Source organism: Triturus cristatus, chromosome 9 (genome assembly GCF_964204655.1).
Source record: "Triturus cristatus chromosome 9, aTriCri1.1, whole genome shotgun sequence".
Taxonomy (NCBI): domain Eukaryota; kingdom Metazoa; phylum Chordata; class Amphibia; order Caudata; family Salamandridae; genus Triturus; species Triturus cristatus.
Window position 1 is genome coordinate 620946834 of NC_140592.1, and position 144179 is coordinate 621091012.

Sequence of the window (144179 nt, forward strand, 5' to 3'; positions counted from 1 at the left end):
CGTACAAAACCCTAGAAATTCCCCTGTTATAGTTAGTTCAGCTAACTATAACTCGCGCCCCCGCAATGCACTGCTGATGACGTCACATATTACATCACTCATGACATGGTCAGTGACATCACTGATGACATCTCAAATGACATCACTGATGACATCACTGATGACATCATCCAGTGAATGTGTGTTTTTCTTAAAAGTTTAAATATGTTTTATATATTTATAGTGAAAGGCCTATGGAAGAATGAGTGGGTGTATAAGTGTGTGAATGGGTGATTTTCTAGGTGCGTAACTGAATCCATAAGTGAGTTATTAAATGTATCTTACTGCAGACTAGTGACTAAACTTTGTGAATGTCTGTATGTGTCTGTGTGTTGGTGTATAAGTGGCTGCATGGTTTTGTGAATAGCTCTATGAGTGTCTATATGGGTTATTGATTGGTTGTCTGAGTATCTGTATGGGTGCCTGAGTGTTTGTATGGGTAGGGTGTGTGTGACTCTGTGACTAGATGTGTGAGTGGGTGATTCAGTGGGTGCATGTTTTTAAGAGTGAATCTGTGATGGACTGTATGGTTGGGTGAGTGTATGTATAGGTGTGTTAGTGATTGAATGTATATCTCAGGTGTACATGTGTCAGTAACTACATATGTGAAACGCAGTGTATATGTGTGTAAGAGTATATAACTATCTATATATGAGAGTGTGTGATTTTGGGAGTGGCTGTATGCGCCATAGTGCAAGGATATCTGTGTCATGTGCTGTTTGTTTTTCGGCAGGAAGACACAGAATTTGTTAGTATTTTTATGAGTAAGTGAACTTGAGTGTTTTTAACTGTATAAGTGAGTAACTTTTACTGTGATTAATTATTTGCATGACTGACTAGATGTATCAGTACCTCAACGGATGATTGGCGGTGTGTGAGTGTCTATATAGGTGTATAAATGCACAGTGACTGTAAGTATGAGTTACTGTACAGGTGAGTGAGTGGAGATGTATGTAGACCTAAAAGTCAATGAGTGGGTGAGTAGTTATTGGAATTGGAGTATCTATGGTTGTCAAAATGACCGTCTGAAATTTTGAGTCGGTGTATCAAAGGTTATATTAGGGTGTGAGAAGATGCACTAATTTATCACATGGATGATGTCATCAGTGATGTCATCAGTGATGTCATTTGAGATGTCATCAGTGATGTCATCAGTGATGTCACTGACCATGTCATGAGTGATGTAATATGTGACGTCATCAGCAGTGCATTGCGGGGGCGCGAGTTATAGTTAGCTGAACTAACTATAACGGGGGAATTTCTAGGGTTTTGTATGAGGGAAATGTCCAGCTAACTATAACGCCCCTGAAACCTATGGTTTTTTCAGTAAATATATATATATTTAAGTTTATTTTTGTCTATAAAAATAAAATTGTTTCTCACTGGTCAATAAGTGTGCATATTAATTTTTCAAAATATGAGTAAGTATATATAAATGTATTATATTTATAAATAATGTGAATGTGTTCATTCATCATAAAATGTAAATTCCATGTGTATTGTTTATGTATATCTATTTAATATATATATATATATATATATATATATATATATATATATATATATATACACACACGCAAATATATATAGAACAGATATATTTATCTTTGCAACAATCATCGTGTGCACATGTGCCCTCTGATGCAAAAAGGACATTTTATTTTTGAGCTTGGTACCATGCTTAGCTCTGGCACGTGTTATTTTAATGTTAGTGTGTGCCGCTCATATACGTAAATGCACTTTTAGCATCAAAGAGTGCTTGCAGTTGCGCCCACTGTCTTTCTTACAAAAGAAGGGGGCATGTAATGCAATACGCCAGGGTTTATCTATAAACTTTGCTGAGTGTATCGGGCCAAGACATATCAGACTTATAGGCAAGAAGGACAACACAACCCCTTGATAAATCTGGGTCCTGGGACTGGAGTAGTGGTGCATGGTGTCAGCCTGACAAGGGAGGGTGTTACACTGTAGGAGTGGAGTGAACATCAAGTGAATGATACTGCCTGGATTCTGTTCCAGCGAGATCAAGCCAGGTGCTCAGCGCTCACCTTGGCTGATTTCAGAAGGGATGCCGACTCCTGTTCTGTTACTATTAAGATATTATTATATCAGGGTCTTGGAGATCTTCTCTGTGCCCTTAGGTAGCTGATACAGTCCCAATCTCCCTGATGTGTAGTATGCATTGCAAAGGGAGACTGACATGACCCTTCAAGGGGAGCGGAGAAGTAAAGCACATTTAATGCAAGGCTCAGCCCCACCTATGTGCCTGACATCGCCGCAGCAACACCGAATGGCTACAAAATTGCACACGAAGACCGGAACAACAACCACAGAGGCGGGATCGCTGAGACTGCATCAACAAACACATAGGTGTGATCGCCATCATTTACAAGAAAACCATCCAGCTGTACCACCTCCCTAGACAATGCCACCCCAGTCATGAAACATCTCAACTTCCAGCTCCAAACCAACGGTAATTCCACCATCAGAGGTACCCTCGCCTACCGACCTCCAGGACCTTGCCCCAGCTTCTGCGATGCCAACCCCAAACTCATCTACCTTCTCACCATCGAATCCAAACCCTACGTTCTCCTAGGAGACCTCAACTTTCACCTCGATGACCCCAAAGACACGAATACTGTAAACCTCCTGGAGAGCATGAACAATATCGGCCTCACCCAAATTGTCACCAACCCCACACACATCGCAGGACACACATTAGACCCCATCTTCGCAGCCAGCGACAGAGACAAGTACAGCCACGTCACCAAGCTCACCAGCTCAGACCACACTATTGTATACTTCACCATCACAGGACCCCACTGTGCCAACACACAGCATCCAGCACCCATCACCGCAGTTGGAACAAAGTATTCAAGACCCAGTAGACCAATGCCCTCACCGCCTCCCACCGCAACACCTCCACCAAACTAGAACAAGCAGTCAGGAACCCCTCTACATGGATCACCAACTGCAGTGACCAAACTAAAGAAACACTCCAAACAAGCCAGCTGGGCAACCATAGAACTAAGAAACACCAAACGTACATGCAAGCACCTTGAAATGAGATGGTGCACCACCAAGGAGCCTATGGACCGAACCACCTTCAAGAAATCCCTCAACCTTTACCACCATCTCCTCAAAAAGATGAAAAGCTATGCCCTTGCTGATCGCATTGAAGCCAGCACCAACTGCAACAAAGAACTCTTCAACATCATTAGAGTTCCCCAACCCCTCAGCCACCGAAAATATTGTCACCCCCTCACAGGAACTCTGTGACACCCTAGCAAACTTCTTCCATGGCAAAATCTCCACCATCTACAAAAATGTTGATACCTCATACTACTGCTGTCGACACCATCAACTGCTTCCCAACCTCCAGTAATGTCCCCACCCACCTACTCACTACCTGGGACCAGCTCACCACTCAAGACACCATTGCCATCATGATCTCACCCACTCAAGGGCACCCTTGGATCCCTGTTCCCAACACATTTCCAACCCTGGGAGCAAGACAATCAACAATGAGCTCTCCACCATCTTCAATGCATCCATCTCCAGTGACCTCTTCCCAGATGAATGGAAATACGCAGAAGTCAAACCCCTACTCAAGAAGCCTACCGCCAATTCAAGCAACCTCAAGGACTACCATCCCATCTCTCTGCTCCCCTTTCCAGCCAAAGCCCTCGAAAAGCCATCAACCACCAACTCACGGAACACCTGGAGAACTTCAGTCTTCTGGACACCTCCCAGTTGGGATTCCGCACCAACCACAGTACCGAAACTGCCCTGGTCACTGTAACCAACAACATCAGTAACCTCCTGGACTGGGGAGAAATGGCAGAACTGAACCTCCTTGAATTCTCAGCTCCATTCAATACCATATCCCACTACATCCTCATCAAGAAACTTCAAACATCTGAACCCAAGGAAACGCCCTCAAATGGTTAGCCTCTTTCCTCACAGGAAGCACTCAGAGAGTCTGCCTACCTCCATTCACCTAAGAACATTATCTGCAGCGTCCCTCAAGGCTCATCCCTCAGCCCTAGACTATTCAACGTCTATATAACCTCCCTGGCCAACATTGCTAGAAAGCATGCACTTGACATCATATCCTACTCCGACGACACCCAGCTTATCCTTGCACTAACTGAAGACCCATCCCCCACCATGGCCAACTCCCGCAGTTGCATGACTTGCGTCGCCAACTAAATGAAAGACAACTGCCTCAAACTTATCACAGTCAAGACTGAAATACTGATCTTCTAGAACAATGCCTCCTCATGGAATGACTCCTGGTGGCCTTCTGAACTTGGGCCATCGCCGACCAGCCATGTACAAAACCTTGGCATCATCCTTGACAGCAAGCTTTCCTTGAAAAACCAAATCAATGCAGTCTCCGCCATCTGCTTCCACACCCTTTGCATGCTCCATCAGATTTTTAAATGTCTCCCTGTCGGAACCAGAAGAACTACTGCCCTAGTCACCACCCTCTATGTAGAAATCACCACACACCTCCTGAAAAGGCTGGAGACCATACAGAACGCAGTGGCCTGACTCATCTTTGACCTCCCCAGATGAACACACATCACCCCCTACCTCAAGAAACTTCACTGGCTGCCCATCCAGACGATATGCCTATTCATGATGCTGATCCACACCTGTAAAACACTTCACAACCAAGGACCAGCATACATCAACCACTGTATCAATTTCCACCAACCCACCAGAAACCTCCACTCCACCTACCTCTCCCTCGCTCACACCCCAGCATCTGCTGAAGCAACAACAGAGGTACATCCTTCAAACTCGCAGCAAAGTCTCGGACCGACCTCCCCCTTCACCTCCGAACATCATCCTCTCTGTATTCAGGAAAAGATCAAGATCTGGTTGTTAAACGGCACCCCTTCCAGCGCAGGATTCTCAGTGCCTGGAGACACTCACAGGTGATTATCTACGCTTTACAAATCCTATCTGATTGATTTGTTGATGAGTAGTTCAAAATGTCGTTTTCGGTTTAGGAAACTAGGAATAGGCTATCTTATTTAGAAACTACAATGCTGTGCCTCTCAAAATGTTTTGTAGAGACTACCACTAATCATTTTTTAAATCTTCTTTATTCCTCAAGAGGGCAAGAGGGCAATGGCATCGGAAGACCAAGAGGCTGCCACCACAAGTGCCGTGGCGGGTGGTACTATCATCAACACTGCATCTGATGGTTCTGCCTGCCCCAGTAAGTCATGTTTATTACTATTTTTTACTTTTACCTCTCCTCACTAATACAATTATGGCCTTTTGTATTTATACTATCTATTCCCACTTTGGGCTCCACTCAATATCAACACGTTTTCGGCTTCTCCATGTCATAGGCACTTGGCCCATCCACACAAGTGAGGTACCATTGTTATTGGGAGACCTGGGGGAACCCTAGGTGGTAAGAAATTTGTGGCCGCCCGGTGATCCCACAACTTTCCCACACAGAAAAGTGAGGAAAATGTGATTTGCTTAGCTAAATTTGAGGTTTGCAGGGGATTCTGGCTAGGAAAATGTTGGGAGATCCACACAAGCCACACAAGCCACATCTCCCTGGACTCCCCTGGGTGTCTAGTTTTCAGAAATGTTTGGGTCTGGTAGGTTTCCCTAGATGGCCGCTGAGCTTAGAAACAAAAACGCCAGTGTCCCCCTTGAAAAACCATGTAGTTTTGTGATAGATAGGTGGGCACCTGTGTTTATGGTCCCGGGCTTGCAGACAACCAGCCCTAGCAGATTGCTGCTCCACAGGCCCTGGGAGAGGGGTGGGCGTGCTAGTGAAAAGCCCCACTCCCCCTTTTGTTACTGAGGGCTGATATTGCAGCACTGCTGCAAAACCAGCCCCCACTGCCAGAAAACTGGCCCCCACGGCCAGAAAACCAGCCCCCACGCCTCTGGCCCACCGGGGAAACACCCGGTGCCTGCTACAGCCAGTCCGGCCCCACAGCCAAGCAACATCCATGCACACAGTCAGCCATGCACCACTCCACGCACACCACCAGGCAAACGCCAATCTAGATACACAGTCATCAAGAGAGAGTCCACAGACACCATTAGCCAAGTGCAGGTCCACACACACTGCCAGCAAAATGCCAGCCAAGGGTCGGTACATGCAGATCGTCAGCCAAACGCAAGTTCACACACACGCAAACTCTCCCTGGTTTCTAGTGGTTTTCTGCTTGGGGACAGATGAGACAAAAAATATCACTGAAACAACCAAAATGTGTGCCTTAAAAAAAGGGGAGTGCCCTTGCCTATGGAGCTTCTCCCTTACATGCCCATAAACATATCTCTAGTGCCTAGTGGCCTTTCTGCCCTCCTGGGAGGGGCAGAAAAGGGGCTATTGCCCCAATCTGCCTTTCGAGGTGCAGAAATACTTTTCTGGGGGTGGGGGCATTAGCATGCCCATTCTCGGCAGCCCCCACCCCTACGTATAAAAGGAACAACATAGTCCCTGATTCCTAGGGGTGTTCCTGCCTCCCCAGGGAGCAGATCAGGGACAATTGCCACAGTCTTTCCGCCCCACGGGAGGCACATGGGGGCAATAGTAGGTATACAAAAAAATAATCCCTGGTGACTAGTGGTCTTTCTGCCTTCCCCGGGGCAGATCAGGGGCTGTTGCCCCCATCTGCCTCCTAGGGGGGTGGCAAAAACTGTAGATTTTGTTTAGGGGGCTGGGTGCATTGCATGCCCATTTTAGGCAGCCCGCACCCCTATATACTTAAACAAAAATACATCCCTGGTGCCTAGTCTAGTGTGCTTTCTGCCTCTCCCCAGGGGGCCGATCGGGGGCTATTGCCCCATCTACCTCCCAGGGGAGGCCTAAAGACTGTGGCAATTTTTTTAGGCAGGTGGGGGCATTGGCATGCCCATTTGGGCACCCCCACCCCTACATATAACAACAAAAAAATCCCTGGTGCCTAGTGGGCCTTCTGTCCCCAGGGGGGCAGACCAGGGGCTATTGCCTCCATCTGCCTCACGGGGGGCAGAAAGACTGGAATTTTGGGGGGAGGTGAGGGCATTGGCATGCTCATTTGGCCAGACCCCACCACTATCTACATAAAAAAAATCCCAGGTGCTTACTGTGCTTTCTGCCCCTGGGGGGCAGATTATGGGCTATTGCTCCCATCTGCCTCCCAGGGGGGGCAGAAAGACTGTGGAATTTGTGTGACGGGGTGGCGGCATTGGCATACTCATTTTGGGCAGCCTCCATCCCTTTAGACAATAAGAAATCACTCATGCCTAGTGTGCTTTCTGCCCCCTCCGGGGTGGGGGGGGCAGATCGAGGGCTGTTACCCCATCTGCCTCCCGGGGGGAATTAGCATGCCCATTTTGTGCACCCCCCACCCCTTTATACATGGTGCCTAGTGTGCTTTCGGCTATTGCCCCCATCTGGCTCCCAGGGGGGGCAGAAAGATTGATCTGGCCCAAACATGTGGGGGGAGCACAAGCCCTCTCTTCTTCTCTGGCCCTATCCGCTCCTGACCTGACTGCTCTGCCACTGGATGATCAGTCTGATGCCATTAATATGTGGCTTTTTTCTTCCTGCGATCAGGCCGCCCCGCTTAAGAAGGTCAAATCGGTCTGTCCCTATGACGCCCACAAATGGTTTACCAGCGACTTAAAAGCCCAAAAACTTGATCTTAGGCGCTCGGAACGTCAGTGGAGACGGAACTACTGCCCCACTCTCCGGCTTAAATATGAAACCCTTCTTAATGAGTATAAAAGAGCCATCTTAGTGGCCAAGACTAAATACTTTACTGAGAGAGTTGCTTCCTCCGCCAACAAATCTCGTGAAATTTTCTCACTTGTCCATAACCTTGCCTTTTCCGATCGTACGTGCACTTCCTTTCTTCCATCCCAATCCCTATGCTCCTCACTTAATGACTATTTCATTGATAAGATCTCTAACATTAAGGCCAACATCCCCGCTGTATCTCAACTCGTACTCTCTGCTTCTCTTCCTCCACCCTCTTCTTCTCTCAATCACTTCCAACCCATTTCTCCTCAGCTTTTTCTGGACTCGCTTGTTAAGGTTAAGTCTGGCTCTCCTGCGGATTGCGCTCCCGCACGCATCCTCAGAGTACTCTACACCAGCTGCCCTGACCCACCTCTCGCTCTTCTCAATGCTTCTCTTACTCTGGGTTCTGACCCTTCTTCATTCAAATCTGCTATTGTTCTCCCTATTCTTAAAAAACCTAGTCTGGATCCTTCTCTTTCATCTAACTTTAGGCCTATCTCTTTGCTTCCCTATCTTGGGAAGATCCTTGGAAGCCATGTTACATCCTGCTTGTCCACCTATCTCGAGGAGAACCATCTTTTGGCCACCCATCAGGCGGGTTTCCGCCCAGGCCACTCCACTGAGGGTGTGGTGCTTGCGGTCATGGATGAACTTAAGGGGAAAGCTGACCTGAATCTCCCCCAAGCTCTGGTCGTCCTCGACTTGTCCGCTGCGTTTGACACGGTCGATCATACCATTCTTCTCGACCGTGTCAGCACAGCGGGCATTCAGGGCATCGCCCTTTCTTGGATCGCGTCCTTCCTTCAAGGCAGGACGCAAGCAGTTCACCTTTCCGGTTTCTCTGCTCCCCCTCGTTCGGTTTCCTGTGGGGTTCCGCAGGGCTCTTCTCTCTCTCCTCTTCTTTTCAATCTCTATATTCGTCCTCTTGTCTTCTCTCTTCTCGAGCTGGGGGTCTCTGTGTATAACTACGCCGATGACCTCCAGCTCGTCTTTGATCTTTCATCTCCTCTTGTTTCCCTCCCTAAGCTCTGTTCCACTCTAGTTTTCATCTCTCAGTGGATGAGTTCCAATCATCTGAAGCTTAATCCAGATAAAACGGAGCTTGTCCTCACGGGTGGTCCCTCCAATCCCTGGTCCCTTGCTCATTGGCCCCTTTCTTTTGGTCCCCCCCCCGGTTCCGGTTTCCTCTGTCCGGACCTTGGGCATTAAGATTAGCCATGACCTGTCCATGCATTCACAAATCAGTTCCGTTGTCTCTTCGTGTTTTTTTTCCCTTCGTCTTATTCGTAAGATTTCTTGGTTTTTTTCTGTTGATGCCCTCAAAACCATAGTCATCGCTCTTGTCATCTCTCGCCTTGACTATGGAAATGGCCTGTACGTTGGCATTCCCGCCTATGAAACTCGTCGTCTTCAGGCCATTCAAAATCAGGCGGCTCGTCTTATCTTTCGCCTACCTAAATTTTCTCACATAACATCCACTCTTAAGTCTCTTCATTGGCTCCCTGTTTATTTTAGATCCTTTTTCAAACTTGCCTGTCTGGCCTTTCGGGCTCATCATCATTCTGCCCCACACTTCATCAACTCCCTCATCACTTCCCACGCTCCCAGACGAACTCTTCGGTCCTCATCACTTTCTTTGCTTCACGTCCCCCGCTTTCGCAAAACTCGCACTGGGGGCACCCGCTTTTCATCTTGGCACCCCGGTTTTGGAACAGTCTTCCTCTCTCTATTCGTTCTATTCCCATCTACACCCACTTCCGTAAGGCCCTCAAAACTTTCCTGTTTTCTCAGGCTTTTCCTAGCTAGTCCTCTTGGGTTTCTTTGTGAGCTTGGATGAGTCCTCAGCGCCAGGAAGCCGCTTGGCCACAGTGCGCTTAATCAAATTCCCCTTTTCATTTCATTTCATTTCAAGCCCTTGCCCAAGGGGCCTCTCACTCTCCTGGTGCCTAGTGGATGGATACCTGCTTGGGGAATTGCCTCCTGAGGCGATTCCCAAGCAGGGATCCACTAGGGAGAGATACAATTGGAAAGGGGAGATTATCCCCTTTCTAATGATACCTCTCCCATCTGCCTCTGTGCTGAGGGCGCTTACATAGCCCCCTGAGCACAGAGGCAGTGAAACTGAAACGGAATTTCATTTTCGGTTTCTTCGAAATGACGTCAGCGCAACGTGCGCGCCGATCGTAATTTCGGAAAAGGTATCAGAACACCCTCTGGAGCTGGGGAAGCTCTTCCCCAGCTCCTAAGGGTGTTTTGACTGAAAGGCCAGAGGGATTTCCTGTGCCATGTCTGATGCGCGGGACCGTCCAAGGCACATGAGCACTTTTGCGTCGGACGGCTCCCGCGCGTCCGACATATAGAAGGGGTTAAAAAAAAAGTATTGATTTTCTGATAGGTACTTCTACCTACAGATTCCTCACCTAATGACTATCCTTAGGCACTAGACCTGATCTAGAAATGTTTTCATTACTGATCTAGGCTGGTAGTGGGTACTAGCTCCATCTCAACATTGGAAACCGATTCACAGTGACCTCACTGGAGCCATTAAGTGGCCACTACAGCGCTCCAATGTCATTTACCTTTTCCTTCCTTTGCTATTTGATGCAGATACAGAGCTCTCCTCTCGTCAGAGGTTTTTCTTCAGAGAAATTCGTCAAACTAAAATATTGCAGTGTTTAGGACATTTTGTTACCCCTTGGGAAATCAAGATTTAATCCTTGCTGCACTTGTGTCAAACCAGAGGCTCATTGAGGAGGAGACTTTTTCAACTGGCACAGGTTCTTACAAGCCTACATGCAAAGGTTGCAGAATATTTTTGGAATAGATTCAAACCCAGGCCCACCGGCACATCATGCAATTCTTTCCTCCCCACTCTATGGACACAGCAGTTTTACTGATTGTACAGAGTGCTAGCAGGCTGGAAAAATCTCAGGCCCTGCTCCAACAGAGGTGGCATCAAAGAAGTTCGCTGTCCATCTATAGATAAGACTACCATCTGCAGAGTCTTCCTTCAATATCCTTACAGAAACCCTACAATTTGCAATGGTTTTGATAGAGCCACTCTTGCTTTTCAATGAGGCGTTACTGGATCGCATAGGAGACATGAAACAAGCCTAACTCATTGTTGGACTTGATACTGGTCAGGTAGCGTTTCCCTAAACTTTTTGCTTTTCTGCCTGGGTTTTGCTGATTCTCTTGTGTGGCCTCCTGGCTCTGGACATTTTCCCATTGTAAATACAGTGTGAGAGTACGCGTGCCTTTCCTACCCATGTTGGCGCTGATTCGATGTTGTGAAACATGGGCCAGTCTGTCATCACAGACTGGTGTGTGCGCACTGGCATCTATTGTGATTAAACTCATGAGCAGCCTGCCATTGCAGGCCGCTGTAGGTGCACACCCGCACCGATGGTGCCTGTGATTGTGTGTGCTGCCTGTAATCGCAGGCTGGAGCTTACTGACACCTGTTTAGTTATGCCCGTGTCCAGTCTGCAAAGATCTCCTGCAAGGGATCTACATATTTGGAGAGCTGTGCCCTCTCAAGTACCCACATCGGCTATGGAATCCCATCGGGTAGCGCGGTGTGAGTGAGACCGGATTGTGTAGCCCCAGAAATCTTGCCTGCATCTAAGGCGTGTGGTGCCTGTACCACAGGGACCCTGACACTCATAAGTGTCTAGTTGGTAGTGAGCGTATTCTCCGGTGCCACATCACTCTCGTGCGATATGGCGACTGCAAGCTTTTTGTGTGTGGTGTTTAATTCACTGGGTGTGACCCTTGGAGGTGGGGGTGTAGCCGTAGTAGTACCTCTTTCTACCTCACGTGGCTCTACTGAACTTGCGCCTGTGTGTGTGACCGTACTGGTCTGTTGTAACCTGGATCAACATGCACCGGACGTTGTGCCTCAATTCCAGGGAGATACGGAGTTTGCAACTCTTCGTGTTGGGGACCTGAAGTGTCTGGTGAGACCCATACCAACACGCACCAGACACTGTGACTGGATTGCCTGGGCAGAACCCTGATCATCGTGCACTGTTAGGGGTACCTCTTCCTACCGAGAGGCTCCTCTCTGTTACTCCCCATTCATCGGCTGTTTCCTGTTGGCCCTCATTGCGGTGGTCCAACTGCCCTCTCCACACCTGGCCCCAACCGAAGGCATCGCGGCACCAGGTAGTAGCGAGAGAGATTGACTGGGTTGAAGGAATGCTTCCAAGACAGTTCAGAAGCGGGTCAAGAGACCACCAGACTCCGTTGTGTTCTGACACCTGTGGGTGAACTTCCCAAGTGGCTGCCAAACTCCCTTTGTTTACTTCTACCTTCTGATTAAAACTTGCTACATATCTCCACCTGCTTCCTGAGCACCCAGACTTAAGTGTGACTTCAGCAGCATGTGGCCTAGTACTCGGGAGGCAGGCTGGTTATCTTCCATCCAGGGGTATTGGGCAATCGGGGTGAACCAGAAGGTGGAGGAAGGCTGGGACCACGGAGTCTGCAGGGTGTTATCCATTGACCTGCTAGGTACCAGTAGCACAGCATTAGGGTGCTGAATGCGTGTGTGTGTAAGAGCATTCCATTTAGACTGGGCTGATATCTATCGCACCGTGTAGCAGTGCTGACTGAGTGTGTGTGAGTGGGAGTGATAGTCTGAAGTCCTCCTGTGATTCACAACACCGTCCAGCAGAGCAGCTTTATACGTTGATTTCATGCCAAAAGCAGAAAACATTTGACTTTGGGTTTAACCGCATGGCTCCGGCTTGCTGAGCTGCTAAAAAGTGTTCTTGTTTCATGTACGGACATTTCATTGATATCTCTGTGACCCGGGGTGTACCCTGTAACTGTGAGGGACTGTATTATCAGGATTGCTATGTTGGGCCTGAGGTGGAGAACATGTCACACCGCATAAGGGTGCGCTCTCTCTCTCTCTGTGGATGGTGGTTAGATTAGGAATTGTCCACACTGTTCACACTATTGATATCATAACAATGCGAGTGGGTGTAGTACTGCTTGTAATATTTCCAAATGTCTTATGCCCGAAAGTATATGATGTTCATGTCATAATGATTGAATATGTGTGTTGAATATAAACGTTATTTACATACAGCCTATGTGAAGTCTCTTTTGTGATGCTCAGTGTATTTATCGCAAGTGACTGCTGTGCCTTTGCTTTACACATTGCCTTTGAGGAAAACCTGACTGCTCAGTGCCAAGCTACACAAGGGTGAGCACAGGTTATACAGTGAGTGTAATCACCCGCTCTTGATAGGAGTGGCAGGTTCTGCCTGGCTGGGGGCATCCCTTCAGCCAACCAGAAAGTGCTGGTTCCAACACTCATCTGCTGTTTGCTGAGCTGTGGCTCAGAGATATAGACCTGCTGCAGTTGATACACCGTTTCTTTAACTTCCCTGGAGAGTTTGGTTGTCCCACCTCATCATGTAGGAAACAAAATCCTGGATCCTTTACCTCTCAACCACCAGACATTTAATCAATAAAGCTGGAGGCCATTAGAAAAAGTCCCTTTTCACTGGGAGTGTGGGCTTATGCTCATTAACTACCCCTTGCCTTTTGGTTCGCTATATGTATACCCTCTGGTCTGTGGTAGATTTAGGGACACCTAGCATGTTGGTCAATTTCAGAGACCGCCTTTCAGAACTATTGTAGGGAATCTGCTCAGGAACAGAACTATGCTTGGGACCATAGAACATCAGATGGCAGGGACTGAGTCACCATACCACCTCAGTAGCTACGAGCCCGAGTCCGACTGGCTATAGTGCCTCACTTGCCCTCCTAGCCTTTCCAGAGGGACTAGTGATTTTGCACCCCAGAACACAACACTCAAGGCCCTCTCAGGGATCATGGTAACAGTACACATCCTTTTGCTCCCTCACTCTTACTTGTCCACAGTGAGATAAGGAGACATGAAGGAAGTTTACAATGTTTATTCAAACTATCGTGCTCTAAGATGCAATAATTGCGCCACAGTTAGAAAACAAATACATATCAATAATATCATCTGCATGATTAATAAACCATATACCATGGAAAACCCTGTCATGCTATCAGACAGATCTGCCTAACCCCTCCAGTACTACTGAAGCAAATTGTTTATATATTATAGACCCCTGGGTTTTGTGGCGGACCCTGTGCCTTAACATACATAGGTGGATGTTCCACATCTCAGAGGACGCAGCACTCTTGTCTCAGGATCTTCGCGCTCTGTGTTTTTCCAGATCCTCTGTCCTATGTTATATGGCAAGATGTGTGTATTCAAACACAGCAGCTGCATTCCTTTATTCTGTCTAGGTGCTAGTGTCTGACCAGAGATAATAACAAGGTGCAATATTGTTTGACCTTGCCTGGGGCATTCAGACTAAATCCCAGGACAATAATAAAATACAAAACGTGCTAGTACCGTGTGAAAATATAATGTGGCACAAAGGCAAGCGTGATTATTCAGTAACGTGTGTAAAACCCAAGTGGCCTACAATGTGCATAATTAGACTAACACAGGCAAAACGACAATAGGCCATGTGAGAAACACACAACAGAACCAGTCTGATGTGGACAGGGTGCTTTGAGGCATATCATGAAGGCGGGCCTCAATTTGCAGATTCAATTGCCATAGCAATGGGCTCCTCTGATTCTCTACACCATAATGGCTGGCTGTGATCCACTGGCTTCTAGGACAATGCTTAGGCCACTCTAATGGACATGCAATTCAATGGATGACATCTTCAACCAACCAATCAATCAATCAATCAATCAATCAATCAATCAGTCATTTGAAAAGCGCACTTACATACCCGCGAGGGTCTCAAGGCGCTGGGGGGGGGGGGGCGCTACTGATCGAACAGCCAGGTCTTGAGTATCCGCCTGAAGGTCAGCAAGTCTTGGGTCTGTCGTAGGCTCAGTGGGAGGGTGTTACATGTCTTGGCGGCGAGGTGGGAGAAGGGTCTCCTGCCGGTGGTGGTTCTTCGGATGTGCGGGACGGTGGAGAGTGAGAGGTCGGCGGAGCGTAGCTGGCAGTTGGGGATGTAGAAGGAGAGCCATCTGTTGAGGTAGGCCGGGCCGGTCTTGTGGAGTGCCTTGTGTGCGTGGACGAGGAGCTTGAAGGATATCCTCTTGTTGACGGGGAGCCAGTGCAGGTTTCTCAGGTGGGGGGTGATGTGACCGTGGCGTGGTACGTCGAGGATCAGACGTGCCGAGTCGTTTTGGATGTGTTGTAGTCGTTTAATGAGCTTGGTCGGGGATCCCGCGTAGAGGGCGTTTCCATAGTCGAGTCTGCTGCTGACGAGGGCCTGGGTGACTGTCTTTATTGTATCTGTCGGGATCCATCTGTAGATCTTGCAGAGCATGCGGAGGGTGTTGAAGCAGGAAGAGGAGACGGCATTGACTTGCTTGGCCATTGAGAGCGTTGAGCCGAGGATTATTCCCAGGTTGCGTGCGTTGTCGGTGGGTGTCGGGGCTGCCCCCAGTGCTGTCAGCCACCAGGAGTCATCCCAGGCTGAAGGGTTGGAGCCGAGGATGAGGACCTCCGTCTTGTCCGAGTTCAGCTTCAGACGGCTGGTCTTCATCCAGTCTGCGACGGCCTTCATTCCTTCGTGGAGGTTGGCTTTGGTGGTGATGGGGTCCTTGGTGAGGGAGAGGATCAGCTGAGTGTCGTCGGCGTAGGAGATTATGTTGGGGTCTTGCTGTCGGGTGACGTGTGCAAGCGGGGCCATGTAAATGTTGGACAGCGTTGGGCTGAGGGAGGATCCCTGGGGTACTCCGCAGATGATCTTGGAGGTTTTGGAACGGAATGGAGGGAGGCGGACGCTCTGGGTCCTGCCGTAGAGGAAGGAGGTGGTCCATTCCAGAGCCTTGTCTCGGATCCCTGCGGCGTGGAGGCGTGCGCGTAGTGTGCGGTGGCAGAAGGTGTCGAAGGTGGCGGAGAGGTCTAGGAGGATGATTGCTGCGGTCTTACCGTTGTCCAGCAGGGTCCTGATGTTGTCGGTGGCGACGATGAGGGCAGTCTCGGAAGGAATACTGTCAGTATTGAAAAACTTAAGGCTTCTCAATGAGTTTTCAATTCGGACAACATGAGACAACACAGCCCTTGCAGCAGCAGAATCCTTTGGTTACGTCATTTATGGACCAAGGAAATCACAGCAACTCTCTTCAAATTCCATATTGTCTACTCCAACACCACATGGGAAACCACTGTAACTTTCCCTCAAGTCACATGTATGCCCTATGGGAGGCCGGGTTTCTCTCTTTCTACCAGCCTAGCAATGGACCAATGGATCCTTCAAGTGGTATAGAGGGAGTATTCATTCCATTCCAAGGGACTCCACCCACCCAACAATCCTTCCCTTTGCAAGAACATCTACGTATTCTGTAGCAGGAAATGGCAGCACTACTGCAGAAGAGAGCAGTAGAGCTGATGCCAGAGCGAGAAGATTAGGTAGGGGTGCTACTCTTGGCACTTCTTAGACTCCAATAACAGAGGCTGTCTTCAGCCAATTCTAGATCTCAGGCTCCTGAACTTGTTCTTTTGAAAGGAGAAGTTTAAGATGTTGTCCCTGGCTCAGGTCTTCTTGGCGCTGGAAGTGTAAGACTGTGTGGTGTCCCTCGACATGTAGGACGATCTTGCAGGCACATTAGACGCATCTTCAATTCATCGTAGGGTCAACCCAACACCAGTTCACCACACGTCTGTTTGGATTCACATCAGTACCTTGAGTCGTCAAAAAGCTGTAGTCAATGGTTGCACTTCATCTCAGGAGGTGAATAATTGTTGAATTCCCGTAGCTGGAAGACTAGGTCATAACAGATGGTGTTGCACCACTTGCTGACAACATCATCTCTGCTTTTTGAGTTAGTTTTTTCCATCAATAAGCCCATATCTCATTTACAGCCTTTCCAGCTCCTCTTGATCATAGCATTTCTCCTCCCCAGGAGATCCATGACATTCAGGTTATGATTCTGATGTTTCAGGAGACTGCTCTGATTCCAGTCCTGATGGTTTTATGCATGCTTGTCTACTGGCTTACTGTATCCTCCCGATCATGTTCGCACGCTGGTATATGAGGGCTATCCAGTGGTGCCTCCACAGGCAGAGGTTCCAGTACAGGGTAGGCTTGTCAAAACTATTGTGATTTTCTAGTACACTGTGGCAGGTGTAACTTTTTGGTTGATGTTCTGCTATCCACCACCAGCCATATCCATGGTGGTGACAAATGCATCCACTCTTGTGTGGGGTGCTAATCTGGAGGAGCAGTAGATCAAAGGCCTTTGGTCTCCGGAAGAGCAGGAACTGCATATCAACCCTCTCAAAATTAGGGTGATTTGGCTTGCATTCAACGGCTTTATCCATACCCTTCATGGCCAGTCTGTCCAGATCTTGATGGACAATATCACAGCAGTGTAGTATGCCAGCAAGTAGAGTGGAGTAACATCTCACCTTCTCTGTTGGGAAGTGGTGAGGCTCTGGGACTGGGCGCAGCAGCATGGGATTTGGCTTGTCACAAACCATCTGACGTCTCTTTGAACATCAGGACTGACAGACTGAGGCAGCGTCATCTTGCACATCATGAGTGACCTCTTCAGCCAGAGATGATTCAACACATCTTTGTCCCGTGAGGCACCCCTCCAGTGATCCTCTTTACCAATCACGAAATGCGCATTTCCCAAATATTCTGTGTCTTCCAGTATCCATTACAGGTAGCCATGGGAGATGTGTGTTGGTTGAAGCAGAGTTCCATTTCTCTATGCATTTCCTCCCATTCTCTTGATTACTCAAGGTCTGAGGTAGGTTTGCATTGCTCCAGACCGGCTAAGGAGAGTGTGATACAAAGAACTTCCAGGCCTCTCCCATTGTCTGCTTCTTCATTTTTAACCCAGAGTAGACCTACTCTTCCAGTCTGAGGGGTAAGTATTGCGTCCCAACCTCCAGAGCCACCACCTTTATGACTGAAAATTGCGCAGGGACATCTGGGTAATTTTCGGCATCCACCGGAAGTGGTCGACAAGATACTTTCTGCTCATCATCCTTCCACAAAATCAGTCTACCTTGGGAAGCAGAATAGGTTTGTCACTTGGTGTGCTCAGCAGAATGTAGATTGTTTAACATTCTATTTAAAGTTCTTCATTTTATGCCATTGCTACCCCAACACTTCAGTGAGGAAGGCACTGTCAAGTATTATATGGTGGCGTAATCCGCTTTCTTTCACCTTCCAGATCACACATCCTAGTAACAGACAATCATTTACTTTTTGGAAGGGTTAGTTAATCTTTTTCCTCCCACATTTTTGATTATGCCTTAGTGGGAATTGAACCTAGTTTTAACCTTTTAAATGTGGGCTTCCTTTGAGTCCCTCTAAAGTTGTCAATTACGTATTTTAACTTTCAAAACTGTTTTTCTACAAGCCATTAGAGTCCCCCCACCATTTACATGCTTCTTCTTGGACAAACTGGTATTCCGGTCACAGCTTCCTTTCTTCCCATGCTGGTGTACTCTTTCTGTCTTGGGCAAGCCATTACCCTTCCCTTTTTAGGTCGAGGGACCGTCCGGTCTGCCGAAGGTAGAACCGGAAGTCCGGAGATTTAATGTTTCTTAGAGTGGCTCTTTAGCCCACCTCTCTTTTTGCTTCTCCTCCATTGGCTGGCTTCCTAAACGGAGGCCAGCCATTGGAGGAGAGAGCCGTCCCTCCAAATAGGCTCCGTCTTTTTCAGATTCGGGGGCGTGTTCCGTGCTGTTCTTTCCACTTTTTAGCCACGCACTTTCTCAGGCGTGTTTTTCTCTCCTCCAGCCAATGGCAAGAGGAGAGAAAAAGAAACACGCCCCCGAATCTGAAACCGCCGCTGCGTTGATCCGAGGCATTTCTGCTTCGCCTCGGAGAAAGGCGGTGGTGTCTCCTACCTACTTCCCCTTTGCGAAGATCACTCCTTTGCTTGTAAGTGTGTGCTAGTCTGTATTGCTCAACAGTCAGAGCATTTCCACAGCTGCGACATACAATACTTGAGCGCTTTGGAAATTGTCCATTTTTAATAGAAAAAGGGCACTTCTTCAACAAAAAAATCCCTTGCCAGCGTTTACCCATTTCATTAGTCACTCCGTTTGATTTGGCTGGCAGAGCTGCTGTTCCTTCTTTTAATTGGACTCCGTATCTCGCTGTGGCGATTGCTCTCCTTGAGGGACGGGGGCAGACGAGCGGTATGGCAAATACAAATTCTGTTTCTGAGTTCCTATCTCGAGGGTGCCGTTTTCGAGCTGATTAATGAATAGGCCTCCTCGCACATATGAATGTATAGGGCTCTCGCGTATGAATGAATGGAGCTTTGCGCTAGCCTTCAGCGGCTCGGACACTACAAAGTTGGAAATATATTTACCCATCCACCGTTCTATTCCAGCCATTCGCGCTTCTCCTGCGCCAGGTAGTGGCTCAGCACCCCCGCCAGTCTGCGGGGGGGGGGTCTCTGCACAGCCGCTGCTCCTCTTGGCCAGAGATCCAGCGAATGCAATGAGCGCCACCACCCGGCCCCAGCTAAGGCCGCCCTCGTCGCCCAGGTGCTGGGCCACCCGCTGCAGTACGAGGACGGGCTCGGTCCCACCGGCCTCCAGGGCACAGCAGGAGTCTCGCTGTGGCGATTGCTCTCCTTGAGGGACGGGGGCAGACGAGCGTGATGGCAAATACAAATTCTGTTTCTGAGTTCCTATCTCGAGGGCGCCGTTTTCGAGCTGATTAATGAATAGGCCTCCTCGCACATATGAATGAATAGGGCTCTTGCACATGAATGAATGGAGCTTTGCGCTAGCCTTCAGCGGCTCAGACACTACAAAGTTGGAAATATATTTACCCATCCACCGTTCTTTTCCAGCCATTCGCGCTTCTCCTGTGCCAGGTAGTGGCTCAGCACCCCCGCCAGTCTGTGGGGGGTCTCTGCACAGCCGCTGCTCCTCTTGGCCAGAGATCCAGCGAATGCAATGAGCGCCACCACCCGGCCCCAGCTAAGGCCGCCCTCGTCGCCCAGGTGCTGGGCCACCCGCTGCAGTACGAGGGCGGGCTCGGTCCCACCAGCCTCCAGGGCACAGCAGGAGTCTCGCTGTGGCGATTGCTCTCCTTGAGGGACGGGGGCAGACGAGCGTGATGGCAAATACAAATTCTGTTTCTGAGTTCCTATCTCGAGGGCGCCGTTTTCGAGCTGCCTCGGATTATATCTCTCTCCTTGCAGCTATTCCCCGGATGCCGGAGCCATAATTGAATCCGGCTTCATTTGGTTTTGAAGATGCCACGCTCCGAAAGGTGCAGGCCGGAGCTGCGATAGAGAGCTCCGAGTCACTGGGCTGCTTCACTGAGGCGGCTCGAGCCAGCCTATAATGTGAAGTGCGCAACATGGGTCCCTTCTCGAACATCACAGTAAGAAGCACATTCGCCTCCATCATCAGTGTGCACGCGGCGTCATTTTTGTATCTCTCCTTTTCTGTCTAAACAGGTTGACATGTTTTTTTCTCTTAGATTTGCTTGTTTCGGGATGCTCCGTTTGCTCCGTGTAAAAATATAAGTTACCACCTTTACTTAGGGCCAGTACTTTTTCAAATCCTTTATTTTTTTTCAACACAAAAAGTAAGTACACACACTTTTTGTTTGTGTTTTTCAACGTATCGTTTGCTACCAAAGTTTAGTGACCATGTTAGTTTAAGTTAGCACCCTACTTAGTGATGCTTATTTGATTCAACTTGCATCCGGCTCCTTTCACTCCATTTATCCCACTGTCACTGGTAACCTGGACCCCTATCCTGCACAAGACTCCAGTGACTCCAGTAGGTTCAGCCCTGCAGCTGCCTCCCCTCCACCCTCGATCAGGCTCATCTCCTTTGGAGCCAAACCCTATTACCTCTCTGGCCCCTTAAGCAGCTCCACCAGTGCATCATTTGACTCCTCTGGCACCAGAACTGACGTCGCTATAGGTAGGTAATAGGTATCACATATGCAAAAAAAAAGCTAATGCCAATAGAAATGACAATGCCATTTATTTAGGGATACAAAAATGATAAAAAATGATTAAAAAAAAATGAGCAATACCAATAGCTCTACCTATAATATTGCCGAGACCATTGCATTGTAAATGCTTGTTTTATTCTCCACCTCATTCCATCGAGGTGGATAGTCTGAATCGACTTGACTCTAGAGGAGCTGCCAACCTTTACCTCGACTGCATAAAAAACTTTCAGGCTGGATGATGAGGCATTGTGGACTATACTGGCTGCAAGAATGGCAGGGGTATTCAGAAGAGGACGTTATCTCATTGAATGAGTCTCTGCATCAATATTTGATATGCTTTAGCTAAGAAAGAATCACCAGCTGACATCTGTCAAGCGGAAATATGGGCTTGTCTTCACATCTTTGCCAAGCATTATTGAATAGATTGTGAGGTGAAAAGGGGGTTGTCATTTCACCCATTCAGTGTTTCAAAATGACCATCTATCTTAAGGTGCGGAGGGGAAAGGGGGGTGCTACTTTGTGGAATCTATTCAACAGGCAAGGAGTCTACAAATAGATGCACCCATCAGAAGAAAAACCTACTTACCGCTGGTAACAATCTTACTGGTGGCTACTGTACCTGCTGAATCCTCATCGACCCTACCCTCCTACCTTTTCTGAAGGATGGTCCTATGAGTCTATATAAGGTTTTAAATAAGATTTTCATTGCACTGTGTCTAATTGGCCATTCCCTACCTGAGCCTCGAGAGTCACAGGAAATAATCAAATAGGAAACTGACGTTGGTACAATGGGGTGGGCATTTTGTGGCTCTTACTACGTCACCTCGATGCCATAACAGATGTCGACATGAAGCCAGCACTACCTAGCAGTTCAGATGAGCTGTGAAAGAATTCTGGATCCAGTCTAACACCTGTGGATATTCAATATTCAGTTAGACTGCAAATCCATCATAAAGATGGTTGCAGAAGGTAAGAAACATTTTCTCCTAAGCATAAGTGGTAGCAGTATACAGGATGGAGTTATTAGAAGGTTTATTTATTTTTAAAGTTTTAATAGCGCAAACATGACCACCAAGGGTATCAGAGCGCTTTACAGATTATGCATTACGAAGGTTATAAGCAAAACAAAACAGAATAAACAAGGCAACAAAATCAAAGTCTAATTGCCAAACATTATCCTGTGGGAAAAACAGACACAAAGGAATCAACAGCATGACAGGGTCACAATCTAGAATTGTCAAAGAAACTCATGAACCAGGTGGCTGGGCCGGAGTCAAATGGTATGGACCCAGAACCAAATGAAGGAGCCATGCTAAGGAAGAATTTTCTTCATCAAGAAACCTTTGACTTCTTTTTTAAAGAAGACCGTGGAGGGGTTCACCCTGACTTCGGGAGGAAGGGAGTTCCAGATCCTTGGAGCCATCCCTGAGAAGGTTCGGTTATAGGTCTTTTTTTCTTGAATTGTAGTGGTTTTAGCAAAAGGGTGCTGGCACTTCTGGAGGCTCTAGAACCGCAGGAGAGCTCCAGTTTCCGAGCAAGGTACAGTGGGGTCTTGAAGTGGATGGCCTTGTGAGCCATACATGCAATTTTTAACTGCCTCTGACCTTCATATGGAAGCTAATTCAGGTCCCTCAAGTCCGGAGAGATGTGGTGGAATTTTTTTGTGCCAGTTAAGAGATTAGCAGCGGAGTTTAGGGAAGCCCTAAGAGGTGTTGTCCTCACTCTAGGCAAGCCGCAAAGTGTTGCACTACCATAGTCCAGCTTTGAAATCACTAATGCTTGTACTGCAACCTTTAGGTCATGAGCAGGGAGAAAAGGTTTGAGTTTCCTGGGTAGGCTGAGTTGGAAGTTCGCTCCTTTGGTGAGGGAACTGATGTGCTTCTGCATGTTCAGGCTTTTGTCCAGAATGATACCCAGAGAAGATGCCGAGTCCACGAGGTGCGGTCTACAGTTAAGAGCAGTCAGCTGATTCAGCCATTGTTCCATGACAGGGGATTGGTTGTGGTGTGAGATCAGTAAGAATTCCATTTTAAGAGCATTCAACTTCAGGTGATTACTTGTCAGCCAACTTTGTATTTCCAGCAGGACTGAGTTGAGGAGTTGAGGGACTGAATGTCTTAGGGGGAGGCGATCTTCAGGTATAGTTGTGTATCATCCGCGTACATATGATAATGAATGCTGGATGATTTTAGAATTCATGTCAGAGGCTCCATGAATAGGTTAAAGAGCGTGGGGGACAGTGCTGAACCTTGGGGAACCCCCAAGGTGACTGGTGCAGGATGTGACAAGGAGTGGTTTACCTTGAAGCTTTGGGCTCTGTTGTGAAGAAACAAAGAGAACCAGTTTAAAAACGGCCCAGACAGCCCCATCCTGTGTTCCAGGAGGTCAATTAGGTGATCTTGTTTGACAGTATCAAATGCTGACGAAAGGTCATGAAGGATCAATAGGCATGCTTCATTATGATCCAAAATTCTAAGTGCATCATCCACAATGTGTTTTAGCGCAGACACCGTACTATGACCTGGGAGAAAACCAGATTGGCATTGGTCCAGGACCTGGAAGTGGTCGATGTGATGACAGAGTTGGGCGAGCACACATTTCTCCAGGAGTTTGCTAAGGTGGGGATGTTGGTGATTGGACGAAAATTAAGAAGGTCAGAGGGATCAGCATTTGGTTTCTTTATGATCGGGGCAACCTGACCTGATTTAAGGCAATCCGGAATAGCACCTTGCATAAGAGAAGCATTGACGATTGTTGTCCAGAGTGTTAGTAAGGAGGATCTCACTTCCGGGAACAGGTTCGATGGCAAAGAGTTGTTGCAATGATTGGAAGGTTTCAAGGGTTTTTTCCCAGATCACTGAAAAAGACAAACGCCATATGTATGCTGCCTGAAGTGAGGAGATAGAAAACCATGCATGCAGATCTTCTCCAATTCATTCTCTTGTGGTGGGAACTCGCTTTATGTCGAACTACATCAAATGTTCTGATTAACAGGCACATTCCAATCCTGATGAAAGGTAAGTAAAAGCAATGTACTAACTACAGTTGTTTTAAAATTGCTGCATAATATATTTCTCTCATCATACAATTGTCTTATAGAGAATAACTTTGAATAGCACTGTTTATTTTTAATTGGTTTATATTTTCAATACAATTTTCACGGGAAATAATTGGATTAATATTATGAAAACAAAAAAGGAATTATTCAATGCATATTTCGGTATGACATCCCAAGGCCCTCCCAGATAACCATGCCTTTTTCCCAGAGTATATAGGAAAATGGACATTCTAGTCTCTTTGAATTCAGACCCCTATCATGAGTGAGCTTTTTTTTATCTGATCTGAATAGCTAATGAGCATTAGGAAGATGGACTGCATCTCTGGAATTGCTTGTGCTTGCATCTTTGCAAGGAGTCTAGTGAGTGAGAAGTGGGTCTGGTGTTTCCATCCAATGTTTGATTTGTAGCATCAGTTTTATTGTGGCACTTTAGAAAGAAACAAAGATTTATTGACCCCTGGCGTGCCCTTTACAGCTTTAACCCTTTATGAGGTTGCAGGAATGAGAAAAAAGAAACATTGCAGTATAATGACAAATTATGGGGTGACTCCTTGCTGCAAAACAGAGGTATTCATCATAGGAAAATATAGCGTGGCATTGTAACTGTATCTATTGCTCTGGGACCCATATTATGACAAAGAGATACTTGACATTAAAGAACATGCACCTGAATTCAAGGAGGCTGTTGTTTGCCCTATGTGAATGTGTTTGTACGTCCGTCTGGTGTCTAATGGACATAAGTGGTCACAGTGTCAGTGTGCCATCTGAGCATGCATGTTGTTAATGCTGGGGTGACTGAAATACATAAGTGGTGCGGGTTTCACTGTGGTACATCCTGTAAGTATGCATGGCGTTTTTCATCAAATGACAACACCACCAGGGCAGTGAATATACGAATGCAGGGTTAAGAGGTTATGTATGGTGTGGTGCCTCTTATGACAGGAGATCCTCAGTAGCTATCACTGCTCCTGTGTGTATGTTGAATGTTGTGAGTGCCTCAGATGATAAATGATGACCTTACTATGAGTAGATATGAATACGCGCTACTACATTGATTTTTCACGTCGAAGTTGGTGGTCCTTCTGAGTTTGTATGCGTGCTCCTGGGGCGGCGTTTTCATTCAAAACGTCATCAATACAATTGGTTGCTGCACTTCCTTCATGGAATGTGTCCCCCTGGGCACAGCTTTGATCCTGTAGGGATTTTTTAGGTTGATAAATATTCAAGACGACTCGTAGTCGATTAGATTTCAATTCATGTATTTATTCATACATTGTGAAATTTCGCAATAATTGGTTGATCTTTAATCTTTGTTTTAATGATACATGGACTCTCTTATCCAATGCATTTCGGGTATGAATACCCTTCGTCAGTGATCGGTCCTATGGTAAAATGTAAGTAACATGAAAAACTATGCACCGTGGTATCTATATATATCATATAGTAGATTCTCTCGTATTAACAAGTATACATTGGTGTTCGGATATAAACAAAGTATCATCTATTGGTTGCCGCGAGAATTACATGTGAGGATTACACTGTGATGTAAATCTCCATAAAAACAGCTACCCATGTTTAATCCGCACATGTAATTCTCGCGGCAACCAATAGATGACATTTTGTTTATATCCGAACACCAACATCGCAGAAGCCATTACAACACATGCTATTACAACGCAGATACCATTGCAACCCATACCATTACAATGCATTTTTAGGTAAGTATAATAGGTAAGTTTTTATTTTGTAATATTTATATTAAAAATTGATATTAATTTATTGTAATATGTAATATTAATATTACTTATTTAAAAAATACTGGAGTGCGACACCGGCCCTCTGTCAAAGGAGGTGAGGGAAATAGGGGTTTTGGGTTGTGGAGTGTATTCATTGTTGGGTATTAATTTTAATACCTGGTTATTCAATAATTTTAATTTTTTAATATTGATGTTATTGATTTAAAAAAAAAAAGTAAAAAACATTCTCTTGGGGATTTAACACCCAACCTCTGGCGTGAGATGTGAGGGAAATAGGAGTTTTGGATGGTGGAGTGCATTACTACTCGGGTATTAATTATTAATACCTGGATATTAATTTTAAAACAATAATTTTATTGTAACATTTAAAAAAGTTGTTTAGCATGGAGAGATGTGCTCCCTATTTAGGTGCCGATTCCGATCCTGGAAAAACCGGGTATGAACCGTCGGTCGGAGCGTTTTCTCCGTCCGACTCATACCTGGGAAAAAAACATTACAAACATGCAAGTACGATTCGCACGGAAACACCATTTCCGTACGAATCGTAAAAAAAAACACCGACCGACGAAAATATACATACAAATGTGATCCGGGAAAGCGCCGATGTGATGTCGGGACGCATTCAGGCTGCGTTTCACGAACCAGGAAGTACGATTCGAACCGACAGCAGTCCGGACGGCAATATTTTTACGGCACCCAAAAAGTGCCGGAAAAGCGAAGTACGAATTGGGGGACCGGTACGCGCCGTACCCCCCCAGCCCCCTGTATGTACGCACCGTCCCCCCCCAGCCCCCCGTATGTACATGCCGTCCCCCCCAGCCCCCGTATGCATGCGCCGTCCCCCCAGCCCACCGTATGTACGCGCCGTCCCCCCCAGCCCCCCGTATGTACGCGCCATCCCCCCCAGCCCCCCGTATGTACGCGCCGTCCCCCCCGGCCCCCCGTATGTACGCGCCGTCCCCCCCAGCCCCCCGTATGTACGCGCCGTTCCCCCAGCCCTCCCCGCGGATGGACGCGCCGTACCCTCAGCCCCCCTCCGTGTATGTCCGGTGCGGAACCCCACCCCCGAATGTACGGAGCGGACCCCCACCCCCGTATGTACGGTGCGGACCCAGGGATCCGCACCGTACATACGGGGGTGGGGGTACGCTCTGTACATTCAGGGGGTGGGGTGGGGGTCCGCACCGTACATACGGGGGTGGGGGTACGCTCTGTACATTCAGGGGGTGGGGTGGGGGTCCGCACCATACATATGGGGGTGGGGGTATGCTCCGTACATACGGGGGTGGGGGTACGCTCCGTACATTCGGAGGGTGGGGTGGGGGTCCGCACCGTACATACGGGGGTGGGGGTACGCTCCGTACATTCGGGGGTGGGGGCACGCTCCGTACATTCGGGGGGTGGGGTGGGGGTCCACACCATACATTCGGGGGTGGGGGGTCCGCACCGGACATACACGGAGGGGGGCTGGGGGTACGGCGTGTCCATCCGCGGGGGTGGCTGGGGGGACGGCGCGTACATACGGGGTGCTGGGTGGGACGGCGCGTACATACGGGGTGCTGGGTGGGACGGCGCATACATACGGGGGGCTAGGAGGGGACGGCGCGTTCATACAGGGGCTGGGGGGGACGGCGCGTACATACGGGGTGCTGGGTGGGACGGCGCATACATACGGGGGCTAGGGGGGACAGCGCGTACATACGGGGGGCTGGGGGGGACGGCGCGTACATACGGGGGGATGGGGGGACGGCACGTATGCGGGCACATGTCTCCATGGTTGCTATTGAGGTTCGCTCCGTGCGGTGTTTTTTCCATACGGTTGTACAGTCGGACGGACGGGATGGATCGTACTTGCGCGCTCGGACTTCATTTTTCCGATTCGTACATAAAATCGTCCGGGGACGTGTCGGACACTTTTTCCGACCCGAGGACGTGTGGGGGAATTTTCCCAATGCGATTCGTACTTGCCAGTTTGTACGGTACTTGTACGATTCGGACGGAAAAAAATCCGGATACGATTCGTACGGAGAAAATGTTTCCAGGATCGGAATTGGCCCCTTAATTTTAAAATAAACAGTTATTGAAGAACACACATTTAGAAGTGAACACAAATATATTTTTTGAAATAATTTTTAGGAACAGGCAAAGCATACATAAACAACTTTATTTAAAACAAATATTTAATAGTGCTTTAAAAATCTGAAAAAATCTCTAAAAATATTTCAGAGTAGAAATTATTTTTGAAAAATAAATTCTTTCCAAAAGAAATATATTATATTTAAAAAAAACTGAAGTGCTTTCCTACGTTTTTCAATTGAAATCAATAGGAGAAATTGTGTTTTTTTCCTTTTTACTGTCAGGGTTCACGTATGCGGTTGTAGTCTGTTTCTACATCAATGGGGTTATTTATTTGTTTAAAATTTTTGCAATGTGTTTTTTAACACTGTATACCATATTCCCACACTCAAAACACGTGGGAGTAGGGACAAAATGGATGCCCTGGAGTGGCTATTGGATTTTGTCAACATTTTTGATTTTTTTACTGGATGTTTGATTTATGCAGGATATTTTGACTATGTGTGCCTTTGGATTGTTGAGTTTTGTGACATCGCTTGGAAGGATATTGATGGGTTACTATTCTCTGGACAGTGGATTGGATAAATGGATTTGTTGTTGTTTTTCACCCCAAAAAACACATCTTTTCTGGATTTTTTAGGGGGAGGGTTTTTCAACTGTTGTTTGGTATGTCTGTGTCATTTTTGATAGTTTACTTTGGGAGTTGGAAACCTTCATGGAATATAGATTTGATACTTTGGCTGATTGGAGTGCTCAAGACTCTCAGTGAAGAGTTAAAGAAAGAAGACAACTTTAGGTAAGAACTCTGACATTCCGTTAATTAAAAAACAAATTTAAGAATTGCCAATCTAATTTTTCAACAAAAAAAGGCAAAACAGGCAAGTAAGATAGAATAGGTCTTTGTGTTTGTTAGAAATGTAGTATGCGTACAATATTGTCTAGTTAGTCTGAAGCCACCATCAACAAAAACGGTTGAATTTGACCCAATCTTGTCGCTCTGACATTTCTTTTGTTCTGTTTGAAACACGTAGGTTCAGACTACCTGTCAATGATTGCGCTATTCTAATTTCTTGGAAACTTTGCTCCTTCCTCAAAATTTCTAAGAAATGATAAAAGTTTGGGTGAGGATTTCGGACTGATTTGTTAAAGGAGTTTTGAAATCCCTCTATGGCATCATTAATCTTTGCACCACCCTCTAAGCAGGTCATGTAGCAGTTCCACCATTCAACAGGACACCTTGGCTTCCTCTTGCGACCTGACCTGCTTAGTTGCCAAATCCATGCGTCCTCAAAGTAATTTAGCAAGGGTGGGAATTTGTCATTGTTAGTTGTAAAATACTCATATTCAGTCATTGATGTGTAGAATTCATCCACATTCTCAGGAGGTACAAAGGATAAAGCAGTTAGTTTCTTTCATTCATACTGCCGTTTATTGTCTGAAATGTAATCCTCAACTTAGGATATTATTTAAATTTTTCTCCAATAGGCCGATAATAAGCAGCCGGGGTCGCTGGAGGTAAGAGAAGTGGGGCCGGCTGGCAGAGATTTCGAGAGATGACCACAAGGGAAAATTAAATAAATAATTAATCCCCCCCCCCCCCCTTGGTTATCTCTTGAAATCCCCCCAGCCGCCCCCACCGCTCTTACCTGCAGCGGTCACAGCTGAGGAAAAGTGAAAAAAACATTCTTGATTGTGGGTATTGGGATATAATTTAATAATGGTGTTAATCATGGGTAATTCAAAATCAGTGATCACTTTTCTAGGACTTTTATTGAGTGTTTTAGATTTTAACACTGTCAAAATTTAGTGTATGGTGAGGTTTGCTTATCATGGAGTAAACTGTACACTAAAGGAACTGTAATGTTATTGATATTGGCATGAACAGTGTATATTTGGGTGAATGGATGGGGTGTGGATTTAAAGGTCCCATTCATCATCCAAATATCACTATTCTCCAAAGTTACAAGGTTATGGGGTGTGCTAAAGATGAGTATCCTTTTCTGAGGGCTTATGTTTTCATGCAAAAGAAAGGTTTTATTAGTTATGGTTAAGTAAGTTCAGGGGGAATGTAAATGTCTGCGGTGTTACAAGTTATGGGTTACTTGTCTGTTTTTTCTTTGAATAATTCTGCAGAAGTTAGGAAATGTGGTCATAGAACTTGCTATATGCTTAGGGTTGTTTTGGGCTACCTCCCTCAAAACTGAGCCACTGGCTTCGTTGGAGGTGGATGCAAAGCTTTGATTGATGGATGTTCTCTCATGCCTCAATCTCCATTGCAGAGGCAGAGTGGTTATGCTCTTTTGTTTTTTCAACAGTGTCACCAAGAGTAAGTACTCTGCCTGTGCAATGGGATGCATAATACTGCACACACCTCCAATGACTCCTGGGCTCAGTTAATTTCTCTTTACAATAAAGGTAGCCACCGTACTTTAGCAGTCAATTGCCTCTGTAAGATTTGATGTAGGTTGCCACTCTTTCTGTTGCCATATTGTATTTGTCTGTTAAACAAGGGAGAAAAAGTAATTTTGTGTCAGAGTTTGTAGAAATAAAAATGTTTTTTATTTATATCCTGTAAAGAAAATGCGGTTATTATTTCTTGGCTGCCTATTGACTTGTCGAAGAACATGTTCTTTATTCTATTGCTGGACTCTGATTTTGCCAACTATGATTTTGTACCGTGATTTGTAGTTGACGCCTATGAAAAGAAATAGGGTTCATAAATAGTTAATGTCTGTGTTTTTACTGTTTGTTAGTTTCTTTGTTTGACAGGTTGTCCCTTTTAGTGGTTCAGTACTGTTTCCAGTTGATATTGTTGAGTTGGATTACTCTCTTCTGGGGTTTGTTGGGTTGGTCTGTAAGGAAAATGTGACATAAACAGAGATATTCAAGTTGATAGTTATCTAAACTACAGCCTGTTTTTAATCTGTTTTCTTTCTATTTTAAACTGATTATCGTTTTTGTTTCTTTCTGGGTACTTAAAGGCATTTTTTGGTTAGTTTGGGTTGAAAAATTAAGTATTGCAAAGATTTTACCTCTCAAGGTCTTTCACTTTTTAAACAAGTGCTGGTGTAGATAGTTTTGAGTCCTGTTGATGTTTTTGTTTTGTCCTTTTTGATGGGTAAATTGCAAGTCCTGTGAAAAAAAGTATTTCTGTATGTGTTACTGTAAATGCATTACATTTCTTGACCAACAAATAATTAATATCTGTGTTTTTACCTTTGTTAGTTTCTTTGTTTTACAGGTTGCCCTTTTGGTGGTTCAGGACTTTTTTCATTTGATATTGTTGAGTTGGATTACTGCCTTCTGGGGGTTGTTGGGTTGGCCTGTAAAGAAATGTTTACGTAAACAGAGATATCCAAAATTAATTGTTATCTAAAGTTGTAGTGAATCAGCCACTTTTGTGGTCTGACACCCTATGATGACCCTCAATCACCACCATTCTGTACTGAATTAAGTTTGTTCTGTCTTTTAGTGGAATAGTCTTTCCAAGAATAGAAGGTATGGGATGTTGAGGTGCAGTCTTGTGGGTGGTGGTGCACACATGTGTTCAATGTTGTATACTGAGGGATTAAGTGTATAATGTTATTTGGGTTAGGTGAATTATGACTTTGACCTATTGGCTTTGACGTGGTCTAATGTCATTCTGCCTTCTGACTTTACCTTGCTTCAAACTTTTCTTTGTGCACAGTGGTGCTTGTAAGTTGTGTGGATGAGAATTATAGGTGCTCCTTTGACATGGTCTCATGTCATCTTGCTTTTCTGATTCCATCTTGCTTTGGGCCTTTCTGTGCATGGCTTAACTAACTCTGAAGCCATTTTCTGTGCCTGCACGAAGCTGCAGAGTGGGGAGGGCATGGTCTGCTCTTTTTTCCTGTTTTTCGCATTTTACTGACTAGAGACACCTGGTTCTTATCAGAGGAATGTACATGGTTTGACTCGTAGCCATAGCGAGGGCCTGATCAACCCTTTGCTGTGACCTTGAAGCAGGCTGGTACGGGCTCTCATGAGAACTAGGGGGCGGAGTTTGCTAGAAGCTTCGCTGTGTTTGAATGTGTATTAAAAAGGGGAGCCGACACTGGCCTGTTGGATGTTCATCCGTGGAGCAGACGTGTTGTCACGGAAAAGTGGTGTCACCTCTGAGCTTTCGCCCGGTTCAAGCAATGGACTCCCCTTGAGCAAAGTGGGGTGAAATGATGGAGCATTAGGTGAGGTGTCTCTGCTACTAACTGTATCTTGATTATTTTCTGAATTCTTTCCTTTCCTTCTTATTTCTGATTCTTATATCCATACATATATATATTTCTACATATATATATATATTTGCCTTGATTGTATGTTCAATCATATTATTGATATGTTAGTCTGCTATGTTAGGTGCATTTGGCTTACTGTGTGGTGCTATTTACAAATAAATACATCCCAGATATACCAATTCGTCTTTTCCTTGTAACAGGAGGTGTGGACTCTTCTTGGCCAAGTATTCTGTTGTAGAAGGATGGGTGAATTCGCTTCTAGCAGGTAATTGTGTTATAGGAAGTTGGTCTAATCTAATCCTGGCAAGTGATGTGCAAAGTCTGAGTATATATTGTTTTCTTGCCTTGCCTTTGGGGCAGTGTTGAAAGTTTGCCCACCTTAGGAAGTGCTGTGTATATGTTATATTCCATACGTTTGGAACTGATATTCTCTCCCTGGGAAAGTGACGGTACATTCCTTGGTCCAGGGGAGATCTAAGATTTGTCATTACAAAAGAACAGACCTTTTTAATTTTTTTTTGCTTTTTTTAAAACTGATGTTTGTTTTTGGGTACTTTAGAGAATTTCTTTGTTTAATTTGGGTTGAAAAATTAGGTTTTGCAAACATTTAACCTCTCAAAGTCTTTCACTTTTGAACAAGTGCTGGTGTAGATGGGTTTGAGTCCTGACGATGTTTTTGTTCTGTCCTTTTTAATGGGTACATTGCAAGTCCTGTATAAAAAGTATAATGTCTGTATGGTTTACAGTAAATGCATTACATTTCATGCCCAATAACTGACAAGCACTTTCCCTGAGGCAAGCACCTGGCAGAGTTGGAATAGTTATTTTGTTCCCCACCACTGACCAGCACCTTCCCTGAGGGAAGCACCTGGTAGAGTAGGAATAGCAATTTTGCCCCACCACCAGTGACCAGCACCTTCCCTGAGGCAAGCACCTGGTGGAGTTGGAACAGTAATTTTGCCCCCACCACTGACTATGACCTTCCCTAAGGTAAGCACCCGGTGGAGTTGGAATAGTAATTTTACCCCTCCACCACTGACCAGCACCTTCTCTGAGGTAAAAGTTGCCTTTTTTTTCCTCAAGATTTTTGGTTTGTTTATGACCAAAATCTGTTAATTTGTTAGAAAACTGAAATTAATATTAGGTTTGGAAATTATTGGCGTTCTTATGTGTTTTATGTTAACGTTTCACTTACTTGAGTCAATAGGTGGCAGTGTCTATATAGAAAACTGTTCTTTTTCTCCTCGCACCTCAGCAGCATGTGGTCACCAGGGAAGTCAGTGTTCCACTGAGCACAAAATGGCGGTTGGCTGAATTTATACGTTTGTTTGAAAATTTTTTTAAAAAATATATATTTTGGAATGTATTTTGACGCATTTCAGAATGTTTATTTATTAAGTATTGTGAAAAAAGAGGGTTCTTTTCGTTACTTTTTAGAACAAAAGCCATTTTGTGTAGATCATGGCTGTACTGGCAGAGTGAAAATAGAGGAAGGACACCAGTTTTGTTGCATTTGGAATGCAAATGCTGATTTGCCTATTGTCAGTAGTGTTGTTCCATCTGAAATTTTATTGCTTTTGAGAAACATTTGACATCATGAAATGTTTTGCAATTTAGACGTTTCTGTTCTGTAATTAAAAAAAATAAAATCCACCATTTTTGGTGGTTATTAAAAACCATATTTCATAAGTTTTGTAACATGTGTTGTAATAGCATGTATTGTAATGGAATGCATGGTAATGGTATGAGTTGTAATGGCACTTTTAATGTACCTCTATGGAGATACGTTGTAATGGTAGTGTTGTAAACAAATGTGTTGTAATGGTAGGTGCCTTGTAAAGCCCACATTGTAAAAGCATGCGTTGTAACGTCATATATCCGAAGCAACCTGGTGTGTACTTACTCATCCTAAACCACCTTTTACCATATTATTAGACTTTCCTTTATTTCTCTTAGATTTTTGCATTAGAAGGTCTTTATTTTATCTGAGTCTGAAATCTATTTATATTACCAGATGATTCCAGTTCTCTTCTATGGGACCTACTCATCCTTTCCTCAAATCTTTTCTTGCTGTGAAAGATGGCAGTTATGCACACGCTCTGTATTGGTTTTCCCTCCACCTGACAGTTGTGGAGGGTAAGGGCAGACAAAATAGGGCAATGGTTCATAGCTCTCTGGTAAAGAAAATCTAGTTCCCCTTAGTGGTCTTCCTGATGCGGACCAGGCTAAAGGCAGGCTCAGTTGAGTTTCCCCTTGTATAGTATAGGCACCTCTGTCCTGATAATGAACCATAGAAGATTTTCTATCCTTAAGAGTTTTTTGGTAGGTTAAGGGAATTCCTACAAGGGGAAATAAGGCCTCTCAAATGCAAATGTTGAGGTTAGATGTTCATTGATGTCTTTACTAAGGGTAAGGCATTATGTGCGTAAGGGACCTACGCGGAGAGGCAAGGAGATGGAACCAATCTCCGCACTCTCTGCATAGTTCCGTTACGCACATCCTGCCTCCCACCCGCAGTATTAAATACATTAAAAAATAATTTTTTAAATAACCTTACCTTATCGGCGGCGTTCCCGGGCTTCCATCGTCCTCCAGCGCGTCTTCTTCTGGGAACTGCGCATGCACGGGAGCCCGCCCATGCGCATTCCTGCCGAGGAATGCGCATGCGCGGGCTCCCGCGCATGCGCAGTTGCCAGAAGAAGACATGCTGGAGTAGGATGGAAGCCCGGGGACGCCACCGATAAGGTAAGGTTATTTAAAAATTGATTTTTTAATGTATTTAATACTGCGGGCGGGAGGCGGGCGGCCATGTTCTGTTATGCCCCGAGTGTGCGGAGATTTGCCCTGTTTCTCCGCCTATTATCGCGGAAGGGCAAATCTCCGCACATTCCGTGGGCGGAACGGAGTTGTCTGCCCACCCTTAGTCCTTACACATACAGCACAGATCCATCCCCTACTGGAGCTTCCACCCCGTCAGAGAGACAAATGAAACAGCATCATCTATATCATTTTTACTGAAATCAACTGAAAACAACTTGTTTACTCTGAAAATATTCTATGACAAAGTCAACATTTATGATTGTCCTGAGAAAGTCGCCTTTATTAATGAAAGGTTAAACAAAAGTGAAAAATTGCTCTCTGAGCCTAACACACATCGTTGTGTATACAAAACAACTGCTCACATGAATGTCATTTTAGTTAATATCATTTTCTCCAAGGGTGAGATCTGTCAAACTTTGTACACATGTATATATAGGGGGTAGTTCTAAATAGCTAACCTGAATAAAAGGGTGAGAGCTCAGGTACATGTATAGGATGTAAAGAGAAGATGGGTTCTCAGGCTTGTGCGAAATTTAAATTCTGCTAGTGCAATTTGGGTAATTTCCGAAATTTTGCTTTACTCTTGTTAAAAAAAAAAAATTCCCCAAATCACACCATTGCGAGTAATTATGCACCATACTCAGTACAGATTTACCGCAAACTCATGGTAAAAATATATAGTGACAGCACAGGAACAATGCAACATGAGCAGATGTTGAACAGTGTGCTTTTGTTTGAATGTGTCCCCGGGTCAAAAATGTATACAATGACTCGTTTCATGCTAAAATATCGCATAAAATTATACATTTGCATTTCACATAATTATGTGTAATTTAACATCATTTTGGAATATTTTTGATAATTATTATGCAAAAGCAAAGCTGATGTTGTTCCATAAAGAGATGTCTTGAGTTTCTTTCTGAATTCCAAGAAGGTGGGATTTTTTTCTGATGTTGAAGGGGACATTCTTCCGTATCTTGGATGCATAGATAGAGAAGGCTTGCTTTCTAGTCCTTCCTTGCCTTCATTTCCTATTTTCACTCTGGTGATGTCTTTGCTCCTATTGTGACATTGTTTGCCCCAGATGGTTTGCTCTAGATCAGGTATGCCTTTGACTCAAGTGATGACGCGTCAAGTAATTTCAATTTACTATTAAAATTTCATAATGACAATAACATTAACTTCATAAATATGCTGATTATAAATACACTGAAAAACTGGTTTAATTTTGAGCATTTATGCAAGGTTAAGCTTATATGCGCTTTGATGGATGTAGGCATGATTTTGTTTCATTTGTTTAACAGATGTGTCTCCAGCCGGGAAAAACAGCATTGGCTGATAAGTGCACAGCTTTTGTTTGAGGGCAAAACAAGCTTTCTTCTACCACTTCAAGAAGTCTAAAATTGAACAAAAGGCATCTAAAAACATTTCAGCAGGTAGCCAACCTAACCAGTGTAATTTGACAGAATAATTCCTTAAAGAATGTACATAGGGCCTGATTCACAGAACTAACTTAAGACAAAATCCTAAACTTACTACTATTTACTCATTTTGGTATTCACAGAAGGCACTTACTCATTTTGTTATTCACAGAAGGCACTTACTCATTGATGAGTGAGTGCCTTCTGTGAATACCAAAATGAGTAAGTGCACTTACTCATTTTGGTATTCACAGAAGGCACTTACTCATCAATGAGTAAGTGCTTTCTGTGAATACCAAAAATGAGTAAGTGCCTTCTGTGAATACCAAAATGGTAGTAAGTTTAGGATTTTGTCATAAGTTAGTTCTGTGAATCAGGCCCACTGATTCCATTGGAGAATTTCACGTTGATCATGCCATTCTACGAATTTTTGATCAATAACCTACTATCCTGTTGATACAGCCTAGGAAAATTAAAATGTAAATTTTACTAAAACTTATATATTTTTAAAATCCTTTAAAATGTCAATGCTCCAATTCAGCCCAGTGGTTCTATCTATCGTTTGCATCGTTTTTATGAATAGTGACACTTTTATAAAAGTTAGTAAACTAGAAATTGTCTTGGGAAAAGAATCATGCACGTATCATGCGTAATAGCCACTTGGGTACAGAAGTATTCGAAGTTTATCATGAAGCGTGGCTGCCACTTGCTTCCTAAAATATTTGCGCAGCATTGGGCTATTTGGGTGGAGCTCCCGCACATGCAGGTAATAATCATCCCCATTGCTGGAGGTGAACCCACACTCTTCGCAGACGAATATCTTTGACCGCCTTTCCCGGTAGGCGTAGGCCTGCTGAATGCTGTGGATTTTCTTCAGATGGGACTCCAAGGAACAGCGCTGAGTAAAAGCCTTCTCGCAGATGTGGCATTTATATGGCCGAATTCCTGCAAAACAGAGGAACAGTAACATTAAATGGTGGACTGCTAAATTGATGAGTTGCACTTTATTTTTATCATCTACCAAGAGAAGGTTATTTGAAAACCTTCATTCTTTATAGAATTGTGAAATAATTTTATAGGAGCTAAGTATGATACGTATGATACATTAGCATTATAGCAAGATACTTATGAGGTGGAACACACCACATAAATAGCTTTCACTCGAATGTGCTGCAAAATTGCTTTCCATTCCAAAGTATTTAGCCAATCTGGCCACTTAATGTTGTGGTACATTGCTGCATTAATCCATCAATCATAGGTAAAATTATTGTTGCACGTTGACCTTTGTGAGCTGCGGGTGCAATTAACAATCAATAAAACCTCTTAGCAGGTTGAGATTCCACTGCAAATATCTCCTTCTCACAGAGAGCCTCCATAGTTTATTTCAGTTTCTGAAAGTCGTAATGACATTGCAACAGTTAATAAAACTGGTTATCATCTGTTGTCATGTCGTAAAGGCCTTCCAGGCCATGCTGCTGGGGCTCCCTGAGAGCCTGCCAGCGCAGCTCTGTTTGTCTTCTTTGACTGAAAGCAGAGCTGCAGGAGGGGGAAAGAAGGCAGAGAAGGTAGTGGGTTTTGGTTAAGGATAGCAGTTAAGATATTTATTTTTCACATTTGTGTCAGGGAGGAGTGTACATGCTATGTTTAGCTCTCCCATAATCTTTGGCCCCTGCGCATTAGATGAAGGCAAGGGAAAGATGGTTTTGGGGCCATGCATGACATATCTTATACATAGCTACGAATTGAGTTATGGGGATGTTTTTTACTTCAGGGTTCTGAGTGACATCCTAGACAACTCAAGCTTTACTGTCGTCTATTTAACGTCAGTCAGAACCACTCGGGGGAAAATATCCCTGTAATTGATTGTTACCCATCTATAATTCCATGTGTAATCCACAGGTACTGGGATTAATTTCTACCAAGCGTGACTCAGTCTTGCGCACCACCTCTGTGCTTTGTTTCGGCTTTGAATCTTGTTAATGATGCATGCAGTTTCAACTAATAGAATATGCCCCTCTCTCATGGTATTTACATTTGCACATAGCAAACCCTGTTGTGACTCCTAATGCTGATGTGGTCCATTTTATGGTGAACCTAGAATATCTAATAAAGAACCTAGAAATTGATACTTCTGGATCTTCCATGTACAGGAGGATATCATCAGCAGAGAGTGATGTTCTCTCATCCCAGTAATCTACCCATTTGAGTCCCCTAACAAGGAGGTACCTCCTCATCCAACATGTCAGTGGTCCTAGAGTCATGGCCCCACCTAAGATCACAGACACCTGACAAGACTCTCCTTACGTTAACTCTAGCTACTGGTACAGTGTACAACAATCTAAACCATGATATAAATGACAAATTCAAACTTATTTTTTCTAAAATCAGAAATATAAAAGACCAATCAAATAATTAAAATGCTTTAGCACCATTTAAGGATACAACCACTACCTATAATAAGTTCACACAATTTAGTAGTTATGGCACAGATACATTGCGCAAGTCACAAGTCCAATGGTATATTCAATGGTGATTTACTCTCCTTTGGTCCAACTGCTAAAGAGCCCCCATAAGACACTTTTAGAAATGTACAAGTTAGAGAGAGAGAGAAGCACCCCAAAAATGGTTCTTAATTCTTTGTAAATAGTCAGACACAGTCTATTATATTAAAATATTTCCTTATAAAGAATATGTACCAGAAAACATTAAACATTTGCATCATTGTTTCAGGGATTATCTAAATAATTGCCACTTTAAACTTCCAATGTAGAGAATTATCTTTATTAGTTAATTTGCATTTCTTCTTTTTCCAAATAACAAGGCAGCCCAGCCAATGGGTTTCATCCTATTATGGGGCTTCATCAGGGCTGCAAAAATATATATACACCATAATCACAGTTTGGTCATTTCTGCCTTGTGCCTGCTACATTTGAAAAGGTCATCTGCTACTTTTTCATGATTATTACTGATGCTTGGCATGTTGAGTTAGGTTTACACACAGCTGTGCAATTGTTACATACGATTTGTTTTTTCTGGATAGTACTTAGATTTTATTTCTGTAAATGTGTATGTGCTTAATATTATTTAGTTAGTAGTAGTAGTAGTATAAGCTTTATTCGATATTGAAATATCATTAAAACAGTGCATTTTCGAATAAAAAGAGAAACATATTTACAAAATTCATTTAAAAAAACAATTAAACCATCGCCTAAAACAGCTTATACGGATACAGTTTCCAATACATATTTTGTTCATGATTTGTTTATAAAAACCATAGAAAGTCTAAAACTAAAAGTATAAACTGAAGCCCTATGCAAAAAAGAGAGACCCAGTTCTGTAACCCTAGATAGGTGGACGCTAATCACAATTAGTGTCTGCACTAATTAGGCAATTAGGCTTCCTAGCCAAAATCTTGCTTCTTGTTAACCAGGCAGAGCCCAAGAATTTGGCCACCCCGCATATCAAAGTAAGTGAGGAGGTATCTGTACATAAGATGCGGAGAGCGTTACGATGACTCATTGGACCCAGTAATTGACAAACCGGCTTTAGCCACCTATTTCTGGGGAGCCTATACACCGGACAGGCGAACAAGAGATGTGCAATGTACTCATTGTGATAAGCACATATTATTTAGTTGTTTTTTCATTGACATTATGTTGCATATGTATTTTTGCAGCCCTGATGAAGTCCCGTAAAGAGATTAAATGCATTGGCTATGCTGGCTTGCCAGTTGCAAAAAGAAGAAATGCAAATTAACAGGATTTTTTTAAATCTGAAGATTGAAGTGGAAATTAGTACCACTTTGGAAAGTCACATATTATAGTGTAATACTCATCCATCTTTGTTTCAAGCAATATCTGTAAGATGTCTTCTATAAATGCGCTGGAGATGTTTAAAAAACAATTTGATATGTAGTCCTTTTCCACCATGGAGTTAAATGATAGGTCCCAATACCTCCTCCACTATAGGGTACCCTCCAAGCTTTTCTCTAGAAAGCAAAACAATATTCAGATCATCAATACAGGCTGCCACGTCAGTTACATCTGCAGTCCTTGTAGCATAAAAGAAACAAAAACAAGTGGCAAATGCCTATGCAATTTCTTCACTTAGGGTGTACACCATCCCAGTGTATTCCTCTATACTATCAATCCATCTACCCCATGTTTCTAAGCCATACCAAGAGCCTCCCTGCTTTATTTCATAATTAAGATAAACTGCAATGCATAGCTAAATATCTTACCTTAGTGTTTTTTCTCAACTAGTAAGCTGTAAACACATGCAAAGTCAAGATCACCAGATTGTCTCTACAGAATCGCCTGTAGAGATTTTCTCGGCCAGTTTTTTTATTAGCTATCCAGCATCCTACCAAAGCATTCTGTATAATGACTTTCTCCTCTCCCTTACTGGATGCCTGTAACCTAGCCTTGTGCTTTCCTATAAAACTAGAAATCGCCTGACCTCTGATTACAGTTTCATGCGCCTCCTATAAAATCATATCAGAATCCACTGATAATGTTTACTGCAAAAAAATAACCATTGTGTCATCTAATTTATGAACAGAATTCTTATCTCTCAGCATCCAGGCTCTGTCACTCTAGCTTTTTGAATGTTCCATTAATGCCATCAGCTGCTGATTGACGTACTTCAATTGTGATATATTTGATTTAAGTGGCGTGATGTGCTGTTTATTGTCTCCACTTTTATTTCCAACCCAACAACTGTGTCTTTGACTTTTCGAAGACTTGCTCAAAAGCAAATGTCTACATCTGTTTTCTTCTACAGCTCTGTATTGCGGCACTACCACAAAGACAGTGGTGTACGGATACCTGTCCATTGTCTAAACCAAGAGCACCAAGACCTAGTTGACTTTGTAAAGGCTTCATGAAGAAAGCAAATCTCTACAGGCAATTTTGTTGAGACAATTTGGTGCCCTTGTCTTCTTCCAGGTTCCAGCTGCAGCCTTATGAACAATTTGAAAATTCAATGCAATTATGCGTATGCATATTGCTAAGCCTAATTCATTAAACCTGGGTGAATTTGCTGTTACACCAGCATAATCTTGCGTAATTTCAGTAATTCGTGGTACACTTGTTACATATCATTTCCAGCAATTACACTAGTATGCCACCTCTCATAATTATGCACCGTTAGCAACAAAAATGTAGCACAAGCACACAGGGACAATGTGAATAAGCAGAATTCAAGAGGCTCTTTATAGCAGTGCTTGTCTTTTTTGCGCTTTTTTCTTCACTGTCAAATGCATCCTCATATATTATGCAGTAAAATAGCCAAATGTCAGTTTGCATTTTGCGTAAATTTGTGTAATTTCATGCATTTTTTCCACATAATTACACAAAATCAAATTATGTGAATTGCATACACCACTATTGTTTCGCCTTCAGACAGAAAGACCACTTGTTTGGGTAGGAAAGTTAAATCGGGGAGCTTGATTTTTCTGTTTCTATTGGGATCTTCTTGAGTGTTGCCATTCAGACACCAGCGCATGTCGGAAGCTACCGACAAATTATTCACGCAGCGATGGCTGCTCAAAAAGGTTCCCTCATTAGGTGTACATATTTTTTTATACATCTCTCTCCAATACAAGGAGAGAAATGAGAAGGTCACACATGCAAGGGAGCATAGAGACAGGGAGGGATTTAGCCAGGGCACAACCTATCAGAGGACCTTTTTCATGCATATGTTTCGCTAGCACAACAGCCACTAAATACACCTCTGGTCTGTCAGTCCGCTTCCCCCAGCTCAGTTGTAGTCCCCGGGCTCTCGCTCCTAGTATTACTCACCATCTGGAAACCCCACAGAGGAGAGCTCTACCAACGCATCCACATCTCCACTGATCAGGCTGAGAGTGATAGGGTTGCGAAACCAGTGCCGGCTGGCACAGATTGGTGGTGGGAGGACAGGGGGTCGAGAGAGGGGGTAAAGAAAAAGAAAAAAGTACCTCCTCGCCACATCTCGCCCCCTCTCCACCGTCATCTCCGGAACCGGAACAGAGTACCCAGGCTCCCCTGAGCTAATCAGAACACTGCAATCCAGATTGGTGGTTCGGCTGTCAGACAGGGACTGGGGGCCTGGTCATGTTCTCCACCCAGGATGTAATGCAGCCTGAGTGAGTCCGGCAAAACAGTCATGCACACTTTAGGAAGTGCAAACCATACCTCCCCTCTCCTGCTCTGTAAGCAGAGCAGCCATGCCACCTTCGCAAAGCTGCCACAACAAGGAAAAAAGAAAATGCTAATAACTTAGTTATTATCATTTTATTTTTCCTTTAGTTACACTGCTTAAAAGCAGTGGGTCGATGCTCTTTCACCTTAGCGGAGGAGCCACCACATGGCGAACCATGACCCACACCTCAGCATCCATCTGCTACAGGCCTCTAGCTGATTGGCAGGGGAAGAGGGCCACATCATAACTAACTGACAAGGCTGCTGGGCTCCGGTCGTAAAATCGGGGACAAAAGCATTGCAAGTAGTTCAAGGAGAAGGGGTTTCTGGCGAGGGCGTGATGTGCCGCCATTATCCATTGTTGAAGGCTGGAACCAGGTAAATGCAGCAATAGCTTCACGGCATCGGGATTCTAAACTAGGATTAGTGCATAATTCCCTAACGTTTTGAAGCAACATTCCGTGAAAATTTCAGAAAATTCCACTTTTGTATCTAAATGTATTTTACGAGCATCTCACCTCACTTTTAGTATTTGAGCGTGCAACTTGTGTAAAAAAATAAATCTTTTGATATATCAGCAGGAAACTGGTTGAACCAGAATATGTGCTTTTGTGACACATTTTCTGTCCAAATAAGTCTCCTACTGGTATCTCCCGAAACTTTTTTTGTGCAAGATATACGCTCTGGTAAAAAAGTTATGCAAAATCACGCACTGCTACTTTTGGAGAAATCCCAGGAATTTGTTATAATGCTTAAATTCTGGCATTTCACAAATTTCACCAGCATAACTTAAATGTAGGTCAGGCCCAGTCTAAGCATCTCCTCTCTCTCACATGCCCTTTTTTCCTAGGATACTTCAGGTATAAATGCAGCTATAAACAAGATATAATACCCATCATCTTTAGCTCAGTGTGTAGGTGGCTATCTTGATTCACGGCTCAACCACCTGTGTTGTGCCAGAATATTGTTTGAAAAATATAATTTGAAACAATTATCATGTCAAAAATATTGTAATGCCAAAAGTATTGTGGGACAGAATATAGAATATAGAAGGTAACTATCTAGTCTTTTTATGTACTTTCTATTGTTTTTTTAATATAGCTCCATATAATATTGTTTTTTAAAATAATTTTATTGTATTGTAATACCTTTTGTTTTGTATGTTGTGATTATTTTAATGTTAAGTGTGTATTTTTTGGTATAGTTAATTTTGGGGGGAATTATAGTAGAAGAATTGTTTAATTTTTTAACAAACTTTTTGGGTGGGTTGTCGGGTTTGTAGTGGAATGGGGTGGGAAGTTTTAAAAATATTTTTAAATGTTTATAATTTTTTGTTATTTTGAATTTGTTTATTTGATTAAAAATTATGTAAATTAGTGTAAAAATGAATTCTTTCATGGATAATTTTAAATTAAAATGGTATTTTTATTGTTAAGTGACTAATTAGAATTTTGATTATGCATATTATTTGACTGATTTTAATAATTAATATATTTAATAATTGTAATATGTTATTGTATTAGTTAATTTTTAATATTGTTAAGTTGATGTTGCAAATGGGCCTATCGAGGATGCTTAACCTCAACTTTTTGATTTCCTTCTTCCCAGATTTCTGTTGCTCTGGATGCTAACTTTATGACTTCGAGCACGTTTGACACTTCTGTGTAGTGCCAAAGCGTTGTGCTCATCATATATACACTGGCGATTGGTGTATATTTGATTGGCTGATTCGAGTTAGCTGTAAGTCCCTTTTCAAGGAGTAACACCTATACCCGGGGCATGTTTCTCGAATGCGCCTCTGTGGGCCTGCTGCATGGTTGTGCCATCCACGGAGGGAGCTCATCGATTGTTCCCCAGGTGTGCCCTGGGGGCGCCTGGGTGCACAGGTTACTGTTACTTGGCTTGGCATTTAAAAAGCTACATGCCAAGGTTCTGCATGTCTCTTGCTATATCGGAGACAGGTGGAAGTGATCGTGGTTGGGATAAGGACCGTACTGACGTAAACCATGATTACACTGTGCAGAAAAGTGTGTGTATAAAGATCAGCAGCCCCCTGAGATGCTGGGTCGTGATGAGTGTGGGGAGTGCGGGGGAAGTTTGCAGATTCTGAAAGAACCAGTGCTTGCAACCAGGGGACCTGTTCTCTCTTTGGGCTCCAGAGTGTGTGGTTTCCGAGGGGTGTTGGGGGAACCTGAGCTGGGAGCTGAGATAACAGCGCCTGACATTGTGGTCTCTGCCCGAGGTCATTGGCTCCCTCTCCCTGGACCCACACCACAAGTTTCTTTGTTGTGGAGAGCACCGTGACAAGGCCCGAGGGGTTTGTGCGCCTTGTGGGCACCTACAGTTGAGTGTCGGGGCTACGGAAAGTCACATCACCGCTTGAGAGGAAAACATTTCTCCAGACTTGGAAGCACACCAGCTTCCAGGGTCACACCTTTTGTCTATGGGGGGAATCGCGATCCCGCACTCGTGCAGGTGCCGTCGGGCACCTGGAGGTCTAATCCGGATGGACGAAACATAGTAACTGTTTCTTTCCATGTTAGGTGTTTCCAACTGTCAATGGGGCACCAGCCAGGGCAACGTTTATCATTGGCTGGTGGAGTTGAAGTACTAGGGGTTGTGTCATGAGGCGTAGTCAAAGACTTGTGACTGTTTGACCTTTCTGCTAATGGGAAAGTCTGACAATTGCATTTAACTGTAAAGTGTATATACAATGTGTGTTTTGTTCTTATTTCAATAGAGAGTTTGACAATTGCGTATAACTGTAGAGTGCATTTACAATGTGTATCACATTATGATTTAATTTCGTGTGTGTAATACAAAGATGTGTTTTATCCATATGGTGTAGTGTCTTTTTGTGGTGTACGCAGTGTGTTGCAAGGGTGGTGTTGTGCCAATACTTTGCACTGGAGCCCTGAGGATAAGCCGGACTGCTCGGTGCCAAGCTACCAGAGGGTGAGCACAAGTTTTCGGACAAGTGTATCTTGATCATCCTATGTGGAATGGTGGCTTCTGACTGATTTCGATGCATCCCATGTTTTAAAAATTTTATATTTTGCAATGTTTTTTAATGGTAAATTGTTTTAACTTTCTCAATTCCTGATTGTTAATGATTTAATTTCAACTCGTAATTAGTTTGAACAGTTTGTATGTTAAAAATATACATTTTTCATATATTTAAATATATGCGTTAATTATATTTTATGTTAATATGTTTAAGTATATATCTTTTTAATTTTAGAATGAAAGAAAATTTAAGTTTTGCAGTCTCAAACACTTTCCCTAACGTTGCTAATGTTGGAAAGAGAACAGTACATTTGACACTTCCAAAGTTGAACACTTTCCATACTGCTGTTCAGGTTGGAGTGGGAATAGTAAATCTGACCCCTACAAACTCAAACAATTTCATGACTGTTGATTATCTTTGAGTCTGAATGGTAAATCTGACATCTCCCCAATCCACCACTTTCCTTTCTGCTGCTCAGGTTGTAGTGGGTATAGTAAAGTTTACCCCTCCAAAGTCCAACCCTTTCGATACTGTTATTTACGTTGTAGTGCGAATAGTAAACCTGACCCCACAAAATCCAACACTTTTCCTACTGTTACTTACTTTGGAGAGGAAGTAGTACATTTAACTGCAAAATCACATTTTTTAAGATTTGTTTTGTCTTGAATTTTTCTAAGATGTATTTTTTGTATTTCAATTTTAAAAGGTATTCAATTTAATTATTTTTACTTATCTATTTTAATTTTTTAAAGTATTTTTTTTTAATCTAATGATGTTATTGTCTAACCATTTTTTCATATTTGATATATATATATATCACGCACAAAGATCTTCTTCAAAGAAGGACTCGCACTCAGGACAAAACCAAAGGTTTATTCACCAAGGTTACGCGTTTCGACAGCCAAGCTGTCGAAACGCGTAGCCTTGGTGAATAAACCTTTGGTTTTGTCCTGAGTGGGAGTCCTTCTTTGAAGAAGATCTTTGTGCGTGATTTAAATATCGGGAGACCTGCCCGGTTTGACTCGCCACCTGTCTACGGGCCACGGACTTGGGTAATCTTGGTCGTTTGGGAAGCATATATAGATATATATATATATATATATATATATATATATATATATATATATATCTATATATATATCTATATCTATAATGCTTTTAGTTGTTAATTAATGTTAGTATTTTTATGGTATAAATGTTTATTTCACCATTTGTTTGTTATTTTTACATTTGCTTAAAAGTATATATTTTTATTTCCGTTGTCTATTTTACACAATTTAGGGGCCGATTCCGATCAGGGTCGGAAGGGCACCGAACGCGATCCGGCCGGAAAAACTACGAGCCGTACGCGTGTTTTCCGGCCGACTCGTACAGCTGTACGAGCGAGCAAGTACGATGCGAGCTACGTGAAATTCACCGACCGAGTCGTTTCCGGGTCCAAACCGCTCCGTACGTCTCGGTCGGAAGCTAACCGTGGCTTGCAGTGGATGCGATTTACAACCGAGCCAGTACGATGCACGCGTCGGACAGCCTGTGCGAGCCGGAGTGTCCGGCTCGCAAAACGTCTGGGTGGTTGCCTTTGGGGGTCCGGGTTGGACCCCCTGACACCTGCAGCCATATGACTCGGACACAGGGGGAGACCCATGGGTCTCCCCAACACAGGCATGTGCGGTGCAGATGGCTCTGACGCGTACCCACTGTAGGAGGCGCACTTGTCCGCGACGTACCCATTTTGTCAATGGGAGCCCATGTACGCGTCGTACGACCGGCTCCCATTGACTTTTATGGGAGTCCGACCGAACCGAGTCTGGCAGTATACGGCAGCATTGTACTCGCTTGGTTGGACTGCAGGCCTCCAGCTCAGTCGGAAAACACTCCAGATCTGGCTCGGTCGGAGTGCTTTCCGGCCCGGATCGGAATCGGCCCCTAAATGTTATATTTTTTCTATTTAATGTGTTTTTAATGTAATATTTTTTCAGATGATATACTGTAAAGTTAATACATTGTTTATAAGTATTCGATATGCTCACCTATCTCGTAAGAATATTTTTGTATTTTATCTTTTATATACACAGTATGGAAAGATTATATTTTTGACCTTGAGATTTTTGTATTTCATTATTTTTGTCACCAATATGTTGTCATAGAGCCCTGGGGCTACTGGTCTATGTGATACACATTTTTGGGGTTCTTCCACTACCTTTAATATTGGGACTATTGTTTCACCAAACATAGCGCTAGTTGTTTTCAGTAGAAGTGGTAGTTCTGCTCTAACAACATTGGGAGAACAGGGAGCAAAACTATGCATAGAACTATTTTACTGATTTCATGTTTTAATTTTGGCCCTTTTAGTTCACCCCTCCCTCTGAAAGATAGAAACGATATGCAGGCACTTAGATGCCATATGGTGATTTTCCTCTATGAAGTACATTGTGTCTCAGGAGAAAGATTTCAATTACATTCCTAATTATGGGTGTTGTTAGCGGAAAAGCAATATTGTCATTCGAGTCAAGTGAAAATAAATATATTTTTCTGATCCTTATCTCCTGCTTCCAGAATATGGATTTGTTTCTGTTTAGACAACTACACAGCTTTACAGAGGTGTCATCTCAAATTATTATATTCCTTATAATCACTTACCTCATGTAGATGGGCCCCTAGGTGTTTACAGTCAGCTTTTATTCATGTCCTACCCGTATGAGAAAAAAAGGGTTGTATGACAGAGGCACGCATGGCTAAACCACAGGCGCCTCTACCACACATCCCCAACAATGAATGTGTCCTTACAACGCATTCCTTTACCACGCATGCCTTTACTAAACAAGCCTTTACCATGAAATTTTGTGGTAAAGGCGTGACTGGTAAAGGGATGTGTGGTAAAGATCACACCCCAACCCCCGCCCTGAGCCTTAAAAACTACCCCTGCTCCCTGAGTCCTAAACTCGACTCCAACCCACCCGAGCCCTAAACACTACCTCGATCCCCTAGCCCTAAACACTACCCGACCCCCTAGCCCTAAACAATACCCTGCCCGAGCCATCAACACTACCCTGACCCGAGCCCTAAACACTTCCACAACCCCTCCCTGAACCCTAAACACTACCCCGACCCCCCTGAGCCCTAAAAAGTACCCAACCCCCAAGCCCTAAAAACGATCCCAACTATTAAAAAATACCCCCACCCCTCAAAACCTGGCCCCAGCCCTACTTACCTCACCGCGTCCTTGGGCATTGCTCTCCAGATCTCTACTCTGCTCCTTTATCATAGTCTTTCGTTAAGCATTTTCTTTGCTGCTTTAGAATGACACTGTCATTCTCTGGGACCTGTCCGCCTTTGTCAGACATTACCATGTTTGTCATGCCCAAGGATCCCTTCTCTCTCTGTAAAGCATATGATTTAATTTAGGAAATCAGAGGGACAATTATCTTGGTCTGTTTGTTGCATATGCAGTAATCACAGTGAAATACACTACCTTACAGGCCTTTTACCTACATATCTATTTTCCTTATTTTTAAGTTTGTTCAAGAGCATGAATGCAAAGACTTTCTGAACATAGTTGAGACCCTTTTGCAATTATACAGGCACAAATAAAATGTTTATTGGCTATACACCTTTTTTTAATTTGGTGAATCTCTGGCAGACTAAAAATATCTCGATTTCATGATTATGGGGCTCAATAATTAAGAAGAGAAGTACAAAAACCCATTTGAAACTAGGATTTGCAATTTGCATGCATAATGATTTGAGAACGGGTATGCAGTTTGCAGTATGATGTATGTACTGATAGGTTGCATTGCAAATTGTACTTTCATTGAGGGTCACAAAATTGCCTGTCCAATTAATTTTAGTGATCAAACCACTTTGATTGGTGCAAATTCAGGGATGGTGGCCTGCAAGGGACAGTTGGACCCCATCATTCCATCTGCTTTTCCAGATGGAAAATATTTGTTTTATTGCAGGCCGTGTCAATTAAAGTGTCAGTTACTGCTTTGAAAAAATGTTTACGGCTTTGGAACATATCAGAAGAGCAGGCAGTGGTCCAATGGACTATTGTCTCCTCCATCTGGGGCTGCCCCACATGATTTGCAGAGGAGAAGCTTTCCCACGCAAATAACTTCTCCATTGCTAATCCACACCCTTTTAGGAGTTGATATATCATCCTTTGTTTGAGATCACAATTGCAGTCAAAATGCATTGCATTGGTATTTAATGATTGAAAACCCTTAACAGTGTCGGTCTTTTAGGGCACAGATCCTTGCCTTTTCCCTATTCTGATCCACATACCTACAATACAGTGTGACAAGTCTAAAATGTGAAATACATAGTTGTCGATTACAATGCAATGTCAGAACCTTTACGGCTGCATCGTAATAGGCCACTCGGTTTCCTTTCCGTCTTCCTCATTATGATGGAGGCGATTGGAAAGGAAACAAACAGGTTATTCCGGCCGGCTTCCGACAGGCTCGGAGAGCCCGTCTACCAGTCGGAAGTCGCCAAGTAATCTCAAGGGCACGCCTTTCCCCCCTCGAGAATAAGATGACAGTTTCCGACATGGTTTCCATGCTGGCCTGTCCGACATGGAAACCATGTCAGAAAGCGTATTTGGGGTCCCCAGCAGGACCCCCTTTGGTGCACGGCCTCTGTTTGGAGGCCTATGGTGTTCCCCTGTTGATCCCTGCACCTTGTGGTAGGCACCTTGTGGTGCCTTCCATGGGGTGCAGGGAGGAACCGCACCTCCCATTTCACTATCGGAGCATGCATTATGGCTGGTGTACATAGTGAAAGAAAGGAATGCGAACGAACAGTGTTCGGTCGCAACCTAATGGCGCGGTCGGGACCGCCGAAAGGGTGTTGGCTGGTCCCATGACCGAGTCAGTGTTGGGCAGAAGTGATTCTGCCTGATACAGTAATGACCCCCTTAGTTTGAAGCTGCCAAAGTCAGACACTATACTTTCTTAAAATTCCAATATGGTTCAGGACTTCAATGTGCATGAAGACATCAGTTACTTGACTTTCTAAACTTTATTGGAAAGGTCATATGACATCAGCGCAGGTGGGAAGTGATGGGGTGCATAAATGTATCCACCTCTTGGTGCCAGACTTTATTTAAATACAAGTTATTCTGTCTGTCAAAGAGACCTATTTCCTCTAATTTTTAGAGTGGACTTTGGGTCTGCCCCATAAAACCACTGGATTTTTGGCCAGCCTCTTTCAGCCATTCGATTGAGCAGTGGTGGTAGTGGTCGGGATCTGAGAGGCACAATGTGCCCATGCTCTTCCCCTACTTTTTGTGAAAAAACAACCATTGCGGAATGGTTTAATTGAGAGATTAAATGCTTCAGCTGAAATAAAAGGTAGGGAGTCTCCTCTGCTGTGAAACTGAGGGAGGGGCAAACAGATAAACAGGCCTTCTTGCCGGGGTGCCTGTTTGCCTAAAAGAAATGTAAATATGTGCAGCTGATTATTCTGCAAATGTAAAGGGTGTTTGGAAGTAGCGGCAGCCCCTCTATTACGGTAGAGGAGCATCTTACCCCTGCTGCCAATGCCACAAATGGTGAAAAATAAAATGGCAATAAAATGAATTTATTACCATTTTATTTTTCCCTTTCCCCAGCCTGAGCCTTGTTTGGGGGCGAGACCACTGCTGCTGACTAACAGCAGGGGAGTGGTGCCCATTCCAACAGCTTGCACTGGCAAGTGACTTTGGCCGGCTGTCTTGCGACGGCCAGCTTGACATGCACAGTGTAACCTCTCCACCTAGCTGTCTAAAACAGCCGGGTGGAGAGCAAGCAGAGACCCCCAGTGACTAGGTTATCGTGGATGCCAGTCCGCTTCTGCCATGCCTGTGCAGCATGAGAGCAGTGCCTTGACTGGAAGAGGGGAGTTGGAGTCACTGACGAGGAGAGAGAAAAACTGTGAGCACCGGGAGCAGAGGCAGAGGTAAGTGAATCTTTTATTTATTTAAGCTACTGACAGACACTGTGGAAAACTTGCAGTTACTTCAGCCTCAACTTCAGAGCTCCCTATCGTGGCCCATTATACAATTTGCTTAAAACGGACCATGATTGAAAGCTTTGGCATTAAGCCTATGGGCACTTTTTTTTTTTCCAGGACCTGTCAGTGCCTCATATGTTCACCCCACCACTTTAATTGGTCGGCAGCCGCCAATGTTTGGAATGTTTGGAAGCACCTATTGGCTTTAATTGATTGACTCACATGAAGCTTCCTCATGACACAAATTAATTTTTTTTGAGTGGTAGTGCAAGGGAATTACCAGCTGAGCTGGGAAGTGTTTGTTTTTAAAGGACAGTTCTAAACATAATTGCACTATGTACAGTCTGGGAATTACAAAAACCTACATTTTGGAAGCATTGTTTTAGTTTAGATCTGTTTGAGCATTTAACAGCAGCCTGTCCTATGTTGCATGTAATGTAAGTATTTTAAATAATGACTGACATATTCACAGTGCTTTCTGTCACAGACTGGGACCTCATAGTACTAAACATGCAAGTCACTATTCTTCATTGCACCAACGTCGATTTATTTCTATGTCTCTCTGGTTGAACACGCAGACCTCTGCACTGAATTAACTAATAGAGATTCCATAATGTAGGATATGGATTTACCCCTGATTAACTTAACTTGCATTTATTTTTCATTTAAACTGTGCGCTATTTTATATGTAGTTACCTGAAGATGAAAGACCGAAAAATGTTACATATTATTTTATTTTTCGGGCACGCCTTTGACTCCGCCTTCACTCATCCTGCCCATTTTGCACACAGCATCACAGTTCCTATATTTTTTTAAAGCACTTCGACTACTTGACTTGAGACATTGTCAATCGTATTTTGGCTCAGTCGGAGCAGTATTTCTGTCTAACTTGACACTATTGGTTGTCGGGTGTATCTTTCCACCTCCGAGGAACTGCATGCCTTGAAGTGGGAAACAGTACATTACTGGCCTCTCTGTCACCTCTTTCCTGCCACTTCCACCTTCCACTTTTGTGTCTGCGCCAGTTTGTCCCCCCTGCCCCCCACCCCCTTCTTTCCTGTATACATTGCTTCTTATTCACACCTATCTCTTGTTTTTCCCTTTCTTCCCTGCCGGTTTCCCATTTTGTCTCACTCTTCATTTCACTAACCACCCACACCCTTTCATTCCTTTCTCCTGGTCCAGGACCTATTGGCCTTGCCAATGCTTTATACATACATCTCCTGACTTAAATAAATCTGATTTCTGAGTTGTAGCATAGTAGTATAATGGCCAACACTTGCACTCCCAGTTGCATAACACTAATTCTCTACCACGTTGGATGGCCATTGCAGAATGCCCATAGCCTGGTTTTGGCACTGAACAACCGTATCAAGGCATGGGCTTTTTCTGCACCCTACTGGACACTGTCCAAGGGCAGGGTTCTCTTTCTCTTCTCTCATCTCAAGGGATTATTTGCTTTCATGCTCACATTAATAAGCTGTGCCAGCGACTCTCACCGATAGCATGACCACAAAACTGTATATAATTGGGCACCACTGCAGGCTATGTGACTGCTGTCTTTTACAGAGGCAGCCGGACTTCTGAGGAGAGAGGAATGCTTGTGGACACGCCGTTGCAGCAGACACACCTGTAGTGCTGGAGTAGGATCAGTCACACACTGTCCTCTCCCACCCTGAGAGGTTCAATGGTTAGTTACAATAGATCCTAGAACCAGTCAGCGCCCACTAACGAAGACATAGGCACATTCCCATGCACGTGGCTTCACAAGCCAAATCAGACTGGGTTCTGCATTATAAATGTTTCCAAAGTCACCCCAGCACACCAAAAGTGCTTCAACACCATTCTAATTGACATTGTGCACTATACCAACGTAATTATGAGTAACACCAAGGGACAGGCGTCATAGAGTTGCCAATCGTCCGGTTTATGATCTTCGTGGCCAATAAAAGTTGTACAGTGCTGAATCTCATTGCCAAATTTCAGTTCTTTTGTTCTACTCACAGCTGAACTAAGGGGCTTCAGACAAACTTTTAATTTCAAAGCAGAGCAGCTATTAGTGGCAGAAATGAAATGCAGGTAGGCTATAGGTGGGGTAGGTCCCACTGAGTCTCATACCATGAGGTAATTAAAACCTGATTTTCAAACTACGCCCTATGTTCATGTATTTAACTAAAAACTTTGATTTCTCAACAATGACTAAATTAGTAAAAAATCTGTATTCCAGAAATGCAGTGCCTATTTACATTTCACGTTTTACTTCAGCCTGCTTCCCTAAGAGTGTTTGGTTTTTCAAGATGTGTTCAGTAGAGGCTGGTGACATTTGAAAGTTGTGGGGCGGAAACATTGGGCATGACTTTTATATAACGAGCAATGTGAAAAAGTTCAATGGACAAACCTGAGGGCCAGGGTGAGTCCCTCTCCGGAGAAAGAAATTTTTAAAAAAATTGGCAAATAGTGCATTTTTAAGCAAATGAATGTAGCGATTAAGCAAGGCTTATTAAGCAGTGAGAACATATCGTCTTGAAATATTAAACACATTAAAACTGCCCCATATCTTTCTGCATTAATATTTTCAACAGTTACTGTAATGTGTAAATTATACAACATGCCAACTTTAGCCTTTTAAAATGTATGCTTGCCCAGTGTATTGCACTGATGGCAGCATTACATTTGGAAAAATATGCTCTAACCAGACTTTGAGAAGCACCCACAGATGCAGGCTGCAACCAGTCATATAGAAATGTGTGCAACCGGGACTTTATAGAGAGGTCCCACTTTTTTCATCCCACTTAAAGGAACATGTCAAATGCATTTCTGTGATTGCCATAGTGTGCCACTTGACTGGAATTTTGGTTTCTCTCCAAGATGTAATTTTATCCAGATAAATGACACAAAAACTGACATACACCTAAATCCTGTTGGAAATTTTTAAGTTCTGAAATAGTGAGTCTGGGAATTAAATAGCACTGAGGCCTGTGGAAGGAGTTTTTGCCTTTAGTTATGTGTACTTTATGTTGGATGTGTATCCACTTTTTCTCTACATATCTAGTCCATCTGCACATCTTAAACCACCTCTCTTTGCTCTTCAGCATCCTCTTTTCACTCTTCCCCAAATGCACTTCCTCGTATCTGTCACTTCACCGCCCCTAACATGCACTGCACACCCTCAAATTTAGGCACTTTAATTTCTCTAACTTTTGCCTTGCAAATATTTTGACATCTGTGTACCTCCTTCACACACATATACCCAGAATTTCAGTTGCAAATGGAATACATAAACTTTGTTCTGTGTACTCTGAAGAGAGGTCAACCCACTGACAGGCACTTTGTTTGGCTTCACCCTTAGCGCCTGCATGCTCAATCAAAGCCCCTAATAAACACCTGCCATGGCTCAAGTATGCACAGAAAAAAAACAGATAAATAACAACAATATTAAATAGCTAACTCTTGGGAATTGGAAGATTAAATAAAGCATGTGGAGTAGGAGAGGAACTAAATCACTGAAATGAATTCCCTTAACGTTCTTAAAATTCATTGTTTGCAAGTCAATCCATGTTTTTGCCATCAGGGTTAACTTAGCAGCATGAAGACAGGGCCAGTTAATGTCATACTTCAGAGAACTGTCCACTGTAAGCACATGTTTCACAGTAAGCACATATCTCTCGCTTCGGGCTTGACTCAGATCTTTGGATCAACTTCGCAAGGGAACAAGAACCCTGCTCGTTATTTGGATCCATTTTGCAGGGGAATAAATACAACAGCTCCACTTCTAAAGGAGCGAGCGATCTGCAGCGCGGTCATGGGGTGTCACAGTGGGGGAGGTTAGCGTGATGAGGGGTCTCAGCACAATATACATAACACAACATTAGCATGCAAACACTTACCATCACCGAGAGCAAAGCACCAAATCAGACGTGCTTACATCCACTCCCACGTATGACAAAAGGGTGGGATCTATGCCTTTGAATGACAGACGTCTGAAATCACGCAGGGATGAGGTCTACAACGCCTGAAACCATGACGTTTATTGCATCACTGGCCTACAGAGTGCATACAACCCTAGACCAAAATGGCAATGAAGGGCTTTAAAACAGAAAGCCCTGCATCGTGCATCACAGTTCAGAAAGCCTGGCTTCCATCTCCTGCTTCAGAACGAGGCGGGCAGGCAGCCTGAAACAGACAGCCCAGACTTAAATACATCAAGTTATTTAGAGATACGATCGTATCTCTAAATAAATAAATCTATTTAATATGTTTTTATGTAAATGTGTAGGAATTTCAGAGGGGCACACCCCCTGAGTCCTAATGTAGAAACCGTACCTGGATGTGTTTCTTTAGTTTCACATAACATATGGTTTTTGAATCGTGCATAGAGTGAAATGAGTTAACTTTAAGTGTCTTGGTGAGTTCAGGTTGAAGGTGAGTAATTATGAGAGGTACGATCAAGAACTCAGGAGCTGAGGCTGAAAAAGTGTGAATTTCTCATATTTTCCATCTCACTAGTTCATTATATTATTCTGACTACCTGCACACCTAGTCCTTGGCATCTCTCCTGAGCCTACAGAGCTGTGTTCCTGTATGTTCCAATCAACTTTGTAATTCAGAGGGAAAGTGTATGCAGGAGATAGAAAGCTGTTCAAATATGGTTAGAGCCAATAAAATGCACTGTGTTGGGGATAGTGGAGGAGGCGTAAGAAAGTACAGGCTGGGTAGATTTGGGCAAGCCAATGAAGGCTTCAGCTAGGCTCGAGCATGATTCCTGGATTCCGCTAAATCAGATGTCATCTTGGAACGTCGAGCCGGAAACGAGCAAAGCTTTTGTGTAGCTTCTGTCTGCGACCCTTACTCTAACCTTAATTGCCTAAAATTAAAGGCAAAATATTAACATTTGATGTAAAATGGAGAGACAAAGAGATGTGGCTAAATTGTACAACGTGAAACCAGAACACCTGGGATTAATCCCGGATTCCCTTCTTAACCAAATTGTGTGATCCTAAGCAAATATTTTATTTCACATGCGAGCAGTACAAAAACGATTGTTGTTAGATTTAATAATGTTGCTCTATCTATACTAAGAATCTGGGCCACATACTATGTGCACATGACTGGCTTGCCTCTTAGTTCACTAATGGCATTGTTGCCAGGGCAGGGGCGCAGGTGGGAATAGTTCTAAAATCATGTTTAAAAACTATCACTTTTAATAACTAACTCTCAGTGCAGTGATATTATGTGATATACTGAGGTGAAATGCTTCTGTATGTATAGAAACACACTTTTTGTGATCTGTGAAGAGACTTTCTTATATTTTACATGATGTTTGCTGCATGATTTTCTTATTAGCCCTCTTCAGGAGTCTTCTCGCGCCTGTGCTCTTAGACTCAAGCCAGACAATCAGCTCGGCTCAGACTCTGCTCTACCCGAAAATGTGTCGGCTCGCCCATCCCTGTGCACAAGAGAGTGAAAAGATATTGCTGAAGGGGAAAGAGATGACGTGTGAGGGATGCAGTTGAGAATATTCAGAAATATCTAAGCAATAGGGTATGAAAGTGTCTTCCAGGGAGACTGCAAAATAAATTGGTGTGAAGGGTTGAAAAGGAGTGACTTGGACACTCCAAAAACCACTTCCTCTTCCACAGACTAAGTAATGTTTCATTCATAGACTCACATTTTCAGAATTAAAACCTTTAAAGTTCTAATTATTCACAACAAAATCATTGTTTTTACTCGTTTATTTGATACTGCCAGCAAACGCTGTCAAAGCTAATGAGTCTGGCTTGTTTTAGGCGTATGTTCATTGTTATATTTTATGTCTAGTTGTCATAACATAACATGCACAGAGGCCCTCACATACTTGTCAGGTGCCTGCTATGTGAAGCACAACATTTTAGATCATACTAAAGCTAAAGTTGCATAACTTGACAGGCAGTCAGTAATGGCTTTGTCTCTTGTAAAGAAATGTGACCTGAGACCCTGTTGAAGCTCAAAGCCAAAATCAAAGGGACCCCGAGTTAAACAAGATATAGGCAGGGACTCTCGGGAACATAAATAAAGAAGATTCCACCCTCAGGAAAAGGGAGGAGGATGTCACCTGCCACCTAATAATTAAGGAGCGAAATATACGTCTCCACAACAATAACAACCAAACTTGGATTTCAGTCAGGGAAAATGCAAAGCTTCACAAAGTGGATGGAATAAATACAGTTTTTATTTGAAAATATAAATACATAGATTTCAATCACTTTTCAAAAGACATTTCTTTTTTCTTTTTTGTTCATATATATTGGAGCAAGTCAACAAGAAAAAAGAAACAAACAGAACATAGATATAAATAAATCATAAATGGAATCTACAATTTTTACCACAACTGATTAAATGGTAAAGTGAACCATAAATCATATCCCCACAAAAAGAGCTCTATACAATAAAATATACAAATACAAACACAAATATTTACATCAGTTATGCCAATCAGACAATCCACATTCTCACATTCAACAAATGTAACTATTGTAAAGACTGTAACATATAGATAAAAAGAGAAGACGGAGAACTAGAGTAGATATAGAGGGCATCTAACAGGTATTGCAATGGTATAAAGCCCACTAGTTCCAGTCTTGCACGGTGCCGACGCGTGTTTCGGTGCTAGGCTAACAAGTAGCCATCACCTTCCTCAGGGCACTGGATAGGAAAGAGCACTGAAGTGGGGAAAACCAAGAAACAAGGAAAATCTTGCAGGTGAATGTAAGATAAACCTGTATCCACAGTCTACAAAATGTAGAGAAAGAGACTGCTCCCAGTACTAAAGTATCCAAGGGAAAAGAGATCAAATAGACGTTCTAGATCTCAGCAATAATATCTGCAATAGTGTCATATAGTGAATCAGGAGTAGATGGCAAATATATTCAGAATAACGAAGATCAAACAATGCAGAGGATCTGGAATTAAACATCTCAATGAAGCGTACGAAGCTCCACGCAACCCAATTGGAATCAGGATGCCCTTTGCAAAATAGTAGTGCTGGAAAAAACAGGAATCTAGTATCAGACAGATAATGTAGCCATATCACTATAAAGGGGACTCCGACCAAGGGAAAAATGGCCAGGCGAGTCCCAAGAACCAGGAGGAATATCGTATTCCCCCCCCTGAGATGGCGTCCACTATATGCGCGTCCCGGTATCAAAGAGAAAGCAACCGACGTCCGTTTCCAGAAATCCTTCAAAGCGGAAGACAGCTTGTTTCTTGGTTTTCCCCACTTCAGTGCTCTTTCCTATCCAGTGCCCTGAGGAAGGTGATGGCTACTTGTTAGCCTAGCACCGAAACGCGCGTCGGCACCGTGCAAGACTGGAACTAGTGGGCTTTATACCATTGCAATACCTGTTAGATGCCCTCTATATCTGCTCTAGTTCTCCGTCTTCTCTTTTTATCTATATGTTGCTGTCTATACAATAGTTACATTTGTTGAATGTGAGAATGTGGAGTGTCTGATTGGTATAACTGATGTAAATATTTGTGTTTGTATTTGTATATTTTATTGTATAGAGCTCTTTTTGTGGGGATATGATTTATGGTTCACTTTACCATTTAATCAGTTGTGGTAAAAATTGTAGATTCCATTTATGATTTATTTACATCTATGTTCTGTTTGTTTCTTTTTTCTTGTTGACTTGCTCCAAAATATATGAACATAAAAGAAAAAAGAAATGTCTTTTGAAAAGTGATTGAAATCTATGTATTTATATTTTCAAATAAAAACTGTATTTATTCTATCCACTTTGTGAAGCTTTGCATTTTCCCTGACTGAAATCCAAGTTTGGTTGTTATTGTTGTGGAGACGTATATTTCGCTCCTTTATTATTAGGTGGCAGGTGACATCCTCCTCCCTTTGACTGGGGGTGGAAACTTCTTTATTCCTGTTGAAGCTCAGCCAGCCTGGATGATCACAACTTAAATCAACAGGCCATGGCAAGGGTTTGCAAATATACACCCTTTCCATCATCTTCCTTAGACATAAACCAATATGAATGCGTTCTAGTATCTAACCACTGTTAAAATTGTAAAGTAATTCAATAAAACCTTGTGTGGTGATACCAGAAGAACAAGGAGCAAAAGCAGCACTGACTTGCTGCAAGATCTATTACATTTTTGTCTTCAGTTTAAGAAGGGAAATAAACATGTATGTTCCATGTAATATAACATGCCTAGTGTATCCAGGTGTTTCTATATTATTTTGCCAATAATGACCACGTATGCAGCACAAAATACAAACTGATTTTTTGCTGGCACTTAATAAGTGAAAATCAAACTCATTGGCACTTGAATCATTCACCTCAAGAGACGTAATTATGGAGCTTGACTAGAAAACATTAAAGGGCCATATGTACAGATTTTCTAAATAGTGATTACCTAATTGCAACTTTTTGAGCATTGCATATGGGAAATTGCTACTCCTAATGTATGAAACACAATCAGTTACATTTAGAGATTCCTAATAGGATCGCATATAGACCTACCTCATGAAAATTAATTAGACAGATTGCAATTTGTGGTCCTTTAGGAATTGCAGCCATCACAGGAATGGTGGCCTGCTGGAGTCAGCAAACCACTATGTTGTTAGTGTTTTTTTTTTTTTTTGTTTTTTTTGAAAACCTTTATTTCAAAATTCAGGACACAGCTATTCAGCCGACAGCCCGAAGGTTCGGCAGCATAGAGAGTTAGATACAGTGGTGTGTCCCCAATACAGTTCAAAGAGTAATGCAAAGGTCCAATTTTAAGTAAACACAGAAAAAACTCACAACAAACCCCAGCAAGGCAAGGACATTGAAAGCCCATGGCGAAAGCCCCCAGGGGAGGCCGGACCCCACTCATCTACTAGTTACAGGACTGTGTACGGAGGAAGAAGGGGGACAGCAGAGGCCCAAAACGGTTCCTAAAACCAAACTGTGCTGGAAAGTAGGTCAGGGGGAAAGCTGTTCCTCGGGAGGTTCCAGATCAGGGGCAAGACATATTCCCCCCCTGTATTGGTTCCACCGCCCCCAGATGGCATGCCACTTCCGGGGGCGACCTCTAGAGCAGTAGACCGTCTTCTCCCTAAACATGCTCCAGTCCATGTTCTCCTTCCACGCGGTCAGTGTAGGGGGTCCCGAGGAGCCCCACAATCGCGCGATATCCCTTTTAGCTACCATGTTACCCAGAGTCACCCATTGGGTCTGCGCCTCATCGAGGTCAGTGGGCCCCCAGACGTTCAGGAGGCAACACCGCGCCTCCGGCTGTACCGCAGTGCCCGTCACCTCCCCCATAACTGCATGGACTCTCCTCCAGAACTCCACAATGACACCACATTCCCAAAAGATGTGCAGGAAAGTACCCACCATACCACATCCCCGTCTGCACAGTCCATCCTCCGAGAATCCCATGTGGACCAGCCGTGGCCCCGTCACATACACCCGGTGCAGTATTTTAAGCTGCACCAGCCTCAGACGCGACGGGATCGCAACCTCCTTAGGCGAAGAAACCGCTGACTGCCAGTCCTCATTATCCAACTCAAGGCCATCCCTAGTCCACTGTTCTCTCAGCCCCAAAAGCAAATCTGCCCGGACGTTAATCAACTTCTTATATATGAGCGAGATCGTGCTCTCGGGCATGTGACCATCAAGGACTCGGTCCTCAAGGGGAGAGGACTCCGGCACCTTCTCACCCTCCACGAGGACTGATCGGAGGGCGTGACGCAGCTGGATATACCTGAAATACTCTGAGGGCCCTAGCTCATACTCAGTCTGCAACTCCTCGAAGGACTTCACCCTCCCCTTATGCAGCACATCTCCCACCTTGGATATCCCTATCAGGTCCCACTTATCAAAGCCCTTCGTATGCCAGAGTCTTCCCAATCTTTCCGATTCAAACAATGGGGTAGCGAGGGTGAGCCTATCCTTCCAGCCCAACGAGTCAGTCGCCATCTTCCATTCACGCACCGCCACACCTGTGGGCCCCGTGAGGGACGAGTCTAAGGACCGCGAATACAACGCCCTGTAGTAGTTGCCGCCACGCAGCAGCCACCTATCCATGGCATACCCAGGGCTGAGGGCAGGGCCATAAAACCCATGGTTGATCGCGCTCAGCTGCGTGGCCCAATAGTACCGTCGGATGTCGGGGAGCGCAATGCCCCCATCGTACCATGGGAGCGTCAACTTTGAAATAGCTATTCGCGGCCGCCCATCCCACAGCAACGTCCGTTGGAGGCCTTCGACCTCTCAAAAGTATTTGGCCGGTACCCAGTCCAAGGTGTTCTGGAGGGCGTAGAGGAAGCGGGGAAGAGACATCATTTTGAACAGGGCCGCACGCCCAACAAGGGAGAGCGGCAGCCTCCGCCAACCTTCAACATCTCGCCTCAAGCGTGCCAAGGGGGGGAGCAGATTCCTCTCATAGCGCACAGCAGGATCCATGGATATAAAAATCCCCAAATACACGAAACCCTGCTGGGCCACCTGTATCGAGCATGTTCTAGGGATCGGTGGGACCTCGCCACTAAGAACGTACAAGTACGATTTGCCCCAATTAATCACAAGCCCCGAGTTCCTACCGAACGATGCGAGTACGTCACAGACCACTATAAGTGACTTCTTAGGTGAGGCAAGATACAGCGGGATATCATCGGCATAAAGCGAAATACGGTCCTCGTGATCAGGCGACCACCGAAGGCCCCGTATATCCGGATGCCAACGTATCCACGCAGCCAACGGTTCAAGGGCGAGGGCGAACAACAGAGGCGACAGGGGGCAACCCTGCCGAGTACCCCTACCAAGCTGAAACAGAGTTGATGCCCGACCATTCACCACAACATTCGCTAGTGGCCCCTCGTACAGCAACCGAACCCAACTCACAAAACCGCGACCGAAACCAAACTTGGCCAGCACGGCCCATAAGTATGCCCACTCCACCGTGTCAAAGGCCATCGTGGCATCAAGAGATGCCACAATAGCCGGTTCACGCAGCGTGCCCGCCCTGGCGATGACGCCATGAAGACGCCTAAGGTTTAATGCTGTGTTTCGATGCGGGATGAAGCCAGATTGATCCGGGTGGACCAAATCGCCAAGCACCCTAATCAAACGGGTAGCCAGGAGTTTGGCCAGAATTTTCGGCTCAGCGTTGAGGAGTGAGATGGGCCGATATGAGGCGCACCTATCTCGGGGTTTACCCTCTTTATGTATGACCACGATCGACGCCAGCCGCTGATCCAACGGAAGGATCCCATCCCCCCACGCCTCCAAAAACATGGCGCGCAGGTGAGGGGCGACCCTATCCGGGAACAGTTTGTACAGGTCGATCGGCAGTCCATTCGGACCAGAGGCCTTACCCGAGTTTAACGCGCGAATCGCCCCCGCCACCTCGTCCACCGTTATATCACCATCCAAATCGTCCCTATCTATGTCAGAGAGGCAGGGCAACTCGATATCACGGAGGAGATCAGACGAGTCCTCGGGCGGCCTGTCCGACACAGAGGAATAAACCCTACGAAAATACTCCGCGAAACAATTCACAATCCCCTCAGGGTCCACAATCGCCTCTCCCCACTCTCCCGTCAACTCTGGCACCACTCTATTGACCCGTTCTTTCCTGTCCAACCACGCCAGGAGTTTCCCTGCCTTATCACCCACGTCATATAGGCGGCCCTGTTGTTCCCTACTGAGGGTCTTAGCGGCGTTCGTCACCAGGTCCCTATACTCCACCTGTTTCAAGCAAAGCTCATGCAGCGAGGACTCTGTAACCTCCTCCTCCATATCCCCCTCAAGGGCCGCGATCTCCTCCTCCACCTGCCGCACCTCGCCATCCCTCCGATTCTTGGCAGCCACCACCAGGGAGAGGGCTTCCCCCCGAAGCACGGTCTTAAAAGCTTCCCACAGCGACACCGCCGAGTCCACGGTTCCCAGATTGTCCTTAAAGTAATTATCTACCTTCTTTACCAGGGCGCTGCGCATCTTGGGGTCTCGGAAATACCATGGGTTGATGGGGGCCACCCTCCCTCCTCCCTCCCGACCTAGATCCAGCCGGATCCACACTGGCGAGTGGTCAGAGATACCGCGTGCCATGTGCCTCGCCTCGGATATCAACGAGGCATGTGCGGCCAGAGTGAGCAGGTAATCAATCCTGGAGAGGCTACCATGCGCCCCGGAGTGAAACGTGTATTGACTCTGCGTGGGGTGCCGGAGCCTCCAGCAGTCTATCAGGCCAAACGTATCCAGGAAGTCTGGAAGCCATTTCTGAGCCCCCCCTGTGTCCCTGGGCGGGTATCCATCCAACAGTCCGGAGCCCACAGCGTTGAAATCCCCTCCCACTACCAGCGTTCCCCCCGGGAGAGTCAGCAAAGCCCTGCCCAGTTCAGCAAATGTGGAGGCCTGCAGGGCCGGCGGGACATAAACCGAAACCAAAACCAAAGTCCTTCCTTCCCACCGCCCCGCCACCGCCACAAACCTCCCCCTATCGTCAACAATGGTGGAGTCCACCTCAAAAGGCAACGATGCTCTAACGAGGATGCCCACACCCCTGGACCCAGAAGAGAATCCCGAGTGTGCAATGAATTTATACCCCTTCCTATTCAAGGCGTAGCACGTATTACCTATGAGATGCGTCTCCTGCAGCAGGACAACATCTGGCATTGAGCGTTTCAAAAATTGCAAAACAATCCCCCTCTTGATGCGATCCCCCAAACCATTAACATTCCAGCTTATAACACTTAAGCCTCTACCCCCCATCCTCAAACGGAAAGAGGCCCACCCCACACCCGAGGAGCCACCATGGAACAGCCCTGAGGATAATCATCATGCCTTGCGGAAATAAACCCCCCAACAACAAACTCAAAAGCCCCAAAACTCCCCCCACCCTGCACCCCTGCTGCAGCTTACAAAGCCCCCCAACTTGCAGTGTGCCTGTCGCCCTACAAAAACAAAAAATCTACAAAAAGTACCCTAAGGGAGGAAAAGAGCACCCCTCGTCCTCCCGCAACCCTCCACAGTTACTGCACTCTGTTCAAATCTCCAAGTATGGTCAAATCAAGACAGGCCGGCTCTGAGATATCAGCCCTGTCCATCCCGGCCACTGTCTCCATGCTCGGCTGTGTCGTCCCCCGTCCGTCGCCGGGGCAAAGCGTCCAGCCATTCGTCGGCCATAACAGGAGAGTCAAAAAAGAATGTCCGATCTTCATGCACCACCCGTAGTTTGGCAGGGAAAAGCATGGCATACTTCAGATCCAGTTCCCGAAGTCTCCGCTTCACCCCCAGGAAGCTCTGTCTCTGTCTCTGCACCTGCTGGGTGAAGTCCGGATAAAAATTCACCGACGCATTCTGGAAGGGGACTGGGCCCGTCACCCTCGAAGCTTGCAGGATAGCGTCCCGATCTCGAAAATGGAAGAGCCGGGCGACAATCGGCCGCGGCGGGGCACCCGCCTTGGGCCGCCCGCCCGGCACCCTATGGGCCCTTTCCACCGCAAAAAACTTTCCAAGGCCCTTAGGCTTCAAATGATTGAGGACCAAATCCTCCACAAGCAGGTCCGCCGAAGCCTCATCCGAGGACTCCGGGACCCCGATGACGCGCACGTTGTTGCGCCTGGCCCGGCTCTCGAAGTCCTCCAGCCGGCGGGCGGCGAGGTCACTCTCGGCCCTCAGTTTCCGAACCTCGGTCTGCAAATCCGCAACTTCATCAGCGAGGCCCGTGGTCTTGTGGTCCAGGTTCTTAACGCGTTCGTTCGTCTTGCCCAGGTCCGAGCGGATCAGATTGACATCCACCAGGATGGCATCCACCTTATGCGCCAGGGCCTCGAACTGTCTCCCCATCGAGGTCTGCATCCCGTCGAGCGCGCCCATGACGTCCTGTAGGGAGAGCTCCGGTGTCCCAGGCGAGTCCTCCTTCTGGGCATCCGGCGCCTGGCTCGATCCACTCGGCGATGCTTTCAGGAGGGCGTAGCGGTCCATACTGTTGACTTGGGAATACGTTCCCCGCCTGGTGGACTTAGTCTTCAGCCGATCCCCTTCTGCTTTGCCCGACATAATGGACTCCAGGCAGTCCAGTGCAGTTAAGACTGTTCCCTCTCAGAGAGAGGAGTAAGGAGTGAGCAGGTCTGCCTTGTGCTGCCAGAGTAGCCCGCCGAGCGTCCTTGGGGTAATAAAGCCAGCCAGAGCTCTACAGTGTCCGGGCAGACAAAGGGAACGAAATCGAAAGTGAAAGAGCGAGGACCTCCGTCCGACAGTTCACACCTCGCCAGGCCGTTGTTGATCAACTAGGAGTCGGGCATCCTGCCAACTCTAGCCCCTGGCATCCCCGGGAGTTAGGCCGCAATCTTCCGCCAGTCGTAAGTCCGGTTCCCGATGGGCGATCCGACCGCGGGTAGCATCAATCGCCTCCCTGACAACTCAGCAACACGGTGCCATGCATACCATCAGGATTAGAGACAGGATAGTCGACGGAGGGCGCGAGGGTCTCGGGAGCTCTAAGCTCACGCGGCCATCTTGGTCAAGCGCTAGGCTCCTCCCCGTTGTTAGTGTTTTTAAAGAAAACAATGTTTTTTTAACTGCAGGCCCTTTCCTTCAAATAAAATGGGATGCGTTTAAAGAGAAAAAAATTTAAGTTTAAGTCACATTTTTTAGGAGAAAGCAGTGATCTGTGGGACCAATGCTTGCTCTTAAAAAATATTAGTATCAACATTCACAAAGGGAAGGAGGTCCCTTGAGGATCCCTTCCCATTTGTGAATGGTTATCACCTCTGCTGAGGTGTTAGTAAAAAAAATGTATGTTTTGCAACCGTAATGTGGTTGCGAAAATTGCATGCATACCACTGCGAATCAGTATCAGGAAGGGAGACCCTTAACACACCCCTTCCAAATACTGATCGCAAGCTCACATTCCGATTTGGTAACAGGTTACCGAATCACAATTTGGCTTTTGTACATTTAAAAAAAAAATTTGCAGCAGCAAATGCCCCGATTCTGCCGATCGGGCCAGTTGGGCCCTCAAAAAAGGTTTTGTTCATATGGCCCTACATGTATATCCTGCTCCTTATCTATAGAGGTTTACAGCAAATGTGTAACCCACTAAACTGTGTACCAGGACAAGAACTGGTAACCTGCATTTTGCAAATGATCTCTATAAAAACAGGAATCCAGTGGGTAATGTATTATATAATGGTTTTGAACATGTGCACAGGAGATTACATGCAGTGCTCGGCCACGGGCACATGAAACCCCTCAGATATATTAAGATTGAAACCTATGACCATTTATTTCTAGGCAGATCTGTGCAGAACTGGCAAGTCCATTAACCGCCTGAGCTTTTTCCCAGATTATAGACAGAATTGCCAACTAGATAGAGCTCTGAAGCTGTACCCTCAGTTGTAATCCACTCAATTGTTTGTATATCTGGCCAGCTTATATACCTGGCATGGTAGCTTAGTCGTTAATGTATTAAACGTGACAAACTAATGGCAACCCAAAAGTCATTGGTTCAAATCTTTCTTCATCCTGTCAGTCTTCTAGGGTGAAGAATAGAAGCATTACTGAATTGTCTAATAATAACTCATAATAACATTGTTACTAAACTGCAAGAATGTAGCAGCAAGCTATTTGTAAAATACAAGTAAAGGCTTGGGTACATACATATAGCCTTCTCCAAGGATGATAAATAAACATCAAAATTCCCATTTAAATGTAATTGTCAGGCTAATTGGCCCATTGTCAAACAGTTTAACTTGAGTAAGTGTGACAATAAAGAACATGGCACATTGGCCTATGAGATGTGGGCACTCCTGTAAGATCGACAGGAACAAGCATGAGCTTTGCAAAGGTGCCAAGCCTTATAGGACATGTAGCTGTCCTGGGAGATTGGATGAAGACCTCAGGATCTGCAATTCCAATTAATAGGTTCGCACACGCCCTCCAGTCCCTACTCCTATTGTCTGCTGAATGAGGTCCTGATATTCGCCTTCTCAGAGGTGCTTAGCAGTAAAAGAATGTAAATGCCTGGGAGCCCTTGTGAATGGGAGCTTGCTTTGTCAGCAGGATATGTTCAACCCCTCTCTACTCCACAGCAGCACCTGTACATTCCTGCAAACAACTGGAATCAACCTTTCCTAGATGGGCTTTAGCAAATCCCCCTGCCCCAGGACATTCTTATTATTGAGCTCAATGGCACATTGTATACATTTTTTGCATAATGTTTTAAAAGCAGCATATTACAGAAGCAGTCTTAACTGGAGGCCAATAAAATTGCAAAATCTTGTAAATGATTGGTATTTTCCTGTAGTAGCAAAGATGTGTAAATGCCCAGAGATAGAGTCACAATGTGCCCCTTGAAATTATTCACCAATCATAAACTGTGTGTGCCGGTCACAAACAAGATTCAACCATTTTGGTTTATTTTGTCACATAAGAAATGTAAAGGTTTAATCTTTTTTTTTTATATGTGGCAAAGACTGCGTCCTCTGAACTACACATTATACCACAAACTATGTCTTCGCTTACTCCATCCATTCCCTCCCCACAAACTAAGCTGAAATTGTTAATGCCTTATAAGTGTCTTTTTAAAGTGCCATTCAGGGCCTATTCCTTTTACAAATTTAAATGAAAAATATTCTGTAAAATGCACTATTTGTCCCCATTGTCTCCAAATGACCTCGGATACTGGGGGAATAATCACCCGAGCCCTACTAACCAAGGTTAGGCTTGCTCTATCCCATTTCAGGAAGGTATTTGAGCCCTGCACCTCTAAATGTTCACCAGCCACTACTCGTGTTGGCGTGTACTTTGTATTGGCTGTGCAGTACAAGTATCATACCTGTGTGAGTCCTCATGTGCCTCTTCAGATCAAATGTGTCATTAAATCCTTTGCCACAGTATTTGCAGACATGCTTCTTGATGGAGCTGTGGCACTTCAGATGACGGGTCAGCATGCGCTGGAGCGGGAAGATCTTGCTGCACACATAGCATACAAAATGCCCTTGATGGTGGAAGCTTTTACACTACAAAAAAGTTTGTCAGCACAAGACAGACGTGAACCAATTTTCAGTACACAGGGTCATTCAGATAGTGCATGTTCTAAGAAATGTCACATGCATCACAATGTACTAGAGAAACAAATCCAGTAATCGTCCATTGCCCAGCTTTTTTAGGGTAAAGTTAAAGTTAGGGAGGGCCGACTTTAGCACGGGTGGCACCTGGTGCAACAATCTTTGTTGGTGCCCCCCCAAACACCTCCTTTTCCACAGATTCCCTCACTACTATCCTGCCATCAGTGCCCCTCATCTCACCATAGCCCCTCCCTCCAATGTATTTGATTTGTTTTATAGTGCTAATCATACCAGTGTACGGTATCTGACCACTTCTTATCACACACACATTATACAGATAATGAATCATACATGTGTAAATCAGTTTATAGGAAATGTTACATAAGACTATTATGACTACACAGTGTAGGCAGTGGCGGCTGGTGACATTTGAAAGCAGTGGGGCGTAAAATCATTCTCATACTGCACCGTAGTGAGCGAGCGTAGTGAGCCGGAACAACCTAAGGGGGGTTTGGGGGATTCCACCCAAAGAAAATTTTGAAAAAAAGAGTGGACAAATGGTGTATTTTCAAGCAAATTTGAGAAAGCAGGGAGGTCAAATAAAGCAATTGTGAAAGTGCAGTTATTACATTAATAAAGAGATGTCATATAACATAGGTATCTGCTTATTCAGTATAACCACAGAGCTTCATAACAGACTTCGAGATACAATGCATTTCTGAGTACAGACACGGACATAGCAGCAACTGCACCAGACTCTGGGCCCCCAGACCAAACTACCATGCAGCAGAGAATGCATTTATTTCAGTTTATATTTAGATACTATCTAGATACTAAGCTGAGCCGTCCAAAAGAGACTACAAAACTTACAAATTACTAATTTAATTATACCCTGTCAAGTTTTGTAGTCTCTTTTCTCACTCCATCACCATGTTTGTCCATGAACCCTCAGACATTCAATTCAATCCAATTAGCTTTATTCGGCAATTAAGTCATAAAAGCACATTTACAAACATTACATATAAATACATATAAATTATCTAAAATATTAAAATTACAATTAAATATGTAAATAGCCGTCAAGCTTGGTTACTTTTTTTTAAAAAAGGTAAATAATAGTAAGACATGAAAATGAGGCCAGCCCATATCAACTTATAATATACAGGCGGCTGCTAGACGTAACTTTATTGACCCGGTACTTTAGCTGTATACCTGAGGTAGTTACTGCAAGAGATATTTACTATGCTATTTCACGGGGGGGAAAATTGACGATTTACCTCAGAGCTTTTGTTCTTATACTCCAAGCCCACCCCAGAAACTTAGCCACTGCTATACATATTGGGGGAGCAGGATCTGTGCACAGAATGCGAAGGGCAATAGCATATCTTCTGGTACCCAAGAGCTTACAAATAGGTTGTAGCCATTTTTTCCGGGGTACCACGTACATTGGACAAAAGAATAATACATGTCCAATGTTCTCACATACTTCAACACATCTATAACATTTATCATTATTAATGCCTTGCCTCCTCCATCTGGAAGTGAATTCCGCAACGGGTAGTGTTCCCACACGCAACTGAAAGTATAACTTGCGGTCAGAAGTTTTTTCAATAATGTCCCAGTATTTCTCTAACTGGGGATGAGCTTTTAGATCAAGAAAGCGGGATGTTAAATGTGTAGAAAGGCCTTGGGTGGTTTCCAACTTGTAAACCCATTCCCAATACATCTTTTTCAGATTTTCTTTAGATGGGAAAACAGTGTTTGCTCTCAGACATTCAAATTTCGGGGGGCACACATAGAATATTGCAAAGGAGAACTGTGCTGATGAAAACATAGCTTATTGCTGGTCTATAAGGAATCTTCCTCAAATAGAGCGCAATGGCACGCTGTTGGCTACAGACAACGTGGTGGTGTTAGCGTGGTTTCCATGCGATGGAGGGCTCGCGTGCTAAGTGCCAGAGTCAGAGCAGACGACACTTTTGTGAGGGAAGTCATTTAATTCCTTCTAATTTCCTGAAGACGTGCAACACAGAAATATTGGGTCTCTCGCACGACCACAAAGAGATTGTCATATTACCAGCAAAGTTTAAAGAAACGTTTACAAACTCTGAAGTTATAGCTTCAATACCACAAGCCATAGAGCACAACAGAGGTTGTCTTGCATTGGTGTGGCGTTTCCTTGTACAGTTTTCACCAGGCATTATTTTGATACATTTATGCTTTAGAAAACGTTTTGTACTTTCGCTTTTCTTGTAAATCTCGATTCAAGTGCAAGCACCTGTTGGCGCCTAATAAAGGATTTTCGAGCCCAATAAAATATTGGCCTATGAGTCGAGATAACTTTCAAATGGAGCTACATGTGTCAGTGTCTCCCATACAATCCGCTCACATTCTAATATACCGACACCTTTCAGAAAGTGCTTGAATTGAAGTAGAAGCAGATAGAAGCGGCGACGCCTAGTAAAGGCAGTTTCCCACTCATCGGAGGTTTGGTGGATATGGCGGACAGGTATGATCAAGGCATGACAGTGCTAAGCTGCACAGTTTGAGAGAAGCCATCAGTGCTGTGTTTGTGATGACCGACTGAGCATATTGGTAGTGCTGCGGTATATGAAAGAGCGGGCAGTATGTGGATGTGCTGCTACAAGTCGTAAGTCTTCAGCTCTGACTGAACCCGACCGCACTGTCAAGGCAGCCATAACAAGAAGACCGAACACAGTTACATGATGACCGGAAATTCCGGAACATCACTCAGGGTCAGGGATGCGAGCCTTCATTATTAATATTCACTCATTACCGCGGCGCTGACCTTTCCGCCTGCACTCGTTCGTGGCTGTTCCTCACATCTCTCTGGGGTCAGTCACTCAGATCTCTGACACTGAGATAATAATGCATCGCCCGGCGCCCTATGCAAAGCCGTCTCGTCTCCATACATGAGTTGAATGAATGGTTGTAGTTTTTTTGCAGCCACGTTATCTTATCAGCTTGTTATACTCAGTCTTGTTTTCATCTCGAACATGCCATAGTGAATCGTTCCTCTCAATTATTAAAGCGTTTGAGTGCTATATTTGGCGCGGTGTGTTTTTACGGTTTTCACGATTTCACCAATCGAGGCTCGCAATATGTGCAGGGGGGGTAGCGTGAGGCAGGGGGGGTGGCGAGGGGAGGGTGGGGTTAAAAATACAGTTAATAAAAAAAACGGGGACACTTACCTGACCGCCGGGTCCGCGCCGCATCTGCTATGTGTTCCTTCCTGTGCCGGGGTCCGCCGCCGCTTTGGCGCCTTCGCGAGTGGCTGGTGCCTGTGGCCATAGGGTGACTCTGTATCAACGTCAGCCAGTCAGGGGAGGAGGCGGGATCTTAGAACTAGAAGAATGTTCTCTGAGCTAGCTACGTGACTACGTCAGATCAGGGCGAGCCGAAAATCCGACCGAAGTCCTGGAAAACCAGCTGCTTCAGGTAGCGCCTGCTTGCCCTCACCACTGCCTCACAGACACACTCTGCACATGCGTGACTTGGGCGATATTGAAATCGAACGAACGTCCACCACACGTCATGCGCAGGGTGTGTGTGTGTTTGTACAACAAGGCTGGGCTGCACTGCAGTGCTAACACTGTTTCAAGGAGTCTGTCTTAGTGTCTTGTCTTCCTCCGCTCCGACCCCGATCCTCGTCCGTCCGGAGGCTGGTGGGGCAACGCCCCATTCGCCCCTATGCACCAGCCGCCCCTGAGTGTAGGACTCACATGTCACACGTACTGCATATGTTTTAAGAGTGCTTTCGTCTGGAGAAGCACAAACTCTGGATTGAAAACAACGCGGTAGCTGAGATTGACTCTACTAGTAAGAATCTATTTTTAAGCAAACACACCTTTTCTAACAACATTGGGATAATAAAACACTGAGGGAAAAAATTACATTTTAACCTATGCCATTGAGTTTGCATGCAGTTCTTTGATGATGGCAGTTCAGAGCTTACTGTGCTATATTAGGTGTCAGGTTTCGCGGCTCTCTTGCCTGCTGTTCCACGAACATAGGCTTGTGGAGCGACATCCTCACTTCCGGGTTGAGCGGGAGCGGTCTAGTCGTTCCAGAAGTCAGCGGAGTGTCACCAGCGCTTCCGGGGGAAACCGCTTATCAGCGGCGGCTTTTCTCCCGGCCGGCGCTTCGGATTAAAGACCTTGCCCTCGCTACCTTTGAGACCCTGATACTTGTGAAGCTCAGTCTCCCGGACTCAAACCTTGCCGTGCACCGTCTCCACTGCTAGTACTCAGCAGGTCCGCGGCGCTGCCGCCCGTTGGAGCTTCGTCGCCACGCTGAGGCACCCGCAACCTGTGAAGTTGCGCTGTCCCTGCAACATTGAACTCGCGCTGAAACGCCTGCGAACTAGAACTCGAGCTGAAGCGCCTTGCCACATTTCTACTGCGCTGAAGCGCCTGCCGACTTTGACACCACGCCTGAAGCGCCTGCCAACTTTGACACCACGCCTGAAGCGCCTTGCCACAATTGAACCCGCGCTGAAGCGCTGGTCACAGGGAAACCACGCTGAAGCGCCTTGCCACATTCCTACTGCGCCGATGCGCCTTGCCACAATATACTCGCGCTGAAGTGCTCCTTCCTTATTTCCGTGCTAACGCACCTACAGACAACACTTCAGACCAGTTGCATCATTGTCGATCCGGAACTCTTGGTCAGCGTGGTGTGGATTGGTACCTCCTTATTTACCCTTATTTACATAGCACGGACGTGCTTCTATTCCTCAACAGTCACCAGTGTGACAAGTTGGAGGAGTCCTTATTTCCGTTTTACCTATAGCGCTGGAGCGCTTGCTGAACCAGCGGAAGCAGTCTGGTAGCTTACTCTCTGGAGGAGTCACGGAGGTGAGTGGCCTTCCACATGTGTGCATGGTATGAATGGTCCCGATCTGATATGCGGTAGTAACCATTTGCTTGTCTTCCTCTACAGTTGGGGTTCCCTGTCCACCCACACAGAGGGACATTCACCATTCCTCGTGATCCGCATCTATCTTAATTGGCTACCATCCCGGCTCCCATCCTTGTCCTAGTTTGTAACACAGCCAGAGTGGGATAGGGTGGGAGTGGGGGCGTTAGCTCCTGCCGTCTCTGCGAGATATCTCCACTTGTAACAGGTAACTCGTGGGGAACCTGACATTAGGATTGTGATTTATGAACTGCATATAACAAAAGGATCTCTGTGACAAAAGCAGTAACCACTGATAAATACAGTTCTGTGATCTGCATGGGTAACATCCTTTGCAGCAGACGTATTCATCCTTTGCTCTGCTTTATAATGTATCAAAACTGTCCCTGGACAAAACTCTGATGTCTCTCCATTGCGTACATTAATCATCAGTTAACTTGACATTTTTATTGTTTCCTGAAAATTGCTGCTCCCACAAGGAACTCTGCAAGTGCCTTTAAAACATAAGATATTTCAAAACATATGTGTCCCCCATGCTTGTTGTCCAATACCAGGCCAGAGGGTAGGAGAAAATGCAGAGTAACTTTAAGGGGAAGTAAGGAAGGGGATCGCCCAACCATTAAGCAAAACTTATAAAGAGAAAATGGGTAAAGGTTAGGTTAAGGCAAGGGGAGCATGGAGATCACATACATAAACAAAAAAGGAAAATGTGAAATTTACATCAAATTTCTCAGCAAAAAAACAAAATGCTTGTCAAAATAATACAAAAAGAGGAGCCTGAGTTTACTCGCCTATGATACATTTTTAATGATTATTGATAAATTGGGCCAAAATACACCGAAAAATCCAGCATGTTATAAGCTGCATCTCTCAGGGTGGATACATTTTTTTAAAGATATTTTGTTAGTATTTATTTGAGGATAATCTTAAACTGATGAACTAATGGAGACAATGGAAAATCGTATGATTTGAGGAGGAAGTGGTGAATACTCCATTGGAGGATTCTACGCCAATTAAGAATCCTATGGCAGAATTATACCTGTGGTTCTATCCCTGTGATGGATGAAATTCCAGCAACGGTTTCTCCATTTGTGGAAAATCCGCCACCTTTAGATTGGGATCTTCTTCCACAAACCGTAGAACTAATCAATTACCACCAATCTCTACATCAGAGCCTATAGGTAAATTGTGGTCCAATATTCTATCACCCCTAGTAATAACTACAGTTGTACAGAATCATTATTAGAAAGGGGTTCAAAGTATAATTTATGTGATGGCAGCTAGTGCATGACAAGAAGTGTTTTTGGTTCATTAAACGGGCTAGAGATTGCAGGTGAGCCTGATGGTCCAGTAGATGTGGTTATAGAGTGCTATTGTCGCCATATGGAAAAGGTTTTCCTTTGGTTCCTAACCTTTTGGGATTTTTGGAATTTGAGCCTGGATACGGATTGGGTGTGATTTCCCCAGAACATATTACATTTTTGGGCATATCTTGCAGGACTGTTTACTAACATGGCTTTCTGGATGATGAAGCCGGTCATGAACAGCTGAAAACCTAGCTTTTCTCAAAACTTTAGATAGTTTGCGTTTCTGCCTGTCCAGTCTAACCGTGCCAGGATTCACTGTTCCTGAGTAGCTACATGTCATACAAATATTTAATCAATAAATCATGGGTATGAAGCAGTGAAAGCTTGAGCAGGATAAAGTTGAAGTGGTAGTGGAACTTGAATATAACATTAATCAGACTTAAAACTGATTGGAGTAGTGCCTTGACGTACTAGTAAGATGTTTCTGGCAGGCTGTCAGTAGAGTATTATTCTAGCCTACATGAGATACAAAATGACTTTTACCATTGTCAATTACTGGTGTCAATAAGGTTAGGTTGAAAAAGAGACCGAGCTGGAATCAAGGTGCTTATGTCTTTTTGGAGTCCCCGGTTTGAAATGAGAGGGGGCTCCAGACGTGGAAGGCAAGGCATTTGGCATGCGGTGTGAGAGAATCGGATATGTATTCCAATGTCATCCTAGGTTAAACATATAGTACAATGTTCTCAATCATGTATGTATGATGGAGAGGCATGATATTAGGCTGAAAATGATCCTTCTAGGTGGCACTTTTAGGTACAGCTGATCTCATTGGAATACTGGTGTCTACTGATGTCTTGGGTGGCAAGAGAACCTTAAGGTGCTCACTGTAAAGGTTGACAATCATGGGAGAAAGGAAAGAGGTCTGAGGGATTTGGCATGCCCTGGGTAAAGGATGGAGGTCCAGAAGGATTCCATTTGGACAAAGTGGTGTCTGTGAGCCAGTAGTGAGGCAAATAGCAACTTGTTCTTTATGCATGTAAGAATGGAAAGGGTTTAGGGGAGTTCTCTGGTCCCAATCACGTTGAAGGCCCTGATCACTTAAGTATGATGAGGTATGGGGTTTGAATGATCATTATTCAGGCAACTTCGGTGGCAATATATTATTAATATTTGTATTTTTAGTAGTATTAGTATTGTTATTAACAACAAAAACAAAACAATAAAAATAGTAATAATAAGTACCAAAAAAAAAAATTTGACTTTCAAAAATGGCAGTCAATGGGAGACGATTGTGATGAAGGGTTTCATTTAGGTTAAATCTTTGATGAAGTTTGCAGCTCACATGGCATACAGTCGTGCAAATTAAATGTAACCATTCCTCACTTTCTAATCCTGTGAGTGCTCACCTTTATGCCCAGACCTCTCATCTATCTGCGGGACAAACCAGATATCACATCTAGGACAGAAATTTTTGTTAATTGCTCATTAGTACCATTGGGCACTGCCCTTGCAACCTATCCTTTTAGCCCTCATGAATAAAACAACAGGAACGCTCTTTGTCCTTCACCAAGTACCTCAGCAGCAAGTAGGAGGCCGTGGAACTCATTGGTCACCCTTTTGATATCCTAAATGGCTAAAGTATGTCTGATTTCACAGCTGCTACATCTCAAATTTGGTAAATCGGCCTCCATGATTTAAAGCTGCCTGTTACAACGCATTTCCATAGTCCAGCCAATGGGAAATCAATCAACTCAAAAGTTACAAAAAATCAGTAGAACATCTTTCCACTTACTTTGGTCCTTGAAAAGCTGCTTTCATCAATGGGTAACTCATCTCGATGATTATGTGAGGAATCACTGTCAATTTCACAGCTCCATGAGCTGCTTCCATCCCCATCGATAACCACCTGTGTTGCCATATTCTCCTCCGTCACACAGTCCAAAGAGTCTGCCACTAAGGAATTAGAAGAAGGCACAGTGCTATTGACACTCAAGACTGTGACATTTCCATCCACAAAACAATGCTGAAAACAAAGCTAAAAACATGTTTATTTTACAAAGTTCTTCTGTCCTGATGTCTGAAAATTGCCACATAGTTTTAGCTGGATTTGATGAAACCCTGTCAACATATCAATTGTAGTGAAGACACCTAGTGTCAAATTAATAATTTGTGCAGTACTCAGAGATAGTTTATTGTTGCCTGCAGCTTCTTGTGTTCCTAGTGTTTCTCTAAGGATTTAGCCAACATGTGTTTCGCCCTTAGAAAGCGAAGTGGCTTTAGGGTTTTCTCAAGGCTGAAAAAACATACATGAGGCAAAGTGTGGTACAGTGTATTACTATTTTCGGTTACACTGTGAAATATATTTTTACTACTTCATAGGTTATGAAGAATATGGTTTATATATAGACATGCAGGTATGGGCAGTAGGTGTCTGCACTCTGCGATGCAAGTGACTGATTATATGAAAACAAGCCTAACTAGTCTCCCTGAGCCATTGGGCAAAATACTGGGATATACTATTTCTAAATGTAGTGGGCTATACCATGAGTAGACCAGCACCGTGGCCAATGCCCCTCTCAACATATGACCTTCATAAACAGCAAAGAAAGTAAGATCATGCTATCACCTGGGTTAACCCAGCTCCTCGCAACCCTGCAGGAACTACTAGACGCATTTGGGACTGATCTCAGCTTCTTTGATCATGGAAGTGAAAAGTAAGATCAGAAGTTCCCCATGTCTGATAATTGTCATTCTAGATACAGGAGTGTTGAGCTGGCAAAATTAGACAAATTAAATATTATCTACAGGTACCCTGGAGAGATATGCTACCACATTTCAAATGCATGTGTGTTTGCATGTGTGTATGTCTATTTGTGTATTCTGGGAAACGTATACCTTTGTTATCTTGGTGCTTTAGGAAGTTTTGTGTACAGAGTTAACTGCATATGCCTTGGTGTAAGCGGAAGAGATGTTTGTGTAGGGTGGTGCATGTCCCTGATCAGATTGTCAACAGTACAAATGTCAACTGTGACTAGGACTGCATTGCATCCAGTAAACGTCCAAATAAACATAAATTCGTCAGTGCATAGTCTTTTTAAGTAGGAACAAAAATTACAGAGCAAGAAAATAGCCTTTGAGCTTAGGCTACACGGAGGGTAATAATGGAATGGCCCAGAAGGATAAAGATGATTATGTGCAGATGTCAGGGATACCAACATTTAAGAACACTAAAGGGAGATTTTAATGAAATAAATCAAGGGAATGTAATTTCTCCATTAACTTGCATTGCAGTGGAGGACGTTTTAGGCAGAAGAAAAGTTAAATTGACAGCAATTTGTGTTCTGAAAAATTGTGACTCCCAACCCTAAATCGGGATTGTTGGCATGTGTGAGATATGGGCATAGGCACTGGAATTAAGGGTGCTCAGGACCCCTAAAAATAACCATGCTAAAGTTCCAAGGTGAATAACGAATAGAGATGCCTGCAAATTGTGTATTTATCTAATCACATTCACTATGCTTCAGAGAAAGAGATAAAATGTCAGACTCTGTATTTGGACAAATTGCTGCTTATTCTTCTAACATGGAAATTTGTGTTTTCCTTCTCTGACTGCAAAGTGTGAAGAGTTTGTGAAATGAACTATTTGACAGTCTTGCTGCTGTGAAAGGAAAGGCTGCAGGATGTTACTTTTTCTAAGACGCACTACATTTTAAATACCTTTGCATTAACTGTACAAATATTCCAAAATATATGAGCAGTTATGAAAGCAAAAAAAATTAAATGCTTTCTGAAATTCTGAAGCGTGATTGAAACAAATTTTTAAATACAATGATGGAGGGAATGCTGAACAATGCAAACATTCACCCCCAGTCACAGATCTGGGTTTAATCCATTGCTTTTTGCCCACCAAACCACCCCAGTTTGGACCCAGCCATATGCAAATCAGTCTTGACCCTGCACTTCATTGAAACAGTCCAGCCGAACTGCCAAGCCAGGTCCTCCCTGGACTGGAAATATGCATTCTGGGACCGGTTTTGGGGTATCACCCCTCGGCAGCCAGGCTAGCTTGAATCTGGTGGCACAGTGAACCCAGGACCCATGTCTGGGCATACTCGGCGCACTTAGGGCGAGAAAGAAAAAGACACACAAATAATGGACGGAATGCAGAACAAATCAAACATTCACCCCCAGTCACGAGATCTGGATTAAATTAATTGTTCTTTTGTACTTTTGTTCACCATGCCACAGTCCTGCCCGAACTGCCAATCAAGGTTCACCTTGAACCAGAAACAAGCCTCCTGGGACCAGTGTCGCTGTAGCACCCCTCATCAGCCAAGCTAGCTTGAATCCAGTGGCACAGAGAAAGAACAATGGATTTAACCCAGATCTCTTGACTGGGGTGAATGTTTGATTCATTCAGCACGCCTTCCATCATTAGTTGCCGCAGTAATATTGACAGCAGCACCCAAACTCTGGAAATTGTTCCAGCACCACTGGATGTGGACCTCACTAAGGAGACTTGATGAGGAAGAAACATGACTGCACTGGTTTGTTGCCTTGTGCTGAAATGACTGGGCCTTGTATTTTCAGTAAGACCGCTTTTTACAGAATATTGGATTGAGTTGCATAGTGTTGGTTGGGAGGTCTTTGTCTTGGTCCTGGTGTAGCCAGCAGTTACCTGGCAATAGTAATTATTTGTCTTGTTGTTTACCACTGTCCTCTGTAATCAGATAGGCAAGTTATTATCTTTTTGCAATTGGTTATCCAATAGTAGCATGATTAGGCAGTCAAGACTTACTCCATGGGCTAGTAGGAGTTTTGGAATTTAGAAACAACATGCCACTTGAAAAGCAGACATTAAACAGTGTCCTGTCAAGGTATAACGTGTCCTAAAAAAATTGAGGTTTTTCTATTCAAAGATGCATCCCCTTCACATGACCACTGTGTAGTTTTTGTAAAATTGTGTACTCCAAAAATGCAATTAGACTACTCCTCCACTTTATTCATTGTCATGTGCAGTCCTACTGGAGTAAAATGTATAGGGCCAGATCATCTGCTTAAATTAGTATGGGCCACTCACAATTAAATAATCTAGGTGGACAGATTCAAATAGATGTCAATCCACCATGTAAGTCAGTGATAAAAATCTTGACAAGAAGGGGTATCAATATTCACCCATGCCTATCCTCATTGGCAGTATTGATTCCTCGATTGAGCCTTGAGGTCTCCTCTGGACTTCATCTTAATGTTTACCCTACTCTCAGTATTAATGTCCCTTACCATGGACAGTAATCCAACTGGCACTCTCCACCTCTGCATTTTCTTCTATGAAGTAGGGAGGGCAACAAGTTCAAAAGCAGATAAAAACATCTACTGAGACATAACACAATTGCTTCCTCTTCATCACATATTGTTCCAGCAGCAAAACATTGTTCATGCCATCCTATATGTGGGAAAACTCTGTATAATGAGTTGGAGCTTCCAGGTGCCAGATTGGGCCTAGACGTATGGGAGGGAAAAGAGTAAGGGTATTTATTCACTAGCATCCAGTATAATGCTTTCACTTTGTTTGCTCACTTCCGGGCATCTTGGGCAGTAAAAGCATAAAGAGTGAAGATTCCCTTTGGTCAGTTCCTGGCAACATTCAGTGCTTGTGTTATACTTCACACCCGGCTTTTGTGTTCCCTTCAATTTGTTTACTTCCTTTTTGGATTCTCACATGTTCCTGACCGGTTCAGGTCCTGTGCTTCCTCATTTTTGCCGACTGTGCTTTATTCCAGGCTTGACTCTTCTTCCTCTGAGATCAATGTGGTTTACTGGTCTTCCTCAGGCTCGAGAAAGCCTACCTATAAGGAAGCATATGTGTTACTCTTTGAATATCTAACTGACGCCTAACTGTTGCTACTTGGTACACTCTAATTGTTACAATGATTGTGAGTTTCTCTCGCTCTCTATGAAGAAGTACGGTCTGTGTCTTAAAATAATCTCTGTTCCTAGACTTTGGGCTCTGATGCATACCATCTGCAACTCTGGATCAGTGTTCCCCTCTCTCCCACTCTCCTATTCCCTTTTTCAGGTTATTTTGATATTATGGTTCTCTGCGTCATCTTAGAGGTTAGGGTAAAGCCAGAATTGGCTTTGGATCAAGTGGCACTGCACCAGTTCCTTGACATGCTATCTGTTTTGGTTACGTGCGTCATAGATTGGCTTTAGTATGACAGAGGAACTAGAATGCTGCTCTACTAATGCACTGGAACCTACCCACTGCCCTATCCTAGATGCACAAACACATTTCACCAGCCACCCATGTTCATCAAGTGAGCCTGGCATGTGAATGTCTGCAGCCCATCCCCTTTGACTGGTACCAGACTACTGAGAATTTGTAGGTGAGTCTGTATCCAGTCTGATCCAAGAAAATGAGTGAATATGAGACTGAATATTAGAAAATTAAAGGGCCACATTGCTACTTCCTACTTAATAATAAAGGGGTATCGGTAAACCAAGCTCGTAGGGGAGAGGATGTGGTCCGTCGGCTAGACTGCCGACTTAGGTGCTGAAAACCAGGATTCGAGCCTCGGGGTCGCTTCCACATCCTGTGATTCTGGGCAAATCACTTAATCTCCCCGTGCCTGAATATGTAATGTAAATACGGTGCTCATGTACAGCGCTCCAATACCTTTGGGTCAAGTTTGCGCTATATAAAAGATGCAAAAAAAAAAAAAGAAAGAAGCTACACCAGCATTTTTTGGTACCTTACTGAGGTTTAAGTGCCATTTTGTCATAGCCCTATCCAGAACCTCCTGAAGCCAAACATGTTTAAGACACACCTGAACATTTAACTGCTCCCAGTCCTAGTCCTCATTGCACAATTACAGTGAAGTCTAACTTGAGTGTAGATGTTTAAAGTTGCTAAAGAAAGATTCAGCAGAACTGTGTTTTAAGCAAATTGTTTTAGGGAAAAATGTATAGATCCACTCCTCTCTGGAACACTTATGTGTGGATATATTGATTCCGTTTTCTCATTGGATTAGTGCGATGGCCTATACTGTAGATAACCCTCCTGTTCGGGGCATCCAGTCACACAACATACAAAATGACAAGGCTGAACTCTCTTAAGTAAGTACAGCCTGACTAGCTTCATAGATCTGGCAATGGATCTCACCAAAAGAACTCATCACTTGTTACATCTAATATTCAACTGTGCAGACACATACAGCCGCCATTTGCCAATCCTCACAAATATGTTCAATAGACATGGACTTGGCTCTGGAGAAAGGCCGTAACAGACAACCACAACTTCTGAATTCTCTGATAAGAGTATCCAGAACAAGAATTCTTGGGACAATAGTCCACCTATCTTCTAAGTCGCAACCATTGCAACAATGTACTGCTCAAGTTCAGTGGAATGTCATGGGTTCCAATGAAAATAAAGGGAGGTTTAACCCCTTCCCTGCTCATGACGGAACCACTCCGTCATGAGCCACGGGCGCCGTGTGCTCATGACAGAGTGGTTCCGTCATGCTGCGGCCGTTGGCGGCCGCTCCGCCCATGCGGCGCTGATTCCCCGCCTGTGCAGGCGATTAGCGCGAGTGGGCGGAGTCGTGACGGAACCACTCCGTCATGAGCACAGCGCGCCCGTGGCTCATGACGGAGTGGTTCCGTCACAAGCATGGCAGCGCCACGCTGCCCCCAAACCCCCCCAGCGCCGCGGCAAAATTTGTGCCGCGGCGAAGGGGTTAAGGCAGAAGGTTTGTCATGCTGGACCTGCACCATACACCTGGGGTGAAGTGGGGACCTTAAGGGATCCCAATACTACCAACAACATGACAGCAGAAGAGGCAGAGGATCACTGCAAAAGACTGGAGCGCTATCGCCACATCCATCATGTCACAAAGGCGTACATGAAGATGGGGCCCCTGTATGAACAAGGAAAGGCGGCTGGAACATGGAACGCAGGCAGGCGAGATTAACAGGGACATTCAAAGGCCAACCCACTACAGGAAGGTGCCCAACAGCTGACGATAGTACCTCAGGCCATTCCAGGGCCATCACCTGCCCATTTGGTGCAAGCAGGACTGGCCATAGACTTGCCCTAAAAGACCTCCAGGAGCTCAAAATTCGAAAGGCAGCCATTGAGGGTGAGCTGTCAAGCCTGCGTGCTATCATGCTCACGTTACAGGAAGCAATACAGTGCATCAGTGTGCAAATCTGACTCTCCCTCAGGCTATTTACTTTCCTCATTTGTTTATTAGTGGTAGTTATTTAAGGATAGTGTAGATTAGTGTGTGTTAAATATTTTCCTAGGTCGTAGTTTTTAGGTGTGTTGTTTTAGATGGGTATGTTTTTTTATCGGGGGGGGTTGATGTTTAGTGTATGGTTGCGTGTGTTATAAAAAATAAATACCAAATAATAAAAGTAAATAGAATTTGCACACAAGATAAACAAAATAAAATGGCTCATCATCTGACTGAGACACCATGTCACTTCCTGTAATATCATTGGTTGGGTAGTGTCACATCCACAAGCCTATGATTTTGATTAAATTACATCATCTGTTCTGTGACGTAAATTCCTGAAACTCATAGCTCTACTTATAAAATGCAAGCTGGCTTCTTTGCAGCATTTGGGTCTTTCGCAGACTTTTTCACTTAAATGTTAGCACCCACCGCATTTGCCATACAGTAACATTTAAATTAATGAAATTCTTAGCCAGCCTAGAAACATCTCTGGTGCAGGTGTCCTAACCCATGTAGATATCCTGTGGTGCACATTCAGTGCGTCTAGACAGACATACCTGTACAAAATGATTGAGGGAAAAAATCTGAAATAGATCGCCCTTCACAGAGCATTCTGTGGCTTGCCCAATGGGACCATGGGATATTTGAATTGAATTGCCCAAAGAAGCGACATGTTGGGTCTGGGTAGTTGGGTAGTAACATGGAAAAAAGATGAGGTATCTGTGGAATCAGCTAGAAACTGCATGACCGAAGTTTTTAATTAGTTAGCGCGGGCCCAACTTAAATGTAATGAGGAGAAGTCTGAGGTCCTCCTCTACAGGACCTTTCCGCCGAACTTCAGGGATGACCTGTGGCCCGAGGGCTTCCCCATGCCTAAAACCATGGGTAGCCCAGTTAAAAACCTGGGGGTATGGTTTGGTGAGGACATCCGATTTTTTACTCAGATCGATAAACTTCAGGAGTGTGCTTCGGCACACTGAAACTCCTCAAGAAATTTCTGCTACTACTGCCTAAAGCGGCTAAAGAAATGGTGACCCACGCTCTCGTCCTGTCGCGGCTTGATTATGCAAATTCTCTCTACATTTGGCCTTCCCCGCTACCAGATAAAAAAGCTGCAGACTATTCAGAATGCGGCCGCCAGAATGCTACTAAGCATTCCGGGGAGTTCCAGAATCAAGCAGTTTCTTCGCGATTTGCACTGGCTGCCTGTTGACTAACTCATCTTGTTTATGGCACTAACTATCGCCCATGGTGCCCTCTACAAGTCTGGACCCCCATACCTCAGGAGGTGTTTCAATTTCTATGTGCTATCTAGACACCTCCAGTCAACGGGACAATGCCTTGCTGCCAATCCAGGCTACCGCCTTGCCAGAATGAAAGGGAGCTCCCTCTCCGTTAGGGTGGCCAGGACCTGGAACAGTCTGCCTTTTGAGCTCAGGAACAATCACGATCTTAGGTTGTTCAAGAAGCAGTTAAAAACCTTGCTTTTTGATTAAGTTGCTTAGCCGCTTCTCCACTTCTGCTGACTCCCGCATAGGTTTTCGCGCCGGGACACTTCCGAGTAGCCATGCGCGCTTCAAATAATGGCCAACATAACATGGACAAATCTCCTCTGACCATTCCAACAAAGAAATGGAACAAAACAACATGCCGTTCGAAATCTGTAATCTGATGCTAAATGCCCTACAACAAAAAAGACCCCTGCAAGTGGGCGCGATATGAAGACTTTCAGCCCCGCCCTAATGTTTAATCCATTCTATTTTTACGTTGTTCATTTAATATGTAATGAAGTAATACTTTTACGGATCTTAATAAATTAACAATAATGTATTCTAACTAATAAAGTAAACGTTTAATGGTATTTAGTGATGGGGAAGTCTATTACCACTACCTGAATTAGTATCACAGGAGGGAGTCTTCAATTGCGGCACACTGCACTATCATTTGCCCAGACCAATACAAAAATGCATTTTCTGCACTTCTCATTGGGTACAAAATTGCACTACACAGGTGCAAAATTGTCCAGAACTGCTATAAATGTTAGCAGCAACCAGTGCAATATACAGAATTTCACTTGCACGTGAAAGAGAGAGTCTTGGAAAAATACGATACAAATAAAGCATTACTTATTGCGAAAAACGAATTGGTAATTCTGGTTCAAATGAAATTGAAATTTAAAATGATAAGCCATGGTCGCGCAAAAGGGATTTCTACTGAACTTTTACAATTTGGAACCATAATCCTGCTCTATGCTAACGGTAGCGCCTTGACCTGTGGAATTTGTCTTGTTCATTTATTGACCTCATGTCTGTTTCATATTCTGGTTCATAAAATTGACAGAAGTGACCAAAGACTAGAGCAGGAAATAACCCGCGTACCTGGGATGTAGAAGTCGCCTCTCTGCTGATCCGAAATATTCCCCCAGCTCCGAAATCCGGCCCCAGCGCGTTTCCTTTTCACCAGAAAGGACCTCGGCATCTTCCCCAGAGGAAGACCAGCTTTAGCGAATATTGCCGGAATGTGCCTTCTTGGGCTTGAATTTCGGCTTTCCGGACTTTGGTCGAATGCCGCCCCCAGAGGCCGAAGTGTTACAGGTCTAGGTGCTAGATGCAGTTCTGCCCTTGCGGCTTCGCCGAGCTACAAACCACCTGCCTCCCCAGGGCCTGTTATTGAGATGAACCCCCAGCTAGCCGTGAGATGGGACAGGTATATTTGAATCGTCCTAGTGGGCCACACAGGCGAGCTCTAGTTTTTGCATATGAAGCTTTTCAGTCTTCCCGTTGCAAATAGAAAAGAGAGAATCCATCCTCTCTATGCAAATGACGTGTCCGAACACAAGAGAAGCCGGGACGGTTACCCGTCAGGAAACGTAGAGAATCAGGATGAAAAATGTAAGGATAGTATTAACGTCAGACGTGTCACATAGAGGGAACCTATTGAAACGTCTTAGCAACCATAATACGTTTTTATCTCACATCAAATCTCTAGATCTCATTTTATCAACTCGGAAGGGGTGAACGGTTGAGTCTGCCGTTCCAGGGCTGCAAATTGAGACTTGCAGGTTGCATGCAGTTTTGGGCAATAAGAACGTGTAGCTACTGTTCGAATGAGGAGCACAAAGAAAAGGTACAAACAAAAAAAAAAGAATGTCAAAGCCAATAGGTCCGGCCTTAGCAAACTGGTGTGATGGTTATCTTTTTAAAAAAAAATGTTTTATTGAAAGGAAATGTCGTAACTGAAAAAAAATAAAACATGCTGCCATCTAAACGTGGGGCCATGCACTGACAATAAACATTTTTAATGTAAAAAAACAAAAAACGATCACATAAAATTTATTAGAGCAATAGGAGTAGGGGTGTTTCTAACATCTAGGCGCAGCTCGGACCCTTTTTGAGTTTCCTACCTGTTACAGGAAAATAGTATACTTATTGGAACAAACAAAGGGCGCTGTTGGCTTTGAATTACAGTACCTTGAATTCCTAGAGATGACTACAAAAATAAAATAAGATTAAAGAATAGAAAGAAACCAGCATGGATCAGGTATAGGCCCTCCAGCAATGTTATTGAAGTGCAGTTCTTTTTATGTGGATATGTGAGCATGAAAAATCATGCTACTGCTGTCAGTGCAAGAAAGCAAATGGATGAACTGGACTGATCATTACCCCATGATGTATGCTGTGGTGGGAGGAAGCAAACTCTTAGTAGCAATTTAATACATGGGTGCATGGCTGCCCTCCACCTGAAAATGTATTAGAAGTTTTCACTGACTTACATATGGCACTCTCTGATCTGCAGCACAGGAGTCAGAAGGTGTCACCAGAGAGTGTAGAACGTCCACTCCAGCTGGGTGGTCTGCGACCTCGGACCTCCTGAGTATGGAGTGTATTACCTTGTGGGCCAACAGCATAGGCCCATGATATGCTTCCAAGAGGGTGGAGACCTGGAGGGAGAATAACTAATGGACATGACACTGCTTGCCAAAGGGGCATGAAGCACCATACAACCACAGGAGTGTGCAAAACAGAATTAGCACTATGGTGTCTCTTGCAGCTCTGGGAGGTGGCCCAGATGCATACTGTATTCCCATGGACCACTGCTGATGTCAGAACTGTGGGTGACTTGTGCAAGAGCAAAGTCACCTGCTTGTTTGATTTCATAGAAGGCAATTTCGGCATTGTTGCAGGACATATCATGGCCTACGACTCCCAAGCACCCGTGTTATCATGAGGAAAAAGATGAACAAACCCCCAATATTGGCACTGTTGCAGCTCTTATTGACACATGGTGTGGGGAGGAGAGATGTAACACTGATCTTTGGCACCGTAATGAGTCATTTCTCTGCAGATATCACCATATTGAGGAATCAAGGGAGGTGAAATTGGGCAGGGTTCTTTCTGACACCAGATAGGTGAGAACCCTAGAATACACAAAGGTGTCAAGAACTCTAGGTTAAAATTCACTTAGTTCAATTACCTGCACCAAACCTATCTGGCCCCAAACGGATTGGCTGGGCGCATGGTGGAGCAAGTAACTCATGCCCTAGATGCCAGGTGTTAGACTTGTCAGCCTTAGGGTAGTCTTCCCCCAAAACATCTTGCCTTCTACACTCCTGTTTTACTGAATTTGTTTTTGTTGGCCTTAGGACGATGTGCACGTTACCACTGCTAACCAGTGCTTAAGTGCTTGTGCTCACTCCTGAAAGATGGTCAAATTAGTGTACACCTGACTGGCATATTTAGTTTACTCTTAAATCCCTAGTAAAGTGGTATACCAAAAACCCAGGGCTGGTAAATTAATTGCTATTAGTGGGCCTCAAGTACTTTTTGTACCACCCACTTAAGAAGCTCTTTAAAACATATCACAGGCCTGCCAATGCAGCATATGTGCAGTTTTAAACTAGCAAACTGACTTGGCAAAATAAACCCCTTGCCAGACCTAAAACTCCCTTTTTATTACATATAAGTCACCATAAGGTAGGCCTTAAACAGCCCTTAGACCAGGGCACATTTTATTTTGAAAGTTGGACATGTATTTTTAAGTTTTACATGTCCTGATAGTGAAAAACGCCAACATTACCTCTCCCATAGGATAACATCAGATCACCTTATTACATTCAATAAGTGACAACCTTTTGTTGGGAGTAGGTAGAAATGTCATGTTTGGTGTATAGGGAATGTAATTTTAAATCCTCTTTAATGGTAATGTCAGATTTGAAGTCACAATTCTGAAAAAGCCACTTTTAGAGAATCAGCCTTTTCTTCTCCTGTTTGGTGACTATTTCCTGGGTCACAATCCTTCCAGACAGCATCACAATTGAGGAACTGTGTTTTGACAAGATGACCCATCCAAGGCAGGATGAGGGTGGCGCTGAGCACAACCCTACTTACACTTTAAAGACACTGCCCTAGCTCATGCACAAAGAACTGCACACTAGCTGATTGTGCCTGCTGACAGATTGGTACCAGGACAGGGTAGCAAGAAATTTCAGACATTTCTGAGGGGGAAAACTCCAGAAGTTTCTCCCATTTTAAAGCTGGCATTATGCATAAAAATAGGACCCTCAGACCCACTATTCAGTTCACTTCTGGACCTGTGGAAGAACCTTCAAAGGACTGACCTGCTGCCTGTGGCCTACTGTGTACTTCAAAGGACTGCCAAGCTGCACCAAGAGCACTGTCCTGTGCCCTCAGAGGGCTGTCTTGTTGCTTCAGATCTGGTTTCCAGAGTTATTCGAAGGCCTAGTTCGCCGGCTTCCTTGTCAGAGCATCAGGGAAAGAAAGGGCTCCAACCATGTTGAACCCACATCTGGACCCAGCCTAAGTGAGCCCTGACCCTCCAAGTGGTGCCTCTCCAGTCGGGGATCCTTAGAAGTGGTGCTGAAGGTGTCCAGATAGCCCAAATCCAAAAGTTGCAACTTAGAAAAGTTTTAGCCAAAAAGTGCTCTGAAAACCAAGAGGAGATTGGAACTTACCTGCTTGCCGATCCTGTTGTGCTAACAAAGTATCTGACTCAGCTCCAGAGGTTTTTTTTCCACACCCATGGGTGACACAAGTGAAGCTATTCAATAAAAGTGAACACAGGGAAAAATCGTAACGTCACAATTTATAGCCTTTACACCCTCACTGTGCTCGTTCTAGTGTAGATGAATAAATAATAAGCTTGAGTTTCGGATGTGGTGCATGTACTTGAACAAAAAGGTTTGTTGTCTGTTTGGAATAGCTTGTCAACAATTTTGAGCACAATGCCAAGAGCTAGGAGACTGTGTCTATGAGAGAGCATGATCCTGGCACCAATTCATAAAGGCAGAATGGAATGCTTCGCAAAGCCTCTGGGAGTCTTGCTGGAGACTTCTTTGGTCAAGATGGAATTTGGTGCTGCGCTCATCTGGATCTGCAGTCTGCTTCTATGACCTGGGTGAAGTTTGTCTCCTAACTAAGGGGGTCATTACGATGGCACGGGTCCGCCACAGGCAATCGTTGGACACACCCCACATCTACAATATAGTGGCGGTGCCTAGCAGACACTGTCCGCCATATTATGATGCTGCCCCCCCACCAGCTTTCACCGCCATTCACAGGCTGGTGGGGATTGCATTTGGGGGCCCGTAGCGGGCCCCCCTTGTGTTGGAGGAGGTGGGTGTGCACTGGGGGATTTCCCTGCACCAGTTGGCAGGCAGCACGTGGTGTCTGCCACGTAGTGCAGGGAAATGCAAACCCTTTATTTCTGACATTGCGGCAGGGTGCTGCAGCCAGCAGCACCCGCCGCAATGTCAGATATACACGATGTGACCGGCACGGTGACGGTCGCATCGTAATCTTGTGTGCAGGACAGCCGCAATGCAAGCGGACGGTCCGAAGCACCGGCACGATGGCAGACGGAGGGAAGTCTGTTCGCCATCGTAATGACCCCCTAAGTGGTCCACAGGTAGTTCTTATATATTGTATCTTATCTAAGATGGAATTTGCAATTCCACCTTTAAGAATGTTTCGACATAATCATATACATCAGCGGATGTACACATAAGGTCAAAATACATCAATATAGACTTCATTATTTGGGTTATGGTTATTATATGATCTTGAATAAGAGATCTGTTCCAGACTGATGTCGCACTGGGGGTGGAGGGGGGGCTGTTGATGTATATATCTGAATGACCTGACAGTTCTTGAAAATATAGGCACAGACAACATCTGTGTCAAAGGCAGACAGGTTTAAGTTTCTGCATACTTTGATGAAGAATTGCTGCCTTCATTGTCAAAGATGGCAGCCTCCATGGTCTACATTGGAGACCTCCATTACATATGATAGATACATTCAGGGCCAAAGGTAAACAGGTTGGACAGGCTAACTAAAATGGAGACCACAGCTAAAATGGAGACTGTTCTGTATGTGTTTAGGAACCTGAAACTAAAAGAAAGAAGCCCAAAAGCAAGTGATTAAAATAATAGCATTATGGTGGGAAACAGTCATAACATTTATGAGATTCCTGGAATAATTTCTAAGCTAGATAGTCACTAAACCAGGGGTCTTCAACCGGTCGATGGCGAGCTACCGGTAGCTCGCCGAGACCCTGTGAGTAGTTCTTGATGTTTGCTGCTCAATTTAGTAGCCCTTTAGTGTTGTTTGGGCTATTTAGGCTTTTTTCAGGCTCCCTTGCCCCCCTCACCCAAACCAGCTGCTCAGATTGACTTTGAGCTTAGCTGGGGAGGAGCGGGCCGAAGAGGATGACGTTCCTCTTCTATGTGCAGATCAGCGTCTCGTCTATGCGGCCCCTGCCTTTTCCCCGCTGGCACTGCGCTGTTCAGTGTGCGAGTGCGACTGGTGCCAGTGCGGAGCTGCAGCAGGTGTGGCAGTGCATAGGAGCTGGCTTGCAGGTCACACAAGCAGTATTGAACTGCTAGGACCCACGCCATCTGCCGATTTCAGCAGTACAGCCTGCCACTTTAAATTTCACCAGAGCATCAGGTAAGCTATGAGAGCACACCCTGGGGCCTGGACCGACAACACTTAATCCGGTCCCCCAGTAAAAGTAAAGAGTAACATACCTCGTTGAATGTACCTCATTGAGTCCTGTGACAGCTCTTATGATGCACTATGCCATATCTTCAAGAAAGCATATTAAACTCCAAGCAATTTTTTCACGGAGTGCCACTTGAAAAGAGCATGGAGGTTATGGTACCAGGCACGCACTGATTGATATTCAATTCAAGACATGTCTGCAAACATACATTCCAGAGCATCTTTGATAAGCATGCTTGAAGGAGCATGACTGCTCTTGAAGCCCTGGTACCAGAAATGAAAGGCGAGAGCGAGACTGCAGTGAAGCAATCTGAACCCAATAAGCTTGTGGTGTTTGCCCACCAGTCCCAAACCGTCTCCAAGCGAGTGGCGCCATCCAAAGTGACAGAGCCCCCTGTGGCCTGGTGTCATGTCATAAATCACACCGTCCTAGCACCGGCTGCATTCATGCATGACCAACAAAGTATTTACTTAACACTAAGGCCCAGCATCTGATACCTCAGGCCTGTGAAAGCTGTATGTATCGAGTCTCTGATTAACTGAGACTCCTCTGTATAGGAGGTGAAAAAGGGAGCCAGTAGCTCTCATTTGTCATAGAAACCCAATCCCTGGGCTGGCAATAGTACAGGCCTGAAATAAAAGCACATTACTCGGGCCCCTATGTCCTTCCTTTCCTTTCGTGTACTAAAACCGGCTTGCCCAACCTTAATTAAACTGTCAGCATAGGCGGGCCACGTCACCTTCGAGGTGCCTCAAGGTCATAGTAGTGACCAATTAAGGCAGGCCTCCAATTAAGTTGCAAGGAGCGAGGTCACAACATTAGCATTCAACTCTGTGCCCCTTGCCTTTCCCACCCTGGCACCAGGCTTTTCATTGTGCGCAACAAGTGCTGGTGCAAAGCAGGTTTGCAGGTGGTGCAAGTTGTATTGAATGACTGGACCACCTGCCTTTTCAGCCTGCCATCTTTATATTTGATCGAAGAAGCAGGTAAGATGGTATCTACAGTTGGTTATATCACAAAGTTGACATGACTGGATAAAAATTGTAGTTTTTAAACAGAGACTTTTCCTCACTTATGATGCCCTGACAACACTGCCATGAGCAAGCAAAGTATGTCTGTTTGTAATATGCACTTTATAAGACCACAGTAGTTAAATGTGCAACATTGACTATTAAACCATATGTATATGGTGGCAGTGACTCAATTCAATAGGACTGCACTCGAGAGGCCAGTGGGGTGGGAATGGCCTACAGGTGAACCAGGCCCTACCCGAAGGGCTGGCCTGACAGATCAGTGCATTGGTTGTTTTTTTGGGCTGTTTGTGGGCCGATTTTATTGGCTGGTGGGCTGTGCCAATGCTTGTCTGTGATCTTTGCGCTATTTGTGGGCCGATTTTATTGGCTGGTGGGCTGGTTTTTATTGTTAATTTTTCTGATATTACCAAACATTGCCTGCTGTAAGCACAAATAGACTTGTCGTCCATACCTTGAAAAACACCTTCTAAACAGCATGTCTTTACATTACAAGTTTAAAACTTAATTTGCAAATGTGGCCCACTTTTTTTTAGCTATTGGATTTGCTAATGGGGCTACTTCTAATTTGGTGCCAGGGCCTCTTTTCTGTCCCATTCCGACAAGCAGTGGCCTCCACTTTTACAGCTTATGCTTTAGTTTGTTGTCTCACAGTTTTGGCTTGTGCTTTAGTTTGTTGTCTCACTGTTGTGTCAGTGAGTCTGACGTACGTCCCACATGTCAGTAATGTGGCATGTCATGGCCCTACATTTCCACCTATTAGCTAGGAGCCAAAGCTCACACATCCAGCCCAGTACCCATCATCTTCCAGTATGGCTACAATAGTCTTTCTCCATATGGGATCGATACACGGAATCTGTAATCATGGTAGACAACCTTCAGCAAGGGTTTTGGCATGCCTGCTTGTCTGGCCTTGAACAGCAGAGTGATGTTCTTCACGCTGGGGGGATGTACTTTTTAGGGGAATAGTCTGTCATCTTTAAAATGGCTACACTTGGGGGCGTGGCCAAGATGGCGGCGTGAGCAGACGTGTTGCTCCGAGCTCCCGCCGACGGCCCGCTAAAAGCACTGGCTACTAGCCGTCCTAGCCGACATCAGCCCAAGCACCGGGACTCATGAATGAATGAATGAAATTATATTTATATAGCGCATGGCTACCCTGAAGCCTCCCAGCGCTGTTGACACAAAAAGGCAGGACTGCTGAATCAGTTAAAGCGATGTCTTAAAAAGGTGAGTTTTTAAAAGTTTACGGAAGGCCAGCAGATTTTTTCCCTTCCGTAAAGTAGCTGGAAGTGTATTCAGTTTTGGTGCATTAGACGAAAAAGAGCGTCCACCCCATCTAGATCTTCGTATTATCTTTGGAGTGGCCAGAAAAGAGGCACTGGAGCGAAGATTTCTGGGGGGTTGATATGGAGTGACAAGGGAGTGGGTAATGACTGGGCCAGTTTTCCACATGGCTCTGTGAGCCAGGCACATAGTTTTGAACTGTATCCTGGCTGAGATTGGAAGCCAGTGGAGGCTCCTGAGTGCTGATTTGGCAGATTGCCATCGGGGCATTTGGAGAAGTTGACGGGCAGCGCAGTTCTGAATTGTTTGCAGTTTATGGATGGTAAATTGGGGAGCTCAAAGGTATAGGGGATTCCCGTTGTCAAGGTGGGAGAGTATGAGGGCCTGTACCATTATCCTTCTTGCCTGGAAGGGCAGGAGGGGAATGATTTTCTGTAGCATTCTCATCAGGTTGTAACAAGTGGCTGAGAGCTTAGTAGCCTGGTGGTTAAAATTGAGGGAGCTGTCTAGCCACATACCAAGGCTCTAAATCTGTGCCTTTGAGGCTGGGGCTGGGCCAAGACAGACTGGCCATGAAGGAGTAGGCATAGAGGGGATGGAAGACTGAGGGTTGCCCAAGAACATAATCTCGGTTTTGTCCCCGTTGAGCTTAAAGCACGAGAGTCCCATCCATTCGGCCACCGCCTCTAGGTAGGGACCTAGGGTGCTGGATGACCCCTCAGAGTTGTTTAATGCCACTACTAGCTCAGTGTCATCTGCATAGGTGATGATTTTAATGCCGAATGGATGGACAATCTCTGCCAGGGGACTCCGATAGATATGAAACAGTGTAGGGCTCAGGGAAGAGCCCTGAGGGACCCCACAGCTAAGAGGCAACCGGGTGGACACCGCTTCTCCTTCAAAAATTTGGAAGAAGCGATCACTGAGGAAGGAATGGAACCAGGTTAGTGCCGTGCCTGTCACTCCCATGTTTTTGAGACGATGAGACAGGATGTTATGGTTGACAGTATCAAAAGCGGCACTGAGGTCTAGAAGGATGATTGCCGCTGTACCTCCCTGGTCCAGTAACCTCCTTGCCTCCTCCGTTACTGCTAATAAAGCTGTCTCCGTCCCGAGCTGAGGACGAAAGCCTGTTTGAGAGTCATGTAGCAGATTGTTGGATTCCAGATAATCAACAAGTGTGGTGTTTATATGTTTCTCAATCAGCTTGCTCAGCCAGGGGAGAAGGGAGATTGGACGATAGCTGGCCAGATTGTATTGGTCTAGGTTAGTTTTCTTCAGCAGGGCCCTGACCATTGCACATTTCCACGTAGGGGGTACTGTACCAGAGGTGATGGAAGAATTCAAAATATCAAGAATTGCTGGGCGGATGGAGTCAATGACTAGGGTAAGAAATTGCGGTGGGGCTGGGTCAGAGGGAGAACCTGATGTTACTCATCAGGCAGCAGTGTCGGTGGGGTGCTGGCCCGGGGTGATCCTGAAGCCCGGGAGCGTGAATTAGCACCGGTGAGAGGCCAGCGGGTGCCGGCATGCCTTCGCAGCGGAGCCGCGAGGGGAGGCCCGGAGGCGGCTGTTAGGGCTGAGTGAGCTGATGCAGGCTCCGAGCGGCTTGCACGGAGAAAAAGGTACAGCGACAGCCCCGGTTCCCGGTAGCAGTGTGCGCAGGGGTTGGGACCAGCAAACAACGCCTGGAGCGGCCCCGCGGCGGGGCAGAGTAGGTGCGTATCCCCCGGCTGCCATCTTGGGAGAGTCTCCGCCGGCGTTACCGCGCGCAGCCACGGTTGAGGGCCCGGTGGTGGTCTGGGCCCTCCCGCTGTGGCCGCGGCCTATGGACGCCCATAGTCAGAGATGAGGGGTGACCCAGGCCTGAGCTCGCTGCCCGGGCCCGCAAAGAGACTTGCTGCCTAGCAGAGATCCCTACTTGGCTGATCTGGGAGGAGGGGGTCACAGCAAGCTACGCCACAGAAAGAGGAGTCACTGCCGAGTATAGCGCTGAGGATCTGCGGCGACTGCCTGGCGACACTGAGGCCGGAACTGGGCTTCCTGGTCAGCAGCACCCCCGGGAGGGGAGTGGGAGCGGCCTACCTTGGCGCTATTCTTCCTAATGTCTACCATCAAGTGCTCGCCAGACAGGTCGCAGGGAAAAGCATCCGACGCCCACAACGAGGTACGTCGTGAGGGCCTGACACATCCAGACGCTGTTCGCAGTTTCTGGTGGACCGGGAGAGCTTCTTACGCCGGCGTAGGTGGCCGAGTGGCGGAGACCCTGCCCTACAGGACCAATAGCAGAGCTGTGACGATAGTGGCACGTCTCAGGCAAGTGCTCTCCCCCCCTCTTCCTCTAGATTGCACCTAAGCGACCGGGGGGTAGTGATAAAAGACGCCTGATAGACTCTCTGCCCCATCTGGGATATGGACGCACATTCCGCAAACGGTGCTATTGGCGGTAGCACAGATGCCACTGCAGGAGGGGAGTAAGAGGCGCAGCAGCCGGTGCCCTGTTGGGAGAATTGTGAGGTGCTGTAGCAGATAGCACGAGGCGGCTGACCCCCAGGTGCGACTTAGGACGTACGGTCTTGTTGGCCTGCTACCAAGACAGCTGCCTGCGCCACGTGCTGAGACGGAGTAAGACACCATAACATAAAGCAGACCAGACAGGGGTGCAGTCGCAGAATCGACGAGGATACTGCTCCCAGGGGGGCCCGCTAGACTTGGGCGGGGCACGCTATGGTCCCCCCCCAGGAGCCGTAAGGACAAGACCCTGAAGGAGCTGTTTGCGAAGGCGCGGGTTGGTCAATAGACTGCAGACATGGCGACGGGGGAGGATCATTCAACATCTGAGAGGGGGGATGGTGCAGAACCAATCATCTAGGCATTTCTCGAGTTTATGTTTACTGCCCTGAGAGAGGGTATTCAAACACTCAAACGGGAATTTACAGCAGATCTCAGGGAGGTCCGCATGGATGTGGACAGCATCGGGGAGAGAGTCGCTGACCTGGAGGATAAAAGCGACGGACGGGACACAGAACTGGTGGCTCTGCAGCAAGAGGTCCTCAGGATCCATGGTCAGCAGGTTGATCTTCAGACCCACATTGAGGATCTGGAAAACCACTCCCGGCGTCACAACATCCGGATCCGAGGAGTGAGGTTGGACGATGACTTGAAGGACCTTTTCAAATACACGAAGGAGCTCTTCAACCATATTCTGGGCAGACCACTCGAGACAGATTTGCGGTGGGCCCTCAACGAGCCCCATCGGCTATGCCATCAGATATACTAGTCTGCGTCCAGGACTTTCGCACCAAAGAGGACATCCTCCAAAGGGCCCGTCAAATGCAACCCCTGACGTTCCGGGATCAGATACCGGTCCTGTACCAGGACCTGTCTGCACTCACCCTGCACAAGCGCAGAATCTTTATGCCTATCACTGCGCACCTTCAGCAACGCAAGATCCCCTACAGCTGGGGCCACCCCTTTCGGCTGGTGTTTCGTATGGACAACAAATTATACCAACTATGCTCCTTGTCTGAGGCTGGCAGGTTGTTCGGAGCGGAACTGCCCCCGAAAGATAGTGGGGACGAGGCCCCGATGGTGTCAGCAAGGCCCACGATGCCGCTCCAAGATGCCTCCTGTGGCGGAAATCCTCAAGAGCCAGCAGTCCGCTCTGGAAACTGTCTCCACGGAACTAACTAAATCCTCACCTGGTTGACATTGGTAGCTACAACGAGCCGGCTGGCTGACTGGTTAATGCCCAGGTCGTTGGCGGGAGGGGGGGCCATTTTTACTGATGGTAGCTTACGCCACATTGCCGTAATTCCATTCACTGTTAGTTGATGGACAATTTGTTACTGCTCGACTGTTTCAAACGTTAATATTTTGGTCTTTATTTTTGGGGATTGTTTGGGGGGAGCGGGGGTTCCATGTCCACACTTCCTATGGGGCTAGCGTTGCCCACACAGCCACGGCGCCTGCATCGACAGCTCATTTCACGCCTTTATAGCATTAAACACTGAGCTCGCCTTATGCCCTCTGGTCTTCTTGGTTAAAGTGAATGCCTACTACCACGCTTAAAATATTAACCCTAAATGTGCGAGGTCTTAACAACCCTGTGAAACGCAGAGCAGTTCTGTCCAGCCTAGAGAATACTCAAGCAGACCTGTGCCTTCTACAAGAAACTCACCTCTTAGTTAGGGATTTCCATCGCCTCAGATCCCAGAAATTCCCAACTCAATTCTTTTCCTCGGGGCCTGCTAAATTGGCTGGGGTGGCGACCCTTGTGGCACAGCATTTTAAGGGGGAAGTCTTGCACAAGGAGGCTGAAATTAGGGGCAGGCTCTTGGCCTATAGATTTGCTCTGGGTAATTCAACGTTCACTATGGGCTCTCTCTATGCCCCAAACGAGGGCCAGAAGCAATTCTTACATTCTGTCCTTACCGAAGTTACTGCCACAACTGATCGCAACATCATTCTGGGTGGGCATTTGAATCTTGTCTTTGATAAAACAAAGGACAGGTCCTGCCAGCGCACTCATCAATCCGGCGCACTCTCTGCAGCAGGGCTGGCGCGCTGGCATGATCTGGGGCTATGTGACTTGTGGCGAAGTTTTCACCCTCATAACTGGGAATACTCTTCTTACTCCAACGCACATAAGTCTTACACCAGGCTAGATTACTTCTTAGCATCTGCACCGGTGAGAGCGCTTGCGACGGAGGTTGAAATAGGAGTCGCCTCCCTCTCCGACCACGCACCGGTGCATGTCACTCTTGCTCTTCCACCCACGCCTGCCAGAGTATGGCGTCTCAGAGAAACTCTCCTACAACAAGAGGAAGTACTCAAGCATATACAGAGCTCCATCTCCGATTACTTTTCGCATAACGCCAACACTGACACATCCCTTGCTACACAGTGGGCGGCACTAAAGGCGGTCATACGGGGAGAGTTTATGGCCATCCCGGCCGCAGACAATGTAGAGCGCAGGCGTAAGCGGGAAGAACTCACCCAGTGAGCTAGGGAACTGGAGCAGTTGCACCGGAGAACGGGAGCCCCTCGGGTATGGCGTCAGCTTAAGGCTGTGCGTCAACAGCTCGCGGCACTCGACCAGGACAGAGCGGAATTTGCAGCTCTGCGATTGAAACATGCCTACTATGTAGGGAATGATCGGTGCGGGCGCCTTCTAGCCCACAAGTTACTTGAGACCCGGCAGAACCAGGGGGTATGGGAGATCTGCAGAGGGGATGGAAGGCGCGTCTCGGAGGATAATGATATTGCCGAGGCGTTCCGAGATTTCTATGCTAACCTATACACTAGCTCCCCGCTGGAGGAAGCCGATGGGGCCGCCTTTCTTGATTCTGTCCCCTACCAGCTTTGATTAAAGCCCAGGCGGACGGAAAAGGTTATTGCCGCCATTGCTCGGCTTAAGCTGGCAAAAGCCCCCGGTCCAGACGGCTTTTCAGCCGTTTTCTACAAGAAGTTCTGCACCCTGCTCACCCCTACCCTCACCCAGCTTTTTAATTCCTTTGCCGAACCCGGGGCAATCCCGGAGGACCTACTGGAGGCTTCCATAGTGGTAATTCCCAAACCGTGGAAAGACAAAACCCAATGTGGTGCATATCGTCCCATCTCTCTCCTAAACGTAGATCTTAAATTGTATACTGGGATCCTTGCCGCTTGCCTTGCGCCTTGTATGCCTGGTCTTATTGACCCGGATAAGGCGGTCTTTAACCCTGAGCGCCAAACTTCCGACAACACGAAACGTGCCCTCCACCTCATTGAGAAGGCCTCCCGCACGTAGGGAGAGTATATGATGCTCGCAATCTACGCCGGAAAGGCATTCGATAGGGTACACTGGCCCTATTTGGAGCAGGTGTTGGTGCGGATGGGGATGGGAGAGAAATTTTGCACATACATTTTGAATTGTTACAAGTTCCCGACAGCTGCGGTCCACGTGAATGGTCACACGTCCTCCCGATTCCCCTTTGAGAAAGGCACATGGCAGGGGTGCCCTCTCTCGCCTCTCCTCTTCGCCGCCTATATGGAGCCTCTGGTTCAGAGGATGAGACACATCCCAGCAATATCAGGGATTAAGTTTGGTGGTTATGTCGACACAATCAGCCTATATGCGGATGATGTGTTGATCTCCCTGTCTAACCCACGGAGTGCGCTGTCGGCATGTCTGGCTGAGCTGGACGTCTTCGCACGGGCTGCAGGGTTTAAGAGGAATACCGATAAATCGATGGCTCTCGATCTCTCCCTGCTACGATCCATCCGGGAGCATCTTCAAAGTCTACTTCCCATCCAGTGGGCGGCGGACACAATCCCGTACCTAGGGATCCAGCTGGCTCCTTCTCTCCCGAAAATAGTCGCTATCAACTATGCACACTTGCAAAAGAAGATTCGTTGAGAACTGGGCCAATGGAAACACTACCCTCTCTCTTGGCTAGGCAAAATAGCGCCAGTCAAGATGACCATTTTACCTCAGATCCTCTATCTCTTCCGCACTGTGCCTCTCCAGCCACCTATAGGCTGGATTCAGCAGACACAATCAGAACTTGCGCGGTTCATTTGGAATGGTCAGAAACAACGTATGGAGCAGAAATTAACGACCCTCTCTCCGGAGGGAGGCGGACTTGGGATCCCTGACCTTCAACTCTACTTCCAGGTGGCTCAACTGCGGCATCTGGTGGAGTGGAGCCGTTGGGAATCGGAGAAACATTGGTTGTTCCAAGACCAGGCAGGAGCAGCAAGGCCTTTGCAGAAAATTCCCTTTTTACGTAAACACCACAGACCTCCTAACCTATACGCCTCATATATCACGTGAGTGCCTCTTGAAGTGTGGGACCTCACTAATATCAAGCATGAACTCACCACCTTCCCCTCGCCACTCACCCAACCCCGACTTCTCCCCGGGCATGGACGCAGTAGCTTATGCACCATGGAGGCCTGCTGGATGTCGATTTCTGTATCATATGTATGACGCCGAGGGAGTCATCCCATTTAATCAGTTTAAGCAGGAGTATGGGCTGCCTGAGTCTGAGAGGCTTAGATATTTACAAGCTCGGCACTGGGCGCTCAGTGATCGGGTCCGTCCTGAGGCCGATAGACGCCTCTCAACCTTCGAGCGGTGGCTTATTACGCGTACGTCAGATAAAAAGCTAATCTCCGACTTATACACGATGTTACAAGCGAGATATACATACAACTCCGGCAGGGCGCGCTGGGAGAGGGAACTGGGCAGAACTCTCAGTCACAAGGAGTGGGAGGATATATATTACAGGGCCCGACATTCGGCTAATCACATGGGGCTCACTGAAACCCTTACAAAGGTGGTCACATATTGGTATTACACCCCAGAACGTCTCCACTTCATGGACCCTACGAGGGGAGCGACATGCTGGCGGGGCTGCGAGCATATGGGCACTTTGATACACTTACTGTGGGAGTTTGAACATGTGCAGCCATACTGGTCACAGGTGATCGGCGAAGTGGATAAACATTTCAATACGGAGATTCCGCGTTTCCCAGCATATGTATTGCTGGGCCTCCCAAACCCTCTGACTTATCCACTACGTTCCCGTAGGGGCCGGCAAATGGCAATTGCGCTGGGATCTGTGAAACAAAACATACTCACACACTGGTGCACCCCCACGGTTCTGACCCTCACAGGCTGGCTATACCGCCTGTGGCATGTTCTTGGGATGGAGAAGCTGACACTGACAATGGCAGGTGAGGGGCCCAAGTACGGGGAGTTATGGCAACCCTTTCTGGCGCTGCTGGCTTCCGAATTCCGGGAGGTCACCTGCCCCCGTTACCTCCGCTTACTGCGCCTTGCTGACGCCCAACGGGTGGAGGGGTGATGGAGGTCTAATATGGGGGTTTGAGAGCCTAGGTAGTGGACATTGGACACGGGTGGGGGGTGGGAGTGGGAGGTTCATATTGTTTCCTTTCTTCTGTTACTCTTATTTTATGCATGGTTTCCTTTGCCTGGTCACATGCCCAATGTTATGCTTATGGCCCAGACCTGACTCGCCTTGTCACATACCACACATAAGCAATGGGTTGATGGCTAAACCTGCTTGATTCTAATTGTGTGTTTTGAAATTTCAATAAAGAGATTTAAACCATAAAATAGCTACACTTGATATCTTGCATTGTTTGGTTCAGGGTATTAGTAGGGGTGTGCAAAATACACCTTTTGCGCAAATAGGTGGAAATTTTGAAAAACTACTAGGTCAAATCACACAAAATGCAAATATGCCATTTAGCACTATACCTTCTGGGGGGCATATTTAGCAAACTTTCACACAGCACAGCAAGCCACCTTACTGCGCTAAAGTAAAGGGCAGGAATGTGCCATATTTAACATTATATGATGCATTCCTATCCTTTCCTTGCACTGGCATACAAATGGCTGGATAGTACCAACACAGGCACCCCTGTGCCGTGGTGCAAGGGTATCTGCATTGCAGACAGAATTGTTTTTGCGCATGAAGGGGCACCTTCTTGCACAAAAACAATCTTCTGAAGTGTTTTCCTCTTTCTATGTGCGCTGCAGAATGAAGCACACATTTAAAAAGGGAAAAAAAGAGGAGCAATAAAGGCATTTCTCCTTGTTACACCTCACCTGGGGTGGCGTAGCAGTTTGACGCATTCCCGGGTCTACCACTTATAGTGAATCTGAGAATGTGCCAACATCTAAATGTGGATGTGTGGTAACACCCATGCTCCACTTATGGAATGCCTCACTTGGGCAGAGTAACACAACTCAGTGATTTGCACTGCCTTTCCCCTATATCTCTGAGGCCATTCAAGGCCACGCAGGGTGGCTTTGCCCGGCCTCATAGATTTTGTACAGTGCACACTCAACTTATGCATTTCAAGGTGCTGTCATGTGTGATGAAGAAAGGGGAGACATTGTGTTGCAGTATTATTACCTCATTCTAACCCAACGTGTGGCCCTGACGCACTTACCTACATGGACAGAAAGCTGTGCCATGTAGGGTGCGTGGTTGAAAGTGTTTTCCTTGGTTTGTGATCCTATGGTGAAATTTTTTCCAAGGCATGTCTGATGAACACCAAGGTGCACTTACTTTATTTATTATCTGATAACACAGGTCTGTAGTAACATAAATAAATGTTAACATGTTATGGGACACACCGTATAGCAGTGTGGTGAATGATGAGGTGTGAGACAGATATGCAGTTACAGTTTATGATTTTTCACTATGCTGACAGCTTTGAACAGCTCTATAGGTCCCATTGGTATTTCTCATGATTGTAGTAGCTTACTAGCAGCCTTATCTGGTTACTACAGAGGTCAGGATCACCCAGTTTGGTGAAGAGGGGAGCTGGGATTGGTCCCAGATTTTCCGGTTTCATGTCCTAAAGATCACCCACTGGGTATCTCCTCCTCTCTAGGGATGGCGTGGCCACTTTGAGTGCTTCCTTGGGTGAATTGCGACCTGTGGCCTACTGAAGATTGGGCACGAGCAGAGCACAGGGACAGTCTAGAGGAGCAGTGCTCAACGGCCTGACTCTGTGCAACAGGGTCAGTCAAATATCTGTTCATCAATATACTGTGACATTTTCACTCCTAAGTAAATTGGGATAATCAGATAACATAATTGCCTGCCTCAGTCAGCTGACTGCAATATATTTTGGATGGAGTTTGCATATGGCATAGGTTACACCTCACCCAATGAAATAATGTTAGGTGTAAAACTCAGTTAGGACATTCAGGACATCTTCTTGTATATTGCAATTGTTGCTTTCAAGTTACATATCAAAAAAAGAGCAAGTACTTCTTTGAATGATTTTGGGGAATTTGCTTGCCTTGTGTGCGCATGAACATCTTGACTCAAAATGCAGGTGAAGGCAGGCATTTGAGAGGGTAATCCCAAGAGAATGGAGAATGAATATTCCTTAGGAAGGTGATATTGGTTTGAAATGTGGGTGATCCCAGTCGCCATAAGCCTGAGGCCACAGGGCTAGGTAACATCTGCAGCTGTCATGGAATTTCATTATCTGGAGCAGTTTTGGAAGCTTGTCCTAATTCTAAAAAGTCCAATGTTTGCTACAAATGTAGGAGTATCCAATAGAAATGATTTGCAAAACTTTTACCTTTGTGAATTAGGTGCTTGGTGTGGTACAATTTTAGGTCCTCTTCCTATTTACAGCAGTTGACTAAAGTCCATGAAACCCAAAAACTATGCTTTGGTCATAGTGAATCAAGGTCATTTGTGAAAAGCAGTCCTCCCGTGTTCATAATTAAACAAAGCTAAGGTTAGTTAGTTATTTCACTCTCCAACAGTACTGTTTAATTTACCAGCATGGCTGCTACTCACAAATGGTCTGCAATACATTATTAAAGGTGTTCCTGTGGTATTCTTGCCTGTTATGGATTGGAATTGGATGTTGACTGCATCAACCTTTTTTCTCTTGCTTACAGACTTAACAACTAATCATGGATGAAGAGCCAGGTCCCTCCAAAAGGGCAAAGAGTAAGACTTACTACTTCCATCAAGAGTGGAAGAACAATTTTTTATTTACACAAATTAAGGACAACTGTGTATGTTTAATTTGTGGAACAAAAGTTGCAGTGGGAATAAAGGGCAAAGTTGAGCGGCATTTTTCAACAAAGAACATGCCTTTTGAGAGGAAGTTCCCTAAAGGAAGCACCCTGAAGTCACAAAAAGTACACAACCTGAAATCTGCATTGCAGACACAGCAATCTTTTTTTACAAAGCCAACAAAGAAAGCCTCTGCAACAACTGAAGCATCCTTCAAAGTCTCTCATCACTTGATCAAGCACAAAGCAACATTTTCAGATGAAGCCATTGTGAAGGAAGTAATGCTTCTAATTGCCAAGTCCTTATTAAAAGACTAAAAATAGCCCTGAAATGATGTGTGTCATTTCATATGTGCAGTTAGGGTCAAGCACTATGGCAAGAAGGTTATCTACATTATCAGCCAACATGATGGAGCAGTTAGAGCGGGATTTAAAGACATGCAAATATGTTTCTCTTCGGTGTGATGAATCTATTGATGCAAGCGATATTGCACAGTTGGCATTGTTAGTTAGATTTGTTTTTGAAGATTTCACTGATAAAGAGGAATTTTTAACTCTGTTGCCTCTGATAACCACAACCAGAGGATCTGACATCCACAATGAGGTGACAAATTATTTTGTGATACAAAATGTCCCATTGAAAAAGTTAGTGGCAATAACAACTGATGGCACACCCGCAATTATAGGGCATCATTCTGGTTTCATTGCCAATTGTAAAGCAGATCCAGATTTCTGACCTTCCTGCACATAAATAATCTTCCCCTCAACACAGGCACCCTTGCACTATGGTGCAAAGGTGCCTGCATTGGCGCTAGGCAACTAAAGTTAGTGCCACGGCAGGGGGAACACAGGGCTGCACCATATTCTAGTAAATATGGTGCAGCCCTGCGTTTCTAAGGTGACGAAGCGTGTTGTTAGCCTTCTTGGCTTAACAACACGTTTTGCCACTTAATTGTAAAAATGCCCCCTAGTGTGCTTTTTAACCTTGACTCTGCCACCATGGAAATGGAGATTCCCACACTTCAAAATGACATTGAATTGAAATCAAGGCAATCTAACAGTAATTTCTGGAGTCTTGTGGAAAGTTTAAGAACATCCACACAGCTCCATTGAAACTTTTTCCCCGTTTGGTTCTGCCTATCTTTGTGAATCAGCATTTTCGATATGAACTTCATAAAATCTAAGTTTTGCACACGTCGGACTGATGAACATTTAAATGACTCCATAAGAGTTGCCCTCTCAGGATACACCTCAGATTACAAGGGATTAGTGGACACCATTCAGTGTCAAGTCTCTCACTGAAATGATTTGTATGCGTTCGTAAACAATTACTTGTTCAGTGACAGTTTCTGGTGAAATCCCAAAGCTAGGTATCTGTTTCATTACTAACACCAAGATTAAAGTCACTGCAGAGAAGAATCTTCAGCCCACTGCAAAGTTTTTTTATTAGTTGAACAAAAACAAAGGAATGTGCCCTGCAGGCCTGTTGTACAAACACCAAGAAAAAGTAGCTGGAGAGAAGAATCTTCAGCACCTTTCCAAATTTGTATTTACTGCACAAGAAAAAAACAGTGTTTGTTGCAGGCCTAGTTTACTGAGATCAAGGAAAAAAGATAGCTATGGAGAAGAATCTTCAGCATCTTTCAGAGGTTTTTTTTATTAATTGAACAAGAACAAAGCAATGTGGACTGCAGGCATGGGTGTCAGACACCAAGAAAATAGTAGTCAGAGAGAAGAATCTTCAGCACTTTCCAAATTTATATTTGCTGCATAAGATAAGAACAAGATAAGAACAAAGCAGTGTTTACTGGAGGCCTGGTTTGTTGACATCAAGAAAAAAAGATAGCAATAGAAAAAAATCTACATCTTTCAAAGTTCTTTTATTAGTTGAACACGAATAAAGCAATGTGCACTGCAGTCCTGGTTTACTCACACTCCTAAAAAGTAAAGGGACCAATGTGAATACAATTGCGAACATGACACCACCAGGCACTGTTGCCAACACCACCGAGCACAGTTTCCAGGAAGGAAAGAAGGATGTTGCAGCCTGGATGAGCAGCAGCTTACTGAAGCTCAACTCGGAGAAAACAGAAGTCCTCACCCTTGGATCCACCCTACCACTTGGGACAACGCCTGGTGGCCCGCTGCCCTCGGAAACCCTCCCACCCCCACGGATCATGCCTGCAACCTCGAAATCATACTCGACTCCTCACTCACCATGAACCAACATATCAACCCGTGTCCACCACATGCTTCAACACCCTCTGCATATTCTGCATGACCTTCAAATGGATCCCCCCCAACTCCAGGAGGACCATCACCCATGCACTAATTACCAGCAGGCTGGACTAGGGAAACACTCTCTACGTCGGAACCAACAAATCACTCCTTCGTCAACTCCAGACCATCTAGATTGCCGCAGCCAGACTCGTCCTCAACATCCCACAATACGACCACATCACCCAGCACCTCCCTGACCTCCACTGGCTCCCCGTAGAAAAGAGAGTTACCTTCAAACTGCTTACTCACACCTACAAAGTCCTCCACAACACCGGACCCCCAATACCTCAAAGAATGAATCTACTTACACGCCCCCAAGAGCAACCTCCACTCCACCGGCCTAGCCCTGGGCAAAATCCTCTGCATCCAGAGTGCCTGAATGGGAGTCAGATCCTTCTCCTACATCGCGGCCAAACCTGGAATGACCTCCCCCTCAGCATCAGACAAGGCCCTACACTACAAGCCTTCAGAAAGGACCTCAAGACCTTGCTCTTCAGATAAGCTCGGAGCTGCCTGTACCCCCCACCCCAAGCGCCTTGGGGCCCTTACGTGTGAGTAGTGTGCTCTACAAATCCATGAATGATTGATTGAATGGCGCCATAAAAACCTTAAAGTCAAAACGTAATCTTCTGAAGAATTCAGAATGAACCTTCTGAAGAATTCAGAGTGGAGGACAAAATCAGTACTTTACCAAACAAAGCTGAAGTTCAGCTTATCTGGAAATTGAAAAACACAGCGATCTTGGCAAAGGTACAGTAGAAGAATCCATCTGCACTTGTGATTCAGCAATACTTTACACTGGCTGACTGCCATGCACTGTGACTTGTTCACTACTATAATGACTTCTTTGGAACAGTCCCCCCCCCCCCCCAGGCTACCGGATTACATAGTATTAGAGGACCTCACACAGTTCCACATTGAAGGTAAGATTGCTTTCCCTGTATGTTTGTTAATTGAGCTGCATTACAACGATTATTTCAGTGACAGCTATTAATTAAAAGGTCTTGAAGCTATTAATTGAAAGGTCTTGAAGCATCTTGACAACACAAATCCAAAGTCATTCCTTTCACTATGTCTAGGGAACTCTAATTAATTTGTTCAAACCACAGTATGGATTCTGAAGAAATTAGGCTTAAAGTCAATGGAGCTGGGCGTGGGGGGGTTTCTCGGAAAAATGTGTGAGTTGCTTGGGGTTTAGTAGCTAAGGAGTTTTTCATGGACCAGATGTAGCTCTCACTACACAAAAGGTTAGAGACCCCTGCCATAGACCCTTATGTGTAAAATTGACAGCCAATCCAGAAAAATACAAAAACATGTGCTCTGTAAAGTAATATGCGGAATCTGTAAATTGGATGCATCAAACACAGATGATCAGTATCAGCTCAGCAGAAATTTCGCACCATTTCAAAGAAATATAGGAAAACTAATTTATATGCACAGACAGATAATGTTACGTCATGTCAAATGTATTCTTTTAGTTAATTAATACCATAACAATGTATATCCATACAATAACGTGTATCCATTCAATAAAATGAGCAATCATGTTAAAAATTGCTGATAAGAAAACAAGTTTGTTTGCTAAAAAGAAAAAATATAAATTTTATACAATAGCCAGTACCTTAACAACGTGCCATCTGCTCACTGGATCCTCGTGCCTTGCCCAGAATACTCTGTGCCACAGAATTCCAAATTCCGTCCCTCACACTTTGCTTTGTGCAAAGGGGACCTCTTAGGTTAAAAGGTGCGACAGCCAGGGGCCATATTACACAACTTGCCCGATACACAACAGGCGTTTGCGCCCGCTTTGTGCACCCCCGGGGCACTTTGGTATTACAGGAGGGGCCGCAGGCGCTTGTGCGGACCCTTCTTTGATACTGATAATGCTGGCACACAAAAAAGCGCCACTGCGATATCTTCAGGGAGTGTTCCATCATTCCTTCAATGAAATCCCTTTGCCTCTGCGCCAGTGCCGTATTACAGACGGGGTCGCAGAGGCAAAGAATCACTCAGGAGGTGACTGTCAGTGCGCCCCCTGGTAGCAGCCCTCTGGAGGGGGGAAAGGGGTCCTATGGACCCCGAAGACATCCTCTTGCTAGTGGGTGCAGTCACTGCCTGCACCCACCTGTAAGGAGAGCTCTTATCCCCTTCAAAAGTGCAGGCGGGTTCAGCCTGCCCTGTGAAACACGGAGAGGCTTCAAATCAGCTGCTTCGTTCTTCACATGAATGCGTTGCCCCCACGGCAGCGCAAGTTCGTGGCTGCCCTACGGGCAGCGCATTCATCATAATACAGCACTTTTTCCAAAATGTGCATTATGTATAAAGCGCCCCCAGGAGTGCAAAGTTAAAGTGCCTTGTATAGTGCTGGGAGATGTTCTATGGGAGAGCTAACACAGTGGAGTGACGGAGAAAGCTTCGTAATTGCAAGGTCGAAGTGCTTTGTAAAGTGTGAAAAGATGTTAAAAGGCAGTTAATGTCAAGATATGAATTTGTGACAACATCAGACTGCATAAATAAAACTAGAACTTCATTATCTACATACCATAACAGAGACATTGTGGCATGTCTGAAAGGACAAATTTACCTCATCTTCAGTGATAAATATGAATTGGTGCCACAAATTGAATAGTGTACAAAAAAATATGTATACCCCCTACACCATAAATTCACCTTCCTTTACAGTATAAGAGACCACATTATTACTCCATGTCTCATTCATCCGAGACGTCTGCTTAATTTTCATGTACTTGCACCTGCTTATCGTCACACACCGGTAACTTTAAACGATAATTCACTCCTCGTCTTGACAAAAAGAAATTGAATCGTGGCATTTTCCCAGTTAATGTGAGTGAAAAACAGCAGTTTTTAACTGTCCTTTCATGCAAGTGTAAAAAACGTTTTCAATGTTTCAACATCATGTAAATTTAGATTTAAAGCATGTGTTCCATAGAGTATTTTTTAGGTCTGGCTGCATGTAGCGTTATTGCAAAACCAGAGGATGATCCTTTTCCTACTTCGTCGCCAAAACCTGAAACACCCAGCCTCTCCACATAGACTATCCCCGTCGCAGACCCAATTCAGGAAGGATCTCAAGACCTAGCTCTTCGACTGAACCACTGCACCCAGTCAGACCCTCAGCACCCCCACCCCCCCACCAGCACCTTGAGACCCTCCCGGGTGAGTAGTCACACTTAACAAGTACTGATTGATTGATTGAATGTCCTTTGGGACAGAAAACTAGGAAAGGGATAGGCGGATAACTGTAGCGGGAGCTGCAGAGATGGGTAGGGCAAACACTGCTGTTAGTTCTGATTCCTTAACCATTAGCATTTTGCTTGTTTTTCTTTCTATAGTTCACACCTTTCTTGCCTTCTTTCCCTATCTTTTTCCTTTCCAGCTCTCTCCTTTCTCTTTTCATCTGTTCTATTTTCCACCTCTCTCCTTATTATCCCTCTGGTGCTTCTTATGCATATATCTTTTCTTCTATTGATTAACCAACATCCTCTTCTTTCACTAGATATTCCTAGCCTTCTCACCTTCCTTTGCCTCATGAGCGATATCGCTAAGGTATTTATCTTTGATGTTGTAGAAGAACCACTCTCTCTCAAGTTAGAGAGCACTGGGAAGGGGGTTAAAAAAATTAGAGCAGGAGAGGTGAAGACTCCTCGAGCAGGCACCCTGCCCGAGGAGACAACATGTGGGATGAAAAGGACTAACATTGCTACTTTCTGACCCACTTTCTAACATTAACTCTGTCCCTAGAGTCAGAAGGATTTGCCTCATTGGGTTGGGAGCCATGAAGGAGGCATTGAGCTGAAATTTGCTCAGGACATATGGTTTGAGCTCCTTGTCTTTGCTAACCACATTCAGCTCTGTTAGTTTCAAGGCCTGCAGCTCATATTCATACTAAACCTTGTCAACCATTTGATGTGTACCATACTTTTATAACTTATTAAATGTTATCTAGTGTCTCGTGAGACTGGATTCTAGGTATACCACTACTTCTCCAGCAATGTGCCAGAGGTTACTGGGCCTCATTCTATGGAGCTAAAGATGTTTCACAGGTGTCACAGAGTCACCATACTATTGTGCTCCAAATGAACTGCCAAAGTACTCAATTTCAGAGCTTGAATTTCTCATTGTAGCAATATTGGCCAGTTAAGGTTCAGTCCATGAGGTGGAGAGGCTTAGAAACTTGGGCATATTTACAAGGGAAGAGGCGGAGTGACGCGTTAGCCTTCCTGGTTTAACTCCTCACTCCGCCACTTAAGAAATGGAGGGCTGCCCCATATTTTCAACAATATGGTGCAGCACTGCATTTCCCCCCGCGCTGGCGCTACACTTAGCAGCCTAGTGCCAACGCAATAGTGCAAGAGTGTCTGTGTGCATGGGAAGATTGTTTATTGGCAGGAAGGTTCCCCTTACTGCACATAAACAATCATTAAATGCCATTTTGTAACTTCTATGTGTGCTGTTTAATGCAGCACACATAGAAGTTGTAAAACGGCATTGAATTTTTTTTTATTGTTTATGTGCAGGAAGGGGGACCTTTCTGTACATAAATAATCATTGGCCTTTTGCCGTTTTCATGGGTACTGCACAACGCAGCACACATGAAAACAGCAAAAACGAGGAGAAATTAAACATTTGTGCCAGGGTAAGACTTAATTCTGTTGCTGCCTCCTATTTACGCCTCCTTGTAAATAGGAGGCAGCGTTAGAATCAACCGCAACACCCATTACCCTCCCCTTTCACGGTAAGCATTGCGTGAAAGAGGGCCTTATTTACATGGCAGCATTAAGCAATGTTAAGTGAAGCAAAGCCCCTATGGCAACAGGAACACCATAAAAAGTGACATTCCTGTGGTGATATGGGCTTGTAAATATGCCCCTCAGAATCTTGTGTAAGACAATACATCGCAGTTACTACTTTACAGTACTTTAAGTAAAAAAATAGGACTTTAATTTCGTGCAGGTAAATGGGACACTTACAACTATGCTCCACAAAGAAAACTAGAAGGTCCTGGAACCTCCAGTGCCCAAGTTTCAATTAAGTCTAGCGGCCAGATATAAAAGTACAATGTAGTAATGCTTGCTATGGTGTATCTAGCCCTCTGTATCAATGCAATGATTGGAATTTGTGGAATGTAAGCAAATCTCAATGGTTCAAATTCCACCACCTATAAAACACAAGACCCCATCCTTTGAAAACAGATTTTCCAGCTGCTCTCAGTGAATTCTGTATGTAGTTTGTTCGGTGACCTGAAGTCACCAGTTCCCAATTAAAGGGCGCAATACAGTTAGAGTAGGTTCTGGACCTTGGACCCTAGCTATGTCAGGAACACAGGGTATCTAATGTACCAGTGCCCATTTAGGTGTTAGGGACAGATGCCTATAGCTCATTTAACACTGGTTGTAGTCAAAATGTTGCATTGCAAAGCACCAGTGTGTCAGGGATGCCCACATTAAAGGGACTAATGGTTACTTGCCGCTGGTAGGGAATTGTTACTTCAACTGGCAATACCTCTGGAACCATAGCAACCATAAGTAAGATTCCAATGATTCTAGAATCAGGGCCTTCTATGGTTGATTGGATGGTACCCCATGCTCAGGGTTTAAGATTAGCTATTTCTGAGTCCTAATGTGAGTCCTACAGAATAGGGAAAAGGGGTAGGAATAGGGGTCATGCATGAAATGTTGAGAACAAAGTAGGCTCGCCCTTCCTGTTTACTGAATGTGGTTTGGTATCTCCTCAACCTGAAAGTCTATCTTCTGAAGCTAGACTAGGATTACCTGATAGCGCTGAGCTGTCTCAATTTGTCACGCTGCCCCACAGAGTTCCTTTCAGTAAGCTGGGCCTGGCTCTTCTGCTATGGATCAAATACACACTTCAGGGCAGAAACTTCTCTCACTGTCAGGTAGATCTTATCTCCAAAGTAGTGTCAACAGCTTTCCAGACTTAGGGCCTGATTTATTGTTTTGGGGGCGGAGCCTGCCACCAGTCAGGGTGGCAGAGGTGTTTCCTTCACTACCCTGTCTAGATTACTGCTCACCATATTAAGAGATCTTTGCCAGCCAGCGGAGATCTCCATGCCCTCCGAAGAGCAGCTGTTATGGTAGCTTCTCTGAAGGCACTGGATGGTTGGTAAGGAGCCTCCATGTTTCAGGTGACCGCTCGCTAAACTTTTCTGTTTTCCAAAAACAAACTTAAAAACTGGGAATTTTTTTTTAATAAAAATTGTTACCCTGACACTTGGGAGCTTTCTCCTAGAGAGTTAGGTAATTTTTCTATTTTTTTTGCTCGGGACCACCAGGGCTTCCGTAGCGGTCCATAGCAGAAAAAATACATCAGAACACCCACTCTAAGTAGAGCCAGCAGGCTGAGGCACTTATACTGCCAGCCCCAAATCAGTTGGGCTGTCAATCTAGTGTTTCCAATGGTGGAGCCAGCGGGGAACTGCAGTTGGTATCATAATGGTCTGCTATACTCAAAATAGAGGTTTTGTGGCAGAGTAATAATTTATTTAAATGTGCTCTATTTTTCTAAATTGGTTTGGAATTCTTACCCTGTTGTGTTTTCACTTTACTACGGTTTGTGTGCTTCATAACTACTTTATACAGTACCTCTAAGTAAAGTCTGACTGCTTTTTGTGCCCAGCTACCCAGCTTTAAGCACAAGTTAATTTTGCGACTTTTTGTGGTTCACTCTGCAAGGTGTTGTGGCTGTTGCTTGAACAGGGCTCACACCCCGGTCGCCCAACAGCCCGATTTCTCAGATTGGTGTGGATCAAGACTTGTATTTGTGCAGTACCATACAGTGATTTGTGTTACACAAAAATCCCACATAAATCATTTTACATCAGAACAACACCTTTTCAAATTCTTCCTTAGCTTTTCAATAGGCTATTTTTCCCTCTTTTCAAAATTTAAGGGCCCTACCTTCCTTTTTGCACCATAGAGATCGATACCTGCAGCTTGGACACCCTCAGCAGGACTGAGCTGCTGAAACTCTGCCAACAGAATCAATCCATCCATCCATCAGTAGATTTGAAGAGCGCTATCTCTCACCTGTGAGGGTAACAAGGCGCCGGCAGGGTCCAGTTGATTAGCTGAATAGCCAAGACTTCAGGAACTTTCGTCACTTTGGAGGCGATGGTGAGGTCTATAGATAAAACGGTAGCTCGATCCATATCTTTGCTACTAGGTGGAAGAAAGAGCAACCTCCACACCTGCTATGTCTGATGTGGGGGGTGAGGGTTAGAAAAAGGGATGTGGAGTGGAGCAGAGGTGTCTGATGGGCTGATGGAAGTTCAGACGGTGGTTCAAGTAGGTGGGCCCACAGTTGTGTAGTGCCTTGTTTGCATGGGTCAGAAGCTTGAACTGACACCTTTTCTGTACAGGGAGCCAGTGGAGTTCCCTGAGGTAGGGGGTGATGTGGGTTTGTCTATCGAGATCCAGGATGAGTCTGGCTGCGGCGTTCTGTACGGTTCGTTGGTTCGTAGTCATCGGAGAAGGTGAACTGTGTTGTCTGCGTATAGAGTGTTGCTGTAGTCCAGTTAGCTGGAGATGAGGTCCTGGGTGATGGTGCATCTTGAACTTTGGGGTAGCCATTTGAACATCTTACAAAGAATTCAGAGGATGAAGAAGCAGGTGGAGAGGAGGAAGTTGACCTGAGTCATGGTTAGCTTGTTGTCCAAAATTATGCATAGGTTCCAAGCGTGGTCAGTAGGGGTAGGAGTAGGTCCGAGTTCTGAGAGCCACTGGGATGCGTCCCATAAGGAGCTTTTGTTTCCAAAAATCAGTATCTCTGTCTTGTCCGTGTTGAGTTTCAGACAGTTTTCTTTCTTCCAAGTAGCGATGTATGTCATGCAGTTGTAGTATTTGGTGTTTGATGCTGGCCAGAGGTGGCATATAAGTGCTGAAGAGGGTGGGGCTCAGTAAGGATCCTTGAAGTACTCTACAGATGATTTCCTTGAGTTTGGAGGTGAAAGGGGGGAAGGTGGATTTTTGCGTTCTTCCGGTGAGAAAAGAGGCAATTCATCTGATAGCAGCACCTTGGAAGCCTATGTTGTACAGCTTTGTGATGAGTGTGTGGTGGGAGACCGTATTAAACACTGCTGAGAAGCTGAATGACCCCAGATAGCTTGCTGAGGATGAGGACCTTTGGGCCAGCAAAAGAGTGTCCAAGAAGGTATCGGGCGGGGCTCACAAAAGGGTGGTCACAGTTCCCACCAGAAGAGGGAGGGAGGAGATAAAAATGAGGAGTTATCGCAAGTCACCCAAAGTAGTTCTCAAGAGAAATGGCCCTAATCTGGCCACCAGAAGAAAGGCTTCTCTGACAAGAATCATAACCAGTCTACTCCCAGGTGCTATGAATGTTATGAGTATGGGTATTACAAGGGTGGTCACAAGTGCTTGGCGAGGAGATGGCCCCAGTTCGTGGGGGGGGTCAGTGAGGTTACCCTAGTTCCCCCGGGTGACGAAGAGATGGTGCTCAAAGCCATCAGGTCTTCCAATACTGCACGGGATAGGCAGTGGGTCACCCTCAATGGGCAGGGGGTGGAGGATCTGAGGGACATAGAAGCCAGTATCACTATTGGAAGGTGTCATCTGGTGTCATCAGAGCAAGTGATTCCCAATACATTCCACCAGGTTGTAGAAGCAGACAGCCAGGAGAGCCACTACCCTGTGTTTCTAGTTACCTTTGATTGAGGGGAGGTTTCAGGTCTTCTGAAAGTTGTTGTGAGCCCTGCCATGCCTGTGGACTGTCTGCTAGGGAATAATTTTGAGCATAATGCCCAGAAGGAAGTGGAACTCGGGTCTCACCTGGAAATGTTGTGGTTTCCTGAGTTGGTTTGTGTGACAACCAGGTCCATGGCTGCCCAGAAAGGAAGTCAACAAGGTCTGAAGGCTGGAAGAATGGACAAGATAGCTGCCAAGAGAGGGAAGGGCAAGAGGCCTGGGAAACCAGCCCTGAAAGTCCCAAAGAGGAAGTGGATAGGGTGCCAGAAGAGGCTGCCTCACAGTCTATTGGGGAGGACATTACTACCCTTGTTGACCTGCCTAAGTTTGCTGGATGGCAAGCAGAAGGGGGACTCACCAGGGAGGAGTGCTGGAAAGCACAGAGTGAGAGTGCTTAACCCTAAAGGGCATGAGACAGCAGGCTGGAGCACAAGCAGCTGGTGATACCTCTGGAGATCACTGCATTTTTGGGAGAATGACCTCCAATATAGTGAGCATAAGGCACCTGTGCATGGAGCAACAATTGCACTGGTAGTTCCACATGCTACAGGGCCTTCCTACTTAAGTTGGCACCCGAAACACCCCAGGCAGGACATCTAGAGCAGGACAAGACCTTTGCCAGGCTTGTCCCCCCACTTTTACTTGCCCCAGATGAAGCTTTCCTCAGATACATTCTGTAGGACTTGCTTGACCTCCCAGGCCAGTGGGAAAATAGGGAAAACGCTGGAAGCTCCCCTGAAGCCCTTGCCTATAGTTGATACCCCCTTTGAAAGTGTGGACATTGATATTGTAGGGCCCTTGGTCCCCATGACAGTCTCTGGTAACAGGTTTATGCTGGTCTTGGTGGACCATGCCACTAGGTACCCAGAGACCATACCTCTGAGAACTGCACCTGCTTTGGCTAGGGCCTGATGGGGATTTTCTCCAGAGTAGATTTCCCCAAGGAAGTGATGTCTGACAGGGGCACCAACTTTGTGTTTTCATATATACAGTCAATGAGGAAGAAGTGTTGAATTACTTACACGTTTTCCACCTCCTACCATCCACAAACAAATGGGATTGTTGAGAGATTCGACAAGACCCTGAGGGCATGATTATGAGTCTACCTGGGCATATGATGTAGAAGTGGGACGCTCTCTTGCCGTGCCTGATCTTTGCCTTTAGGGCAGTACCACAGGATGTGGTTGGTTTTTTAGTCTCTTTGAACGTCTGTATGGTCATCCTGTTAGGGGACTTCTAAGTCTGGTTAAGGAGGGGTGGGAGCAAACTCCCAAGAAGCCCCAACAGGATGTGGTTAGCTACATGCTAGCACTCCAGAACCCTATGGCCTGGTTCTGGAAGAAGGCTTATGAGAAGGTGGAGGTTAGCCCAGAGGTGATGATGCAGTGGTATGACCGGACAGCTACCCCTATGGAATTTCACATAGGCAGAAAGTGTGGGCAGTGGAGCCAGTGGAGCCCAGGGTCATCCAAGACTGTTGAACTGGGCCTTATGAGGTAGTTGAGAGGAAGGGGATGCCACCAACCTGGTGGACCTCAAGATAACCAGACACCCCTAAAGAGTCTTTGATATTAAATCATCTCAGGCCACACTTTGATAGGTCTGAGGTCACCATGCTATTGGTGAACAAAGTAAACACAAGGATATGATGGATGGATGGCCAAAACTTTTCAGACACTCACCCCCAGTCACAGATCTGGGTTGAATCCATCATCATTCTTTAGCTCACTTCCCTCCCCAGTTCGGACCCAGCTATACACATATCAGTCTTGAACCAGTGCCTCATGGGAACAGTTCAGCCCAAACTGCCAAGGTCACATCCCTGGACCGGAAACAAGCATCCTGGTAACGGTTTCGGGGCAACACCCCTCATCAGCCAGGGTAGCTTGAATCCAGTGGCAAAGTGAGCAAGGGACCCGTGTCTGGGCATACCCTGCCAACTTAGGGCGAACAATAAGTTTATGCTAGTATAATCCTCTGTCTTTTATTCATATCCACTAGCAAACTCACAAGCATTATCCTGGTGGCCTGCCCTATCACTGCATTTTGTTTTTTTTTCAGTTTCTTGGTTTGTTGTTGTTTCTGTTGTTGTTTCTCTATTTTTAACTGCTACTTGATCTCACCAAGCGTAGCTTGCACTACTTCAGAGTGGTGAAATATTATTATTATTGGACACTTTGGATTTCATAGAGGCTCTCAAGAGAGGAAAGTCTCAAATATATAGTGAAAAACTTACATGAGCGAAAAGGTTTGCCGGGTAATTCATTTATTTTAGTATTGCAAGCGTTGCATAGTTCTGGGTTCACATCACCACTATGAATATTACTTTCTATCATAAAGTCACAAAACATTTGCTCCTCAGTAAATTATATGATTAGATATATCTTACTGTTGTCTTCAGGAACTGCCAGTGACTGTTGATGGAATAATTTCTGGCACTTTAGGCCACCGAGAAGAACCTTCTCTTCCCTCCAACCTTAATTCCGATAACATTTTTAATCCTTGGCCTTTGACAACATTAGCATCCAGTGATGCATACGAACGATGCATTGGTGTCCTTTTAATGCCTTTCTTAAGATGGAAGCAAAAGACACACAATTGATGGACGGAATGCAGAACAAATCAAAACATTCACCCCCAGTCAAGAGATCTGGTTTAAATCTATCATTCTTTTGCTCACCATGCCACCCCAGTTTAGACCTGGCCATAGACAAATCAGTCTTCACCCTGTGCCTCATGGGAACAGTCCAGCCCGAACTGCTAAGCCAGGTCCTCCCTGGACCGGAAACAAGCATCCTAGGACCGGTTTCGGGGTTTCACCCCTCTTCTTGAGCCCGGGACCCACGTCTGGACATACTCGGCGCAATTGGGGCACAGGGTCAAGACTGTTGGGGCACAGGGTCAAGACTGATTTCCATATGGCTGGGTCCAAACTGGGGTGGCATAGTGGGCAAAAGAACGATGGATTTAACCCAGATCTTTTGACTGGGGGAGAATGTTTGCATTGTCAGCATTCTGTCCATCATTTATTTGCTGTAACACTTTTCTTAAGATGGAAGCAACGTGCTCAATCCATGCCTTTGGAGTTGGTTGTGCACTATGTACCCTTTTCCCATACCGCCTTCATAGTCAGTAGTTTGGTGTGGTAGCCGAAGGATACCTATTCCATTGCTAAGAATTGTTCAGCAGGTACATTTACCATTACCAAAAAGTTGAAAAGTGAATATTACCATGCTTCTGCCCCACAACTCAGCACAGCACATGGTTCCTTTCAGTACAGTGCAATATATGACACTCTGGAGAACTGGAAAAAAACAAACCCAATAAAAGTATTTATTAACATAACAATGCTATGATCTAAATAAAGCACTTTCAGTAATTTTTCATAGGGTGGATGCCGTTCCCCCTGCCAAGAAGTTTGGCCCCACAGAAATATGATGAACTTGTCCCGGTGTAAGACACCGGGGCACGTTCAGCAGCACCTGTACGTTGTCTGCTTTCAATTTCCAGCAGCAACGTGCAGGCAGTGAGTGAGCTTCTTTTTCACCTCCAGCTGGGCTGAAGTTAAGGGGCCATCAGGCCTCCTTTTGTTTGAATATCCTTACTGGCACCGGCCTGGAACCTCACACTTACATGTAAATGCCATTGAGGGGAAACAAAGGCACCCAGCCTGTTATCTCTTCACAGGTACTTAAGAAAGGCATGTTTTGGCCTTTATTCAGTCCGTGTATATAAGAGATGCATGCACTGTAAGAATGTCAGGGGTGTTGGTCTGTCCCAGTATTTACACAAATAACAATTTTAGCAGCACTATTTTATTTCTTTTATAGCACTACGCAACCCAATGCAAGGTATCAGAGCTCTTTACATAATGTACACATTATACACTGACAATAAATCATGTACATGTGTAAATCAACATACACGATGAGTTACATGAGACAGGGTTACAAGGTGTAGGAGTCACATGTCCTTCATAGCTCACTGTACTATATTACAAGGATTACAATTTATGGACTGCAGGAAACAAAAGGATCCATGTGTTAAAAGCAGTAATCCACTTTACTATCTACATAAAATAAAAATCTGTCATCTGCATGTTACGTGATGTGCTCTGCAGGAGACACATTATCCTTATAGTACTTTGATTCAAATCTGGGACTTCACAAAACACAGCTCTCTCCAACAAATGCGTTAAACTCCAGAGTTTTCTCACCATTATTACTATTCCCTGAGATTTACTGGGCACCTTTACAGCAGATGCCTTAACCCAATCAAATATTTTAAAATGTTACCTTTGCAGCCAATTAAGCATAACAGATCTACTACCATGCTTCTCTTCGTTGACAATTTCCTTGTGGCAGGGCTTAAAAAAATAAATGTATTAGTTGAGGCCCAGATTTTGCGTCCGGATTGCGCCACTTTTTTGGCACAATCCTGATGCCAAATCTCATTTGTTAAATCTCATAATGCGCTCAAATGTACTCATGATATACCTGAGTATCATATGTGTGAGGTCTTAATATCTGATGTCACTTGTTGTGATGTCACTTCCAGTGAGGTCACTTCCTGTGATGTCACATGCAATGTCAACGCGTCGTGACATCATGTGCTATGATGGCACACGCCATGATTTCACTTGCATACTGCCTAACCTTGTTAGTCCACCCACCTCTTTTTTTAGGACTTGTGCCCTGTCCTGCTACTTCAGAAAATTTCGGGTACGATTAACATCGAACCCCTTTCCGTGCGGACGAATAATCGGGGCATCAGTTATGTACTGTTGAGGTCCAATAAAAAAATTTCAGCCACGAAAACATATGAAAGGTTTCAGTTCATCAGTGCATTGTCAGTGGTTGATCAAAGGTTTGCATCTTCCAAACACGGGAACACAGTGATTTCACATTCAGCAGAGGGCTGTCTTTTTCCTTTGTCATCGGGTCAGTTTGTTAGTCAAATCAACTGAGGAAACAAGATGAGACCGCTCGCAGAGCTGTCCGTGGAAACAGGTTATTCAAATGATGGGAGCAACCGCGAGGGAGGTGAGCACAGGGGAGAGCAGGGTTTAGGAAAATCCCTTCTGTGAAAAGAACAGATTTATTTGACTGGGTTCTTTCACCTCACGGTTCTGTTTAATGATAAAACAACATATCCAAATCGTCGTTGTGGTGGGGGGTGCATGGTCACCGCTTCACCAACATAGCATGGATGGAGTAAGGGGCATGTAGCTAGTTCAAAGTACATTTTCCATGATCGTGCAGGTATGTCTCTGTTTTCTTAGTGATATTGGTGCCAAATCCTGTACTGCTATTGGGGTTTCTTCCATGCCATTCTGCCCAGAACCCCAAGCTAGGCGCAGTCAATTCTTGCACATTCTCCATCACCATAAAGGAAACTCATATCAAATAAGTAACTATGGGACCTCGTGAGTCCATATGCATAATTATGCGTTTTTGCCTTCTGAGGAGGAGATTAGCAGCAGTTAAAAGTTCGAAATGCCCCACAGTATGCATTATTTGCTGGTAATTGCCCGCTCACCAAGTATGGCCTTTGGCAGAAATGGCAATGGTAATTAATAGCTGTTTAAGACCTAGCATTGTTTAGGATCGAAGAGTAGTGCTTATCCTGAAAATGTCTTCGTTGTTCCCTGTTTTTCGTGCCTTGTCAAGGCCACAGAGGGAAATCCCCTAGAGCAGCACATTTTTAAAGGGAGGGAATAAAGGACCCCATTAAGAGCTGCTGCTTATACCGATCTGGAGGTAAATTGTAGCTTTCTCTTGAATTGACTTTACAAAACATGCACGTAATACAAGTTTACAAGTTTCAAAAGCTTTATTCGACAGCATGTCATAAAAGCACGTAATACTACAAACAGGGACAAAACCACCGCGTCAAACCTGGTGGAATTCTCCAATGAAAAAGAGCCAGAATTCAGGAGCATCGTGCAGAAGTTGGAGACTTAACACGAATTTCCACACGTCATTTTGCTTTCCATGGGGGTCTATAAGAGATTACTCACAAACCTGCAGAATTACTGTATCCCGTATTGCTGATAACAGTGGTAATGCCACACAGCAATTACAGTGGTGTTAAGAATGAAGGCCAAAGTGTCAAGAACCATTAGAAAAGAGATTGCCAGCCATTTGGCGACTGGCCAGCCAGGTCTCAATGACCCCATCATTATGATATTGAAGTCGTGCAACGAGCAAGGAGGCTGGGTGGAACGCTTGAGTTAATCTCTGCCACTGTTAATCATTCTGAGCTTCATTCCAATTCATTCTTTTCTGCTCATAGGTGTCATTACAGACAGAGAACAGCCACATGCAAATCAGTTTTGGTACCTGTCCTTAAAGGGACTGCCCACCAAACTGCACACCCACTTCCCCTCCTAATGGTAACATAAGTAAAGCAAGCCCATTATTGGTCTTGTTGGACATCATTACTCAGGTGCAGCTGAGGCCCTCGAAGCAAAAAGCCGCCTTGTGTTGCTTTTTGTTTCCATTCACAGGGGGCGTGGTCTAACATTTATGGCTGGACCCTCCCTTTTGGAGTAGTACCAATGCTCATTTGCATATGGTTGGTCCACGTCTGCAGTGCCACTGAATGAAAAAGCGATGGACTGTAATTATCAATGGCTAAGATGAACTAATGCAGTCCAGCAGTATTTGTTTTCTTTTTTCGTAAAAGGAAAAATTGGCATACAAGATGGTTCTGGTACTTTCTCTGTGGTGGCATTCTGTCAATCTCTGAAAGTATCAACATTAACTACAAACCTACCAAAAGTTAATTGATGCACACTACTGGACTCTGGAAAACTGATGCGCCTGCTGTGACGATCTCAGCTGAAAAGTTGCACCTGTATGACACACTGGTCCTTTTCTTAGAGTAGAATACTTGTCCACAAGGTAGAAATTCTTTCATGTCTTTTTCATCTCATGTAAGTCTGACCCATCATTGCGGCGCTTCCACTGTGGTCCCCTCCAGTTTTGTGTTCACCCAGGCATATATGGCAAAATAAACAATGAAAATGCTCCTAAGCTAAATACACTCTGGCTTACTTCGCATGAACTTAACATGAATTCAAGAGCTAACTGACTGTAGGAATGTAGGCATAGGTGACTTTGTCGGTCGGCCTACCTCGGGATGTTTGAGCTCCCAAGAAGGGATGCAACACCGCCGCCGTGCGGCCCACCGGGGGATTGCCCGGTGCCCGCTACAGTCAGTCCGGCCCTGGCGTCCCTTCATTTCACTCTTTATAGCACCAGCTTCAAATGGGGAAGAAGGGAGAACACATCTGTAGCCTCTGCTTTAGAGGGGTACCTTGAAGTTGGTGTTGGCTCTGGGACCTTGGTCTCCATTCCAAAGCTGGAAGAGACGGACCTGTGTCATTTCTATCTACTGAAGCATGTCATTTCAGAGCTAATTTAGCAGTGTTAATGTACACGTCACAGCTTCAGCATCTTATTCTAAAGTCCATGGTTAAAAAAAAAAAGAAAGAGCTTGTTTCGTCAGCAAACCATCACACCCCTATTTTAAATGGGTGACGTTTCAACTCTCAGTTATTGCAATGCTTGGAAGCGGGGGCCTTTTGCACGCCATATAAATAAAATGATTTGTTTAATCCAAACTATCCACCATAGTTGGCTACTGCTCATAGTGCAGGCTGGAAACAAATTGCAATTTCTTTTTGTTGAGCCCACGAAGCCTGTAGTAAGTGTCTGTGCAAAACAGTGTCGAAGACATAATAAAAATAGGCAAAATGGGAGTAAAACCCATTTGCTTATGGCAGTTTCCGTTATCTGCACCAATATTTTTACACTTGCTGTGTTACCTCTCGAGTCCAAACGATCACCAAACTCATTCACTGCCTTTGTTTTTTCTCTACAATTCAAGTGATGCTCCCCCTAAAATGTATTAGTAAGATGGTTAAAAAAGAAAAAGAAAACATCAAATCTCATTTGTCCATACAGTCTGTCTCCCAGCCTTCTTTCTTAGAACAATTGTCACCCTCTGTAGTGGCAGCAATCAATTCCTTTATTGTTCTATGTATGTAACATCCATCTGATGCACTTCATAACAGTTGGATGCTCAGAAAATAAACCATAGCAGCAGCTTCTTGCTGAAAAGAAAAAAGAGAAATTTCGCCGGTGCAAAGAGAGTTTTCTACATGTATGTCATAGATTTTTTCATTTTGCTTCACAGGACAGCCATATCTTGCATTGTTGGAAATTATATATTTGGTAATCACTTTAGGGTTTAAGAGATGTATGATAATTGCAAAAGGTGGTAATAATGCTAAGATAATTGCATACATTGGTACAGACTCGTAGGTCAATGTACTAAATGGTGAATTCCTCTGCTCAAATTTATCTCCATACGCTTCACTACCCCTCCCCACAATTGCACCCAGATTTAGATCTCAGAAATACACACAATGCTCCCTCATAACACGTAGACCCAACCTCAGACATAACCAAATACACTTACACTACAGAGCACACACTCAAACTTGTGCTCCTTAACACTTGTTCTGGAGAACTCTTCGTTCACCTCGTATCACAAGCATGGTGCACTCGTCACCGAAACATGGCTACCTACCCACCAAAATCCCATTCTGGATGTCCTTGTTTCCACAGGCTGCAGCATCCAGTGTGTGGACCAGGCACTTATGAACAGAGGGGGTCTTGCTGTCTTCCATAAGTCCTCCTGGTTCTGTGCCATAGGCAATCAATAAACAAAACTCAATGGAACTCCGTACATGTCACTTCCCACTCTCTGCAGCTCTGTTTCCCACCCATCACTAAAGGCCTCTCGGACAGAACAATACCTGCGTAGATGAATCCTATGAACCCCCTCAATACCTTGTCCATCTCGCATGACCACACAGCAATCCTCAATAAATCCAACCTCCCAGTCAACTCAGACATGAAAATAGAAGATCCTCCTCCTAAACCTCATCAATACACTCAACGTGGCACAACATGTCATCTAACCAACACACTCCAAAGGCCAAGTCCTCATATTTGTCTTCTCAACATCACTAACCACACATTGCAAACATTCCCAAACCCTGGACTATACCGATCATCTCACCATCACTATCATCCTGCTCCGCATTCAACACTACCTCAATGTCACCGCAAAAATGTCTTCATTGTTCTCTCTTTTTCATCTCTTGTCAAGGCCACGGAGAAACATTCGCTAGCAACAAACCCTCACAGCCTTAAAAGACTTATCCATCAACAACCTAACACCCAAACTCACAACATGCCACCTCTGCATCCATTGTCAAAACATTTCTAAATGTGTTCAATTACTTATGGAAAGTCATGTGGACACCCACACTCCAACTAAACCATGTGAGTGGAAGACAGCCCTTTAGTCCCCTGCTACTCTAAAGATGTCACCAACAATAAATGCTCAATCTGTAGATAGTAAATAAAATGGAAGACAGAACTCCGATGATCTCATGCATTTGAAGTTCCTCCATGCAATGGACAGATAATTCATAGTAGCCAAAGCCAAGCACTATAGCAACACCATCAATGAAGCCGTCAAGAAAATCAGAAGACTCTTCAAGACAATCAATCATATTATCAGCTCCCATCTGACCCTTCAGTCCTACACTCCACAAAAAATTTGAATGCCATCAACCTGTTCTTTAGGAAAAAATATCAGATGATCCGATGTCACATAAAAAATACCAAGCCTGCTTCTACTTTGACACCGACCCTCCACACTCCATCCATCCTACGATGGTCATCCTTCAAACCTTTGTCTCTCACAGACCTTGCTGACATCCTCAACTCTATCAAATATACCTCTTTTGAAGATAATATCTTGCCGTCATTCTTCAGCAAAGCTGTCTCAGGGGAGCTCCCTCACCCCTACTCACCACCATCAGTACCTTTCTCACTCAAGGCATCTTCCAAAAAGCTCTCAGCATAGTTTAGATCCTCCCATTCCTGTACAACTCCATACAAGCTGCTGAGGACTTTGCTAACTAGCAGCTTGTCACGCACCAACCCTTCATAAGCAAGATCTTTGAAAAAGCAAGTCACACACAACTCCAAACCCCCTTCAGTGTCAACCATCTACTGCATGAATACCAATCCAGTGTCAGATCATGTAAATGCACAGAGAAAGCTACATTAGCAATTATATTGATGCTACGCGAAGGTGACCCTTGACCTTTAATATTGGTGGACCTCTAAGGTGCCTTAAGACCAGCCTCATCAATACCCTGTAGTCTTCACTAGGAATTACTGACAAGGTCTTAAACATATTCTCCTTCCACCTTTCCAACCAACATCAGTTAACTCACATGAGAACCTCCAAGTCCCAGAATATTCTTATCATCTGTTAAATTACCCAGGGTTCCACCCTGTAATCCCTCATTGTCAGTATTTAAATGGAGCCCTGTTACTAGCATCAGAATTCACCAATATGCTGACACAGAACTGTACCTGAAAGTCTCTTCCTCTTGAGACATCTTACACCTCAAATATTGCCACACGTCATCCAGACCTGGATGTCCAGGACCTACCTGAAGCTTAACCCAGCCAAGATATAATTCCTTATATTTGCCATGAGCAACAAGCAACAACTAGCTCTAATCCGGGTTAACAACATAAGCCTGGATTGATTTTTTCAGACCACGTTAGTGGGGAGCAAGGGCCATTGGAACTCAGCCACAGGCAAAGGTGTGAAATACTTGAAACTCTGTACCTCTCCAATGTACAAAACGTTAAAGAAATGTTCTTGCCATGGAAAAAAATCCACTTGTCCCATGCTCTGCCTAAATCAATGGGCTGACACAGATGGATTACTAGTCTGCAGCCGCTTCAAATGAAACCCTGTTCATCTTAAGACCTTGGCCTCTTAACACCCAGTGATTAGCTATGCAAACGCTTACAGTAACCTATTACTACACACTGCTCTACATATGTGATAAGCTGGCTTCCTTTTGCCATACCATAGCTCCTTACCACTTCCAGTTGTCATAATGTGCAGTGCTTTTTTCTTCTGTATAGTATAGGCTTCATCCTCTTCCCCACCCCATTTACCACAGCTTCAATGTGCCTCCTTTATTCACTTCAGGCTGCAGTTCATTTTCACTTCAATCTATACCTCAATTCCAACATAATTCTGTCAGAAGCTTCTAATCCCATGCCCTCCACTTTCAACACAGGCTGAGAGTGTCAGTTAGCCAAGACTAACTCAAAAATTAAATGAGTGGCTATCAGCGGCTCCATCTTCCATGCCTGTCCTCCACCAGGCCTGCAGATTGCCACCAGGATAACATGGGGTATGCTGTGATGAGCTCCAAATGTCGAGCTTGGAGAGGCTTAATGTTCCTATAGGTGCAGAATATGTAAAATGATACTGGAAAATATGTGTTTAAATAAGGAAAGCACACTTGCGGATAAGATTTTGGGAAGCCATGATATTAATAGGTAGAAACAATGTACAAGTAGAATAAAGCTTGGCACGGAGGTAGGGTTTTAGACCCTGAAGCAGGCGGAGAGAGAAGTGTGTTAAGTGGAGACAGACAGGCAGTGGAAATTGGTTCATTGCATAGTGGAAGGCTTGGACTGGTTATAAAGGACAGAGTCACAACCAAGCTGTAACATGCAGGGCAGACATGAGACTGTCTAACTCAGCACTCCTCTGGCCTAATCAGTAAGTCTGTAGCCATGGACATGGAACTGGCACCAAGTATAACCTGTGAGAGTCGAGCTAGAGAGAGAAGAGCGACAGATGATCCTCTTCTGCACTAGTGAAAGGTAGATCCAGCACACTCATGGGAGACTATAAGAGCTGGGAAAATGGGCACAGTCAACTTATGCAACTAGACACGGTCTCTGTGGCAACTGAAGAGGCATTTAGGAAGCTCCCAGGAGTATCCCGAAGGGTGCATTGAAGGAGCAAGGGGGCAGGCAAAAGACAAGGGTAGAGTAATTATATCTAAACACAAAAGCCATTTTATTAAAAAAAGGGGGGGAACAAGGGGCTGCGGGGTACACAGGGTAAGCTGGCCTCCAACCAACATGTATCACACAACAAGAAGCTACCCTGTTCACAAATCTGATTCCTAATGCATATAGAGGCACATCGCGCATGCGTAGCTGAGTAAACACTTAGCCGGGCAACAGCACACTTCTGGATGACGCTCTGATCAGGCTGTTTCTGTGAGACAGCGGAAACAACACACACTATTCCAACGCCTTACTTTGTGACAATCACGCCGCATTTATCTTTGTCTCTTTAAGACGAGATAGAAGCCCCCCTTTCCATCACGCCCTGATGAATGCCATGGACCCTCCTGGCTGTATTGGCAGAAACATGTTGGCAACACAGACGGAGATGGGGTTCTAAACCCCCTAGTCTTCACGGTTCATTTTTAATCTGCGCCATTAAAGGACTTCATGCAGAATTGTGCATCGGTTTTTAAACATCACTCACTCACTCACTCACTTTCTCAGCAAGGGCCCCCACTTAGTTTTAGAAGTACCTCCCTGTCTCCAGGTGCAGGCCTGCTTTTATCAAACGTGGTTTTTAAAGGGCGAGGACAGCCGATGATGAAGCATGACACATGGTGGTGTGTGAGGCCAGTCCATACATTTTTGGTAATGTCCAACACCACCTAAATCATTGGCATAATGTGCCTCTATTTGCATTAGGAATCAGATTTGTGAACAGGGTAGCTTCTTGTTGTGTGATAGAGTAATTGTATGACACTGGGAAACCTTAGTGAAAGGGAAAGTGTTAGACCTGTCATCCTTGGTCTTCTCCAACTGTTTGCCTGCTTCCCTCCAGTTTTAGCTGTATCTTTTTGTTGGCCTTGGGACTCCAGCACTGGTGAGCGGTAGTAAAGTGCTCAAAGTGCATGTACTTCTCCCCTAAACATAGTAACATTGGTGTACACCTGATTGGTATATTTAGTTTACCTGTAAGTCACATGTAATGTGGTATGCTATATACCCAGGACCTGTAATCTAAATGCTACTAGTGGGCCTGCAGCCCTGGTTGTGCCACCCGCACAAGTAAGCTTTCAAACCTGTCTCAGGTCTGCCATTGCAGGGCCTGTAAGTGCAGTTTACTGCCACCTCGACTTGGCATTTAAAACCACTTGCCAAGTCTTAAACTCCCCTTTTATTACATATAGGTCACCTCAAATGTAGGCCCTGAGTGACCCTAATGGCAGGGTGCTGTGTAACTAAAAAGCAGGGCATGTACTTTTATGTTTTACATGTCAAGGCAGTGACAAACAGCAACATTTGTTTTTGACTGCTATGAGGCCTACTCATCTCATAAACTAGCATTGGGGATTCCTTAAAACACTTTTTAAGCTGTAATTTCAGATCAGAAAGGAGTAGCCACATCATGTTTCATTTCTTTGGAATGGTGGTGATAAACCCTCTTCAGTAGTAAAGTTGGATTTGACATTAACATTTTAGAAATACCTACAACCTACAGAGAAAGTAAAAGGTGTCAGGAAACCAACCATTTAGATACACAGTGCCTGGCCATAAGCTGACGGGGAAAGAAGCGATGGAAGTTAGTTTGATACCCCAAGCTGCCTGCACAGGCAGGAAAAGAAAAACAAAAGTGATAAATGGACTATCTGCCCGTCTGTATCTCAAAAACCTCAAAATGCCTGGATATTTTTATCTCAACACCGGGTGGCTCAACTGGATCTCATGTTACACAACTGCAGTTTTGATAGAGTATGCCACAGGTACATTCAGCCTTGGGGCACACCACTGATCTGACCTGTTTGTACCTCTTTGATGGGCTGTGAGCTTCAGCTCTTACTCTGCTTATCAGGTGTACCGTAGTTACTGATGAACAGGTGGATGAACAATCATTTCAGATTAAAATCGAGCTTACTATCTTTGCGGCTAGACTAGGAGCACAAGAGCAAAAGAGTCTTCTTGTCCATTAGAGTGAATATACATCACAACTTCTTGTCCTTGAAAGTAATACTAATTTCATGTGTGCCAGGCTTTATGAATTCTACACCCTTGCATAGGGCTGCAGTCATTTGCCTCTGATATCTCAGGGTCCGTCCTACTATGGCCTCTGCAAACTGGACCAAGTACAACCCCTTCAGGACTTGACTCTCAGTGTTAGTGATGACAAGCAGTCACACATTTCTCAGGGAGTAGAGTGGGGATGTACAAGCTGAGATTTCAAAAAACACCGATCAGTGCAATAACTGAATGTCCAACCCAGTGATTTACTTAGATAAGAAAGTACTTTAATGCTCACATTTAAAATGGAATGCCACACAAATAAAGCAGCAGATTCAAACTAATACTGATGCTTGGATTACTGTGCCTTGGTTACCACCATACTTTCCCCCCATCTTCCCAGGTGTCCCTCATCTTGTATCTTTTGACAGCCCGATTGTCAGAGCAGAAAGTCATTAGCAGCATAAATCAAGGTTGTGGTTCAGATACCTTAGTTCAACAAGAGCACTCAGTTCAGTGTAGTCTTCTTTTAAACAGTCTCACCGCACTGAGGACTCTCGGTGCTTTTAGGGCTCTGGTGGTAAACCGGCAACATGCATCTAGGTTCTTTTCCACTTATGGGAAGAGTGAAGCTAAGGCTGTGTCTGCCGCTAGCATCTGTCTGGCTACAGCAGGTTGGGACCGTGAGTGCTGCCGTCTGGAGTCCTTCACCATTGGTACTGGATGTAAGCTAGAGCCCTCAGAAGATGTAGGACACACTTCTGGGTCAATCAGCAAGGTACAGCAGGTGGAGCACCACGAAGGCTGGGGTCATAGCATTCTGATGGCACAGGTGGGCATACTATTTGGATGCAGCAGTGGCAACTGCCAAGGCACACTTTTGATTTTAGTGGTGATGACTACCACTGCCATAGTTCTTAATTTTGGTGGTGATTTCCACCGCTGGCACAATTTTTGGTTCGTGATAGCAACATCCACCATGAGCACAGCTCCTGTTTTCGGTGGTGACGCCCACCACTGGCATGACTCTTGATTTCAGCAGTATGAACAACCTCGCTAGACCTTATTTCCAAGATGGCAAGGCCAGCGCCGATGTATGATTCCTGCTCAAAATCACGCACCTGGAGAGACTGCATTCACACTTGTAGGGCTTGCAGATCACTCTACGCAGTTTAACTCTGCTTGATAGACCCACAGCAACCTGCTCTGGCTGCTTCTGGCACTCCTTTGATAGATGCCCCTCCCCTACCTACCCCCTGCAGGGGTGGCAAGCTCCTTCCCTCTCTGCAGGCAGATTTGCTTCCAAGCGCTTCATGTCAGGTGTACAGCTTGTAAGCATGGAAAACCTCCAGGTGATGTCTGATCACCTCTTAAAGCACGCTGTCAGGCAGATATCAGCTCTGAGTGCATAGCAGTACTCTGTGGAAACACTCTTTCTTGGACAAAGTAAACTTGAAATTGGAAGAACAAGTAGGTCGGTGGTTCCCACTTTTATAAAGTCAAAGGAAACAGGATATGTAGATCTTTGAGAACCGTCTCAGGGCCAAGCGTTTTTCCCAGGCTGTTCTGCAGGCACAGCCTTTGTATATAGCGATCCTTGTCACAGAAAGGTAGTTACCAGCAAGAAGCACCCACCACAGAGGTACAAGGAGATGGGATCTTTCTACACTTGTCTACCAACAACCAAACCGAAATTTGCAAAGAAAGTAGTTAACAAGTAACCTCTTGGGCAGAAGTCTGAATAAAAGGCTCCTACAGTCTGATTAATCCGTATTTCGGTAACATACTGTGGGCATTAAGGAGTTGTCCAATGTATTATTTTTATAAACTTGCAATAATTTACTTAATTTTTTTACTGTAGAAAATAACTTTGTAGAGCACGAACTCTAAAACATAATTTTAAAAATAAAAGTTGTGAAGATGCTAACTTACCGACTGCTTGAACATTGAACTGTGACTTCAAAAATGTATATTGTCTATATTGCGGCTGTTTGGTGGGTGAAGAATATGGACCTAAATTACCACACGACTAGAGAATCTTGAAAGATTCACTTGCCCTGTGGAAATCTAGCATAAAGGCTATAATAATATAACGTTATCACTGCTCAGCTATAGCCTGGGAACTACATAGTGTAATGCACTTCCTGTTTGAAATTTAACAAGCTTATAATTTTTCATTGTTTAGTTGTAAAGGAATGACTTTCCGATAATTAAAGGGATATCTAACTCCAGAAAATAGGCAGATGCACTGTGCAAGAGTGGGTACTTGAGAACACAAGGTTTACAAAGTATCGGTTTAAGCAGATATTAAAGAATACAATTAATGGCTCTCTGACAAAAATAAACAACAAATGCAGACAAAACGTGTTATAATGTCTTCCTGAGTGTGGCTTGTCCCACTGGACAACCCACCTACTGGGCTGACTCTTGAGCCACGTCGTAGATGTCTGCTCATGTTGTTATCAGCTCGCTTACTGTGGTTGAGGGCAGGGCATGGTCACTTTGGGTCAAAAATGACAAAATATATGATGTTTTTACTTGCTTGAAATTATATAAGTCTGTCTTTTGTACTATCATATTTGAGGAACAGTGTAGCGGTTTGTGAGAAAGTGGCCTGATATATGCTGTTCACTAGTTCTGGTGGGCACCCTGTATCAGTCCAAACAACCCCTTATGGTGATAGGTTAAGACAACCTTTATTGAAAGCTATCCTAGTGGTAGCTATGGAGAGCAGCCTTCAGGCTAAGTCTTGAAGGAATGTAAAGCAGCTTGTTTTACCAGTCTATAATCTCCTGAATGATCAAATGAAAGGACAACCACATCAGTTATATATTCAAAATATATGTATTTAGGTTAAAACACACCCCTCTAGTCTCTTTATGAGACTGGAGTTCGAAGTACTTTGTTTACAAGTTAGCAATTATCAGTAATAGCACAAATACACGTTTGGGCCCTAGGTGCGTACCAAACCATATACCAAAAAAGTGGTATAAGAACCACGACTGGGATAGACACTAGGCCTAGAGCCTGTAGAATCGCTGGGATCCCAAGGAACCACCCAAGGTAGTGAAACAGGGGACCCACCGGGGCTGTATGCAGTGTGAGAACACAACCGCGGGTTCCCGTTAGCTTCTATGGGCAATGTCGCGTTAGAAAATTTAAAGTTTAGGGACACTTAGAATCGAGTTAGGACCAAACCCTTTTGGACTTAAGAAGTTCTAGGGCTAGCACCCATGGGAGCACTGGAGTACTCGAGTTACCTCACCCAGGGAAGCCGGGTGCATAGGTGTCTTTTGGTGTCAGGTCGCATCGTCGTTTGCAAGGGAAGCCTGCAAAGAACTGCTGCTGCCGTGAAGAGAAGTGTCTGAAGAGATCCAAGCCTGGATCTGGGATGGAAGGAACCTGAAAGCAGAGGGGACAGAGTCTGGGTCACTAGCCAGTGACCGAGGGCAGGATGGACCAATGCCCACAGATGTGAGGTGCTTCAGGGGAGTTGATGGGTGTCTTGATTCTTCAGCCACGAGGTCCAGGAGGCGCCGATGACAACCAGGAGCTGAATTCGAGCTGTCCCACAAAGTCTGTCGAGTGCTGCGTTGTCGGCAACCAGATTGGACCCAACAAGCCTTGGCAATGGCAAGTCACTGGAAATCAGAGAAAGGACTGCGGTGCAGACCAGCAAGGTGTGAGGGACTCACCCAGCGAGGGTAAGTCAGGGCACATCTGGGGCAACCAGGGAAGCCCAATTAGAAGAGAAGTTGCTTTTGTGGGGACCTACTAGCCAACGGGCTAGTGATCGCGAAGGATCCTCGAGCGGTAGCACTTGAAACTGGCCCAACGGTCACTCGTGGAGTGGAGGCCAGCAATCTTCGGTGCAGGAGGTGCTCAAGGTAGGGGCTATTTGGAGCCCAAAGCACAACTTCAAGGAATTCCCAGAAGATAGTGTTGCTGCAAAAGTTCACGGTGTCCAGGAGTCACAGTTCCACATAACCCACGATGGCCACGGGGCTCAGCTTTGCTGTGGACTCAGGGTATCCTCTGGGAAGTCTGGAAATCCCCCTCTGGGGATGCAAAGACTTCGGCTTCCGGCGGGAGCTTCAGCGATGCAGACCAGTCAGTTGCTTCTTTGGTGCCTGCCAAGCAGGGGAGTCACTCCTTGACCCCAAGGGAGATTTCTTCCGTCTTCTAGTCGAGATAGAAAGTCGAAGGTCCAGGATATATGTTGCAGAGTTTCGTCCAGGGTAATCTAAAGTTGCAAGGACTGGGTTCCCATACTTATACTAAGTTTAGGGGATGGACTAACTCTAAGGCCCCACCTATGGGTGGGTTTGGAAAGAGGGGTGGTTACACCCATTTCCTTTGTCCAGTTTCGTGCCAGAGCAGGGGCAGGTAGCCCCTGCAACCGGTTTGAACTGGACTATGCACAGGGACACCAAATGTGCCCCCAGTGCAGGACTTTAAAGCACCAGAGAGTGCTCCCGCCCAGCCCAAATACACATCTGCCTGTCTGGGGAGGTGGTTACACCTCCCTTCGACAGGAAACCTATTGTCCAGGCCTCCCCTGCCGGAGTTTCGGTCAGCAGCAGGAGGCCAGACCTGTGTCTGTGGCAGAGGCATCCATTTTGTGATGCCGGGGCTCAGGAAAGTCCTATCGGGTTTGACCAGTGTGAACATGTCTCTCCCTCTAGAAGGGTGGAATGCTACCCCCGCCGCCAGAACTGGTGGGGGCGTAGTATTCCAAAGCGTTTGACACCAAACACGACATGTTTTGATGCAGCCATTCCAAAGTTAGCATTTACCACGAGGTTATAATGCACTTAAGAGCATATGGTATGGCTGTATCACAGAACAGCCATAAGGAAGGATTTCCGAAAGCTGCAGAGGGGCTCAGCTCATGCTTGGGCACCCTCTCACACAAAACCAAGCACTCTGCCTTCAGGATTGTCAAGGCCGGCCATAGGAGTGACTTATAGGTTTATATGTGTCTGTATTTATATGTGGATATAGGTAGCCTATACCACTGTAAGGGGTGCAAGCACACCCTTACCCAAGCTGCAGTAGCAGACCTGTGGTGCCATTTTGGAGTGCTTCCCAGGGGTGGCATAATACATGCTTCAACCCCTGGTAGGCCTCTGAGGTACCTATGCCCTAGGTACATAGTATACCATATACTAGGGGCTTATAAGGCACTCCAGAATCCAATTAGAAATGTACCTAATGTACATGCAAACCATTTTAGAGAGGAAGCAGCTAGGCTGTGGTCCTGATTAGCAGGGTCACAGCCAGACTAAGGTCGAAAAACAGTGAAACACCAGCAAAAAGTGGGGGTACCCATGTGAAGCAGATCCTACTCTCCTACACAACCCCCCTGAAACGCAGGGACATTAAACTAACCTTGACCAGTTGAGTCTTCATGTTCTAAGTGGAAATACCTAGAGAGTCCATCTGCATTGGCATGGTTACTCCCAGGTCTATGTTCCACTGTAAAGTCCATCCCCTGAAGGGAAATGGACCACCTAAGCAGTTTGGGGTTTTCACGCTTCATTTGTTTTAGCCATAAGAGGGGCTTATGGTCTGCCTGAACAAGGAAGTGAGTACCAAACAAGTATGGCCTCAACTTCTTCAGAGCCCAAACCACAGCAAAGGCCTCCCTCCCAATGGCTGACCAACGTTACCCTCTAGGGGTCAGCCTTCTGCTTATGAAAGCTACTGGCTGATCCTGACCTTCATCATTCAATTGTGACAGTACAGCCCCTACCCCCAATTCAGATGCATCTGTTTGGACAATGAACTTCTTTGGAGTTGTCAGGACTCTTCAGAATGGAAGCAGTGCACATGGCCTGCTTCAGGTCTTCAAATGCCTTTTGACAGCTAGCTGTCCACTGAACTTTTTGGGCTTCTTTTTAGAGGTTAAGTCATTCAAGGGTGTCACTATTGATCCATACCCTTTGACAAATCCCATATAGTATCCAGTCAGGCCTAAGAAGGCTCTCACCTGAGTCTGGGTAGTGGGAGCAACCAATTCCATTATGGTCTGGATTTTGCTCTGCAATGGTTGAACCTGGCCTCCACCTACAAGGTGGCCCAGGTATAAAACTTGACTCTGCCCAATCTGGCACTTAGTAGCCTTGATAGTTAGGCCTGCTTTTTGCAGGGCCTCCAAAACATTCCTCAGGTGGACCAGGTGATCCTCCCAGGTGGAGCTAAAGACAGCAATATCATCTAGATATGCTGCACACTAAAGTCTTCCAGGCCTGTAAGGACTTGATTCACCAACCTTTGGAAAGTGGCAGGTGCATTCTTCAAACCAAATGGCATTACCACAAATTGATAGTGCCCACTAGGGGTAGAAAATGCTGTCTTTGGCTTTGCATCATCAGCTAGTCTGATCTGCCAGGAGCCAGCTGTTAGGTCAAATGTGCTTAGAAACTTGGCTGAGGCCAAAGTATCTATCAGCTCATCTGCCCTGGGGATGGGATGGGCACCAGTCCTAGCGACTGCATTGAGACCCCTGTAGTCTACACAAAACCTCATCTCTCTTTTCCCACCACTGGTGTGAGGTTTAGGTACTAGGACTACTGGGCTAGCCCAAGGGCTAACTGAGGGTTCAATCACACCCAGATCCAACATCTTTTGGACTTCTGTCCTTATACAGTCCCTGACGTGGTCAGGTTGCCTGTAGATCTTATACTTCACAGGTAGACTGTCCCCAGTGTCCACTTCTTGAGTGCACCAGGTGGTCTGACTTGGAGTCAGAGAAAACATATGTCTAAACTGGCTGAGAAGGTTTCTGCAGTCAGTTTGTTGCTGGGCCAAGGCTACACCATCAACTGACCCCTCATCAGGGTTCTGGGAAAGCAGATCAGGGAGTGGGTCACTCTCTTCCTCCTGTCCTTCATCAGTAGCCATGAGCAAGCCCATGTCTGTCCTGTCAACATATGGTTTAAGTCTGTTGACATGAAGTACCCTATGGGGACTCCTAGGGGTTCCAAGGTCTACCAAGTAGGTAACCTCCCCTTTTTGCTCAACAATTGTATGGGGGCCACTCCATTTGTCCTGGAGGGCTGCTGGGGCCACAGGCTCCAACACCCACACTTTCTGTCCTGGCTGGTAAACAGTCAGTACAGCCTTTTGGTCATGTCAGGCTTTTTGCAGTTGCTGGCTAGCCTCAAGGTTTTTGTTTGCCTTTTTCATGTACAGCCATCCTGGAGCGGCGACCAAGTACATAGTCCACTATGTCTTGCTTTGGGGGCTTGAGAGGTAACTCCCATCCTTCCTTCACCAAACACAATGGACCCCTGACAGGGTGACCAAACAAAAGTTCAAATGGGCTGTAGCCAACCCCCTTTTGAGGCACCTCCCTGTATGCAAATAAAAGGCAGGGCAAGAGCAGGTCCCATTTTCGCTTAAGCTTCTCTGGGAGTCCTTTGATCATGCCCTTTAAGGTTTTGTTGAATCTCTCAACTAAACCATTGCATTGTGGATGATAGGGTGTGGTGAACTTGTAGTTCACTCCACACTCCTTCCACATAGCAGTCAAGTAACTAGACATGAGGTTTGCACCCCTGTCAGATACTACCTCCTTAGGAAAGCCTACTCTTGAGAACACACTTAAGATAGCTCTTGCCACTACAAGTGCTGTAGTGGTCCTTAGGGGAATTGCTTCTGGGTACCTGGTGGCATGATCCACCACCACCAGTATAAAGCTGTGCCCAGATGCTGTTTGGGGATCCATGGGACCAACAATGTCAATCCCTAGCCTTTCAAAGGGCACCCACACCGCAGGTAGTGGTATCAGGGGGGCCTTTGTAGTGCCACCTGCTTTGCCACTGGCTTGGCAGGTTACACAGGAGCGACAAAACTCCTTAGTGTCTTCAGACATGTGGGGCCAGTGAAAGTGAGGGACAATTATGTCCCAAGTCTTGATCTGGCCCAGGTGTACTGCTAGGGGAATATCATGGGCTAGTGTCAATAGGAAACCCCTAAACTTCAGAGGTATAACCAACCTCCTGGATGCACCAGGCTTGGCGTCTCTACTCTCTGAGTATAGGAGTCCATCATCCCAATAAACTTTATGGGTGCCACTAGCATTCCCAGCAGCCTCACCAGCAGCTTGCTTTCTGAGGGGTTCAAGAGAGGGGCAGGTTTTACTGCTCCTGGCTCACATCAGACCTGGAAGGGCCTCCTGTCCCCAAGAACTCAACCTGGTCAGGTTCAAGCTCCTCTGGGACAGTTCCTTCTTCAGGCTCAAGATCATTTACCTGAGGAGACTGATCAGCATTCTGAGTCAGGTGGGAAGGCTCTGCCTTAACCCTACTGCCCCTCCTCTTGTGAGGCACCTGGTCCATTATTCCAGAATCCGGGGCCTGTCCAGGTTTAGACATTTTAGCCTGTGACCTGGTCACAGAAAAGACATGTGCAGGGATCCTAACATTTCTGCATGTGTCCTGAGCTCCACTTCAGCCCAAGCTGAAGACTCTAGATCATTGCCAAGCAAGCACTGCACTGGTAGGTCTGCACTTACCACAACCTTCTTAAGGCCAGTTACCCCTCCCCAGGAGAAGTTAACAACTGCCAGAGAATTATCTGTTCTGACATTGCTAGCATTGGTCACTTGGTACATTTCACCAAGTATAATCTGCCCAGGATCCAAAAGATCTTTTGTCACCATGGTGACACTTGCTCCTGTGTCCCTGAATGCCCAAGCTTCTACTCCATTTATCAAAGGCTGCTGTCTGTATTTGCCCAAGTTACTGGGACTCACACAGGGGGACATATCCATGCCCCCATCACAGACAAGCACAGCCTGATTTGGTACTCTGACTAGGCCAGAGTCCATCTCAGAACCCAGGGTCAACCCTACTACACCCTTATTCTGTGTATTCCCACCACCAATTGTAATTGCACTAGGGGGAGCAGGTGCCTTAGGGACATTGGTGGGGGCTGGAGTGTTTTCTTTGGCCTTGGCGCAGTCACTGGTCCAGTGAGTTTTCTGCTTGCAGATTTTGCACCAAGGTTTCTTTTGGCCTTTACCCTTACTTGACCGTGTCTCCCCATTAGAAGAAGATTTTTGGTGCCCTTGAGAAGACTTCTGGTCTTTGCCCTCGTCCCCACCCTTGTCAGAATTTTTGGAATCTTGCTTCTTAGGGTCATCACCTTGGTTGTGTACCTTCTGCCTCACCCTGGTTCTGACCCATTTGTCTGCCTTCTTTCCCAATTCTTGGGGAGAGGTCAGATCAGAGTCTACCAGGTACTGGTGCAACAGCTGATTTTGACAGCTATTAAGAACCTGCTCCCTCATTATCAGATGTACAATCCTTTGAAGTCACACACTTTACTGCCCAATAACCAACCTTCCAGAGCCTTAGCAGCACAGTCAACAAAGTCAACCCAGTTTTGATATTGTGCTTTTTGGGTGTCTCTGAACTTTAACCTGTATTGTTCAGTGGTTAGGCCAATCCCATCTATTAGTGCACTTTTCAAGACCTGGTTATCATCAACATCCTCTTCTCTTACAGTGAGGAGCTTGTCTCTACCTTTGTCTGCAAAGGGGAGCCATAAGATTGCTGCCCACTGACCTTGCGGGACCTTCTGTACTTTACAGGCCCTCTCCAAGGCAGTTATCCATTTGTGGATGTCATCTCCACTCTGGTAGGGAGGGACAATCTTACTTAGGTTTCTATGGTCATAAGACCTCTCCCTATCTCTAGGGAAATTGCTGCCACCAAGGGACTCTAGTCCCTCCTTTTTACTAGCTCTGTAGAGCTCTAGGGCTTCCCTATCTAAGGTCATCTGCTGCTTTCTGATGTTGAACTTGTCTTGCTCATACTTCAGCAGTCGCTCTCTCCTCTCCTGGGAGGTTTCCCTCCATCTGTGAGAAGAGACAGAGGTCCCTATAGAGGAGTTAGACAGGACAGATCCCCTTGACAGAGATCTATCCCTTCTAGCCCTGTTTTCAGGTCTACCTGGAGGAATAAAGGAAGGAGCATTATTGTCATCCTCCTCATCCTCATTCAGGAGATCTGTGTTCACCAGAGTCTGGTCATTGTCACCAGTCTGGTCAGCATTAGAGGTAGGTTCAGGGGAATTGCTACCCCTAGGCCAACCCTCACCTGCTGCCTCACCCACACTGTCTATCCCATCAGGCCCACTAGGCCCTGTGATATCATCCAGCTTAAGTATCTTTATGAGATGCTGGGTGGATGGACTTCTGCCTGTCTTCAGCTTCCTAATGGAACAGAAGGCCCTAAGCTGAGCAAAGGAGAGATCCTCATATTTATAGGGAAGGAGCTCACTGGTTCCTGGTAGGGACCCACTGGTTCCTGGCTGGTTAGACATTACTAATGTGGTGTGGTGTAATGCACTACCTACACTATTGTGGCCCACTAAACTCTCTGGAGTTGTAGAAAGGGTATCTCTTAACACACAACTCCAAGTTCAGTAGAACTTACTGTAGCTAAACTTGATAGTATATGTACCTCAGGTACCTTTAGTGGTTTTCAGTTTATCAATTCAATTGAGATTATCTGGTAAAACAATAGCAAGCTGTAATCCCACACGCTGCACACCAATGTGAGAAGGTGGCCTGATATATGCAGTCCACTAGTTCTAGTGGGCACCTTGTATCAGTCCAAACAACCCCTTATGGTGATAGGTTAATGACAACCTTTATTGAAAGTTATCCTAGTGGTAGCTATGGATAGCAGCCTTCAGGCTAAGACTTGAAGGAATGTAAAGCAGCTTGTTTCCCAGTCTATAATCTCCTGAATGATCAAATGAACGGACAACCACACCAGGTATATATTCAAAATATATGTATTTAAGTTAAAACACACCCCTATAGTCTCTTTATGAGACTGGAGTTCGAAGTTGTTTACAAGTTAGCAATTATCAGTAATAGCACAAATACACGTTTGAGCCCTAGGGGCGTACCAAACCATATACCAAAAAATTGGTATAAGAATCACGACTGAGACAGACACAAGGCCTAGAGCCTGTAGAATCGCTGGGACCCCAAGGAACTAAAGAGTGAACAGGGTAAGGAGCAAACTGAAAGTAACAGCGTGGGCAAAAACCAAAAGTGTGTTTTAAAAGAACCCTCACTCACCAACCTAGTTGGTGACATGCTTCATCATCGGGTTCCCACCAGAGAGGCCGAATGCCTCTCTGGTGTGCTACAACGCCTGAACTACAGCGGAGCTGGTTTTGAATGAAAGGTGAGTGAAAATTTAAAAGGTGAATGGTTTTAACCAATAACCAATTTAATCCTGGTAAACCAAAGACCGAATAAAAACAAGTGAGTTGGACAAGAGCCGGCCAATTAGGGGGGACAGGGCTCGTCCTATTTAAAGGGTGGTCAACATGTTTCAGCTTAACATGCCCAGTCGGCTAAGCATTCGTCAGGACCATGTGGGACACCACGGCGGTATGCACACGCTAAGGTGCACCCTAACCAGTGGCGTGTTTAAACGGTAAAACTCACTGTTCTACCGCAAAAGCCATCCTATAATTCAGGGGCTAGTAACGCCTGTAAAAGAAAAAACAGACATAACACACATAAAGACATATAAAGACAGACACTTTTTGTCAATCGAATTATTTATACTTTACGTGATTCAGGTGAACACAAAATGGTAGTCCCGTGCTGTGAAGCGGGAGTGGGTGTCAAATAACGTTATGTGGTTATAAAAACGCCCACAGTAGAGTGTAGTGCTCTATGAGAGGTAGAGGACCTATACACGTATAGTTGTGTTTCGTTACGGTCCTACGCACTAATTGTGCCTGTGAAAAGGATCAATAAATGTATTGACCGGTCGACCAGCGTTGTGCAGTCGACGAAGGCTATTTAGCCGTAATGTATGCCGAAAAACTAGCAGACTCGTGCAAGTGAAGTACATGCTGAAACGAGCGCACGTAGTGTTTGCCAGGCGCCGTTGCTCCAGTGCATGACTATCAATAAAGTATGATCAAAACAACAACAACATGGAAAAAGGGGGCTGAACTCTTACTCAGTAAATTGGTACTGCTAGCGTCATGGGTCCGAGAGGGGGGTAGTGGGCTATAGTATCTGTGAGAATAAATAAACAGGAAAACCTTGTTTGTCTAGATACTCATAATTGAACCTCACTGGGACCAAAGGGATGCGGTAGTGAAGAATATCTACTTACTTCCATGCTCGCACACTCCCGTGAAATACCTGGTTCAGTCCTGCTCGGCCCGGATATTGGTGAGTGTAAAGCGAAACCGGAAGAAATACTAACGCGATCCCGTCACGTGATACCAACAACGCGTGTCACGTGATCTCGACAGCGCACGTCTACGTGTGACGTCATCTAGTGGGGCGTGTTGTGTCAGACGTGCTCCCATACCTAAATCAATCTGGATTGGGCTTCAGCAAAGAAAAAGGTGACATACCAGTTTATTGCTGAAGTAATGGGCGGGGAAGGGAACCGGGTAATATTTCTGACAACCGGTTCAGGCATGTGGAAATGCTTTTAATATTTGCGTGCACTCTCACTGCGAAACCTTTGTCCCGATGCCTGATTTAATGAAATGGCAAATAACTAATAACTATTAGTGAATGGCACGTGGTGTCTAAAAACTTACAATTGATCATACGCCCTATGTCGATCACCAGTGTAACAGCTAACTAGGAGGTAATATCTGTGTGAGGCACAGAAGAAACCACACACATTCATACACCCCTATTGATCAGGTGGATGAATTACAAGGAGGGATGCAATAGAAACATAGGCTATGCTGCAAGGAGGCCATCAGGGTGTCATCCTGCGTTGGATGGAAACCATCCCACCTTTCAGTTTTTGAAAATGGAGTTCCACGGGATATTGTCATTCAGACCTGTGAGATGAGTCGAAAGGCGATAGACCCATCTTTGTTCTTTCTCAAAGAGTAACTGCTGAGTCGACTGCACAACGGTGGTCGACCGGTCAATACATTTATTGATCCTTTTCACAGGCACAATTAGTGCGTAGGACCGTAACGAAACACAACTATACGTGTATAGGTCCTCTACCTCTCATAGAGCACTACACTCTACTGTGGGCGTTTTTATAACCACATAACGTTATTTGACACCCACTCCCGCTTTCACAGCACGGGACTACCATTTTGTGTTCACCTGAATCACGTAAAGTATAAATAATTCGATTGACAAAAAGTGTCTGTCTTTATATGTTATGTCTGTTTTTTCTTTTACAGGCGTTACTAGCCCCTGAATTATAGGATGGCTTTTGCGGTAGAACAGTGAGTTTTACCGTTTAAACACGCCACTGGTTAGGGTGCACCTTAGCGTGTGCATACCGCCGTGGTGTCCCACATGGTCCTGACGAATGCTTAGCCGACTGGGCATGTTAAGCTGAAACATGTTGACCACCCTTTAAATAGGACGAGCCCTGTCCCCCCTAATTGGCCGGCTCTTGTCCAACTCACTTGTTTTTATTCGGTCTTTGGTTTACCAGGATTAAATTGGTTATTGGTTAAAACCATTCACCTTTTAAATTTTCACTCACCTTTCATTCAAAACCAGCTCCGCTGTAGTTCAGGCGTTGTAGCACACCAGAGAGGCATTCGGCCTCTCTGGTGGGAACCCGATGATGAAGCATGTCACCAACTAGGTTGGTGAGTGAGGGTTCTTTTAAAACACACTTTTGGTTTTTGCCCACGCAGTTACTTTCAGTTTGCTCCTTACCCTGTTCACTCTTTCGTTGTTGACTTATTATGAACCAGGGGGATCAAGAGTGATTTTCCCTCACCCTCTCGTTGTTATAGTGACCCCAAGGAACTACCCAAGGTAGTGACACAGGGGACCCACCGGGACTGTATGCAGTGTGAGAACACAACCGCGGGTTCCCGTTATCTTCTATGGGCAATGTCGCGGTTGGAAATTTAAAGATTAGGGACACTTAGAATCGAGTCAGGACCAAACCCTTTTGGACTTAAGAAGTTCTAGGGATAGCACCCACGGGAGCACCGGAGTACTTGAGTTACCTCACCCAGGGAAGCCAGGTGCATAGGTGTCTTTTGGTGTCGGGTCGCGTCGTCCATTGCAATGGAAGCCTGCAAAGAACTGCTGCTGCCGTGAAGAGGAGAAGTGTCCGAAGAGATCCAAGCCTGGATCTGGGATGGAAGGAAACTGAAAGCAGAGGGGACAGAGTCTGGGTCACTAGCCAGTGACCGAGGGCAGGATGGACCAATGCCCACAGATGTTGGGTGCTTCAGGTGAGTTGATGGGTGTCTTGACTCTTCAGCCACGAGCTCCAGGAGGCGCCGATGACAACCAGGAGCTGGATTCGAGCTGTCCCACAAAGTCTGTTGAGTGCTGCGGTGTCGGCGACCAGAATGGACCCAACAAGCCGTGGCAACGGCAAGTCACTGGAAATTAGAGAAAGGACTGCGGTGCAGACCAGCAGGGTCTGAGAGACTCACCCAGCAAGGGTAAGTCGGGGCACATCTGGAGCAACCAGGGAAGCCCAATTAGAAGAGGAATTGCCTTCGTGGGGACCTACTAGCCAATAGGCTAGCGATCGCGAAGGAGCCTCGAGCGGTCGCACTTGAAACTGGCCCACGGGTCACTCGTGGAGTGGAGGCCAGCAATCTTCGGTGCAGGAGGTGCTCAAGGCTGGGGCTACTCGGAGCCCAAAGCACAACTTCGAGGAATTCCCAGAAGATAGTGTTGCTGCAAAAGTTCACGGTGTTCAGGGGTCATGGTTCCACGTCACCCACGATAGCCACGGGCCTCAGCTTTGCTGTAGACTCAGGGTAGCCTCGGGGAAGTCTGGAAATCCACCTCTGGGGATGCAAAGACTTCGGCGTCCGGTGGGAGCTTCAGCGATGCAGACCGGTCAGTTGCTTCTTTGGTGCCTGCCAAGCAGGGGAGTCACTCCTTGACCCCAAGGGAGATTTCTTCCGTCTTCTAGTCGAGATAGAAAGTTGAAGGTCCAGGATATATGTTGCAGAGTTTCGTCCAGGGTAATCTAAAGTCGCAAGGACTGGGTTCCCATACTTATACTAAATTTAGGGGATGGACTAACTCTAAGGCCCCACCTATGGGTGGGTTTGGAAAGAGGGGTGGTTACACCCATTACCTTTGTCCAGTTTCGCGCCAGAGCAGGGGCAGGTAGCACCTGCAACCGGTTTGAACTGGACTATGCACAGGGACACCAAATGTGCCCCCAGTGCAGGACTTCAAAGCACCAGAGAGTGCTCCCGCCCAGCCCCAATACACATCTGCCTGTCCGGGGAGGTGGTTACACCTCCCTTCGACAGGAAACCTATTGTCCAGGCCTCCCCTGCCGGAGTTTCGGTCAGCAGCAGGAGGCCAGACCCATGTCTCTGGCAGAGGCATCCATTTTGTGATGCCAGGGCTCAGGAAAGTCC

The 144179-nt window shown here is 45.3% G+C and overlaps 1 protein-coding gene across 1 annotated transcript; it reads right to left on the reverse strand.

The window, feature by feature from the left end:
* Positions 1 to 36562: 36562 nt before the first annotated feature.
* Positions 36563 to 76593, reverse strand: LOC146798400 (putative transcription factor Ovo-like 1). Its single transcript, XM_085627958.1, has 3 exons — positions 76443 to 76593; positions 68174 to 68357; positions 36563 to 37117 (listed from the first exon to the last, which is right to left on the reverse strand). Exons 1-3 carry the CDS (start codon positions 76566 to 76568, stop codon positions 36816 to 36818), a joined length of 612 nt encoding a protein of 203 aa, XP_085484084.1. The 5' UTR covers positions 76569 to 76593; the 3' UTR covers positions 36563 to 36815.
* Positions 76594 to 144179: the final 67586 nt, after the last annotated feature.

What these genes read in the sequence shown, in the direction of transcription:
- LOC146798400 (XM_085627958.1), bottom strand. Translation starts at nt 76,568, where the DNA reads ATGGCAACACAGGTGGTTATCGATGGGGATGGAAGCAGCTCATGGAGC. An exon ending in GCAGCTTTTCAAGGACCAAA is followed by an intron (nt 68,358 to 76,442) that starts GTAAGTGGAAAG and finishes ACTTTTTTGTAG; the next exon opens with TGTAAAAGCTTCCACCATCA. An exon ending in GCACATGAGGACTCACACAG is followed by an intron (nt 37,118 to 68,173) that starts GTATGATACTTG and finishes TCTGTTTTGCAG; the next exon opens with GAATTCGGCCATATAAATGC.